General features: G+C 46.5%; 1 protein-coding gene across 1 annotated transcript; it reads left to right on the forward strand.

Moving 5' to 3' along the window:
* The first annotated feature begins 39,646 nt into the window (after positions 1-39,646).
* Positions 39,647-108,658, forward strand: SPHK1 (sphingosine kinase 1). Its single transcript, XM_060253068.1, has 5 exons — positions 39,647-40,052; positions 90,441-90,590; positions 98,973-99,067; positions 99,821-99,936; positions 107,286-108,658. The coding sequence occupies exons 1-5, from the start codon at positions 39,647-39,649 to the stop codon at positions 108,073-108,075; spliced, it is 1,557 nt and encodes a 518-aa protein (XP_060109051.1). The 3' UTR covers positions 108,076-108,658.
* The last annotated feature ends 575 nt before the right edge of the window (positions 108,659-109,233 follow it).

Below are 109,233 nucleotides of genomic sequence, written 5' to 3' on the forward strand. Positions count from 1 at the left end.
GTGAGGGCAGGCGACCCCGCGAGCTAGTACTCACCGCTCTTCCCTTCCCTTCCCCCCCGGTCACTAGCAAACTTGGAGACTTCTCCAGTTTTAGGGACACCCCGAGGCCAGCCGGTGGGTGTGCGGTTCCCCCCCCCCTCCTCTCGCGCCTGCTCCTTAAGGACCTTGAAGATGGCTTTTCCCGGATCAAATATGGACGCTTCGTTTGCAGGCTCAACCAACGTCTCGGTGGGAAGCTCGAGAATGGCCGTTCCTCGGCTTCCGAGGAAGGGGGCGGAGACAGTGGAACGCGGCGGGAGGGGGCGGGGCGCGGAGAGGGCGGCCGATCGCTTTACCTCCAAGCCCTTAAAGCCCGGCGGAGAGAAGGGGCGGCTGGGAACAGTCAGGCAGGTGAATGCAAGCGAGACAGTGAACATATGAACGTATGAAGCTGCCTTATACTGAATCAGACCCTGGGTCCATCAAAGTCAGTATTGTCTTCTCAGACTGGCAGTGGCTCTCCAGGGTCTCAAGTGGAGGTTTTTCACACCTATTTGCCTGGACCCTTTTTTTGGAGATGCCGGGGATTGATCCTGGGACCTTCTGCTTCCCAAGCAGATGCTCTACCACTGAGCCACCGTCCCTCCCCTGACCAGCAACGGCTCTCCAGGGTCTCAAGCTGAGTTTTTTCACACCTACTTGCCTGGACCCTTTTTTGGAAATGCCAAGGATTGAACCTGGGACCTTCTGCTTCCCAAGCAGATGCTCTACCACTGAGCCACCGTCCCTCCCCTGACCAGCAGCGGCTCTCCAGGGTCTCGAGCAGAGGTTTTCACACCTATTTGCCTGGACCCTTTTTTGGAGATGCCAGGGATTGAACCTGGGACCTTCTGCTTCCCAAGCAGATGCTCTACCACTGAGCCACCATCCCTCCCCTCATATGAACATATGAAGCTGCCTTATACTGAATCAGACCCTCGGTCCATCAAAGTCAGTATTGTCTACTCAGACTGGCAGTGGCTCTCCAGGGTCTCAAGCTGAGTATTTTCACACCTATTTGCCTGGACCCTTTTTGGAGATGCCAGGGATTGAACCTGGGACCTTCTGCTTCCCAAGCAGATGCTCTACCACTGAGCCACCATCCCTCCCCTAATATGAACATATGAAGCTGCCTTCTACTGAATCAGACCCTTGGTCCATCAAAGTCAATATTGTCTACTCAGACTGGCAGCGGCTCCCCAGGGTCTCAAGCTGAGGCTTTTCACACCTATTTGCCTGGACCCTTTTTTTGGAGATGCCGGGGATTGAACCTGGGACCTTCTGCTTCCCAAGCAGATGCTCTACCACTGAGCCACCGTCCCTCCCCTAATATGAACATGTGAAGCTGCCTTCTACTGAATCAGACCCTCTGTCCATCAAAGTCAGTATTGTCTACTCAGACTGGCAGCGGCTCACCAGGGTCTCCAGCTGAGGTTTTTCACACCTATTTGCCTGGACTCTTTTTTGGAGATGCCGGGGATTGAACCTGGGACCTTCTGCTTACCAAGCAGATGCTCTACCACTGAGCCACCGTCCCTCCTGCCTATGAAGCTGCCTTCTACTGAATCAGACCCTCGGTCCATCAAAGTCAGTATTGTCTACTCAGACTGGCAGCGGCTCTCCAGGGTCTCAAGCTGAGATTTTTCACACCTATTTGCCTGGACCCTTTTTTGGAGATGCCGGGGATTGAACCTGGGACCTTCTGCTTCCCAAGCAGATGCTCTACCACTGAGCCACCGTCCCTCCTGCATATGAAGCTGCCTTATACTGAATCTGACCCTCGGTCCATCAAAATCAGTATTGTCTACTCAGACTGGCAGCGGCTCTCCAGGGTCTCAAGCTGAGGTTTTTCACACCTATTTGCCTGGACCCTTTTTTGGAGATGCCAGGGATTGAACCTGGGACCTTCTGCTTCCCAAGCAGATGCTCTACCACTGAGCCACTATCCCTCCCCTAACATATGAAGCTGCCTTCTACTGAATCAGACCCTGGGTCCATCAAAGTCAGTATTGTCTTCTCAGACTGGCAGCGGCTCTCCAGGGTCTCAAGCTGAGGTTTTTCACACCTACTTGCCTGGACCCTTTTTTGGAGATGCCGGGGATTGAACCTGGGACCTTCTGCTTCCCAAGCAGATGCTCTACCACTGAGCCACCGTCCCTCCTGCATATGAAGCTGCCTTATACTGAATCTGACCCTCGGTCCATCAAAATCAGTATTGTCTACTCAGACTGGCAGCGGCTCTCCAGGGTCTCAAGCTGAGGTTTTTCACACCTATTTGCCTGGACCCTTTTTTGGAGATGCCAGGGATTGAACCTGGGACCTTCTGCTTCCCAAGCAGATGCTCTACCACTGAGCCACCGTCCCTCCTGCATATGAAGCTGCCTTATACTGAATCTGACCTTTGGTCCATCAAAGTCAGTATTGTCTACTCAGACTGGCAGCGGCTCTCCAGGGTCTCCAGCTGAGGTTTTTCACACCTACTTGCCTGGACCCTTTTTTGGAGATGCCGGGGATTGAACCTGGGACCTTCTGCTTCCCAAGCAGATGCTCTACCACTGAGCCACCGTCCCTCCCCTAATATGAACACATGAAGCTGCCTTATACTGAATCAGACCCTGGGTCCATCAAAGTCAGTATTGTCTTCTCAGACTGGCAGCGGCTCTCCAGGGTCTCAAGCTGAGGCTTTTCACACCTATTTGCCTGGACCCTTTTTTTGGAGATGCCGGGGATTGAACCTGGGACCTTCTGCTTCCCAAGCAGATGCTCTACCACTGAGCCACCGTCCCTCCCCTAATATGAACATGTGAAGCTGCCTTCTACTGAATCAGACCCTCTGTCCATCAAAGTCAGTATTGTCTACTCAGACTGGCAGCGGCTCTCCAGGGTCTCCAGCTGAGGTTTTTCACACCTATTTGCCTGGACTCTTTTTTGGAGATGCCGGGGATTGAACCTGGGACCTTCTGCTTACCAAGCAGATGCTCTACCACTGAGCCACCGTCCCTCCTGCCTATGAAGCTGCCTTCTACTGAATCAGACCCTCGGTCCATCAAAGTCAGTATTGTCTACTCAGACTGGCAGCGGCTCTCCAGGGTCTCAAGCTGAGATTTTTCACACCTATTTGCCTGGACCCTTTTTTGGAGATGCCGGGGATTGAACCTGGGACCTTCTGCTTACCAAGCAGATGCTCTACCACTGAGCCACCGTCCCTCCCCTATTGTGGAAGTGCAGAGTATGTTCTGTGTAGCGCGCTCTATAATATATAGCGTAGAACGTGCATTTTGTCACACGACACCTTTCTGATAACGCTGGATGGTGCAATGCTGCTTGTTCTTGCATTGCAAAAGGGTTAATGACATCTCGACTGAGCAAAGGAACAGTTTCTTTCCCTGCCTCGACCCAGTCCCCTTTCTCTTTCTAGTTCTTCCCCCAGCAGAGGGTTTAAAAGGCTCTTCGTTCGTTATTTTCAGCCGGGGCAGGTGGGGAGAAATCGTTGCTCTGCTATCTGTGTTCCTGAAGCTGGGGACGGGGGAAAAGCTGGAACGGGCCAGAACGGACCGGACGGTCATAAAACAACGTAGACTGTCACCAAAAAAACACTGGGATGCATCACAGACACTTGAGAACAACATTCTAGAACAAAAAGCGGAACTCAGGCATCCTTATTACCCCGTTCTGGGCCAAAAGGCCTCCGGAACAGGCCTGAATGAGCATCAAACAACTTGAGCTGTCACAAAAAACACTGGTGTGCATCGCAGACACTCGAGAACTACGTTCTAGAACAGGAAAAGCGGAACGCACATGTCCTTATTACCCTGTTCTGGGACAAAAGGCCTCCGGAACACCCTGGAACGGGCATCAAACAACCTGGGCTGCCATAAAAAACACTGGCATGCATCACAGACACTGGAGAACTATGTTCTAGAATGGAAAAAGCGGAACTCACACGTCCTTATTACCCCGTTTTGGGACAAAATGCCTCTGGAACACCACCGAAGGGACATCAAACAACGTGGGCTAACGCAAAAAACACTTGGATGCATCACAGCCAGGCAAGAACAATATTTTAGAAATGAAAAAGTAGAACTCACACGTCCTTATTATCCCGTTCTGGGCCAAAATGCCTCTGGAACATCCCGGAACAGGCCATAACGGGCATCAAACAACCTGGGCTGCCACATAAAACACTGCCATGCATCTCAGACACTCGAGAACTATATTCTAGAACAGAAAAAGCGGAGCTCACATGTCCTTATTAACCCATTCCGGGCGAAAATGCCTCCGGAACATCCCGGAACAGGCCATAACGGGCATCCAGACAATCGAGAACTATATTCTAGAACAGAAAAAGCAGAACTCACACTACTTGACCCACATTAGTTTAAGGCCATGGTTTAAGCCCCAAACCACACCAGACAGGACAGTTCAGGGGCCTTGGAGTTAAAAGTATGCCTGGTGCATTTTTAGCCCTGACCCTATTGCCTGCCACTCCCACCCAGTCCTCTGTTGTTCTCCCCTCCTTTCATCTGACCAACTGTCTTTCCACAGCACTCTCTTAGGTCATCTCTACCTTTTCATGGGAATCTCCAGGTGCTAGGCGGCACAACTTTTCAGACAATTTTGTGTGATGCCTGAGCAAGTGAAAACATTGAAGGAGGCTGAAGTTGGTTAAGAACATAAGAGAAGCCATGTTGGATCAGGCCAATGGCGCATCCAGTCCAACGCTCTGTGTCACACAGTAGCCCAAAAAATTATATATATATATATATATATATATATATATATATATATATATATATATATATATATATATATATATATAAAATTTTATTTATATCCCGCCCTCCCCGCCATATACACACACACACACACTGTGGCTAATAGCCACTGATGGACCTCTGCTCCATATTTTTATCTAAACCCCCCTTGAAGCTGTCTATGCTTGTAGCCGCCACCACCTCTTGTGGCAGTGAATAACACATGTTAATCACCTGTTGGGTGAAGAAGTACTTCCTTTTATCCGTTTTAACCGGACTGCTCAGCAATTTCATCGAATGCCCACAAGTTCTTGTATTGTGAGAAAGGGAGAAAAGTACTTCTTTCTCTACTTTCTCCATCCCATGCATTATCTTGTAAACCTCTATCATGTCACCCCGCAGTCAACGTTTCTCCAAGCTAAAGAGCCCCAAGCATTTCAACCTTTCTTCATAAGGAAAGTGTTCCAACCCATTAATCATTCTAGTTGCCCTTTTCTGGACTTTTTCCAATGCCATAATATCCTTTTTGAGGTACAGTGATCAGAATTGCACACAGTATTCCAAATGAGACCACACCATCGATCCATACAAGGGCATTATGATACTGGCTGATTTGTTTTCAATTCCCTTCCTAATAATTCCCAGCATGGCGTTGGCCTTTTTTATTGCAATCGCACACTGTCTTGACATTTTCAGTGAGTTATCTACCACGACCCCAAGATCTCTCTCTTGGTCAGTCTCTGCCAGTTCACACCCCATCAACTTGTATTTGTAGCTGGGATTCTTGGCCCCAATGTGCATTACTTTGCACTTGGCCATACTGAACCTCATAGGCCACGTTGACGCCCATTCACCCAGCCTCAACAGATCCCTTTGGAGTGCCTCACAATCCTCTCTGGTTCTCACCACCCTGAACAATTTAGTGTCATCTGCGAACTTGGCCACTTCACTGCTCACTCCCAACTCCAAATCATTTATGAACAAGTTAAAGAGCATGGGACCCAGTACTGAGCCCTGCGGCACCCCACTGCTTACCTTCCTCCACTGCGAAGACTGCCCATTTATACTCACTCTCTGCTTCCTATTAATTAGCCAGTTTTTGATCCACAAGAGGACCTGTCCTTTTACTCCATGACTCTCGAGCTTTCTAAGAAGCCTTTGATGAGGAACTTTATCAAAAGCTTCCTGGAAGTCAAGGTAAACAACATCTATTGGGTCTCCTTTGTCCACATGTTTGTTCACCCCCTCAAAGAAATGTAACAAGTTAGTGAGGCAAGATCTTCCCTTACAGAACCCATGCTGAGTCTTCCTCAATAATCCGTGTCCATCAATGTGCCTACTCATTCTGTCCTTGATAATGGTTTCTACCAACTTTCCCAGTATTGAAGTCAGACTGACTGGCCTGTAATTTCCCGGATCTCCTCTGGAACCCTTTTTAAAGATGGGGGTGACATTTGCTACCTTCCAGTCCTCAGGAATGGAGGCAGATGTCAATGAAAGATTACATATTTTTGTCAAAAGATCCACAAGTTCAACTTTGAGTTCTTTCAGAACTCTTGGATGTATGCCATCCGGACCTGGTGACATTAGTTTTTAATTCATCTATCAGTTGCAGGACCTCCTCTCTTGTCACCTCAATCTGACTCAGGTCTTTCAACACCCCTTCCAAAAGTAGTGGTTCTGGAGCAGGCAAACACTTCTCGTCTTCCACAGTGAAGACGGAGGGAAAAAATGCATTCAGTTTCTCAGCCATTTCCCTATTCTCCTTCAGTAATCCTTTTACCCCTTGGTCATCCAAGGGCCCCACTGCCTCCCTGGCTGGTTTGAACACATTTTAAGAATTTTTATATTTGAAGAAATTTTTATTGTTGGTCTTTATGTTTTTTGTAATATGCTCCTCATAGTCCCTTTTTGCCTGCCTGATCACAGTCTTGCATTTGATTTGCCACAGCCTGTGTTCCCTTTTATTAATCTCACTTGGACTAGCTTTCTACTGCTTGTTTTCCTTGTTCGCAGATCCTTATTCATTCCTTATCCTTTTGGCTCGGAATGGGGTAATAACGACGTGTGAGTTCCGTTTTTTCATTTCTAAAATATCGTTCTTGACGGTCTGTGATGCATCCAAGTTTTTTTTTGTAGCAGCCCAGGATGTATGATGCCCGTTCCAGCCAGTTCCAGGGTAATAAGGACGTTTGAGTTCTGCTTTTTCCGTTCTAGAATATAGTTCTCGAGTGTCTGTGATGCATGCCAGTGTTTTTTGTGGCAGAACAGGGTAATAAGGACGTGTGAGTTCCGCTTTTTCTGTTCTAGAATTTAGTTCTTGAGTGTCTGTGATGCATGGCAGTGTTTTATGTGGCAGCCCAGGTTGTTTGATGCCCATTATGGCCTGTTCCGGGATGTTCCTGAGGCATTTTGGCCTGGAATGGGGTAATAAGGACATGTGAGTTCCATTTTTTCATTTCTAAAATATCGTTCTTGACTTTCTGTGATGCATCCAAGTGTTTTTTGTAAGAGCTTAGGATGTATGATGCCCGTTCCGGCCAGTTCTGAGGTGTTCTGGAGGCATTTTGGCCCGGAACGGGGTAATAAGGACGTGTGAGTTCTGCCTTTTCTGTTCTAGAATATTGTTCTCGAGTGTCTTTGATGCATCCAAGTGTTTTTTGTGGCAGCCCAAGTTGCTTGTTGCCTGTTCCGGGGTGTTCCGGAGGCATTTTGGCCTGGAACGGGGTAATAAGGACGTGTGAATTCCGCTTTTTCCATTCTAGAATACAGTTCTCGAGTGTCTGTCATGCATGCCAGTGTTTTTTGTAACAGTCTATGTTGTTTTATGCTCGTTCTGGGATGTTCTGGCCCGTTCCAGTTTTTACCCTGTCCCCTGAAGCTGCATTGTTGCATTACCATACTATTAGTTCCTATCACAGTTCTAACCTGTGATTACAAGCACATCAAAGGCTGGGTTTTTCTAGCTTTCCAGTGCGTTCTTACAGGTTCACCAGTCGTGGTAATGATTATAAGACAAAGACAAGGAATGATTTATAATTCTTGGGGTTGCCAATCCCCAGGTGGGGGCAGGGGATCCTCCAGTTTGGAGGCCCTCCTCCTGCTTCAGGGTCATCAGAAAGCGGCGGGTGGCATGGAAATGTCTGCTGAGCACTCCATTATGCCCTATGGAGACGGATTCCCATAGGGCATAATGGAGAATTGTTCTGTGGGTATCGGGGGCTCTGGAACAGGCTGGTTTTTGAAGTAAAGGCACCAAATTTTGAGCATAGCATCCAGTGCCTCGCCTCAAAACATCTCTGAAGTTTCAAAACGTTTGGACCAGGGAGTCCCATTCTGTGAGCCCCAAAAGAAGGTGCCCCATCCTTCATTATTTCCAAATGGAGAGAAGGCATCTAAATGAAATGTGGTCCCCTTAAATAGGATGGCCAGAACTCCCTTTGAAGTTCAGTCATGCTTGCCACAACCTTGCTCCTGGCCCCCAAATATTTCCTGAGTCAGACCTTGCAACCAGGGCTGGCCCTAGACTGGCACCCTAGGCAAGGCTTTCTCCCCCCCCCCTAGGCTTCCCAACCCTCCCGCTCTGGCAGGAGACCCCTGGGTTCGCAGCCTCATCTCCTGCTCTTCAAAAATCGGGAAGCGGGGGGTGGGGGGTGGAGGGGGGGAGAACATACCTGTAGGCTTCATGTTATTATAGAGCTCCTGAGCCGTTTGTAAAATGTATGCCCCTTTAAGGCTGGGCAGGAAGCAGGAAGGGGTTGGGAGAACGGCCCCTCCCTTTCTTTTGCTTTCGTTTTCACAGCAAGAGTTCTCCGGAAGAAGATCTGGTAAGTATTTGTGTGTGTGAGAGGGAGGGGGCAGGGGATTCCCTGGTTTGGAGGTCCTCCCCCCCTTTAGAAAGCGTGGGGGGGAGGGAAATGTCTACTGGGCACTCTATTATTCCCTATGGAGAACGATTCCCATAGGGAATAAAAGGGAATTCATCCGTGGGTATTGGGGGCTCTGGGGGGGGTCTATTTTTTGAGGTAGAGGCACCAAATTTTTAGTATAGCATCTAGTGCCTCTCCCCAAAATACCCCCCAAGTTTCAAAACGATTGGACCAGAGGGTCCAATTCTATGAGCCCCGAAAGATGGTGCCCCTATCCTTCATTATTTCCTATGGAAGAAAGGCATTTAAAAAGGTGTGCTGTCCCTTTAAATGTGATTGCTAGAACTCCCTTGGAGTTCAATTGTGCTTGTCACACCCTTGTTCTTGGCTCCACCCCCCCCCAATGTCTCCTGGCTCCACCCCCAAAGTCTCCTGGCTCCGGCCCCAAAGTCCCCAGATTTTTCTTTAATTGGACTTGGCAACCCTACCCCCCTCACACACAGAGATAATATCACCAAGTCACATGGGGAGCACCCAATTTGGTACCCCCAGAAGGCAATCACCTAGTTTGCCTAGTGCCAGAGTTGCAACCCTAGGCTAATTCAAATAAAAGGGATTCCCATGCCACTGGAGGATCAGGACAGGTAAATGCCTTTATTTTTGTTAGTCACAACCCGCTTTCCTTTAACTTCTTTTTATTCTCCAGTCTCTTTCCCGCTGCCTCCAGATTACCTTCATTTCTTTTTATGCCCCTTTTGTGATTATGTTGCAAAGTGAGCAGGGAGGTGTTCGATTTGGCTCCGCCTGCTGTGGCAGCCACTTGGGGTTTGGCTCCACCTCCTGCAGCAGCCATTTTGGAGTAGCCCTCACCCCCTCCCAAAAAAAAAGAAATTCTGGAACGGCTCGCAGGCTTAAAAGGTTGAGGACCATTGAGATAGCCTGTAAACGAAACCCACACGATCTTAAAGAAATGTCATTACCTAAAATAAGTAAGCTAATTAAGAAAGCTGTGGAGGGACAACCAAAATCCAGCAAATCCAGTGGAACAACATGGGGATATTGAGAAGTGATTTTAGCAGTTTTTAACACTGTCTTTTGTATTAAAACAGTCCAAACTTCTCCATTTCTTTCTTCTAATTGCAAGCTTTATATCTTCCCCTTCTTCCCACCTTTAATATGTCCCTTTAATCTGTAAATAGCTCCGGAGTGAAAAAAGAGCTTCTGTACCTTTTTTTCTTCACTTATCCAAGTTCCACTGGTCTTCCAAAACTTTAGTTGTTTAGAATTGTCCCAGAAGGTTAGGATCCTGACGAGCTTATGCCAAATCAATGACTCTGAAAGATCTTGTAGACGATAACTATGCAAACTTCTGAGACCCCTCAAAGCCTCAAAGGAACCCTCTACAGGGCTCCTTTTCAGCCAAGGTAAATCTCTTCCAAAGTTTTTCGTGCAAGTCTTGGACCTTTCTCTCACCGAGAAAGGTAGGCAGTGGGCTTTGATTTGCCCTCCACTACCCCGAACAAGACCTTCAGCTTGCTCCCGATGTGAGAGACAACTCAGCTCGCCATTTTCCTCCCCGGAAGTCCAGCTCACAGAGACAGACAGTGCTGAGTGAGAACGGTTTGTGACTTCTACATGATGCTGGTCGTGAACTGGTAAGAAGGACAGAGCATCCTAAAATCCTACTCTTCTAATACTTGAGAATTTGAGAACTCAAGCTTCTATTTTTAAACATATATTTCTGGTCCTGATTATTAAGTTCACACTGGAAAACGTCAGTCACTTTATCCTTTGATGAACCCTAGCGTGAAGATGGACCCCTTGAGTTGTGAGTTGTTTTCATGTCTTATCTTTCAAAACTGTCCCTTCTGGTGGTACTTGTAAGCTTCGACATAGTGCAGGGCATGTGAGGAAAACACATATGGGGATTATATCCCGCCTCACAGCTCTAAGTGTGGCGTGTTCCTGCGTTGGAAGGATCTTTACTCTAGCAAAAAAAAAAGGTCTTCCATTAGAGGAAGGCTCTTGAACGGGAAGACGTCCTACTTAGCTGAGCAGAGTGCTAGGATGTAACCCCATTGAGTTTCTTTATCTTCCTTCTGGATTCTGGCAATTGGGAAAAGAAGTCTTGAGGCTTTGATTCTGAGCTCGAGCAACATCACACTGTTTCTCCAAAGTCATGTTTGGCATCAGATCTGAAGATTCACGAAGAAGTCCCAAATAAGAAAGAAGATCTAGCTGACGGATGCTTGCTACTGCTGAAACAGCTTTTGGATGAAAATTCTCAAGAATGTTTTCCACCTCAATTTTTCCTGTAAAAGCTGTACACTTACTACAGATACTAGTAAATGAGGTGGTGTAAAACAGGGGTCCCCAACCTCCCGGGCCACGGACCGCTACCAGTCCGGAATCGGGCCGCAAAGCCTGGCCACCCACCCCGGCACTGTGCAGCCTCGCCGCCCCATCTCCTCCTCCACCCTCTGTTTCTTCCACATTAAGGCAAAAGATGGGGCGGTGAAGCGCCGCCTTCCCCGGCTCCTTAAGGGTTCACCCCCCTCTATAGCAGCGGGCAGCAACCCGCTGAAGAAGCGGCCCTTGCCTCCCGCTCCACTTCCTTCCTGAGTGTGGGAAGGCAGTGGGGTGGAGGCAAGGGCGGTGCCACTTCTTCAGGGGGTTGCGGGCCGCTGCTACAGAGGTTTTGTCACCGCCTCTTCTTCTGCCTTAGAAGGGTGGTGGAGGAGGTGCTGCGAGGAGAGATGGGTTAGGGAGGCTGTGCGGCACAGCGGGGGGTGGGGTGGGGCGGGGCTGAATTTGGTGCCCCCACTCTGCCAGCCCTGGGGCCATGGTGAGCTGGCGCTGGTGCCAGTCCCCGGCACCACAAAGGTTGGGGACCGCCGGTGTAAAAGTATTGAATATACCAAGCTGATATGTATCATTGTTGCCTTAGAAGTCATTGCCATAGCAATTCCAATGTCTAAAAATTCACTGGTTGATTTCTTCAGAGTTAGCGAATTTTTTTGTAAGCGCCCTCTCTGTGGTGGATCATAATACGATAATACTGCTGCAAGGTGGAGCTAATGAGTTTTATTTTACAAGCCTGAAGTAAAGGCTTTGTTAGAGATTGTAGAATCTTTCGGGCTCAAGTGCCGTGTTCTGCTGGAGAAAGTTTTTCTTCCAGACGTTTCGTTCTCAGCTGCGAAGAACATCCTCAGTGGCGTTGCAGCCGGAGCAGGCGCTCTGACCTTCTTGGCTGCTGTGCATTGAGTGGGGCCAGGGCAGCTCTCCAGCAGCCCTGGCCCCACTCAATAGCAGCTCTCCAGCAGCCCTGGCCCCACTCAATGCACAGCAGCCAAGAAGGTCTGAGCGCCTGCTCCGGCTGCAACGCCACTGAGGATGTTCTCCGCAGCCGAGAACGAAACGTCTGGAAGGAAAACTTTCTCCAGCAGAACACGGCACTTGAGCCCAAAAGATTCTACAATCTCTAATGACGTTGCCAGCCGTGAAAACCTGAAATCTTTGATAAAGGCTTTGTTGTTTTCCTTTGCCTAGCAGGATGTGTTTGTTCTGGAAACAATAGTCGCTATGTTGCTTGGGAGAAGAAGAAAAAACTTCAAGTGCAAAGGCTTTGTTACTGAATGTCATGACATAGGGGCCAAGCACTTTATCTTGTTCTGCGCTCTATAATATCTGTCTCCAATTGTTAGCTCATAGGAATAATTTTGTGTCTACGACTGATCAAATCTGTGATTATTGGCTGTTAAGCCGACTGTTTATCATTGGTTAATTAATTTGGATAGTGAATTGAATTTGGATAATGAATTTGGATGATTTGGATAGTGAATTTGGGTAGTGGAGGGATTGTTAAATTGATTGGCCAGCTGATGGAATGTATTGTATTTTTGGCAAATTAATTAGGGATATAGTAAATTATTGTTGGGGTGGGTTTCAGATTTAATGAGCCATCAGAATAAACTGAACTTATTATTAGCCAATTAATTTGGGGGATACTAGTAAGCTTGGGGGCTTAAAAATTGATTGACCTGTTTAAAAAGGTAAAGGTAGTCCCCTGTGCAAGCACCAGTCATTTTCGACTCTGGGGTGACATCGCATCACGACGTTTTCACAGCAGACTTCTTATGGGGTGGTTTGCCATTGCCTTCCCCAATCATTTACACTTCCCCCCAGCAAGCTGGGTACTCATTTTACCGACCTCGGAAGCATGGAAGGCTGAGTCAACCTGAGCCGGCTAGGATAGATTAATTGGCAGGAGTAGATTAGACTTGGAAGGGCGATTTCTGGGCTAGCAAGGGTGGAGAGGGAAGATTAGCTGTACATTACAGGGTTGTGAGCTGTGTTTTTCTCTTAATCAGTCTGAGGCTACGGCAGAGACCAGTAGGGGATGACCGGCCTGAGGATCCCGGTGCTCCTGGGGAGGGAAAGATATGACGATGGGAACAGACATAGATGTAAGGGAAGAAGGCTGAGACATGGAGGAGCTCAGCCCCTTTCCAGTCTGTATCCCATCCCAATGGTAGTAGGTAGTGGGGCCGGGTTGAACTACTCGGCTCAGTCATTGGTGTTATTTAATGCCAGGTCCATAAATAACAAGACCTCAGTCCTTCGGGATTTTCTGCTTGAACAGAATGTGGACTTGGCTTGCGTGACTGAGACCTGGGTGCGAGATGGGGAGACTGTAGCTCTCTCCCAAATGACTCCCCCGGGATACTCAGTCTTTCACCAATCACGGACAAGCGGGCAGGGGGGGAGGGGTGGCTCTTTTCATACGGGAGGCTTACTCCTTCCGGGCTCTCCCGGCCCCAGTGATCAACGGCATTGAATGTGCCAGTCTAACGTGGGATGTTGGGGTGGGGTTGGCAATATGGCTGCTGTACCGTCCACCTAAAGCAACAGCCAGCGCCTTACCATCCCTGATGGAGGCCATAACAGACTGGGCATTGGAATACCCAAGACTTTTGATCCTGGGTGGTTTCAATGTCCATGTCAATGATGCAACCTCCAGTCGGGCAGTGGACCTAGTGTCATCCATGGCGACACTGGGACTCTCCCAAATTGTTACAACTCACCAGGCAAGGCACATGCTAGATTTGATCTTTGCAGTGGGAGTTTTAGTGGACCAAGTTACTACAGAAGCAGTACCATGGTGGGGCCACTACGTCCTGAAGGCTCGTATGGATGTTCCACCCCAAGCTCGTTTAAGCGGTGAGCATATTTTGGCTCACCCGTGGAGCCTGGTGGACCCAGTGTGGTTCCAGATGGCTCTATGGGATCCCTGGCCCCCTGGCGACTCTCTGGATGATCTAGTGGAGTCCTGACAGAGCCGACTCTCTAGGGCCATTGAGGAGATAGCACCTCAGCGTACCGAGGCACTGTGCCTGTCTTCCGGAGCAGCTTTGGGTCATTTTAAAACATTCAGCCTGGAGGAAGTTGACAGAATCCTCTTAACTGTGCGCTCAGCAACATGTGATCTGGACCCTTGCCCTTCTTGGCTAATTAAAGCTTGCCAGGAGGAGCTTAGATATCCTATACGGGATATTGTAAATAGTTCCCTCTCCGAGGGGCTTTTTCCAACATTTCTTAAAGAGGCCGTGGTCTGCCACCTCTTGAAAAAAACCTACATTGGACCCAGCCGAATTGGCACACTATCGGCCGGTCTCGAACTTAACCTTCTTGGGTAAAATTATTGAGAGAGCAGTAGCACTACAGTTACAGAGTTTTCTGGAGGACAGTTCCATCCTAGATTCCCACCAGTCTGGCTTCCGCCCAGGTCATGGGACCGAGACAGTACTGGTCACCCTGGTGGATGACCTCCAGCGACATCTGGATCGAGGTGGCTCAACAGTGCTGATGCTGTTAGATTTATTGGCTGTGTTTGATACGGTTGACCATCGGTTGCTGTCTCGACGCCTCACCCACGCAGGGATTCAGCGGTTGGCCTTGCAATGGCTTTCCTCTTTCCTGGAGGGTCGGAGTCAAAGGGTGGCAATTGGGGGAGAGTCGTCCCGGAGGCATGCGCTTAACTGTGGTGTGCCACAGGGGGCAGTGCTCTCCCCGATGTTGTTTAACATATATATGTGTCCCCTTGCCCAGATAGCCTGGCGGTATGGGCTGAGTTGGCCATCAGTACACTGATGACACCCAGCTCTATCTACTGCTGGATGGCTGGTCTGGCTGTGTCCCAGAAAATCTGGACCTGGTGCTGCAAGCCATGGCTGGATGGCTTAGGCTGAGCCAACTGAAGCTGAATCCGATGAAGACAGAGGTCCTTTGCCTGAGTCGTGGCGGTCTGGGCAGGGAAATCCCCTTACCAGCTTTTGACGGTGAGCCACTGACAATGGCACACAAGGTCAGGAGCTTGGAGGTGCTGCTGGAGTCTGCCTTGACAATGGAGGCCCAGATAGCAGCCACTGCTAAATCCGCATCTTTTCATCTTAGGCAGGGTGAGGCAGTTGGCCCCCTTCCTTGAGCGTGACGACCTGGCAACTGTGATCCATACAATGGTCACCTTGAGGCTGGACTACTGTAATGCCCTCTACTTGGGGCTACCCTTGTCTCAAACCCGGAAACTCCAGCTAATGCAGAACGCAGCAGCCAGGCTGCTATTGGGACTTTCCAGGTGGGAGCACATACAGGCGGGGCTGCGGGAACTGCAATGGATGCCAGTAGTATACTGGATTTGCTACAAGTTGCTGGTTATTACCTTTAAAGTCCTATATGGGCAAAGTCCTGCTTACCTTAGGGACCATCTCTCTCCACACGTTCCCCAGAGAGCACTTAGATCTGGATCCCAAAACCTACTAGTGTTCCCTGGGCCGAAGGAGGTGAGACTAAAATCTACCAGAGAGAGGGCCTTCTCGGTAGCAGCCCCCTACTGGTGGAACCAGCTACTGGAGGAAGTGAGGGCCTTGTGGGACCACACCCAGTTCAGCAAGGCCTGTAAAACCACACTCTTCCGGTTAGCCTTTAACTGATCTAGAGTTACCGTCATTTTTGGGGAAAATGTAGGAATACTGAAGCCATCAGAAGCTATACAACTACAAATGATATCAGTACCAGATTGTTTTAATGATTGTTTTAATTACTGAATTTTAAATTGTCGTATTAATGTTATGCAATTTTGAAATTGATTGTTTTCATTTTATTGTTGTGAGCCGCCCTGAGCCTGCTCGGGCGGGGAGGGCTGGATATAAATAAAATAAATAAGTAAAGCTACATGTTTACTTTTTTGAAGAGCTGGTTCCTGATTCCTCAGACTCAAGTTGGTTTCTCTGCAGCCACACAGCAGCTGCAGGGAATGGCTATTTAAAAATAAAGCAGAATCTGTTTGGGCTCCGAACGCTGCTGCAAATGGAGGAAGGGATGCTCCCTAACGCTGTTTACACACTGAGGGGGAAGTTATTTCCCCATTTTTGCTGCTCTGCATTGAGTATTCTGTGCACATGGAGCAGCAAAAAAGAAAGGAGAATAACTCCTCCCACACACACACTTGTTTCCACATGGGAAAACAGCTTGGGGGAGGGGAGACAGGAACCCTTCCTTCCTTTTGCTTTATTTTTAAAAAGCCATTCTATGCAGCTGCTGGGGGCTGAGGAGAACCCAAGTTGTGTCCCAGACCTAACTCTTTAAAAAAGCAAGCTTCTGGTTTGTGTCACAGAAGGGGAAAGAAAGTGGTGTCTAAACCCGGTGACTTCATAATATTTGGCAAGCAAGGTATATATTTACAGTGCAATTCCAATGCAAAGGACACTGAAATCAACAGACTTAGACTGCAGTGTCTGTACAGGATTGTAGTGAAGGTTTTGAGGCTGCAGCAGATACTCGAACAGTGCCATCCCAAGCAGAGTCATACCCTTCTAAGTCCATTGATGTCAGTTTACTTAGAAGGTTGTCACTTTGCTGAGGATTGCACTGGAAGAGTACCTGTAGCTAATAGTGTAAGTGCAACTCATGCAAAGCATCACAGCAAGCCTTTTACATTGTGTAAAAATGTGTAAAAATTGAATTGTATTTCTTTGAATCCTGTTGTAGGGGCACCTGGTTGGTTACTAATGTTTTACCCATCTGATTTTGGCCTCCAGGTAATTGCAAGACAGAACTATGCAGTGGTGCCTCCCCACTGTATACAGAGAGTGAAATTCCCATTTGGAAGCACCTATGTTGCTATGTTTAGATTTTCTGGAAAGTGCTCCAAGTAGTTGTTACCAGTGTTCCCTCTAAGCTGAGTTAGCGTGAGCTAGCTCACAGATTTTTAGCCTCCAGCTTGCCCATTTTTGTTTCAGCTCAGAAAAAAATGGCCCCAGAACACAATAATGTATGCAGTAGTTCACAACCTTAGTGCCTGTAGCTCACAAAGTAGAATTTTTGCTCATAAGACTCTGCAGCTTAGAGAGTACATTGGTTGTTACCCACAAGGCACCACTGTCCAGTGTGTGTTGGGAATTCATATGCAGGCAAAAATAGGCAAGCTTCCATGAAATTACCACGTAATTTAAATAACACCTGATATCACTAAACAGAATATCAGTGTAGTGCAGAGTTGCATACTCATGACCAAGCTTGTATATAGGCCATGAGTCATGTATGGTAGCCAAGGTGAATAAATCTATTTCTGCAAAAAGCGGTGCTCTTGAGACCTTGTCAGACCACAGTATATGGCCCGTAGGCTGTTTGGCTTGGTGGATCACAAACTGCCCAGTGTCACTGTAGTGCCATAGAATGTGGCTGATTGCTATGACATCGTTCCAATCACTGGAAGCACCATGCCTTTTTTTTTTTACACCTCTAGTTTTTAGCAACCTATATTTGTTTTCACAGCAATAAAAACCATGAGACTAAAGAAACTACCTGCTCTAAATAGATTGCAAATGTTTATTCAGACAGGTAACCTAGATGAAGGGGTATAACACCTTTAATTCAACTAGAATGCAGTGACGGTGTCTTTGTCAAGTAGATACAATTAGATGTGAACTTGGAAAATCAGTTTGCTTGGAAAGCAGCCTGTGTCAGTCTTCAAGGCTAGCTTTTATCTGCACAACAGAAAGACGGGGGAAGGAAGGAAGCCAAATGGAGCTCAGGCTTTGCAGCCTGTGTCAGTCTTCAAGGCTAGCTTTTATCCGCACAACAAAGAGATGGGGGAAGGAAGGAAGCCAAACGGAGTGCAGGCTTTGCAGCCTGTGTCAGTCTTCAAGGCTAGCTTTTATCCGCACAACAAAGAGACAGGGGAAGAAAGGAAGCCAAATGGAGCGCAGGCTTTGCAGCCTGTGTCAGTCTTCAAGGCTAGCTTTTCTCTGCACAACAGAGAGACGGGAGAAGGAAGGAAGCCAAATGGAGCGCAGGCTTTGCAGCCTATGTCAGTCTTCAAGGCTAGCTTTTCTTTGCACAACAGAAAGACGGGGGAAGGAAGCCAAATGGAGCTCAGGCTTTGCAGCCTGTGTCAGTCTTCAAGGCTAGCTTTTCTCTGCACAACAGAGAGACAGGGGAAGGAAGGAAGCCAAACAGAGTGCAGGCTTTGCAGCCTCTGTCAGTCTTCAAGGCAAGCTTTTATCTGCACAACAAAGAGACGGGGGAAGGAAGGAAGCCAAATGGAGAGTAGGCTTTGCAGCCTGTGTCAGTCTTCAAGGCTAGCTTTTCTCTGCACAACAGAGAGATGGGGGAAGGAAGGAAGCAGAGCTTTGCTGGGGGTGGGGCTATCTTTGGCTTTTCTTGTGACCCGGTAGTGAGGCTTCCGTGACCCGGTACCAGGTCACGACCCTGCAAATAGGAAACACTGATTTACATCATAAAGATGTGATGGACAACATCAAAAATCTTGTTCTACAGAGACATCAATGGGCAACATGGCGGGTTAAATATCACTCAAACCTATCACTTATTAGGGGCATCTGAGTTCGCCTTCAAGAGTAGATTGTAACCTTCCCCTACAAAAAGTGAGAAAAGTATCATTAAAAGGAGCCTTAATTCTGGTACAGTTGTTGCCTCAGTTGACAAAGTTTTGATAGTGTTTTTTAAATGAATGGTTAGTTGTACTTGATACTTATACTCTTTTCTCCAAAAGTGAACAATCCTTTCATTTTCATGTTAAAACAATTTTATTGGTAACATATGGTAATAAATCTATTTCTTACATCTTTAAAAACTTATTTTATCTACCCCATATATTACTTTCTACCCACCCCTCCCCCCGTTACTTGACCCCCGTTGGTGTTATTTACTTAAAATGCAAATATTTAATGGTACCCTTAACTATTAAAACAAAAAATTATATTCTTCTTTTTTAAAAAACTTAAATCATTATCAAAAATTGTCCAATGTCCTTTTATCTTCCACTCTTTTTCTACATATCCTCTAAACTTTTTCCACTCCATCTTAAAAACTTCTAAATCATAGTCTCTTAATATTCTTGTTAATTTGTCCATTTCACTCCATGTCATAACTTTTATAATCCACTCCCATTTCTCTGGTATTTTTTCTTGCTTCCACAACTGCGCATACAATGTCCTAGCTGCTGAAAGCAAGTACCAAATCACAGTTCCGTCTTCTTTGGGAAATTTTTCCATTTGTAATCCCAACAGAAAAGTCTCTGCAACTTTCTTGAATTCATATTCCAAGATCTTAGAAACTTCCTAAGATCCAACCCTTTCATTTTCAGAGGTCTCCTACAAAGAACATTTTACAGGTTCTTTAGGAAACTAAGGCTGTAGTCATGCAGACTTGCTTGGGTGTTATGAAATGGTTTCAGCTCCATGGGATCAGGATGCACATGACGTTTCTCAGAAAAGGATAAGAATATAAGGCTGCTTTGGCCTTCCAATATTTTATTCCTGTCCATTAATGTTATCTGGCTATAGAAGCTGTGATTAAAATAACCATTCCGATGGAAGTGCTCTGCTAATCTCTTCTCTAAGGATAGTTGCAGCATGTATTCCAGAGTATTTTATTAATTGTGTTTTTACCCTGCTTCGCAACTGAGCAGAGGATGCCTGTGGCCCCTTCTCTCTTTGACCTCAGCAACTGTTGGATGGGTTGTGGTGAGTTCTCAGATCTAGGCAGACTAGAGAGGAGCTCTCATCTGGTTCTGGATCCAGACACTATAGAAAAGCGACTAGCTATTTTTCGCTCTCTTGCTTCATCAATAGGAGTCGGTAGCTGGGAAGAGAAGAGCTGTGTATGCTGAAAATCTATGGTTTTTGTTTTTCAAACATGTGCTTCTAGTTCTCATGGTTACAGAGAAAAATCTGAAAGCATGTTAGTAGCTTAAACCAGTTTCAGACTTGTCCCAAGTCTAGGAACAAATAAGTAAATTATATGAAATATGTCTTGAGCATATATACAAACCGTAAAAGTACACTATCAGTTCCAATATATTTACAATATATAAGTACACTGTCAGTTCCAATATATTGCAGGAGGTTCTTTTAGCTTTTTGCACTGAATTCCAAAGCTTCTGTATTTACAAGGAAAGCCGTTCTGTATCTTTTTTAGGGTTTTCATTCAGGTATTCATATGTGCATACTGTCAGTGGTTCATGTGCAGAGTGCACAACAGAGAACTGCCACCAGGATGACGCTAGGAAAGAAACTGAGCCTCACACCAGCACCTAGTATAAAAGTAGTGTATTTACAACTATATACAAAACAACTTGGTGCGGTGAATAACATCTTTTAAACTGAGTGACAAAGTGCTACGCCAGGAACCCACTCTCATCCGAGAGAAATACTGTCTGGCACTGTAGTCCATATATACACAGCTCAGCCAATCACGGCAGTCCACACAATTTCTGACTCCAGCAGGTGCTTTCCCCTGGATACGGTCCAGCCTGAACCGGCTCTCTTCCAAGGTTGATCTGACCTGACCTGTCAGATGCTGTCATTGTAGATCCACCTGCTGCTCCATGCTGCATTCATGCTGTGGACGGAGGACTCACACACTGACACATACATTGTCTGATGTGAGTGATTCACATCACCCTTGTTCATTCCATCATGTATTTATTTCTTTCACAATGGAATGACAGTATCAGCTTCCTTCATTTGTTGATCTGTTTGGAGTTTTAAAATGAGAAAGAATTTGTGGGATCAGCTGGCCAAATTTGCCGAATGCCTTAAGGGGAGAAAACAACATTTTTCATTACTAATGCAACCAGGCATTCTACACTGATTGGGGCTTCAAGGCACAAAACAATGATAACCCTTGCATACAGTATGAATTGCTGCAACCTCAGCTTGCCAGCTCACAGCAGTTGCCTTCACGTCAAGATTCTTCAGCATTGTACACTGTTTTGTACAGAGATACTTTTGTGCAGCAAATGCCCTCATTAAAATATCCTAGAAGTCCATATTCCTTTGCCATAGAGCACAGCCCTCTTCTCCTGCCACTCTGTGGGCCTTTTTGTAGTGTCTGTTATTAAAGGATTTCCCTAACTTCTAATTTTTGAGCTCCAAAGAAAAAAGTCCAAGGATGAGATGGGAGAGGATATTATTTATAGAAACACATGAGAAACAAGACAAGGAATATTTTGTGCATGGTTTCTTTTGGACAGCTGCCTCCTTCCAGATGTGCACAATATCCTAACCACATTGAAGGACAAAATAGTACCCCCCCCCCCGGCAGCTTAACACCACTCCTATCTTTAGCAGTGCTGCATATGGCATCTTTCTTGCATTTCAACGGCTGCTTGAATTTACAGGCTGAGAAATCTTCCTCAAGGGGGCAGCAGGTAACTCCAAGAGTCTCTGAACATGCACTTGGTATAGGGTTGCCTAGTCCAATCCAAGAAATATCTGGGGACTTTGGGGGTGGAGCCAGGAGACTTTGAGGTGGAGCCAGGAGACATTGGGGGCGGAGCCAGGAGCAAGGGTGTGACAAGCATCATTGAACTCCAAGGGAGTGCTGGCCATCACATTTAAAGGGACAGCACACCTTTTAAAATGCCTTCTTTCCATAGGAAATAATGAAGGATAGGGGCACCTTCTTTTGGGGCTCATAGAATTGGACCCCCTGGTCCAATCGTTTTGAAACTTGGGGGGTACTTTGGGGAGAGGCACTAGATGCTATACTGAAAATTTAGCGCCTCTATCTCAAAAAACAGCCCCCCCTATAGCCCCTGATACCTCCAAATCAATTCCCCATTATACCCTATGAGAATCCATCTCCACATAGGGAATAATGAAGTGCCCAGCAGACATTTCCCTCCCCCCCCCCACCCCCCATTTCTGGTGACTCTGAAGCAAGGAATTGGCATCTCTACTCACGAGTTGCTGCCAACTTCTTCAAAGTAACACAGACACACCATCCCAAGAGGAAGCCTTTCAATCGGAGACTGAAGCCTCCGGAGGTGGAAAGTCACATGGTGGCTGTGGGGGCGGGGCTTCCCCCCATTGGCCAGCCGACTGGGGGCGGGGAGGAGCCTGGGAAAGTGGGATAACCCCTGCTGGGACCTGGGGATTGGCAAGCCTAACTTGGTAAGGCTCAATCACGGAAGAACTGGATTTATAAAAGACGGTTGGAAAAGTGACCTTACTTTGAGGGTGAGGGTATAAAAGAAAGAGGCAGGGTCAAAGTGCAGATATGTGCATGATTGTGTCTGCTGTATGGGATAACAGACCACTAGGAGAAAATCCAAAAGAGCTGTCATTTTTCACCATTCCTCTTTCCTATGCTTCTTCAACCAGGATGGGAGTAGATGATAGCCGTAGGAAGAATAGCCCCTTGCTGATTGTGTGACAGAAATGTGCATGTGCATGACTGAGGGATGCCTCTCATGCTCCTCTGCTGTGTTTTGACTCTTTCTGCTGTCATGAGGCAGGCAACTGTTGTGGGTATTTACATCAAAACCCAAATGCTACGAGGACTACTGTGATCATTCATGACCTGGAATGAGATGGAGCAGGGGTGGCCAATGGTAGCTCTCCAGATGTTTTTTGCCTACAACTCCCATCAGCCCCAGCCATCAGCCCCAGCCATCATGATGGGAGTTGTAGGCAAAAAACATCTGGAGAGCTACCGTTGGCCACCCCTGAGGTAGAGTGCTTCATAAATGACCTGTCTTGGCTCAGTCCAGAGAACATTATCTGAGGCTACAGGGTATTGTCTAGTTGAATCTCATGGGTACATACAAACAAGGGATGGTGGCTCAGTGGTAGAGCATCTGTTTGGGAAGCAGAAGGTCCCAGGTTCAATCCCTGACATCTCCAAAAAAGGGTCCAGGCAAATAGGCGTGAAAATCCTCAGCTTGAGACCCTGGAGAGCCGCTGTCAGTCTGAGAAGACAATACTGACTTTGATGGACCGAGGGTCTGATTCAGTAGAAGGCAGCTTCATATGTTCATGTTCATATGTTCTTTGAGCTCATCAAATTCACATGTCTCCTTGTATTTCAAATACGACATCTTTTCTACCTCATGAATATTATATAAGGAAACCAAACTACACGAAGAGACCTTCAGAGTCATGAGCCAATGTTGTAAGGTCCTAGCGGTATCTCAAGCAGATGTCAAAGGGTCCTAAATTTCACCATACACAGGCAGGCTCAAGAACCACAAAGAAAATGGAAGGTGCAGAAAGATGGTTGTCTAAGGCAGGCGATGTGAACGTTAAAAAGTCCAAGCGCAGTCCAGCTTCATGGACAAAGTGACTTCTAAGGGCTGACTTTACTAGAGTCGATTACACAGACAAAGCAGCCCAACAGGAACTGATACACAAAGTGCCTCATGTTTTCTGACTTGTGATAAAGTATTCACTAATGCCATGGTCACATGAATGTATGTATCACAAGTGATAAAATTACTAAGATAAATAAGATGAGGTATTTACGTGAAGGGCTCTCTTGTGTATAATTCTGCAATGTACATCTGCAAGCAGGAATAAGAAGGAAAGTGCCCATGACATCTCGGGGGTGGCAAAAGATCCCCACTGTGCCTCCTCCAGGTGAGATCCCGTAGAACTCTGAATTGAGGAGAGGGGCAGAAGGCTGCTGGCAATTCAGATTGGAACGTATGCTATAGAAAGAAAACAGTAATGGGAAAGGCTTTTAGTTGCCATTATCTCTTAAAATAGGGTTGATCCAGCTTTCTTAATCACAACGCATTATTCACCAAAGAGTAATTTAAACATCGCCTGGGTCCTCAAGAAACGCAGTGGCTGCCAAAATGAAAACAAATGCACCATGCTTTTGAAGTTCTGAAAGCAGTGTGCCCCTGACTTCTCAGCAACTTTATAATAAATCTCAAGTAACTCATTACCTCAGAAGAAGCAGATTTGCTGTCACAATTAAGCAGCTTTGTTTCATGTTGTTTACTTTGTTTACTCAGGACCTCTTAATCATAGCAAGCAATAACGTGTCCTATTGAGAAAGTATTGAGGTAGGGCAGTGTTTCTCAACCGGGGGCCATATGGCCCCCCCAGGGGGCCCCAGGATATTCCAGGGGGGGCACAGGTAAAAATTGCATAAATGGGGGGCCACGGCACAAGACTAGGGGGCCACAGAGGAAAGTGAGAAGTGAAGAAAACAGAGAAGTGACCAAGAAAAGAAAACAGAAAAGACAGTGTGTGGGGTGCTGTTTCTTCATGCAGGTGTAACCCTGAGTCCACTAGGGGAGCTAAAGAGCAGGGGTATTCCATATAAGGAAGAAAAAGCGCCATTTCCCCAGAGTTATTGGGAGGCGTGAAGGACCCCAGATTTTGCTATAAACCTACATACTTGATAGCCTAGGTATGAGAATTCCTTATACTTATGTTAATTGGCTACCAGATTGTGTTTTTATTGTTGCGAATGTTTGTAATGGATGTTATATGAATCTTCTAAGAGAGTTATTGGAGGGCCTGAACTAGGCTTCCCAACCCTCCCGCCCTGGCGGGGGACACCAGGATTTCCACCCTCTTCCCCCGCTCCCCCAAAAAACGGAAGCGGGGGGAGGGGGTGGAAACAGCGCCGGGGAGCATGGCCAGCCGCTGCATCCCGGAGCCGGCGAGGCCGCCGCGCCGCTGCTGCCCCCTCCCACCACAGCTTCTCCTCCGAGATGAGCCCAGGCTGAGCCCATCTCAGAGGAGCAGCCAAGAGGCGGCAGCAGCGCAGGGGAGGGCGAGGCAGGCCAGGAGCATGGCGAGCCGCGAATCCGGGCCCTTCTAGGACCCAGACTCGCGGCTCGCCACGCCCCCGGCCCACCTCCACCCCCCCTCCGCTTCCACCCCAGAGGCGGAGCGGGCGAGGCGGCAGCGGCCTCTTCTCTGCTTGCCATGGCTGCTCCTCCAAGATGGGCTCAGCCTGAGCTCATCTCGGAGGAGCAGCCACGGCGAGCAGAGAAGAGGCGTCAGCTGCGCAGCGGCATCGCACGCTCCGAGACGGGGCGGCTCGCCGTTTCCCCCCCTCCCCCCTACCTCCACCCCAATGTCTCCTGGCTCCACCCCCAAAGTCTCCTGGCTCCACCCCCAAAGTCTCCTGGCTCCACCCCCAAAGTCCCCAGATATTTTTGGGGTTGGACTTGGGAACCCTAGCCTGAACTGCCCTCCAGCTTTATTATAAAAGTATGCATTCATCGGCCACATGGAACTCTTGAAAGGAGGAACGGACAGACCAAGACAGTGCAGAGCTGCAAGTGTGTTCGCCTTCAAGGGACTATAGAAGTCAGAAAGGACTGAGCCCCTGGTCTGGTTGAACACAGCAGGCCTGAACTGTTGCTTACATATTAACCAAGGTGGGATCACTTTGTCAAAGATGACCTCCCTTAGTTCTTGGGTTGCCAAGTCCAATTCAGGAAATATCTGGGGACTTTGGGGGTGGAGCCAGGAGACTTTGGGGGTGGAGCCAGGAAAAATTAGGGGTGGAGCCAAGATCAAAGCTGTGACAAGCATAACTGAACTCCAAAGGGAGTTCTGGCCATCACATTTAAAGGGACGGCACATTTTTTCAATGCCTTCCTTCCATAGGAAATCATGAAGGATGGAGGCACCTTCTTTTGGAGCTCATAGAATTGGACCCCCTGGTCCAATCTTTTTGAAACTTGGGGGTATTTTGGGGAGAGGCTCTAGATGCTATACTGAAACTTTGGTGCCTCTGCCCCAAAAAACAGCCCCCCCAGAGCCCCAGATACCCGCGGATCAATTCTCCATTATTCTCTATGGGAATAAATATCCATAGGGAATAACAGAGTTCCCAGCAGACATTTCCCTCCCCTCCCCCCGCTTTCTGACGACCCTGAAACGGAGGGAGGGTCTCCAAACCGGGGGATCCCCTGCCCCCACCTGGAGATTGGCAACCCTACTTAGTTCTTAACTGAAAAGAAAAGTTTCCTTTGGTACCCCTCTTTGAATTAAATTAGGGTTACACAAGTATTACTGTGAAAAGAGGTATGTTGCTGCATGCAAGAATTCTGCATGTAATCTTTAGGTATTTCTAGCCATTGTATCTGCCATTCCTTTCACAGTTGCCATGTTCCGTTGCTTCTCACTGTAAAGATCTATTGGGATCAGACGTAATGTTTTCATTTGTGTCTGGTCAGATGTTCTGACACTGTTTTATTTCTGAGAAACGATCTTCCTTATTAGTTTGTAGTTGCAAACATATGTAAAATTTCAGTTTCCCAATAACCGCACGTGTGCATTTTGTGTGGCTGTTTATGCTTATTTGTTCCTTGGCTATTTACAAACAAAACACTGAAATATCTACCTTCCAGTACGACACCATTATTGGCATATAAAATAGCTACCTTTATACCGGTGGGACAGTTCAATTTTGCCAGAAAAGTGAAAGTAATAAATCCAAATTCTTTAAAAGACTGAACTGAGGTTTTTCACAAATGTTGAATCTGGATAATTTCATGTGGAGGAGATTTAACATTATTAACAGAGATGGCATTTGTATTAGGTTTGATTCTTTCTGCAACATAAAAGGATTGAATCATGCTGCCTAGATGAGGTATGATTGGATCTTCCAGTGTTTTTAGAAACCAAACAGCAGCCATTCAGGAACCCTGATTCAGATCAGGGCTGTGGCATGTGGACACCTCCCCCTCCTCATAGTTTTGTCAAACAGGGCCCCACCTCCCTGGAAGAGAGAAACTACAGGCATTTCTATTTTGTCTGTCTTTTTCTTCTCTCAGGCTAATAGCATAGGAGGAGGGAAAGTTGCTTCCAGCTGCTCAAAACATGTGAGGTGCTCCTGAATTACTTGCTATCAACCTCTCTCAATGTCACCAACAGTCACAAATTATAGTATGCATTCACACGTTTTTGGAACTAAGTTCCGTATGTTTGTGAGATCAAAAATGAAAACTAACCAATAACAAAAAAGAATCTATCCCTAGCTTGAGAACAGTATGTATTCTCACTCAAATACTATAAAACAAAAATAATTATGAATTTTAGGTTTGGATATCAATTCTGTATTTCTTAGTTTTCAATTTTGTGAGAACATTACTCTTTGATAGGCTTCCCAACCCCCACGCCCTGCCGCGGGACCCCTGGATTAGCAGCCTAATCCCCCGCTCCCTAAAAATCTGATAGCGGGGGTGGGGGTGGGAGAAAGGCGTCGTGTCTCTTTCCTTGCCTGGCTTCAGGCTTCTCCCTTCCTCCGAGTAACAAAGACCCGCCCACCACCGGCCTGCTATTCGCTCCAGTCTGGCCTCCCTTCGTGAGGTGCATGCTGGGACTTGTAGTGCTTGCATCCTCTCACGTCTGCTGAGCATTATTCTCTATGTGGAGATTGATTCTCATAGGGTTTAATGGGGAATTGATCTGGAGGTTTCGGGGGCTCTGGGGGAGCTGTTTTTTGAGGTAGAGGCACCAAATTTTCAGTATAGTATCTAGTGACTCTCCCCAAAGTATCTCCCAAGTTTCAAAACGATTGGACCAGGGGGTCCCATTCTATGAGCCCCAAAAGAAGGTGCCCCTATCCTTCATTATTTCCTATGGAAGGAAGACATTTAAAAAGGTGTGCGGTACCTTTAAATGTGATGGCCAGAACTCCCTTGGAGTTCAATTATGCTTGTCACACCCTTGTTCCTGGCTCCGCCCCGATGTCTCCTGGCTCCACCCCCAAAGTCTCCTGGCTTCACCTCCAAAGTCCCCAGATATTTCTTGAATTGGACTTGGCAACCCTAATCTTTGATGCGGGTTATAGACATTACTTTAATAGGCCAGATTACATAGTTTTTGAGGCTGATCGCCAGTACCTCATTGGCTGGTTGTCCGTGCTTTGTCTCAAAATGCCTACATTGTGTTATATGCTAATCTGCTTTTTCCCAACCCTGTCTATAAGTCTGAATGGTTTTCTCCCATTTCATTGTATTTGAAGAATATCTGTGTAAACACAAAAGCTTATACCTTGAATAAAACTTCGTTGGTCTTAAAGGTGCTACCGGATTCTAACTTTATTCTGTCAGTATCTCATTTTGAGTGTGTTGATTTGGGTGATTTTTCTTTTGATTTTAATAAGTCAGATGTTAGTACTTCTTGAAAGCACATACCACATATCAATAGAACTATCTTTTTATTAATTTATTTATGTATTTACTGTTTTTATAGCCCACTTTCAAAGCAGATCACATTATATAAACAATATAATCAGCCAGCATAAGACATCTAATAAACAATGTAAAAGTACTAGGATTACAAAGTGGGGTGGGCAGGGAGAAAATTTTCTTAACTAGGGTCTGGTAAACTACCTCAGCTTTAGTTTGATTAGTGACATGACCTTAGATTTGCAAAATCTCGGTACATTTAACTCAGTACATTTTAATTACTTCTGTGTTTAAAATCCTCACTCAAGCCCTCACTTTAGTAATATTTGTGTAGCCAAAATCTCACCAAGAGGACTGTGTGCCTTTTTTTCTCAGCCTCTCTCCTTGCACATGCAGATTTGTGAGAATTGCAGAGGGGGAGAATATACACGACAGTTTCTTCTAGAATGTTCTAGAGATTGAATTAAAACCGCATCCAGCAAGCCAACACATAACACCATGTGGCTGGCCAAAGACCCCATGGCATGAGCATCAGTTATAGGCAAGTATATTTTTATTTGTATATTTCTATGTTATTTTTTGCCGCTTTAGTGTCTACATGATGTTGGTTCATGGCGCCAACTAGAACAGGAAAAGATCCCCTCCAAAGGATCCCGGGGCATGAGTAGAGTCTGTCCTGGCTTCCTTTTAACTTTTGGGAAATGATTGGCCACTCAGTTAGTGGAGCAAGGGCAAAGATTGGGGGGAGATTTTGAGGATGGGACGGGATCCCCAAATTCCTTATCCTCTTTCCCACAATATTTCTCAGGGGTCCCAGAAGCGCAGAAGCATATGACCCTGCAAATTAAGTAGAATTAACAAGGAGAACCTTACCCCCTCCCCCCAACCTGATGAAGATTGAGTGGGCTTCAGAAGGGATGTAATGTTGGAAATAGCTGAATGTCAGTTAAAGGAGAAAAGGGGGGAGGGGAGATTAATCTGGTCACGCCCCTGGCAGTTTAGAGAATCCCGGAGGGAGAGATTTGAGGAGATGGGAGTGGGATCTTAACGTTCTGACCTTTGTCTTTCTACCTATTATTATATAACCTTTTCCAACATATTAAGTATTCATAATCATGCAGAGGCAGCAAGCCTCATAGGGTTACCAACATTTTTGCTGAATTAGATTCTGTGCCTTCCACAACTGCACAGTTTGGTAGGCGTGGCTTTTCTCAGCACAGATTTGAATTTTTTGCAGAGATGTTAAAAGTGGCACTGCTGGATTGCTTCCAGCCATACAGTTATCTATTAATACAAATGTGTCACAGAGCTAGGAGGGGGAGAGACAAAAATGTCAGAATGATTAAGAGGGTTACGTGATGAAATCAGACCAAAACACTGCTCAGCATTGCGCATGCTGTAACAGTTTATGCTTGTTGCTACCTACTGGCTTAAGGGCATAACTATACCATGTGCCCAACTTGTGTTGGGTGATGAGTGCACAACGAGACTCGCAGTCAGATGTACATTGGGGGAACTCATCTTAAAAAGCACTAATTTGGTCAACGCTGAGGGGAGAAGGAGCTTCTGTTTTCTTTCTTGCCCCTTTTCTCTAGCTCCATGAGTCCTTAAGACACCTATATCATCTTCTAATAATCCACTTCCAAGGTTTCCCCCTTTTTACTGATAATTCCCAAACCTGGTCTGAGATGATCTTTTGGGAAAGATTGCAGCTAGGCGTGTTTGAACATCATGTGGATAGGAAATCAAGCATTTTTGCAAGTACCACCCACACTGGTACCACTTTCCTTCCCTCAGCCATCATCCCTATCACCACCACCATGGAGGACTTTTTCAGGCCTAAAAAAGAGGGAATTGTTATAGCACTATAACTGTTTGGCAGCATGGGGAAAGGCAGACTTGTGGGCTGACTCAAGGAAAATGTGAGGAAAACTGCTGTGGGAACACTTGCTGCTGCAAATGTCTCAGTGAGCTCCACAGAGTGTCATCTCTATGCGGAAGGAACTTTTGGGATTGCTGTTGCAACTTCCAAATATTATACATAATTTCACCAGAGGTCCCTTTTCTTCCGTTACACAAATAATAATGTGAGCCAGTATAGCTACCTGCCCCTGTGAACATGAGAGGTTTTCTTAATAATTCATCTAATTTTATTGTAGTGAGTATGTGACCCAGGTCCTAGAGTAAGAGACCAACAACTTATGGACAGTTGGAAAGAGAGAGAGAGAGAGAGAGAGAAGTGGTCTGCTTTTGAACTATCAAATGAATAAGTTTCCTGCCAAACTCCTCAGAGCAAAATACAGGATAAAATACAACAATAAAGCCAGTACTGAAGACTGAGTTGTTATTGAGGGCCAGTGATGAAGACTGAGTTGTATCTTTGAACTAATTTTGCTTAGGTTTGCTTTCAGTTTCATATATATATATATATATATATATATATATATATATATATACACATACACACACTTATACTTGTGGTGATAGCAAAGAGCAACAATGCACACATTATAGGGTTTTTAAAGTGGTTTTTATTGAAACCAATGCATTGTTTAGTTTTCTTCCTCTGTCTGCTGTTGATGATAATAAAGAGATAAATAGAGAGATAATAAAGAGACATGCCATTAGGTATTAATGGGCTGCTTTTCATATTTAATGATGAAAATAGTATGGCTACGCACCTGTGATCATACTATGCCCACACACCTCGCAAGCATCCCTCAGACAAAGTACCAGAGTGGATTAAGGCATGTACCTTTAGTGCTAGGGCTGGTCTACTGGATGTGCAGCCAGTTCTTTCCATAAGGCTACTGTGGGATTTTCATAGTATCATGAAATGTGCTGGCATTGTCTTACCAGAACACATTAGTAAGTACATTCAGTAGAGATACATACAGTGCCTATATGAGAGTAGAAGCTTAATCCCAAAAAGATAGGGATTTTATTTGTTTGTTTGTTTTTTATTTATAACCTTCCCTTCCCTCAATGGGCTGTGGGCAGGGAACAACAATTGCTGAGCAGACAGGTTAAAACGGATAAAAGGAAGTACTTCTTCACCCAAAGGGTGATTAACATGTGGAATTCACTGCCACATGAGGTGGTGGCGGCCACAAGCATAGCCACCTTCAAGAGGGGGTTAGATAAAAATATGGAACAGAGGTCCATCAGTGGCTATTAGCCACAGTGTGTGTGTGTGTGTATATATATATATATATTGGATTTAAGAAGATATTGGATTTACATCCCGCCCTCCACTCCGAAGAGTCTCAGAGCGGCTCACAATCTCCTTTACCTTCCTCCCCACAACAGACACCCTGTGAGGTGGGTGGGGCTGGAGAGGGCTCTCACAGCAGCTGCCCTTTCAAGGACAGCTCTGCAAGGGCTATGGCTGACCCAAGGCCATTCCAGCAGGTGCAAGTGGAGGAGTGGGGAATCAAACCCGGTTCTCCCAGATAAGAGTCGACACACTTAACCACTACACCAAACTGGCTCTCACACCACAGAGTGTTGGACTGGATGGGCTGTTGGCGTGATCTAACATGGCTTCTCTTATGTTCTTAATTAATAAATATACAGAATTAAAAGTTAATTCATACAATAAAACAATATAGAAATCTTAAAAACAAGCCCAATTCTGCAGATGGCGATATTGAACTGCAGCCCCTTCAGGTGACATAGCCTTAATGGAGAATGGGGATGGGGAATAAACAGAAAATCAGTTTCAAAGCACAGCAGCTTCCTGCTTGTCTAGCTCAGAACCTTGTTGGTCTAGCACTACGAGTACGACTGCCCTGCCTGGTTGGAGGGTGCTGTGAGCATTAGCAAATCAGGGCTGTGCTAAGGGGCACAGGAGTCGACTCCACTGGTCCTGAATGAGCATGGAATAACACAAGGGGGGGGGGCGGTCTTTTCGCTATGGAAGTCTTGTTTCCGTGCTTGCACTGTTTTGCTATTGAAAATAGGGATGGGAACAAAGCAGGAAAATGTGAACCACGGTTTGTAAAGCACAAACTTTTCGCTGCTAAATGAACCGGTTTGGTTTGTGAAGTTCACGACATGGTAGAATGGTCTCCATTCTACTTCTAGAAGATCTCCAGCTGACTCTCCTCTCCTGATCAGAGAACAAAATCATAGCAGGTTTTATGCAGTAAGAGGCTGTTGTAATGCTCAGGTGGTTTCAGGCAGTTTCCACCAAGCTGTTAAAACAGAGATCTAAAATAAGCAGCACAAAGTAGAACCAGACAACACCTACTTATAAAAAGGGAGTAGCTGTGTCATTTCCTTCTGTCCCTTTCTGGAAGCAAACACCTAGTTGCAGACATTTTAAGAACAGTGTGCCATCGGACACTGCATCCAGTTCTGTCTTCCTGTGGAGGTGCATTCAGAAGATTTAATTAAGTTTTTGTAAACTGAAATGTAATACTTTATTTTAGAGATCAGCCTTTTCCCTTTATTGGAAAAGCCACCATGTTTCACAAGCCACTAAAAGCTACACATTTAACCAGTCAAAGAAACAGAAAATAGTATATTTTACCTTTTGACTTTTTTTCAGAAGGCTACCAGTAGTAAAACTCCCTACTAATCTCCTTCTTCCTTTTGCTATTTCCTGATTTTGACTTATTTCTCTTTACTGTGCCTACAATGCTATAATAATAATAATTTTTAATTTATATCCTGCCCTCCCCACCAAAGCAAGCTCAGGGCGGCTTATGTGGCATAAAATGCAGACATTACAATAATAATAATAATAATAATAATAATAATAATAATAATAATAATAATAATAATATATTGGATTTATATCCCACCCTCCATTCCGAAGAGTCTCAGAGCGGCTCACAATCTCCTTTACCTTCCTCCCCCATGACAGACACCCTGTGAGGTAGATGAAGATATTGGATTTATATCCCGCCCTCCACTCTGAAGAGTCTCAGAGCAGCTCACAATCTCCTTTCCCTTCCTCCCTCACAACAGACACCCTGTGAGGTGGGTGGGGCTGGAGAGGCCTCTCACAGCAACTGCCCTTTCAAGGACAACCTCTGCCAGGGCTATGGCTGACCCAAGGCCATGCTAGCAGGTGCAAGTGAAGGAGTGGGGAATCAAACCCGGTTCTCCCAGATGAGAGTCCGCACACTTAACCACTACACCAAACTGGTTCTCCAATAATAAATAATAAAATACACTAATTACATAACAATTATATTTCTCAATTAAAATATACTAGTACATTAAAACCATCAATTAAAACTATCGAATTTAAAACCAACAAATTAATTTGGTGCTACAATCTTGATGTTACTCATTATGGCACAGTTTTACATGACCACGATAAAATTAAGAAAAAGCCAGCTGGAAGAGGGTGGTCTTGCAGGCCCGACGGAACTGGTTAAGGCTCCGCAAGACCCGTACCTCTCCTGGTAATTGGTTCCACCTGCTATCAACCATTGTACTATTAAAACTATATAACAAGGACTTATGGTTATTTAACTTATCTGAGAGCATCCGTGTGTCACATGCATTCCCAAATATCAGGATCCAATAAGTTTACTCACTGCTTAGGATAAAGAGAAAAATAGCCATTCTAGTGTGTGAGTACAGAGAATTTAACCAGCTGTTAGCTTGCCCAATAAGAAAGGCAGATAGACCTTATTCCTGATCATGGTTGCACCTTTCAGGTGCAAGATAAGCGGCACAGATAAAGGATTCATGTCTTTGGGTCTGTGAACAGCTTTTTTTTTCCCACCTGGGGGAACATGGCGGAACAGAGTTCCGGAACCTCTTCATGGAAACAAAATTCTCAAAAAAATGTTAAAAGTTCCTGATGGGCACCTATGTGTTTCTCCTTCATTTCACTTTCCTTCACTTTTCTCTTGAGAGTTCCGGCACATCTTTTCCAAGAAAAAAAGCCCTGGGAACAGGGATAAGCTAGTGTAATATATAGGTGAGGGGCTTCATAACATGGTTCTCAGGATGGCAGATGATAAAGAGGTCTGTTACATACATTGCCATCCGACTCTTTATTCCCCATTACACGCTTCTAAATCCATTTACTTCAGTCAGCATAGAAGCGTTCATCTGTTTAGGCTGACACTGTGGTTGCCTGGTTTTGAGTGTATGAGTTAAGAAATAAACTACTCAGATTAATTTCACATTAGTCCCAAAACCATTAAATAAAGGGAAAGGAAAAGGAAAATTGAGATGGGGGTGTAGCTTATAATACAAACAGCTGTTAATGCAGGCAATTCAACACATTTAATTAAAATTAACATTAAACAGAGATATTAACGCATTTCCAGAGTCAAGAGATGTAAACAGGTTGTTTACAATGCCGTTTGTGAGTGCTGATGCTTTTCTGCTGACAATTAAATGTTTTACCTGTCGGGCTACTCTTAATCAGGTGCTTTAAGTTTTCCCTGTTGTAGAGATGAGTGTTGGGAAGAGCTTCACCTGTTTCTTTACTAAATCTGTAAGCTTGCTGATGAACAGGATTTGTTTCCTTATGAGCATGCTGTGGCCATAGCGGGAGCTACACTGGCAAAAACAATTGTTGCACTCTCATGTGTGCTTCACAAATATAATATCATGATGTGTGATGACTCTGCACATATGTAGAATTACTCACTGTCAAGAGTACACAACAGTGTTGCTGAAACGGAGCAAAGATGGGTTGGGTCATAACCTGGAGGGGAGATTTTCTGGGAACCTTTGTGCATGTGGGTTTGAGATCCATGATGAAAGAAGGGTGGAATAAGTACAGTTACTACTTAAATAATGCAACACAGAATTCTGACACACGAGAACTGTCTGTGATAGAATATATGCAGTGTCTCAAGAAGAGCTGACTGTAAAGCATAAAAACAATGTGCGGGAGGGAGACAATTCCTTTTACAATTTAAAACTTATATCCTGCCCTCTTTGGCGGGGAGGGAGGGATATAAGTGGAATAAAATAAAGAAATAAAGCCCCTGTTCCTAGGCCTTTCATAGCAAATTTCGCTGGTGAAGTTTTTCCCAACTACTTATCTTTACCTATACTGGCTGAATTTCTGCAAAACCAGGCTGCAAGTTAAAGAGACAAAGGGAAAAAATGGCTATCCTAAAATGTAGCGATGCAATGCTAGCTCAGCAAACTACATTCTCTCCTCTAAAACTGTCTTTTTTGGGACTGGAACTGGGAGGGGTGGGAAGTTATCAGAGAAAACCACCTTAATCCATTATAGAGCATGGAATAGACACACTGAATAACAGCTTTTCTTAAAACATGATCCAGCATATAGACTCATGTTTAAATGTTGAAAAAACATAATCCCAGAGTCAAATCCAAAATTAATTTAAGCAGTAGTCCGAGGCACACTTACTTCAAAATAAGTTTTAGTAAGAGTAAGCACCAGTAAACAAGGCTATATGGTTGCAATCCTGAATCTCTTTCTAGGAAATAAATCTTTTTGAACACTGTGGGCCTTACTTCTTGCTTCCCTCCTTTTTACTCTTTTCCTCTGTCTTTGAACAGCTGCTGGAGTCGCAGTTAAACAGGAGAAGGGAGCAATCCTAAGAAGCTGTACTCTGAAGAAAGTCTCACAATAAAATGGGATTTACTCCCTGGGAAGTATTCTGATGACTGCAGCCTGTGTATTCAGGCTGCAGGTATCCCTGATCAAAAGCCCTGAGCCATTTATCCAAGGCTGCACTGAGAATAAACTGAGATAAGGATGTGTGTGATTTGACTGAAAGGACATGATGGGAAGGAAACCTGGATTAATACTCAGTGAACGTATTACCAGGATTTCAGCCCATCACATAGCTGTTGACTCAGCACAAGAAGCTTGCCAGGATTAAAAAGCATCTTGATCCTTGGCATGGGTGCCAGTATCTCCATGGCTAAACTGTTGTTAAAAGTGTCATTAGGAGTCATATATGAGTGGAGGAGCAGTTAGGTCCTTAATCTGTTTGCAACAGAAACAAACGGGCATCTTATTAAACACATTTTTCTTCCAGCCTGTTCTTGCGGACTCACTTTGTAGGAAGCAGGTTCTAGACCATGACAGCTTTTGCTGGAATATGTTTCTTTTAAGCATGGGTTTAAGGTAGCACAAAACTATTTCCCATCCCATTTCTCCCAAATTGCATGAGAACTATAATTATCACATGCTCTTGCACTCATGTGAAACACTTCATTCTGGTACTATGGACAGAGCAAATTACTAGACACATCCAGGGACTGTAGATGGAGCAATACTTAGCAAGTGAACATACAGGAAAACTGTCAGAGAGCCAGTTTGGTGTAGTGGTTAAGTGTGCGGACTCTTATCCGGGAGAACAGGTTTGATTCCCCACTCCTCCACTTGCAGCTGCTAGCATGGCCTTGGGTCAGCCGTAGCTCTGGCAGAGGTTGTCCTTGAAAGGGCAGCTGCTGTGAGAGCCCTCTCCATCCGCACCTACCTCAAAGGGTGTCTGTTGTGGGGGAGGAAGGTAAAGGAGATTGTGAGCCGCTCTGAGACTCTTTGGAGTGGAGGGTGGGATAGAAATCCAATATCATCTTCTTCTTATCTGGGAGAACCGGGTTTGATTCCCCACTCCTCCACTTGCACCTGCTAGGATGGCCTAGGGTCAGCCATAGCTCTGGCAGACATTGTCTTTGAAAGGGCAGCTGCTGTGAGAGCCCTCTCAGCCCCACCCACCTCCCAGGGTGTCTGTTGGGGGGGAGGAAGGGAAAGGAGATTGTGAGCCGCTCTGAGGCTCTGTCCTTGAAAGGGCAGCTGCTGTGAGAGCCCTCTCAGCCCCACCCACCTCCCAGGGTGTCTGTTGTGGGTGAGGAAGGGAAAGGAGATTGTAGGCCACTCTGAGGCTCTGTCCTTGAAAGGGCAGCTGCTGTGAGAGCCCTCTCCAGCCCCACCCACCTCCCAGGGTGTCTGTTGCGGGGGAAGAAGGGAAAGGAGATTGTAGGCCGCTCTGAGGCTCTGTCCTTGAAAGGGCAGTTGCTGTGAGAGCCCTCTCAGCCCCACCCACCTCCCAGGGTGTCTGTTGTGGGGGAGGAAGGGAAAGGAGATTGTGAGCCGCTCTGAGGCTCTGTCCTTGAAAGGGCAGCTGCTGTGAGAGCCCTCTCAGCCCCACCCACCTCCCAGGGTGTCTGTTGCGGGGGAAGAAGGGAAAGGAGATTGTAGGCCGCTCTGAGGCTCTGTCCTTGAAAGGGCAGCTGCTTTGAGAGCCCTCTCAGCCCCACCCACCTCCCAGGGTGTCTGTTGCGGGGGAGGAAGGGAAAGGAGATTGTAGGCCGCTCTGAGGCTCTGTCCTTGAAAGGGCAGCTGCTGTGAGAGCCCTCTCAGCCCCACCCACCTCACAGGGTGTCTGTTGTGGGGGAGGAAGGGAAAGGAGATTGTAGGCCGCTCTCAGGCTCTGTCCTTGAAAGGGCAGCTGCTGTGAGAGACCTCTCAGCCCCACCCACCTCCCAGGGTGTCTGTTGTGGGGGAGGAAGGGAAAGGAGATTGTGAGCCGCTCTGAGGCTCTGTCCTTGAAAGGGCAGCTGCTGTGAGAGCCCTCTCAGCCCCACCCACCTCCCAGGGTGTCTGTTGCGGGGGAGGAAGGGAAAGGAGATTGTGAGCCGCTCTGAGGCTCTGTCCTTGAAAGGGCAGCTGCTGTGAGAGCCCTCTCAGCCCCACCCACCTCCCAGGGTGTCTGTTGCGGGGGAAGAAGGGAAAGGAGATTGTAGGCCGCTCTGAGGCTCTGTCCTTGAAAGGGCAGCTGCTGTGAGAGCCCTCTCAGCCCCACCCACCTCCCAGGGTGTCTGTTGTGGGGGAGGAAGGGAAAGGAGATTGTGAGCCGCTCTGAGGCTCTGTCCTTGAAAGGGCAGCTGCTGTGAGAGCCCTCTCAGCCCCACCCACCTCCCAGGGTGTCTGTTGTGGGGGAGGAAGGGAAAGGAGATTGTGAGCCGCTGTGAGGCTCTGTCCTTGAAAGGGCAGCTGCTGTGAGAGCCCTCTCAGCCCCACCCACCTCCCAGGGTGTCTGTTGTGGGGGAGGAAGGGAAAGGAGATTGTGAGCCGCTCTGAGGCTCTGTCCTTGAAAGGGCAGCTGCTGCGAGAGCCCTCTCAGCACCACCCACCTCCCAGGGTGTCTGTTGCGGGGGAGGAAGGGAAAGGAGATTGTGAGCCGCTCTGAGGCTCTGTCCTTGAAAGGGCAGCTGCTGTGAGAGCCCTCTCAGCCCCATCCACCTCCCAGGGTGTCTGTTGTGGGGGAGGAAGGGAAAGGAGATTGTAGGCCGCTCTGAGGCTCTGTCCTTGAAAGGGCAGCTGCTGTGAGAGACCTCTCAGCCCCACCCACCTCCCAGGGTGTCTGTTGTGGGGGAGGAAGGGAAAGGAGATTGTGAGCCGCTCTGAGGCTCTGTCCTTGAAAGGGCAGCTGCTGTGAGAGCCCTCTCAGCCCCACCCACCTCCCAGGGTGTCTGTTGCGGGGGAAGAAGGGAAAGGAGATTGTAGGCCGCTCTGAGGCTCTGTCCTTGAAAGGGCAGCTGCTGTGAGAGCCCTCTCAGCCCCACCCACCTCCCAGGGTGTCTGTTGTGGGGGAGGAAGGGAAAGGAGATTGTAGGCCGCTCTGAGGCTCTGTCCTTGAAAGGGCAGCTGCTGTGAGAGCCCTCTCAGCCCCACCCACCTCCCAGGGTGTCTGTTGCGGGGGAGGAAGGGAAAGGAGATTGTAGGCCGCTCTGAGGCTCTGTCCTTGAAAGGACAGCTTCTGTGAGAGCCCTCTCAGCCCCACCCACCTCCCAGGGTGTCTGTTGTGGGGGAGGAAGGGAAAGGAGATTGTAGGCCGCTCTGAGGCTCTGTCCTTGAAAGGGCAGCTGCTGTGAGAGCCCTCTCAGCCCCACCCACCTTTCAGGGTGTCTGTTGGGGGGGAGGAAGGGAAAGGAGATTGTGAGCCGCTCTGAGCCTCTGTCCTTGAAAGGGCAGCTGCTGTGAGAGCCCTCTCAGCCCCACCCACCTCCCAGGGCGTCTGTTGCGGGGGAGGAAGGGAAAGGAGATTGTAGGCCGCTCTGAGGCTCTGTCCTTGAAAGGGCAGCTGCTGTGAGAGCCCTCTCCAGCCCCACCCACCTCCCAGGGCGTCTGTTGCGGGGGAGGAAGGGAAAGGCGATTGTGAACCGCTCGGAGCCTCTGATTCAGAGAGAAGGGCGGGGTATAAATCTGCAGTTCTCCTCCTCCTACTATGCCAACCGGTTTTGGGATTCCTCTTCCCAGCAGGTAATCTCCAAGGCCGCTGCCCAGGGCGTGCCCCGCATTCATCTTCGTGGGCCTCCTGCGTAATCCCCCGTAGGACTGGGCGCCGCGCGGCTCCCGCATTTCTTCACCGGCTCTCCAAAGCGCAAAGCGAGCCAGCCAGCGGGCGAGCGCGGCGCGGGCTTCCCGAGCGAGCCGCTGTGCCTGCCTGCCGTTCCTCCGGGACGCCGCGTGGTGTCGCCGAGAGCCCCCGCCGGCCGCGGGCGAAAAGCGCGCGAGGGACACGAGCCGCGCTCGGGAGGCGCCCCCTCGTTTGCTCCATGCGGCCGCGGCGATGGAGAGCGGCTCGGGCCCCGGGGAAGGCTCCGGCGCCGAAGTTGTGCTCTCGGGCGTCTTCTCGCTGGCGCCCGCGCCCAAGGTCGCCTACGAGCTGAGCCTCACCAGCGACGCCGAGCTGCTGCTGCGCCCGCGGCACTCCAAGCCCGGCAGCCCCGCCAGCCGCCTGCCCCTCGCCGACTGCATCGGCTGCTACGCGGCGCAGAGCCCGGGCGCCGCCCACTTCACCCTCTTCTGCTACCCCCTCTGCAAGGGCTGGTGGCACTCGGGCCCGGCCAGGCGCCGCGTGGCCCGCACCTTCCGCGTCTGGGGCGCCCGCGACGCCGACGAGAGCCGAGCCGTCGCCGAGACCTGGGCCAGGGCCGTCCGGGAGCTCTCCGCCCCGCGCGTCCCCAAGCTGCAAGGTGAGGCTGCTGCCAGGGGGGACGGAGGGAGGGAAGGAGCTCGGGCTAGCCTGCCTTCGCTGCAAGATGAACAGCAGAGTTTGGGTCGCCGAGTCCAATTCAAGTAATATCTGGGAGGCTTTGGGGGTGGAGCCAGGAGGCTTTGGGGGTGGAGCCAGGAGACTTTGGGGGTGGGGCCAGGAGACTTTGGGGTGGAGCCAGGAGACTTTGGGGTGGAGCCAGGAGACTTTGGGGGTGGAGCCAGGAGACTTTGGGGTGGAGCCAGGAGGCTTTGGGGGTGGAGCCAGGAGACTTTGGGGGTGGAGCCAGGAGACTTTGGGGGTGGAGCCAGGAGACTTTGGGGGTGGAGCCAGGAGGCTTTGGGGGTGGAGCCAGGAGGCTTTGGGGGTGGAGCCAGGAGACTTTGGGGGTGGAGCCAGGAGGCTTTGGGGGTGGTGGAGCCAGGAGCAAGGGGGTGACGAGCATCATTGAACTCCCAAAAGTTGTTCTGGCCATTTCGAGGGACCTTTCGAGGGAGTCTTTTCAATGCCTTCCTTCCCTAGGAAATAATGGACAGGGGCACCTTCTTTGGGGGCTCATAGAATTGGACCCCCTGGTCCAATCTTTTTGAAACTTAGGGAGTATTTTGGGGAGAGCCACTGGATACTGCACTGAAAATTTGGTGCCTCTGCCTCAAAAAACGGGGGCCCCAGATACCCGCGGATCAATTCTCCGTGATTTTCTATGGGAATAAGTCTCCATAGGGAATCATGAGTACCCAGCAGACATTTCCCTCCCCTCCCCCCTGCTTTCTGATGACCCTAAAAGGGGGGGGAGGGCCTGCAAACCAGGGGATCCCCTGCCTTCACCTGGGGATTGGGAACCCTAAGCAGAGTCCTCCAGGCGGCGCGGCTCTCCAAGGACGGACAGAGCAGGACTTCTGTGAAATGGCTAGGACCTTTAGCAGTAATTACAGTCTCCCATTTCTATTGCTTGATTTAGGGTGGGAGAGAAGACAGGCACTCTCTTACACTCTGAGTCACACAGGCTCCCTACTGTGTTTCTCCTGAAGATGGGAGTATGAGATCCTTGCTCCTCCATAGTCAAGGTCATAACCCCTGGCTGTTTGGCCGCGGCTTCAGGGACAGACTTGAATTGACTCCAGGGCTGCCTGCAGTCCAAGACTGACTTTTGGGCAGATTAAGTGAAGGATCTTGGTTTTGCCATTGCTTTCCCCAGTCGTCTACACTTTCCCCCCAGCAAGCTGGGGACTCATTTTACCAACCTCGAAAGGATGGAAGGCTGAGTCAACCTCGAGCCGGCTACCTGAAAACCCAGCTTCTGCCGGGGATCGAACTCTGGTCGTGTGCAGAGCTTAGGACTGCAGTACTCTTATAGATCTCTCTAAAACGGCTTTTTTAAAAAGCTCCAATTGTTCTAACCTTTAAAATTCTACTGGGATGGGTGAGAAGTGGCTGAGGGACACTGATCCCACTGGCCATCTTACCTGTCCCCACATGGACACAGTGTAGGAATTATCTGCCGTCAGTCACATTCTTTCAACCTAACCCACCTCATGGTGTTGTGAGGATAAAATGGAGGAGAGGACAATACTATAAGATGCTTTGGGTCCCCTTTAGGGAGAAAGGCAGGGTATAAATGAATTACATTAAATTTTTAAAATTTGGAGATTGTCATATGTGCCATATATGACAATCTTACACATGTTTGTTTTACTGACCAGTCATGAACCATATGCACGAGAATAATATGTGATGGCCTATGTGTAGGCTACCTGCTAGTTTCAGAATCTCGCTTGGACTGCAATTTGATGGATACCTAGATGAAAGCAGGGCTTTTTTTGTAGCAGAAACTCCTTTGCATATTAGGCCACGCACCCCTGATGTAGCCAATCCTTCAAGAACTTAGAGGGCTCTTAGTACAGGGCCTACTGTACGCTCCAGGAGGATTGGCTACAAGAGGGAGGGGGGAGATGTCATAATATGTAAAGGAGTTCCTGCTACAAAAAAAAGCCCTACTTTCATGTAAGTATTGCAAGTAGTAAATTCCATTGCCTTCAGCAGAACTGATTTATAAGGCAACATGCACAGAGTTGGATGGTTAAACATGTTCTGTGTAGGGATTTTGTAATGTGTGGCCTGTGCAGCATGTTTTTGTGCACATTTGTTTGTAAATAAATCCCACTGAATTGAATTAGACTAGAACAAATGTGTACAGAACTTCAACTTTCACTCCATTAACCTACTGAAGCTCATGTATTTCCAAAAAAACAAAAGCCGTGTGATAACTTTCATCAAGGTCTACCACATGGCTTAGAGTGTTGGACTTGGATCTGGGAGACCCAGGTTCCACCTGGTGAGTTAGTCACGCACTCTCTGCCTAATTCAATAACTGGGTTACCGTGAGGATAAAGTGGAGGAGAGGGAGACAATATAAGCTTCTTTAGGTGCACTTGGGGGAGAAAAGCAAAGTATAAATTAAGTACCGTATTTGCCGGCGTATAAGACGACTGGGCGTATAAGATGACCCCCCCAACATTTCCACTCAAAATATAGAGTTTGTTATATACTCGCCGTATAAGACTACCCCCTCTTCCGCACACCATTGTACGGCCGCAGCACAACCGCAGCGCCTCTGGCCACCCCTGCATCTCCCTGTGACTGGCACTAGTGCGCAAGTGCGCATGTGCGAGCTCTGCATAGACAAGGGGCGGGCCGGAGCGCCGCTGCTTCCCGCCCAGCAGAACGGGCCGGTCATGCCGAAAAGGCTGGCACCCCTATCTCGCTGCTGATGCTCGCCGCAGCCATGTGGATGACCCGCCGCGCTGGATACCGCGCGATACTGGACGGTATGTAGAATGAGGTGGGCGAGCATCGGAAGGCCACTATGGGCAGCTATGTCTATCCCAACTGAAGTGCACCCGGCGTATAAGACGACCCTCCCACTTGGAGGCATGTTTTTCAGGGCAAAAAAGTAGTCTTATATGCCAGCAAATACTGTAAATACCACAACAGTGTTTTGCATCTTTTTAGGATCTCAGAATGGGTTATTTAAATGAAAATACATATTGTTCTCACCATTAGATTAGTAACTTTGGGCCTCTAAAAGATGTCTGTTACATTTTTTTCTGGAATGGCAATCTACTTTCTAGAATGGAATAACTGGCTAACATGATTTAAGATTCTAGATGTACCTGTGACACCTGCTGGCTTAGTATATCATGCAGAACTCCCAGAATGCAACCAACAAAGCACTTCCTGAGGTTCCCACTGAAGTCAGTGCAAGTAATCCAGTCTTGGTGGTGATGATGGGAGGTGCCATCAAGTAGCTCAACTTCTGTTGTCTCCAAAGGGTTTTCAAGGCAAGAGATGCTCAGAAGTGGTTTGCCATCACTTGTCTATGTGTTGTGAACCTGAGCTTCCTTGGTGGTCCCCCATTCAAATATTAATCCGTGTCAACCCTACTTAGCTTCTGAGATCTGATGAGATTGGGCTAGCCCGAGCAGAGCATCCAGTCTTGGTATGGAATAAATTATTTGTGGATCGCATTTGCTGATGCAAAGAAAAACGTTATTTAACTAACAACCTGGTAAGTAACGCTTGGGGATGTGGAATGGTGTAGTATAGCTCAGCGGTGGTCAGACTGTGGCTCGGGAGCCACATGTGGCTCTTTCGCACATACTGTGTGGCTCTCAAAGACCCCACCAGCCCATAGGTCAGCTTGGAGAAGGCATTCCTCTCTTTGAATTACTTCTCCAAGCCAATCCGGCCAGCAGCTTGGAGAATGCATTTAAAGTTGCTTTCTTTCCACACACCCCATCTATTTTCCTTCCTTCCTTCCACCCTCAAATACGATGTTCATGTCTTGCGGGTCTCAAACACCTGACATTTATTCTATGCGGCTCTTACGTTAAGGAAATTTGGCCACCCCTGGTATATCTCAAACCTGGAAGCTAAGTGGGGTCTCTGTACTGGGATGAGGGACCACCAAGGAAGACATTGCAGAGCAATGCATTGGCAAACCACCTCTGCATACTTAGTTGCCTTAAAAACCCTACGGTGTCTCCATAAGTTGGCTCCAACTTTACAGCACTTGACATACACACACAAACATAAGAACATAAGAGAAGCCATGTTGGATCAGGCCAACGGCCCATCCAGTCCAACACTCTGTGTCACATAAGAACATAAGAGAAGCCCTGTTGGATCAGGCCAGTGGCCCCTCCAGTTCAACATTCTGTGTCACATAAGAACATAAGAGAAGCCCTGTTGGATCAGGCCAGTGGCCCTTCCAGTCCAACACTCTGTGTCACATAAGAACACCAGAGAAGCCATGTTGGATCAGGCCAGTGGCCCATCCAGTCCAACACTCTGTGTCACACAGTGGCAAAAAAGTTTATACATACACACACACTGTGGCTAATAGCCACTGATGGACCTGTGTTCCATATTTTTATCTAAACCCCTCTGGAAGATGGCTATGCTTGTGGCCGCCACCACCTCCTGTGGCAGTGAATTCCACATGTTAATCACCCTTTGGGTGAAGAAGTACTTCCTTTTATCGGTTTTAACCTGTCTGCTCAGCAATTTCATCGAATGCCCACGAGTTCTTGTATTGTGAGAAAGGGAGAAAAGTACTTCTTTCTCTATTTTCTCCATCCCATGCATTATCTTGTAAACCTCTATCATGTCACCCCGCAGTCGACGTTTCTCCAAGCTAAAGAGTCCCAAGCGTTTCAAACTTTCTTCATGCACAAGTAATGCTTATTGGCACAGCTGAAGGTCCATCTAATCTAGCATTTTCTTTCCAACAACAGCAAGCCAGGTTTTAAAAAATGTTTCAGTCTATTCATGATATTTCTTATTCTTTATACATGAGTTTTGCTGCAATTCAAAACCAGACTGAATCTTCAAATAATTGTATGAAACAAACTGGTCGTGCCGTTTTAAATAGTTGTCAGCATAGTTGCCCATTGGAATAATGCAATCCTCCTCCGCATTGAGTAATTTAAAAAAAAAAATCTTCAGCTTTCTCAAGTTGTGTTTCTAGGCCCTGTGAAGGAAAGACAGTTGAGTCCAGAGCCCAAGTTAAAACCCAAGATTAAAACGAAGAAGGAACCTAGGATCGTAGAGTTGGAAGGGACCTCCAGGGTCATCTAGTCCAACCCCCTGCATAATGCAGGAAATTCATAAATACCTCCCTTGCACGAACACCCAGTGACACCTGCTCCACACCCAGAAGGTGGCAAAAAAACCTCCATGATCCTTGGCCAAACTGGCCTGCAGAAAAATTGCTGCCTGACTCCAAAGTGGTGAGCAGCATTTTCCTGGGCGCGTAAAAAAGGGCCACAAGAACTAAGCACTGATGCAACCCTTCCTGCCCTCCTTCTCATGATCTGCCTAAGTTCACGGACTCAGCATTGCTGTCAGGTGACCATCTTCTAGCCTCTGCGTAAAAAATTCCGAAGAAGGAGAGCCCACCACTTCCCAAGGAAGCCTGTTCCGCTGAACAACTGCTTTGTCAGGAATTTCTTTCTAGTATTTAGCAAAAACCTCTTTTGATTTAGTTTCAACCAACTGGTTCTAGTCTAACCTTCTGGGGTAGCAGGAAACAACTGTGCGCCGTCTTCTATCTGACAGCACTTCAAGTATTTGAAGATGGTTATGTCTCCTTTTAGTTGTCTCCTTTCCAGGCTAAACATACGCTTAACTGAAGAACAGTACTCTCCTTCTATCGGAGATCAAGTGTGAAGCTTCAGGAAAGACGCACATGGAGTGGTGAGGGAGTTAGGGGACACCCGCTTAGCCAGCCAGATCAGCTAAATCCACCCTGGCAATCAATGGGGTAACAGATGTCACAGCTGGATCGCCCTTGCACCCAGGCTAAGCATACCAAGCTCCTTCAACTTTTCCTCACAGAAATTGGTCTCCAGACCATCTTTGTTGCCGTCCTCTGGACACGTTCCAGCTTGTCCATATCCTTCTTAAACTGTGGTGCCCAAAACTGAACACAATACTCTAGGTGAGGTCTAACCAAAGCAGAGTGATACCGTCACTTAGTGTGATGGTCTGGCACTATACATCTCTTGATACAGTCCAAAATCACATTTGCCTTTTTTAGCTACATTACGCTGCTGACTCATGTTCAGCGTATGGTACGCTAAGACCTCTAGATCATCCTGTATCCTCACTCTGTCTTCTACTGTATTTGTGACCCCTCCCAATTTAGCATCATCTGCAGATTTAATAAGCATTCCCTCTATTCCTTTATTCAAATTGTTTATGAAAATGTTGAACAAAGCAGGTCCCAGGACAGATCCTTGAGGCATTCCACTTGGCACTCCTCTACGAGAGGATGAGGAAAAACTAACAAGCGCTCTTGAGGTGTGATCTGTCAGCCAGTTACGGATCCGCCTAACAGTAACAGAATCCAAACCAAATGTTACCAACTTGTCAACAAGAATATTATGTGGAACCTTATCAAAAGCCTTACTGAAATCTTCCTGATAGAAAAGATGAACTAACCAGACAGGGGTGTTTGTGCGTGTGTATAAATAAAGTTCTGTCGGATCACAGCCAACTTATGGTGACCCGACAGGGCTTTCAAAGCGACTATCGGTGGTGGTTTGCCATGGCCCACCTCTGCCTAGGAACTCCTGTATGCTTTGTTTAATACAATAACTCCTCTTGTATTATTCCCAGTGCTGACCAGGGCGGCTGACCCTGTTTAGCTTCTGAGATCTTGGGCTATTCAGATCAAGGCAACCAGATATATGCTGGTAGACAGTTCACAGCAGTGTACATGGTATCCCATCCTCTACTTTGTCCTCATAACAACCCTCTGAAGTGGGTTAGGTTGAAAGAAACTGGCTGGTCCAAGGCTGTGCAGTGAGCTTAATGCCTGAAAGGGACTTGAACCTGGTTTTCCCCAGTCCTGTCTAACATACTAACCACTTCAGCACAGTGGGTCTAGAGATAACGGAACTATAAGCTGTTTGTAACTCTTTGCAAAGCATTTCTCCAGGGATCGGCATGAAAACGGCTTTGCGGATAGGAATAATGGCCAGGGCTAGGAACTCTTGTGTTACTGCAGGATATTTCACAATAAACTTTGGGAGAGTCACCTGTAATCTATTTAAAGGCAACTAGGTACACAGGTACACAGGCTCGCCTTGTCAAACAGGTTTGAAGCCGGGAGGTAGTGTACCTGACTTTTTTTTTTCCCCACATGCAAAAGCCACTGCAAGTTCTTAGAGCTTCATAGTGCCCGTTGAGACATCACGCCGTTTTGTGAACAGCCAGTCTAGCCATTCATTCCATGCTGTCACTGAGCAAAGGGGCTTCTTTTAGGAAAAGATCATCCATGTGCTGCAGGTTCTGCTTTTATTTCCAATGCACCATTCACTTGGACTGCAATCACCCATTCCCACTGCCCCCCCCCCCTCTCAGCACAGAGGGGTTTTTCTTATGACAATTTTCCTGTTCCTCTCCAGTTCTCTCCTTGGGCATTATCATCCATTCACTACCGTGCATGTTTTTATGTGGCCCACGTGAGCCCCAGATCAAAACCATAGAAGAAAAAAAGGAGATCAAAAACTTCACCTCAAAAAAAAAAAAGAATTAAGAACCAAAAAGGTTAATTAGATGCAAATAAGGGACCCAGTATTAATTTCAATAATGCGAATTATAAAAAAATGCATGCGTTTATCACATATTGGTTTTAAAACAGTTATAGGCCCAAATAGTCCCAAACATCGAAGCACTGCTGTTGAAGACGCAGCTGCGCTGGGCAGGGCATATTTCTAGGATGGAAAACCACCGCCTTCCCAAGATTGCTCTGTATGGCGAACTTTCCACCGGCCATCGAAATAGAGGGGCACCAAAGAAGAGGTACAAGGACTCCTTGAAGAAATCCCTTGGCACCTGTCGCATCAACCATCACCAGTGGTCTGACCTAGCCTCAGATCGCAAAGCATGGAGGCACACCATCCACCAGGCTGTCTCTTCCTTTGAGAACGCATGCATAGCTGGTCTTGAGGACAAAAGGAGATTGAGGAAGAATCGCACTGCTACAGCACCAACCCCAAATCAGACTTTTCCCTGCAGCCACTGTGGCCGGACCTGCCTGTCCCGCATTGGTCTTGTCAGCCACCAGCGAGCCTGCAGCAGACGTGGACTACTGCACCCTTCTTAAATCTTCGTTCGCGAAGTCAAGCCGAGAGAGAGAGAGAGGCCCAAATAATACAATTCATACAATCTTTCAAAATTAGGACCTTATGCAACCCCAAAACAGACGTGTTTCGGCCTACTGACCTTCTTTAGTGGTCAAGCATAAATGCTATACATAGGCTCAATTACTGCAATAAGACTATTAGACAATATAGGACCAAGTGAGAGTTCTGTTCTGATAGATATCAGTGACCCAAAGCAAGGCTGTGCTTCATAGGCCTCATATGGTATTACCTTGTGTCAGATACATGACATCCAAATGCTATTGGAATTGTGTACCTTCCTACTGTGGTCCAAAACAATCAATTTGAAAAGCAATCTGGAACTGAATGCACAGTTCTCTGGCCAGGCCCTGCCCAGCTTGAAGGTGACTCTGGGACCAAAGGAGAAGAAATAAGGAAATCTACAACTGGACCTCTTCACCAGTTAAAAACAGGACAGACACGCAGGGCTTTTTTTGAGCAGGAACACAGTTCTGGATGGCTTGGCATTGGGGGTGTGGTCTGATATGCGAATGAGTTCATGCTGGGCTCTTTCTACAAAAAAGCCTTGCATGGGGGGGATGGAGGGCGGTTTTTGATACTGACCAGCCAGCAGTATCCTCTGGTAGAAGGCAGGCCTGGCAACAAAAGACTCCTTTCTGAGGAGGAGAGCTAGGGTTGCCAATCCCCAGGTGGGGGCAGGGGATCCCCCGGTTTGGAGGCCCTCCCCCCGCTTCAGGGTCATCAGAAAGCGGGGGGAGGGGAAGGAAATGTCTGCTGGGAACTCTGTTATTCCCTATGGAGATTTATTCCCATAGAAAATCATGGAGAATTGATCTGTGGGTATTTGGGGCTCTGGGGGGGGGCTGTTTTTTTGGGTAGAGGCACCAAATTTTCAGTATAGCATGCAGTGCCTCTCCCCAAAATACCCCCCAAGTTTCAAAAAGATTGAACCAGGGGATCCAATACTATGAGCCCCAAAAGAAGGTGCCCCTATCCTTCATTATTTGGTGCCAGTTTGGTGTAGTGGTTAAGTGTGCGGACTCTTATCTGGGAGAACTGGGTTTGATTCCCCACTCCTCCACTTGCACCTGCTAGCATAGCCTTGGGTCAGCCATAGCTCTGGCAGAGGTTGTCCTTGAAAGGGCAGCTGCTGTGAGAGCCTTTTCCAGCCCCACCCACCTCACAGGGTGTCTGTTGTGGGGGAGGAAGGTAAAGGAGATTGTAAGCCGCTCTGAGACTCTTCGGAGTGGAGGGCGGGATATAAATCCAATATCTTCTTCATCTTCTTCTTCTTCATTATTTCCTATGGAAGGAAGGCACTGAAAAGGTGTGCCATCCCTTTAAATGTGATGGCCAGAACTCCCTTTGGAGTTCAATGATGCTTGCCACGGCCTTGATCTTGGCTCCACCCCTAATGTCTCCTGGCTCCACCCCCAAAGTCCCCAGATATTTCTTGAATTGGACTTGGCAACCCTAAGGAGAGCTTTGGTTCAGTTGCTCGCTCAGCCTTCAGCCACAAAGCAGTGTCCAGGGGCTACGGTGCTGGAAGAGGGTATTTTCCCAGTGCAGATATTCCCCTCGCCAAATTGCCCAACAATGACGGATATCGTTCCAAACATTTTCTTATAGCTGGGGGCTACTGGGATATCACAAAATCGTCATTATAAAAAAAATTACCAGGTGAAAATGAAAGATAATTATAATGTGAGTTTCGTTTGCTTGCTTTCAGTGCTGGAAATACGACAGCCCTTGGGGGTGGAGGAGGGGGCGGTACTGCAGGGGTAGCCGTCAGTGCAATATGTTGTAGATAAGGGGCAGCTTTCCAGACTCCTGCAATGCTATGATATGACAAGATGTGCTTCTCCTGGAATTGCTCCTCTGCATAACTGTTTGGTAGGAGTTCTAATACTGGCAGGTTAGGAGCCCAGCTTTCTTATGGTACAAATATGTTTGGCTGCAACGCTCCACGGTGGTTCCTGCCTAATGTTTCCCCAGAGTGAAGAGGGAGAGGTGTTTTTTTGCTGATTTTCTGCAAAATCCCTGACTCCCTGCTCATGCTGTTCCTGGGACTCCCATGTCTCTCAGGAGTGGCACTGGGGGTGCATTTTGGGCTGGAGGAGGAGGCAAGAAAGTTGTACACTGTGGGTAGAAATTCTTCAAGCAGTTGTACTTTTCAGTGGGTCTAAGCGAGCTCTATATATTTTGTTTTCGCGATTGGAACAAGACAATTGAGACGTAGCTGTGGGATCACAGCTCCTCCAAAGGCTACGGCGACTGTCCCTGCAACAGCTCAAATGTCTTGCCAGTGGAAATTCTTTTTATTTTTTTAAATTTTGGGGGCTTCGGGAGACTCAGTCCCCCTTCAGCACAGACCCACCGCTAAGCTCTAATGCCCCCTCGCACCCCTTATTGCTTTCAAAGGAGAGTAAAGCACCTTTCACAGCCCCCAGAATTGGCACCCTGGAAAAGGAAGAGGAATTCGTGGGCCGAATGCCATATCCAGGATGAGGGAAGGAGGAACGTGAAGCTTCGTCAGGCACGGTGGCAGTACAACCTGGCCTCTGGCTCTCGCAGCAGCACCCGAAGAACCTGCCCCCCCCACCCTGAGAGACTGGTCCTGCCAAGGCCAGTCCCCGCTGAGCAGTCCTCCTGCTCGAGGGACCTGTCGTGGACAGCCCATCTCCTCTTTGCGGGCCCCCCTGCCAGTGGAAATTCAATAGGGCGAACCTCTCCCCCATCACTGCCTCTAACAGGAGAAAGCTTCACCTGTGTAATACCTGCTTGTCCCGAAGCTCTTTAAAGTACCATTATCTTGTTAGGAACACACTGTGATATAGGACTAGCATTTGTACAGAATGTTCTACGTTTTTGAGCGCTCCACATGAATATGGAGTGTTTGTTGTAGAGGTGAGACTTAAACTGAGGCAATGCAGCTCAATACATCTGGTCAGCTGAGGCCATTCTCCTTGCTGTTGTCTTCTTATTTTGCTTATCTTCAACCACGTCCACTTCTTCTTTTTTTTAAATGAGTGATTCTCTCTGATAATGGAACCTTGCTAGCAATAACTGACGTAGTAAAAACTCATCTGGATTCTTACATGCTCTCCACCAGAAGCTTCTTTGCTTTCTGGTTTTTATTTTCACCAAAAGGCATGGTTATCTTAAAAACACCAAATGATACAAAATGGCAAGCAACCCTGCATTTATACAATTAGACTTTACACACATACCCCATTGATTCCCTGTAGAAGAGAGAGCACTGGAGGCCCTTTTGTATTTTTTTCTTTATTCGCAAATATACGGGAATAACACAGGCGGAGGCAAAGAGGTGCTTCTATCAGACAGTGGATCTGCTCCTCTGTATCAGATCCGAGAGCGAGTCTGCACCTTCCCAGGTGCTCCACCCTACTCAAAGCAGTAACTCTCTGCTTCTGTCAGTCCCTTTCAGCATCCCTTTAGTCGAGGGGGGTTGTTGTTTCTCCCATCCCTTCATGACCCCTTTGGCCAGAGCCATTAGGGTTAATTGGGGGGGGGGGTAGCCATAATTACGAAGAAACATCACCGTTCCTTTTTAATGGCCCACACTGATCAGAAGTCACTGAAACATGCTTCAGAGTGGGACAAGGTTAGAGTTGCTAACTTCTCGAGCGAGGTTACTGTACCTTTAAGAGCCGTGTGACACACCTGGAAGTCACAGCAGGACGCTTCCCCATCCATGTATCTGCTTGCCGGAGGAACTTTCTTTTCTGAATTTCAGCTTGTTGTGTAGTTACCTGTACATAAACTCTTGTGGGTGAAAAGTTGGCAACTTTGGGGGAAGGGGAGAAAGGAAGATGATTCTTCCAGGTTAATGTACTCGGGTCTAAAAAGGTAGAGGGCAGGGATGGTGAAGAGACAGGACACTGGAGTTTTCCAGATTGCAGCTGCCTTTCAGATTTTCATGGACGTTGTGGTGGTTTCAATGGTCATGCTGTTGGTGCGCTCAGTTCACACTTACATGGTCTTTTTGTTTGCTTCCTCGCACCCCCCCCCTCCAGCTGTTCACATTCACATTGAGAATTGATTTTGTGGGGGTGGTGTTTGGGGGGGGGTTGTATATACATGCGATGAAACATTGCAGTGTTTCAGCAGCCTCAAGGGGGCTGCACAATCCCTGTTAAAGTGCATCACCCACCTATCGTACTACAACTTGAGGGTCATTTCTGGTGTAAATACCTCACCCCTTACTGGTTGCCTCTTTTCCCATGTTTGAGTGGTCTCTTTGATTGGCTCCCCTCCAAAAATCTTTGAATTCCTTTACCTGGTTTGCCTTAGGTACACAGCTCCAGAACTCCAGTGGGTTACTTAGTATATTTGACATCTGGAGCCGATAATTTTTTAATACCCCCCTCCTCTAGCCAGTTTGGTGTAGTGGTTAAGTGTGCGGACTCTTATCTGGGAGAACCAGGTTTGATTCCCCACTCCTCCACTTGCAGCTGCTAGCATGGCCTTGGGTCAGCCATAGCTCTGGCAGAGCTTGAAAGGGCAGCTGCTGTGAGAGCCCTCTCCAGCTCCACCCACCTCACAGGGTGTCTGTTGTGGGGGAGGAAGGTAAAGGAGATTGTGAGCCGCTCTGAGACTCTTTGGAGTGGAGGGTGGGATATAAATCCAGTATCTTCATCTACCTCACAGGGTGTCTGTTGTGGGGGAGGAAGGTAAAGGAGATTGTGAGCCGCTCTGAGACTCTTTGGAGTGGAGGGTGGGATATAAATCCAATATCTTCATCTACCTCACAGGGTGTCTGTTGTGGGGGAGGAAGGTAAAGGAGATTGTGAGCCGCTCTGAGACTCTTTGGAGTGGAGGGTGGGATATAAATCCAGTATCTTCATCTACCTCACAGGGTGTCTGTTGTGGGGGAGGAAGGGAAAGGAGATTGTGAGCCGCTCTGAGACTCTTTGGAGTGGAGGGTGGGATATAAATCCAATATCTTCATCTACCTCACAGGGTGTCTGTTGTGGGGGAGGAAGGTAAAGGAGATTGTGAGCCGCTCTGAGACTCTTTGGAGTGGAGGGTGGGATATAAATCCAGTATCTTCATCTACCTCACAGGGTGTCTGTTGTGGGGGAGGAAGGGAAAGGAGATTGTGAGCCGCTCTGAGACTCTTTGGAGTGGAGGGTGGGATATAAATCCAATATCTTCATCTACCTCACAGGGTGTCTGTTGTGGGGGAGGAAGGTAAAGGAGATTGTGAGCCGCTCTGAGACTCTTTGGAGTGGAGGGTGGGATATAAATCCAGTATCTTCATCTACCTCACAGGGTGTCTGTTGTGGGGGAGGAAGGGAAAGGAGATTGTGAGCCGCTCTGAGACTCTTCCGAGTGGAGGGCGGGATATAAATCCAATATCTTCTTCTTCTCTATAGGACAAAATTGTCCAGGTCAGGGCTCAATTGGGCTCACTCCCGATGAACTCAATGGGGCTTATACTTGAGTAAGCATGCATGGAGAGGGAGGTTTCCAGGACAAGCCCCCCCCCCATTCTTCAGTGCCTTTGCCTTTTCTTGGGGGAGAGACTCCATGAAAGCCCCCTCCTTGCTTCGTCCTGCTGAGCTGCCAACTTTGCACAGAGTGGTGGTTGATGTCCACGGGGAAGCTCTGCATTTTTGCACACAAACACCCCTCCCTCTGGACAGGTCTTTGGCCAAACAATGTTCTTTTATGCTTCCATGACGGCCAAGGGTTTTGGGCTTTTGGCACGAGATAGTCCCACAGAACACCTTGAAATTTTGTACTTCACAGTGTTCTGCAATTAGGTTCATCTTCTTTCCCTCTTCCTGCAATCCTTCAGGCAATACCACCCCACTCTCTTCCCCTCCCTTTCTTCCCCCTGTCCTACCCATTCCCTTCATTATTATAAGCCACACATACCCTTATGAGATTGCGTCATCCTTCCTCCCCTCCAACTTCTACATCAGACCTCCTAAGCCAGGGGGGTCTAATTCATTTGTTACAAGGGCCAGATCTGACATAAATGGGACTTTGTGGGGCTGGGCCATATGAATCATAAAATGTAATGCCAGGCAGTGGAGATATATACTTTATAAAGAATACAAACAAACACAAAGATTTTTTTTACTTAAAATACAAACATGCTTAAAACTCTTGTGATATTTTGTTTAAAATGGAGAGGTGGGGGAATTGTGGGATTTGGCAGTCCCACTATTTTTAAAATAAGACATCAAGAAAAAGCATAAGGATCACAGCAGAAACTATAAATATGCTAAAAATATGAATGCTCTGAGCCTAGGAAAACATGAAATGGCTGGGCATTGTAAGCTTCCCCCCCTGGGGTCTATTCAGATTGTCATTGACTCTCCAGTGTAAGATCCCCCTTTGACTGTGGATTCTCAGGTTAGAGTACTCACCAGGCACTAGTTCTCAAGTCCATTCAGTAGATACAAGCTGGCTCAAAGTATCAACCTTTTATTTGCAAGAAGACAACTCCAGCAAGCAGCAGCTTCAACTGGCCATACAAATGCTGGAAAATGAAACTACTTTAGCTCCACTCCATTGAAATGCATTGCAGAACAGATGAAGTTGCAAGGAAAACATAGAATGGATTTTCCATTAAGGTCTCTCCCAGAGTAGTCTATCTGGGTATAGAGATCTTAACAGAAAATACATTGTGCATTTTCTTTGCAGCTTTGCAAGCCCAGAAGAGCTTCCTGCTGAAGCAGATAAAGACAAGGCAGAAGGAGATGGGAACTTTGGCATCCTCTGAGCTTCAAAGGGCAAGGATAGGGGGGAGAAAAGAGCTATGGACCTAATTAATGCTTGGGGCAGTCTGGTTGTGGCCCATGGGCCATAAGTTTGACACCCCTGTCCTAAGACGTCTCTTAGGTCGTAGTAAGACATGGTTGTGATTGCTTTCTTACTGCACTTCCAATTATATCTGTAGTGATCAGACATCTGCCTTGTAAACTGCTTCAATACATGCTCACATTACAGTCTGCCATTCAGATTTGGCAATCCCACTATTTTTAAAATAAGACATCAAGAAAAAGCATAAGGATCACAGCAGAAACTATAAATATGCTAAAAATATATAATGCTCTGAGCCTAGGAAAACATGAAATGGCTGGGCATTGCAAGCTTCTCCCCCCCCCCCCCCGGGGTCTACAGAGCTTTTTTTCATGGTTGGATTGCTTATGCGCTTAAGCACACACAGACTATAGGTACATTTTACCTTTGCCCATGCACAGTACTGCATAACCGAAGCCCATGTCAGTTGCAAAACTCAGGGGTCCATCTGCCAAGTCCTGTATCCTCAGTGGTTTTCACACATCTGTGTCCCACACCTGAAATCACTCCCTGAGAGGCCTCTGACACCGGACATGCTTTTCAACTGTAGAAAGTTCCCGCCTGAGAAGAATGACATCAATTGAGGAAAAAAATTTCATGGGAGGTATCATGGCACTGAGATCACTGACTACCTTGTGGCTACTTGCTAGGCGATCCCACTTAGAATGTGGGGCTGTCCCCTACTTTTCAAGAGGGAATTTTTAATAGTTAAAGAGGACCCAGAAGGCTCCATATCCCACTCAAATATTTGACCACTTTTCAGTCCTCAAACACTGTCCGCTTACATGATATCCTTTGAGTTTCATGCTTTTTTGTGTGTGTGTAATTAGCAATATGCACTTATCCACGTAAGCGCATATCGCGGATTGTATATACACAAAAAAGCATGAAACTCAAAGCGGATTATGGTTTGATTCCACTTTGACATGATCAGACAAGTGGAAATGTGGAGTGCTCCGGTAAAGCCTTGACTTCCCCAGGTAACAATAACAAAAAAACAATCAGAGTGGGGTGAAGATGGGAGGCTACCTACCGGGCAACTGGAGGCAGGTGTTGCTGTCTGAACACACCACTTAAATCCACAAGGCATTAGCAGCAACACCTATCAAACCACTTGTCTGACCATGACCTTACAATCCTTTTTTTCTGGTTTGCACATGAATACACACTAGAAATACAGCGATGGCCATGGTCAGGTCTGCATATGAAAATTTATTGAAAATCTTTTTTTTTAGGATTACTTCGAGGTAGAAGTAATTCTAAAAAAAGATTTTAGATACATTTTCATATACAGATCTGACTATGGGGGCATACTCACTGTCACGAAAATCATATCATTACCTAATTGCACATTAATGTGATGCTATCTCCTTCATTAGAAGTAAGAGCACCTCAGCCTGAAACCTTAAGAGTTGCTGCCCATCATAGTAGACAATTATTGGTTAGATGTGACTTGGTGCCGGCCAGTGGTCTTCAGCCTTTTTAGACTTGGTGCCCACCTTCAAAGCCCAGCTGGCATCACAGGATCACAGGATATGCAAGCATGTGATATCAGTCATGTGCCAGCAAAAGGAGAAGTTGTGACTCCATTGGTATTGTAACCTGATTAGAAGTTGGTAAACCAAGAATAGTAGGGACAGAAAACACAAGCTAAGTGCCAGGAGGTGTAACATGGGGAGGAAAAATCCACGGACTAGAGCCATATAGGAGTCCTCTCCACCATGCAGCGACCTTACCTCACCATCCCACTGTCTCAGGTTGCATGCAAAGGAGGTGAGATGTGCTAGTTTTCTCATGCTTGTGCACGAGCAGCAGATATTTCCAAAAGTAGCATGGAATATGGTAGTACTGTTGGTGTTTGTAAGCCAGCAGGTGGGGCTCTGTGAGCCACCCGATGATCCTGACGAGAGGGTTGGGTGTATCTATCACATAAAGTGATGCTATTGCCTTACTCTGCTCTGGTTAGACTTCACCTAGAATATTGTGTTCAGTTTTGGGCACCACAATTTAAGAATGATTTAGACAAGCTGGAACATGTCCAGAGGAGGGCAACAAAGATGGTGAGGGGTCTGGAGACCAAGTCATATGAGGAAAGACTTAAGGAGCTGTGTATGTTTAGCCTGGAGAGGAGATAACGGAGAGGTGCTATGGTAACCTTCAAGTACTCGAAGGGCTGTCATATAGAGTTGTTGTTTTCTGTTGCCCCAGAAGGTCAGATCAGAACCAACAGCTAAAAATTAAAATGAAAGAGTTTTCAGCTAAACATTAGGAAGAACTTCCTGGCTTTAAGAATGGTTCTTCAATGGAACACGTTTCCTCGGGCTGGGTGGGTGGGCTCTCCTTTTTTGGAGATTTTTAGCTGCAGTCGGAGCCCTCTGCTTACGACCTGAGTTCGATCCCAGGAGAAGCTGGTTCAGGTAACCGGCTCCAGGTTGACTCAACCTTCCATCCTTCCGAGGTCGGTAAAATGAGTACCCAGCTTGCTGGTGGGGGGGAAGTGTAGATGAGTGGGGAAGGCAATGGCAAACCACCCCGTAAAAAGTCTGCCGTGAAAACGTGAAAGCAACATCACTCCAGAGTCGAAAACGACTGGTGCTTGCACAGGGGACTACCTTTACCTTTTTAGATGGCAACCTGATAGCAATGCTGATTCTGTGAACTTAGGCAGATCATGAGAAGGAGGGCAGGAAGGGTTGCTTCAGTGCTTAGTTCTTGTGGCCCTTTCTTACATGCCAAGGAAATGCTGAATGTCACTTTGGGGTCAGGAAGCAATTTTCTCCAGGCTAATTTGGCCAGAGATCCTGGAGGGGGTTGTGGGTTTCTTTGCCATCTTCTGGGCATGGAGCAGCATGTCATTGTGTGTGTGTATGTGGTGGGGGGGGGACAGTTGTGAATTTCCTACATTGTGTAGGGGGTTGGACTAGATGCTCCTATTAATAGCTCACTTCAGCAGCAACCTATAGTCTTCTTAATTATTCTAAAAGTAATATTGACAATGATTCAATGAAGAATGCCAGGGTTTAAAGTCCCAGGTAACATGCCAGTTATTGTAACAGTAAAACTACCAATATACCTCATGGGTATTTTAAATTAAAAAACCAACAACTTCCAGCTACTACAGCATATAAGAAGAGGCAGCGAGACATCAGGAGCTGGGATTTATGAATTAATGTGTCCTTGTCTAAGAATAGTAAACAATTCTGCACCTTGGTTACAGTGGCATTTAAGGACGATGTCAATCTCCCATTTGTGCTATGCCTGCCTAGACCATTTTAAAAACATTTTTTTTGATCCCTTCATTTCTTCATTTGAGCAAAAAGAACTATCTTTTGACCTTTAAGTTTTGGCTGCGCCTTTTATTTAACTCTGATCAGAATTCTTTCACCTTTTTGATGCTGATGGACCATCATGCATCCAAATGGTTGACCCTGATCCAAAAGAAAATTACATCCATAGGAATTTCCTTGGATGCATTTTATCTATCCTCTGCTCCTGCGGTATTTCAATCCATCAAACGCAGACTACTAGATATCCAGTTGCAACGTCTAACTGAGGCAGCTCGGAAAACTTGCTCCCCAAGCTATCTGGGTTTATCCCAGACTCCTGGGTTTTTAGCTCCCTATTTCCTCTTTTTAACTGATCCTCACCCAAGAAGAGCATTCATGCTGGCCAGATTTAATGCACTACCATCGGCCATCCTCTCCAGAAGATACCACAGAATCCCCCGCAATCTTAGACGATGCCCTTGTAGCCAAGGAGTCATCGAAACGGTCTCTCATGTTCTTCTGGACTGCCCTTTCAATAGCAGTCCACGAGCAAGATATCTAGATGCACTGCTCTTTGACCATCAAGGCCTCTCTGTCAATGCCAAGGTTCACTTTTTACTCCACGGGAAACACAACTTTGTCACCACTCACGTTGCTTGCTTTTTACAGGTTGCGATCCAAATCAGAGAGGCTTTTACTCATGCAGAGCCCACAGCTATTTTATGTCATTTAACTTTTGCTGGTTTTTTAAAGGTTTTATTATATTCTACAGTGTTACTGTTGGTTTTAAAGTATACTGTACCCTTATATCAATGCCAATAAAGGTCTATGGTATGGTATGGTAACTATCTTTTGATATGCCTGAATGGTCCCCAGTTAGTCCAAACAAAATTAGATGCCTAATAAATAAATTAAAAGTTGGGAAGGCTCCAGGTCCTGGAGGACTTCCCCCAGAACTATTCAAAGATCATCTTGACTGGTGGGCTCTCCCTCTGGCTACTCTTTTTTACATTAATAGACAAAATGGGACTCATGCCCGATTCTTGGATGAACACTATCATTGTCCTGATCTTTTAAAAAGGCAGCCCTGGTTCTCCAAGAAATCACTGCCCAACCAGTTTACTCTCAGTTGTGGGCAAGATTTATGCAAGACATCTGTTAAACTCACCGTCTGGATGCTAGGCCTTTTGGGAGCCGAACGAATTGGATTTTGTGCGAGTAAATCAACATGAGATCACTGTGTAACCCTTGTTCATTTGGTGAAGAAATATAGTCAGGAGCGGCTCTAGGGCAAATAGTGCCCTAGGCGGGCGCCCCCCAGCACCCCCCTGCTCTCTCGCCTCCTCCCCCCGCTTGCCGTGACTAAAATGAAGCCCTGCCGACTTTGCAGCTTGCACCTGCGCATTTTGTTAAGAGGGGGAAGGGGGCAAGCGAGTGGAGCATCGTGGCGGCAGCGGGAGGTGAGGCAGGGGGCCAGAAGAGGGAGGGGGGAGCGGCAGGGGGGAGGGAGGCAAACTAAGCGCTTGCCTGGGGCACTGGAGGGGGGGGAAGAACCCAATTTGCCGCCCCCCGCCTTCTGGTACTCTAGGCAACCGCCTAGTTTGTCTTATGGGCGAGCCAGCCCTGGATATAGTGGTGCTGGTGGGAAAAAATTATTTGCTGCCTTTCTTGATTTAAAAGGGGCCTTTGACTTAATATCTAGGAACCTTTTGTGGGATAAGCTGAACCTGTCGGGAACAGACAAATGGTTACTTTTTCTTATCTAAAAATTATACTTTTCCAGTAGCTGCCAAGTTAGATATGGATGCTCAGGTATGTTAACATCTAAGATCTACATACGCTGAGGAGTCAAACAAGGTTGCATTTGACTCCCTATTTATTTAACCTATTTATGAATGACCTAGTTCCTACTTTGCATTTTGTCGATGGCCATTTTCCTAAATTGGGTTCGCAAGCTTTTCCTTTGCTATTGTATGCATATGGTGCTATAGTACTATCTTGCACCTAGAAGGATCAAGCACTTATCACTTACTTGCGTATCTTACTGCAAGACTAATACCTCTTAATTTTGAGAAATAAAAAATTCTGGTGTTTTTGAGGTCCTGGAGATGTTTCAATTGGAACATTAATGACAATGTCATTGAACAAGATAAATATTTTAAATATCCAGGAGTTCTTTTCCAGACAGCTCAGAGGAAACAAGTAATAAACCTGGCCTAATGTTGTTTGCCCACAATTGCTAGGTTTTTCTATGTGAAGGGCAATCAATTTGACCCCACAGCAGTGTGAGTTTTTAAACACCAAAGTTGCATCTCAAATACTTTATGGGACCCCTCTCTGGATCACAGATAGAAACATAATAGAAGTTTGAGGTGAGAGTGGGATGACAGAGGGACAGAGGGATTAAATGACAGAGGGACTCGCCTAAGTGATTTCACCACTATGCTTATTGGAAATAGCACCAGAATGTTAATTTTAGGAAATTTTAAATTAGATTGTTTTAAAACTAGTTACTGTTTTTAAATACTTATTGTATAATTTATTGTATTTGATGTTGTTAGCCGCCCTGAGCCTGCTTCGGCGGGGAGGGCGGGATATAAATAAAGTTGATTGATTGATTGATTGAGTGATCAGCTACTTCAATCAACATGTTGAGCAGATCTAGGCCATGTTCTTGCACCATATTAGGGTTCCTAACTGTGTAAGATTTGCGGCCTTGTGCTTGGAGACAGGGCAGTGTCTCCTTGAGACTAGACTTTGGCTCTCGGCACTGAAATTCTGGTTATGCCTTCATTCCAGGGCAGAACTCAGTAGCTATGTCCATTTGATTCTGTCGGATTCATTCTTTTCTAATTGGTCACATTCAGTTCTGAGGAAAATACAGTCTAGTGGTATTTCTTTTGATTCTCTTCTTACGTTAGATGAATCCCAAGCATTTAGATCTCAGAAACAGTGACTCCTGGGCACTAAAAAACAAAACTCTCTCCTCTCTTCCAGGCAGGATTTGTTCCCCTTTGAAGTTTAATGTAACGTCAAGTTATTTTTGAAGTTTAATATAACAAATGTATTTGAGGTTTTAATATGACATTGAGGCCTTCAACTTCCTATGTTTCACAGCTTACAGCCCCTCAATTATGTCAAGCTTTCACGCTTGCCCGATTCAGTGACCTTCAGTCAGCAGTTCTCTTTGGGAGATTCGCGAATGTTCCTAACCATGAGAGAATCTGTTTATGTAGCAGCAGAAAACCAGACTCAATTGCTCACGTTTTGCTCTACTGTGAACTTTATGACAAAATGTAGGTCATTTTAATTAGTCCCCTGTCACACAACAGGCATAGTTACCCAGAAAAGAGGCATGTCTCCTTTCTTTTATCAGACCAGTGCTTCCATATTACTTTCTCAGTAGTGAGGTATCTTTCAACTAGGCTTCCCAATCCCCCAGTCCCAGCAGGAGAACCCCTGGTTTTCCAGGCTCTACCTTGCCCCCAACCAGCTAGCCGGCGGGGAAGCCCCTCCCCCTACAGCCATCATGTGTCTTTAGATCTCCCCTGGTTTAGAAGCCTGCAAACACCTTGCATTTTAAAATATGTGTGTGTGCCTTTAAATTTGAGCAGGAAGTGAAAGCTGTATCGGGAAGGGCCAGCAGCAGAGCCACGTGTATGTGTGTGTGTGTGTGTGAGAGAGAGAGAGAGAGAGCACAGTCCCTCTGCTTGCTTTCATATCACGCATCTTTGTATAGGAACCAGAGCCGGTAAGTGTGTGTGTGTATGTGAGAGAGAGAGAGCACAGTCTCTGCGCTTGTTTTGGATTTGTCGCAGACATCTTTGTATAGCAACCTGTTTATGGGATGGAGGAAAACTCCATCTCTCTCTCTTTTCATTTGCCTGTGTTAGTCTGAAGAAGTTGGTTGGAAATGCAGCAGCTTCTGTGCGTAAACCCCAGTGAGATCACAAAGTGTGTGCTTGCAAACTCTGTTTATTTTGGCTGTTTTGTTAGTGTGGTTTCACTTTAATTTACTGGTGTTGGGGACAAGGAAATGAAGACTATTCAGGGGAATTGCAGTGCTGTATTTTTATTTATTTTAGGGAATGGGAAAGTCTCCTGGCTTCACCCCCAAAGTCCCCAGGTATTCTCTGAGTTGGACATGGCAACGCTACTCTCAACTGTGTTATGAGAATCAGGGAAAACAAGGAATTATTGTGTTTTGTATACTAAAATTGTGGTTTTTATTTTACTTTCAATCTATGCCAATAAAAGTGTTGACTCACTGATGAGCCTAGAGGTCCCCTCCAACTCTGTGATTCTATGTCTGTGTGGCTAGTCAAAACATCAGCTAATGAATGTGAGTAGCAGAGATTTGACTGAGAGTCTATAGACTGAGAGAACAGGATACCAATACTTTAAATAAACCCAAGTATTTATGTTGCAAGAACAGCAAATGTTACATTACAGCACACTGGTATGGCCATGTGTGTACAATTAAGGTCTAACTGTAGGAAACTTTGGTTTCTCTCTTCTAGAAATCCAATGTGGATTCTCAGGACTAGCTCTCTTCCTCTAGGTTAAAATGCAGATATATTTCAGCCTGTGATGAATTATGTTACCGTCAGAGTCACTTCTCATCAATACTGCCAGTCATCCGTGAGTCTACCATGTGACAGAATTGCAAAATCATGTGGATGCTTTGAGTAATGCATCTGGATTCTCAGTGCTGTGACTCAACTTTTTTTTTTTTTTAGCCATTATCACTAGACACACAAGGGATGGAAGAAGTATAGCTGGTTTTAGACATGCTAACTGGAGACTGAAAAGCACTGTTTCTGTGCAATCTGTGTTCCTCCCTGTTCCGTTTTGCCTCCTGCCTAAGAGCCTGCAATTATCTTGCTGCTTCTCCCTCTATGAGAGACCTCCTGGCACGGGAGGCAGATGCAGAGAGGGGATGACAGAGTGAGAGATTGCAGCTGATTCGGTGCCCAGAATGTTGCTTTGCAAGCCAGTTCATGAAGTGACAGGTGAGGGGGAAGGCGAGCCCAAAGCCAGAAGAGATTTCATTGTATTGCCAAGAGAGGAATAGAATAGAGAGTTTATAACACCTCCCATTCTCTCTTATTAGCTTGCCTCTTTGAACCCTCCAGAAAGCTTTCTGTCCTGAAAACATTTTGTCTTATCCATAGAAGCAGGGGTCATTTCATAGAAAAAAGAGGTGCTGAAGCTCATTAGCACAGCTCTTTTGCATATGCCACACACCCCGACATCACCGGAAGGTGTACTAGATCATATCAGCTCAGCATCTACCTTAAAATGCTTCTTGAATTATAATTGTCATAATAAAACCTTATTCCCATCATACTTTTTAAATTACCGTACTTTGTGGCCACAGTGGCATGATGAAGATTTCCATCTGCTTTACATGTGTTGGTTATTTCCCCATTTTTTTTGTGGGTGGGGGAAAATATTAGAAATCTTATTTGTCAAATCCTAAGAGTTCAGCAAAATTCTCACAGGGGCTTTGAACAATGAAGCACAGAAGCAATTATTGTGGGGGGGGGCGGGGAGAAAGAAAGCACAATATAATTTAGAGCAGGGGTCCTCAAACTACGGCCCGCGGGCCAGATGCGGCCCGCTGAGGACGTTTATGCGGCCCGCCGGGTTATGGCAAAATCAGACCGGAAGTGACGTTCGACCTAAACTCGCGTTAGCAACGCACACTTCCGGCACTGGGCTGAGGCAGCGGAGACAGAGTGTGAGGTGATACCAAGGTGAGGTGAGTTCCCAGGCCGGGGTGTGTGGTGTGCGGAAGGGAGAGAGATGCAGAAGACGGAGAACTGACGGCCCGCGGCCTTGTACAGTAACGGCAGTCCGGCCCTCCAACAGTCTGAGGGACAGTGAACTGGCCCCCTATTTAAAAAGGTTGAGGACCCCTGATTTAGAGATTCTGGAGTGTCAAGTTCCCAATTTTCCTTCAATAAAAGTGACTCTGCATATGTTTGGATACATATTTATTGTAAGGCAGGCTACATTGACAGCCAGTGTCAAAAGCGGTTCAGGTTATAATATAGACGCTTACAAGGGTTGTTAGAAGCATGCCTTAATTTAGGTCACGAAGACAGGGCAAATCCAGTGGCTACAAATCCACACATGCACTCACTACCAAGCTTTCTACAAAACGTCCCAGGAAGGGAGTTATGACTTTGGTACCAGGTAGGTTCCCAGCTCCTAGTTAACTTTTGATCTTCTTCGTGGTCTCTGTGCAGTCCCACACATGGGTCTTGCCGCAGGCAACGGATCCATACCTCGGAGCTCCAATAGCTCGTCTATAACGTCTTTTGGCGCGCTTTCCTCCCGCCCTGGGGAGCGGGCAGCGACCGCGCATGCCTGGAGCGGGGGGAGAGCGCCCATTCCACTCAGTTTCTTTCCTACCGCCGCCCGGACAACACCCTCCTCGCTGCGTTCCTCCTTAGCTCGTCCGTTACCTCATCTCTTATTCCTTCTTTCACTACTTAGTATTTTCCTCTTCTCGCCCACACGGACCAACGCGACCAGGTGCTGAAGCCTCAGACCGCCCCTTCGGACCCGATTCCGCCACCGCCCCCTCCTTCCGGTGACGACTCCCGTTCCGACGCCGACTCCGTAGCTTCATCTGACTCCGAGGACCACCCAGACTCGGTAGTCTCGGATTCGGCACCACAGCCCCGACTCTCTCCATCTGATGCCTCCAAGGCCTACCTCCATCTGATTACTGCTATGGCCGAGGCTTTAAACATTACCCTTCCGTCGGACTCACCTAAGGTCTCTGATATCGTACACGACCTTGTACAAACGGACTTTCCACCTGGTTCACTACTCCCTATGCTACCGGTGCACCTCGAAGGCCTCCGTGAGACCTGGGAAAAACCAGCCTCCATTCCCCCTACTTCTAAACGCTTGGACTCGCTTTATAGGGTTCATGCTCCCGAGGCTAAATTTCTTGCTTCCCATCCAGCACCCAATTCCATTATCGTGCACTCAGCCACTAAGGCTAAGCCCTCCAGACATCCAACACCTCCAGACCGAGAGGGCAGGAAGCTGGACACCCTAGCCAGAAAAATGTTCAACCTTGCCTCAACAAATTCGAAACTGAACAATTATCTTGCCTACTTCTCGGCCTACATCTTCCATCTGGCCAACCAATTTACACCTCTCATCCCTTCCCTTCCGGAACCCTCTCAAAAGGTGGCCTCTGGGCTAGTATCAGAACTATCTAGGGTATCGAAGCAACAAATAAATTCCATTCGCCACGCTGTCTCCTGCTCTTCAAGGGTTTTTGCGTCATCTGTCGCACTTCGCCGTCATGCCTGGCTAAGGTCCACCAACTTACAGCCGGACATTAAGCAAAAGATCGAAGATCTCCCCTTTGATGGCCTGGGTCTCTTCCATGCCTCTACTGATGAGGTTCTCACCTCAGTGGACGACGGGCGCAAGCGCGCAAAACGTCTGGGAGTTTCTCAACCGTTCTCCCAGCAGCCTAACCGTACAAGATCCTGGAGACCATCATTCCAGAGGCGCCAACGATCTCCTAGGCGCAATGATTTCTGGAAACGGAAGAGTGGACAACAGAAACCTGCGTTTCAACAGAGGCCTCGCTCACAGCAGCCCAAAAAGTCCTCCCTTCCTTCAAAGCAGTCTCTTTGACTCTCCTCACACTCTGACGCCCCGCACCCGTCTCTTACCCTTCCTTCGAACTTGGAATTCGATAACAACAGACTCCTGGGTGCTGACCATCGTGCGCCTAGGTTACGCAATCGAGTTCATTTCTCCACCTCATCACCATTCCTTCATCGCTACACCCCCGTCTTCTCCCCTGCATCAGGAGATTCTGGACTTACTGCACAAGAACGCCATAGAACCCGTCCCTCCTCTCCACCGAGGGACAGGCTTTTATTCAAAATACTTCCTAGTCCCCAAGAGGGATGGAGGCAGGCGCCCCATTCTGGATCTGAGGAGGCTCAACAAATACATCCAATACAGGAGGTTCAGAATGATCTCCCTGCAGTCCATCTTGCCCCTCATACCCAGGAATTCCTGGATGGCCTCTCTCGATCTTCAGGACGCCTACTTCCATGTGACCATCCGACCTCAACATCGGAAGTATCTGCGTTTTGCCATGGGCGAGGACCACTACCAATATGTTTCCCTACCATTCGGCCTTTCCACTGCGCCCCGCGTTTTTACAAAGTGCATGGCAGTGGTGGCGGCTGCGCTTCGCATCCGGAACATCCCAGTCTTCCCATATATAGACGACTGGCTTCTGGTGGCCCCAACTCAACAACAACTAGAGCACAACCTCGACACAGCTCTCACTCTCCTGACTTCCCTGGGCCTTCGTGTGAATGCCTCAAAATCACACCTCACACCTACCCAGGAGCTCAAATTTATAGGAGCTCTTCTCCACACCTCCCTACATCGAGTCTTTCTTCCCGAAGATCGGGCACAGACAATTATCACCCTAGCCAAGTCAGTACAACAACAACCCTGTCAGTCCGCGCTTACAATCCAACGCCTGCTGGGCCTCATGGCCGCCACTACGTCCGTCCTCCGCTTTGCCAGGTTAAGGATGCGACAACTGCAAGTCTGGTTTGTAAGAGCTTACCACCCTCAGACACAATCTCAAAGTTCTTTGCTGACTGTTCCACACAAGGCGCTTCTCTCCCTCACGTGGTGGACTGTTCCCAACAATCTCCTCGAGGGCAGGCCGTTTCTGTCAACCTCTCCAACGGCCATAGTTACAACAGATGCCTCCTGGTGGGGTTGGGGAGCCCACCTAAAGGACAAGACTGTGAGAGGTCTCTGGACAACCTCCGAGAGAACCATGCATATAAATTGCTTGGAACTGATCGCGGTACACAGAGCTCTACAGTCCTTTCTTCCCCTGATAAGGGACCGGCACGTTCAGATCTCCACGGACAATATGGCAACAGTTTATTACATAAACAAACAAGGCGGCACCAGATCCCTCCGTCTCTGCCGTATAGCCGTACTGCTCTGGGAATGGTGTGTCAAGCACAACATCTACATGACTGCCATTCACCTCCCAGGTGTGGAGAATGCTCTGGCCGACTCCCTCAGCAGGTTTCGCATAGACGATCACGAATGGTCCATCAATCCAACCTACCTTCGACGCATCTTCCGATGCTTCGGAATACCCAAGGTGGACGTCTTTGCATCCCGGGACAATGCCAAATGCCCTCGGTTTTACTCCAGGAGGGGCAACGACGCCTTCCTACACAACTGGACGGGCCCCCTTCATTACTTCTTCCCACCAACTCCTCTTCTGACGCGGGTGTTGGTGAAGATAGCTCGGGATGGAACAGACTGCATCCTCATTGCGCCATGGTGGCCTCGACAACCGTGGTTCACGGGGCTTCTTCAACTCTCATGCCACACTTACCGCCGACTTCCTCCTGCGGGCGACCTTCTCTCCCAGGCCAACGGTCAGGTTCTGCATCACAACCCTCGAGTCCTGGCCCTGACAGCCTGGAGAATACACCCTCCTACCTCTCTGCAGAGGTAGCCAATGTCATCCTTAACGCAAGGAAGCCTTCCACGAGACTTTCCTATCAGCGTAAATGGAAGCGCTTCTGTTCCTTTACGACATCTAAGCATCTACAGCCGGAGTCGGCACCCTTGAACCTGATCCTGGACTATCTGCTCTCTCTGCAAAAAGCAGGACTCTGTTATTCTTCCTTAAAGGTGCATCTTTCTGCTGTCTCTGCTTTCCACAATTTGGTTGACGGCAAGACTGTGTTCTCCCATCCCTTATCCAAGTCCTTTCTTAAGGGCATGTTGCACCTCAACCCACCTGTTAAACCCTTTGCCCCGACCTGGAGTTTATCGTTAGTTCTTTCCTGCCTGATAAGGGCCCCCTTTGAACCTATGGCCACCGCAGACCTCAACCTTCTTTCCTGGAAGACGGCATTGCTCGTAGCCCTCACCTCAGGCAAACGGGCAAGTGACTTATGCGCCTTCCGTTACGATCCTCCCTACACCATGTTCCACAGGGACAAAGTTGTTTTACGACCGGACCCTGCGTTCCTGCCTAAGGTTGTCTCCCAGTTCCACTTATCGACCTCAACTTCCTTACCAACGTTTTTCTCCAACCCATCCGACCAGGGACAACGAGCCCTACACTCTTTGGACGTCAGAAGGGCTTTGTCCTTCTACCTTGATCGTACACAACCTTTCCGTAAGGACCCTAATCTGTTTGTGGCCTACGGCAACCCTCACAAGGGTCACAAAATTTCTACCCAAAGACTGTCTAAATGGGTAGTTAGTGCCATCAGGTTGTGCTACGAACTGGCTAAGCAGCCTCTACCCGAAGGCCTTAAGGCCCACTCTACTAGAGCGGTCTCGACGTCTTCGGCTTTCCTGCAAGGCGTTTCTCTGGAGGACATTTGTGCGGCTGCATCCTGGTCCTCTCCATCCACGTTCGTCTCCCATTATGCGCTAGACGTTCGTGCGAGACGTGACGCCTCCTTCGGTCAGGCGGTCCTCAAATCCATCTTCCACTGAAGCTTCGGGTGAGTGCATCCGCTTCCATCTTTAACTTGCATACCATGTTGCATATGTTGTTGCATATTTCATGTTGCAATGTGATTGCATTTGACTGATTACAATGTAATTGCATTTGACTGATTGTTTTACGTGACTAACTTCTTCTTTACCAGCACCCTCCTCCAGGACACCTAGCTGGCTAGTCACCCATGTGTGGGACTGCACAGAGACCACGAAGAAGATAAACAGGTTGCTTACCTGTAACTGATGATCTTCGAGTGGTCATCTGTGCAGTCACACACGCCCACCCAGCCTTCCCCGCTGCTGGCTCCTGGTGATTGTTCATTAACCTCTTACTCTTCATAGTGTCTCTGCCAGCGGCGGCTGGAAGAAACTGAGTGGAATGGGCGCTCTCCCCCCGCTCCAGGCATGCGCGGTCGCTGCCCGCTCCCCAGGGCGGGAGGAAAGCGCGCCAAAAGACGTTATAGACGAGCTATTGGAGCTCCGAGGTATGGATCCGTTGCCTGCGGCAAGACCCATGTGTGGGACTGCACAGATGACCACTCGAAGATCATCAGTTACAGGTAAGCAACCTGTTTTTTCCCCAGCAGTCTAAGCGTTCTACCCAAACATTCCACAGGCTACAGCAAAGAGATACAGAAAATGGCAAGGAACTTGACATGGAGTTCCACTCCTGTGAGCTGCTGCCCAAAATGGGGCCTGCATAGAAGTTTGCGCTCCACTCCTCCCCATCCCCCAAGGCTTGTTCTTGGTCCTCTGAAACAGCTTGTCTGTGTTTGGTCTGCAGCAGTTCGGGGTATTTCTCAAAAAACCAATTAGTTGCTCTACAAAAGGTAGTCATGTGAGCAGCCCTTCTCAGTTGCAGTTGGTGGACAGCCACCTGAGAGAAGGCAGGATGACTTCCTACCTTAGAATTGGCCCATTGTATAAAATACGGTCAGTCATAATAATAATAATAATAATAATAATAATAATAATAATACTTTTTATTTGTATCCCGCCCTCCCCGCAAGGGCAGGCTCAGGGCGGCTCACAACGTATGAATACAATACAATAAAATTATAAAATTATACATAGTACTTACACTTATAATTATAAAATCGACATAAATCCATTTACAAATTGTATTAAAATTAATTATGGCGCTGTAACTTAAATCTTTGATACATTCTGTGGCTAAAAACATATCCAGCGACACTTTCTTAGCTCAGCATTAGGTGAAGGCTATTTTGAAGAGGTAGGTCTTACAGGCCCTGCGGAATTGATCTAAGCATCGCAACAGGATGCAGTAAAAATCCTCTCTTCCTTGTTTCCTTTGAACTCTGTAAAGCATGCAAAAACATCCAGACTCCATTTGGAATTGAAATATACCATCCAGACCTTGATGGCCCCTGGGATGGCATTCTAAAATGAAATCCATCACTATATCCTTGGTTACCTTGCTAATTTCTTTTCCCATTATAGAAAAAATGTACGCCTGAAAAGGTGCGTAAAACAACATGGGTGCGGCTGAGCATATGTCCAGTTTATGCTGGAAACTTCCGGCTTGCTGGGTTTTTTCTCTTTGGAGAGGAAAAGAGCTGGCCCACACAAGGGTCCATGTATAAATGTACTAACTGCATATGGTAGCCCCTTTACGTGTAGAGTTAACATACCCCTACCACACCAGTATGCTAACCTGCTAAGTCTATATCTGAATGAGCCACAGGGTGTATGGCACAGTGGAACATTGCCATTGTACTAGGCTGAACCCTGTGAGAGAGAATGAATGCCTGCCATTGTGTGTCTCTGGGGATAAGAGTCTCCTCTCTCCATTCCTGTGCAGACGAAGATGCTCCATTTTTGGTTGTATACATATTTATATACACTGGCATCTTGTGTTAGAGCTATTCTCTATTTATCAGATGCATCTCGAAAATCACTGGATTTTATACGCTGCTCGGTATGTTGCGTTTGTTCTTGCATTGTTTAACTTTGGCTGCGCAATACGCTTCCAGCAGAATGAACAATGCAACAGGCCTTTCCCGTGCATCATGAACGAGCTGATGCAGGATAGTCCCAATACAGGCACACAGAATCATCCACTTGTGCATGTGTGTGCCTTGGCAGTCACGCTAAAACAGCCTGACAAACTACAGTGTCATCAAAACTATTCCAGGTGTACTGCCGTTCAGTTCGAATGTGTTCCGAGGTCTGGTTGAAGATGGAGGGTAAACAAATTGTGGTTATTTGCTGAAGCAGAGGCAAGTGATGCCATGTTGGATCAGGCCAATGGCCCATCCAGCCATTGCTCATGCACCTAATCTTTCAGTATTATGCCACGGATGCTCGTGTGATTTGTGCCTGGAAACTCTTCAGTGAAACAGTGTTGACTGCAAATGTGAGCCCTCATTAATGGTTCCTTTCCATAATCTTCTCCCACAGAACTGCATCCCATATTAGGGTTGCCAAGTCCAATTCAAGAAATATCTGGAGACTTTGGGGTGGAGCCAGGAGACTTTGGGGGTGGAGCCAGGAGCAAGGTTGTGACAAGCACAATTGAACTCCAAAGGGAGTTCTGGCCATGACATTTCAAGGGACTGAACACTTTTCAATGCCTTCCTTCCATTGGAAATAATGAAGGATAGGGGCACCTTCTTTTGCGGCACATAGAATTGGACCCCCTGGTCCGATCTTTTTGAAACTTGGAGGGTATTTTGAGGAGAGGCACCAGATACTACGCTGCAAATTTGGGGCCTCTATCTCAAAAAACAGCCCCCCCCCAGAGCCCCAGATACTCGCGGATCCATTCTCCATTATTTCCTATGGGAATACATCCCCATAGGGAATAATAAAGTTCCCAGCAGATATTTCCCTCCCCTCCCCCTGCTTTCTGATGACCCTGAAGAGGGGGGAGGGCCTCCACACCGGGGGATCCCCTGCCCCCACCTGGGGATTGGCAACCCTATCCCAAATGGATCTGGCTCATGGCATGTATCTTAGAATTGCTCTTCACAGATTCAATGAGGTGTCCCACTTATTTATTTGTTGAGCTGCAGTGACAGAAAATAAACTAACATTACTGCCTCTACATGGCCTGGAGCTGGTTGGGGCGTGTGAGTGTAAAATTATAGTCTAAATGTAGATGTTTGACGCATTCAAAAATATTTTTTTTCTTTCTTTGCTATAGTGAAGACCTTCCTTTAACTGAGTCTGAGTTATTTTTGACAGCTTCTGACGTTTTTCACAATGTATTAGTGTTCCTTTTCAGTTTCCTGCCTGTTCTGCCTTGCCTTTGCAGGCTGCAGCACAGACAGCTGCAAGGGACTTTGACGGAAGATCCATTCCACATTTTCCTTGCAGCTTTGTCTGTGCTGCAATCTGTTTTAGTGTTCCTGTATAGACAGCTCAGCTGAACCTCATGCTGCCTGGAGTTGTGCTTGCAAATAAAGGGTTGAAGCTATGAGCCAGCTTGTCTCTGCTCAATGAAGCTCACCTAGCAAGTACTCTAACCTGGGAACCCGCAGCCAATCTGAGTAGACCCAGGGAGTGGGGGGGAGGGGGAAGCTTGCAATGCCATTTCATTGTTTTCCCAGGCTCAGAGCATTTTAAATTTTTTTAGTTTCTGCTGTGATCCTTGCGCTTTTTCTTGTTTTACTTTACAAATTGTACCGCCAAGTCCCACTATTCCCCCACTTTTCCATTTTAAACAAAATATTGCAAGAGTTTTAAGCAAGTTTGTATTTTACGTTAAAAATAGTATATTTGTGTTTGTCTGTGTCCTTTATAAAGTTTATATCTCTGTTACCTCACATTACATTTTATAACACACATGGCCTGGCCCAACAAAGTCCCGTTTGCGTCAGATCTGGCCTCCTAGCAGATGAGTTTGACACCATTGCTCTAAAAGTTTGTTGAACTGGGTCTTTTGCATCCCAGATATACAGATAAAAGGGGAAAATATGGATGAATACTAACTGAACTCTGGCTTTGGTGTTTTAGTGTAAAGCCAGAAGGATAGGGACTTTCTAGAAAACAGCAAAGTAGAGACTGATGTGATTTTAGTGGGGGGGGGGGGGTTGTTTCTGCTCTGTGTTGGGGGATGGGGAAGTTGTTATTGCAGGCAGCAGACCAGTGCAAATAGCAGTACAGAGGCTCAGTGTTTCTTGTGGAAATTGGGCATGCTGATGGAGTGTACCCAAGCCCCAGGTTGAACAGCCTTGTAAATGAACAAGGATAGACATTATTACCAGTCTGCCTGTTCTTTTGATATCAGTATGATGCTTTGGATTGAGACTGGTTTGGACCTATTTGAAGGTCAGTGTAAGGCTGTTTCTATTTTACAAGTGGATAATATTTAAAGGAGGCACAAAGAAAACCAGTCAGAATTCTCAAGATGGGAAGCCATGTTAGTCTGTCCGTTGCAGTAGAAAAGCGCGAGAGTTCCATAGTGCCTTAAAGACGTAACAAAATGTGTGGCGAGATACAAGGTTTTGTGAGTCACTGCTCAATGTCTGAAGAAGTGAGCAGTGATGCACAAAAGTTTGTACCCTGCCACAATTTTTGTCAAGTCTTTAATGTGCTACTGGAGTCAGAATTCTGTTTGCCTTGAAATTCAAATGTTTAAGATCCGCATTAATTTCCTGATGATGTTCCTTTTAATGCTGGTATGCTGTGAATCACTGTGACGTCTTTCACATATGCAAATATATATTGGAAGTCTGCACCTTGGTGTGTTCAGAGAGATAAGAGTGATGTCATGGTATCACTGTGAGCAAGCACGGTGTTTGTTCGGCTTTTTTAAAAGCACAAAACTCAAGCATAGTCAGAGTTCTAATTCTAAAATAGTGCCAGAACAAGTACTTTTCTGTTTGAATTTGTGATATTTCAGTTATGCAAGTGAAATTGATGCTATATCATTGAAAGTAAGTTGGGGTTTATTTATTTATTTTGTGGATTTCTAGTCCGCCCTTTCCCAAGTCGGGCTCAGGGCAGATTACAACATAATAAAGCAATTAAATCACACAATGAAACAGTTAAAATTAAACAGTTAAAACCATTCAAATGAAATAAAATAAGGCAGTGTCTGTGATATGAACATCATTCACAAATTAAAACACAGGATGTGGTCAGCGCAGGGAGGCCGATTAGATGGGTGTGCAGACGCCCGACTGCCTCAGCCAAAAGCCCGCCGGAACAGCTCCGTTTTACAGGCCCTCCGGAATGGCAGTAGATCCAGTAGGGCCTGTATCTCCTTGGGGAGCTGATTCCACCAGGTTGGGGCCAGGGCCAAAAAGGCCCTGGTCAAGGCAAGCTGGACGTCCTTTGGGCCGGGGATAGTCAGAAGATGTTGGTCGGCCGATCGTAGAAGCCTCTGGGGCTCGTATGGGGAGAGACGGTCCCGTAGGTATGTAGATCCCAAGCCGCATAAGGCTTTAAAAGTTAATACTAAAACCTTGAAACGGATCCAGTACTCAATTGGTAGCCAGTGCAGACAATATCTTGCTTTCCACTCAGGCAATGTTGACTGTCCTCAGGAATGCATTCACGTGTACAAGCATCACAGGTGGACCAGGCAGTTGCGTAATCAGCAGTTCCTCTGATCACACCATCTGTAGGCTGCCACATTGTCATTGCTATTGCTACATACATCTGAAGCTGCCTTATACTGAATCAGACCCTTGGTCCATCAAAGTCAGTATTGTCTACTCAGACTGGCAGCGGCTCTCCAGGGTCTCAAGCTGAGGTTTTTCACACCTATTTGCCTGGACCCTTTTTTGGAGATGCCGGGGATTGAACCTGGGACCTTCTGCTTCCCAAGCAGATGCTCTGCCACTGAGCCACCGTCCTTCCCCTTGGGGAGGGACAGTGGCTCAGTGGTAGAGCATCTGCTTGGTAAGCAGAGGGTCCCAGGTTCAGTCCCTGGCATCTCCAACCAAAAAGGGTCCAGGCAAAGAGGTGTGAGAAGCCTCAGCTTGAGACCCTGGAGAGCCGCTGCCAGTCTGAGTAGACAATACTGACTTTGATGGACCAAGGGTCTGATTCAGTATAAGGCAGCTTCATATGTTCATATATGTTCATTGCTGTCTGGTTTACACATTAAAATTATCAATGCACAATAGAGGGGACGGTGCTGGGGGAGGGGAGGAAAAATTGGGGTGGAGTGGGATGCTTTTCTTTATTTTTCTCTGAAGACTTTCACCAGTTTTTCTGGTAGAGAGTTTGGAAACATTTGGAGAACGCTAAAAACAAAACAACCCACTATAGACATATACAATATTTTCAATGGAAATAATTTTGGCAAAAATTAATATTCTGTAATATGTTTAATGAAAATAAATTGCTAAAGAGTTCAGTGGTATGTTATAAAGTTTAGCTTATTATCCAAACAAGCTGGCCGTTCTTATTTATTTATTTCATTTATATCCCGCCCTCCCCCACCACGGCAGGCTCAGGGCGGCTAACAACATTCTACAATCATACAATAACAAGTAAAACCTTAAAATTACAATATAGAGCAATAAAACATTAAAATATTAACTTAAAACCAATCCAGTAATACAGTTGTGATGCGGTATAGATCTTTAGACCGCATTGGCGGACCCTTGGTTACCGTTTTTCCTAGCAGTCCGAGTATGCTAATTTAAAAAGGGTGGTCTTGCAGGCCCTGCGGAACTGTTCAAGGTTCCGCAGGGCCCGCACCTCCTCTGGGAGTCGGTTCCACAGGGTAGGGGCCGCGATCGAAAAGGCCCGTGCTCTGGTACTCTGATACTTCTTCCTATTGGGACTCCATGATAGAGCTCCTGTCCAACTAATATGATTTATTCCGTTTACTACGTAATTGGTTTTATTTGTTCCTATCTCTCAAATGGCAAAGATTAAAGATCCACATGCTATGGTTGCATAGGGTGTAGCAATTTCTCAGGTACTGGGTATAATTGTAATTTGTCTTATAGAAAATGAAGATATTTATGCCTTTAAATTCCTTAAATATGCCTAAACTAACTATGAATTTTGCATTCTCTGTTGTTACATCAGTAAAAGTTTAGATTTGATAGGAAAAAAAGTGTTGCACATATTTCAGTTTTCTCCAAAATTTCCTTTTTTCTGACACCGCCCCTGCCCCCCCCCCAAAAAACCCCTTTCCCTGCAGCTTCAAAATTTCTGGAAATGTTACATCTCTATCCATGTGAAAGCATCTGTAGGGACATACATGATGGATGAGAGCCAGTTTGGTGTAGTGGTTAAGTGTGCGGACTCTTATCTGGGAGAACCAGGTTTGATTTCCCACTCCTCCACTTGCACCTGCTGGAATGGCCTTGGGTCTGCCAGAGCTCTGGCAGAGGTTGTCCTTGAAAGGGCAGCTGCTGGGAGAGCCCTCTCAGCCCCACCCACCTCACAGGGTGTCTGTTGTGAGGGGAGAAGATATAGGTGATTGTAAGCTGCTCTGAGTCTCTGATTCAGAAAGAAGGGCAGGGTATAAATCTGCAATCCTCTTCATCATCTGTAGGAAAAAATACCCCATATTAGAGGTCTTTCATATAACTTCTTACCTGATCGTTTTTTAAGAAACTGGAAATATCAGAGTTTGAACTAGGGTTGCCAGTCCCCAGGTGGGGGCAGGGGATCCCCCAGTTTGGAGGCCCTCCCCCCGCTTCAGGGTCGTCAGAAAGCGGGGGGAGGGGAGGGAAATGTCTGCTGGGAACTCTGTTATTCCCTATGGAGATTTATTCCCATTGAAAATCATGGAGAATTGATCTGTGGGTATCTGGGGCTCTGGGGGGGGGCTGTTTTTTGGGGTAGAGGCAACAAATTTTCAGTATAGCATCTAGTGCCTCTCCCTAAAATACCCCCCAAGTTTCAAAAAGATTGGACCAGGGGGTCCAATTCTATGAGCCCCAAAAGAAGGTGCCCCTATCCTTCATTATTTCCTATGGAAGGAAGGCATTGAAGAGGTGTCCCTTTAAATGTGATGGCCAGAACTCCCTTTGGAGTTCCATTATGCTTGTCACAGCCTTGATCTTGGCTCCACCCCAATGTCTCCTGGCTCCACCCCCAAAGTCCCCAGATATTTCTTGAATTGGACTTGGCAACCCTAGTTTGAACATGGTACCTCCTACTGAACCACAGTTCTTCTCCCAAGGGACGTGCATGCCCAGTCCATGCTCCGAGACATACTTGTAGCCTACAAGTGAAAGAATCTGATTCTTTCTTCCAACACCTTGGTAAGCTAGTCAAGTAGACTGGGTTGCCTGCAACTAATCATTGCCAGTTGGGCTGTCTGAAGTACATCAGTCCGATGCGTTATAGTGTTTAGAAATGTTGTTTTCTATTGTATCATAAAAGTTATAGCAGTCTGTAAATTAATTCGTGATTGTATCCTTTTGACAATGCTGTGGGATAAGACAAAGGCTATCATCAGGACCTAGCAAACCACCAGCAATTTCTCTGGAACCACCTCTGAGTCACCAAAATAATAGGAGCGGGCAACTTCTGGCAAGTCAGCAGACCTCCCCTTTCAAGGAAATGCTGATTTTCTCATCCTTTTATCACACTGTGCTGAATCACAGCTGTGTCACCGCAGCAGAAACATCTGGCAAAAAGTATAACATGGCTTGTTTTATCTCGATAAGGTGCTGTGCTTCAGAAATGAATGGACTCCAGCTGCCAAGGCAATGCATGATGTATCCCGTCCGTGGGTTGCAAGCATTTTTTACTTTGACAGTTTCCTAAATACAGATCTTCTAAGGGTCTGTTTCAACTAACAGTTATGCCACATGCACAAAATGAAGCCATAACTCTGTGAGAAACTGTTCTTTAAAACCATGTGTGTTCTGCGTTCTGTGTTCTTTTAGGGCTGAACACCATCTGGCCACTCCTCCCACGATTTGCTGTAAATTGTTGGATCACTGGACTATAATGCTTGCACTGACCATTTGGAAACAACACATTGTACCATCAGATAATTTTTAAAGGGCTTTGGCCTCTCTTTCCTTTACTGTCGTACAGTGCTGGGACACTGTGGAGTGATTTATCAGATTGTCATCTTGTGTTGAGGGTTTCTATCAGGCACCTGAGCAACTGGCTGTCATCTGCTTCCTTCCCCCTATATCTTGCCTCCTTCTGCATAACAGCTTGCTTTGCATGGCTTGCTCAATTGCACAGCAACTACAGAGCAAAACCTCTATTTTCTCTGTTGACTGAGGCTCCTCCCTTGGGGAGGAAGAAAAGCAGAGCTATCAAAGATTTCAGGTTTTCACGGCTGGTAACATCATTAGGGTTTGTAGAGTCTTTCGGGATCAAGTGCCGTGTTCTACTGGAGAAAGTTTTCCTTCCAGACGTTTCGTTCTCAGCTGCGGAGAACATCCTCAGTGGCGTTGCAGCCGGAGCAGGCGCTCAGACCTTCTTGGCTGCTGTGCATTGAGAGCTTGCTGCTGAGGCAATTGGATCACAAGCTGATACTTAGCATCGCAATGCCAGTATCTCAGATTAAAGTACATTTTACCAGGGTTCTCTGAAGGAGGGGAAACTAAGCCTGTGGATTGCAGGGCACTAAGTAATTTCAGACGGTTGCTCCTTCCAGTGGTGGTAATACCAAGTGGAAGAAAAGTCAAGTCGTAAAGTGCCTCAGCTGACGCGGGGTTTGGCACTTCAGTTTCTATACTTGTGCCGCTGTTGGCTGTTGCTTCCAAACTGAACCTGCAAGTAGCAATTAGTGTGTGGGCTGGCATAGTCAAGCTTGCTGACTCTCACTGAGAAAAAAGTATCTGCGTGGATAATCTCTGGGGATTCTTGTACAGAGCAAATATATTATTTCCTTTTTAAAGCCATTCAGTCCTCTCATGGATAGGGCTCTTTCTGCAAAACAGTGTGTAAAGTACTGGGGTCGGCGCAGTAAGAGACCAGAGTCAGAGAATGATTTCAGCAAGCTTTACTTCAGGAACACACACAGACTGAGCTCTGTTCAAACTTCCCGCTCCTTTATACAATTCTTGCCCCCTTCTTATTGGTCCTTAACTATCTACACGGATTGGCTATTTACAGGGCCCTAAGGGCCTATCAGGGTACAGTATGAGCCTGGATGTTGATTGGCTACTTATGTTTCAATCCTTCCCGTGATTGGGCACGCTTAGGCCTTCTCTGGAACCCTGGTGTGGAGTTCAAGCTCTGGCTTGTTCGGCTTCCCTCCAAAAGTAACAGTTCCCTCCAAAAGTAACAGTTCTCCCATTTGAGCCTAGGACACAACACAGTGGATGTATGAACCTCATACGATATGTAAAAGAGGATGTGCTGCATAATTGTTAACAAATTCCAAAGGGTGCGATTGCACAACAGAAACTACTAGCTCATGGCCTTTGAAGAGTTGTCCTCCATTATATGCTGTTCAGCTGAGCAAGGTCTAATAGGTCATGCTGCTTTGGCGGGGGGGGGGGGGGGGGGAGGGCAGGCTAGAAATAAAATCAACTAAATAAAAAAAAATAAACAGCACACTATGGCCCAGCTCTTGATTATGATGGGCACAAATATAAGGCCTCTCCCCCACGCAGTTTTGATAATATCTGCTACAGGCATTCCATAGTCAGAAAGCTATCACCGGCTAAAATTAGGCGTACAAGGAAAGCTTTAAATCTTAACTAGTCTCTTTAGTCTGGGTGTATTGTAACATGTCTGGCTGCTCAGAATTTGCTTTCCTTCTTTCCCAGTGGTATAGAATCCTTATGGTTAGCTGGATGGCATCCCTGTGCTGCTGATCCGTTTCGGTAATAATGTGCCTCCTCCATCTTTTCTTTCTGTCTCTTCCCCAAATGTGACTAAGCACATATTTCTTTCGGGGCCTGGAGTTAGCGAAATTTCAGCTTGATTTAATGATCTCATCTGTTCAAACAAAACGTTAGCCAAGGGAGTTGCAAGAAAAATAAGAACAAAGGGGACCCGACGGTGAAAATGCTGGAATGTGTCAATGTTCAGTCGTAACAGCTGCCTTTACTGGCTCAGACCATCCATCTTTAGCCATCTTTCCATACCCATTGTTCTAATAGCTTGCAGATACTAGTAGATATACTTTTATTTTATATTTCCTAATCATTTGTCTAGGGAAGTAATCCTAAACAGTTAAACTCAGAGGTAAGTTCGTTGGTATTCTCTGGGGCTTGCCCCCAGGAACGTGTCCTGAAGAATGCAGCCTTAATTGGTTTTTATTACTGGGCATTGCAAATTCTGCTAGCTAACCCCTTATTAGACATTCTCTTGTCAGTTACTCTTTTCTATTTGCCATTAACATGCCTTTAATTCCTGCAAGATGTATAACCAGGACTGAAATATTCTGCTTCCATACTTTTTAATTCTGGCTTTGTTTATCACCACAAGGACACTGAACTGCAGACAGCATTTTACACTATCCCAGTTCTGGGAAATGCCCTATTTGTGTACCTGACCCAACGAAGCAACATGTACCCCAGCAGCAGGTAGATGGCATACTCAGAGCCTCTGGCTTTCCAGTGGGCATCATTTCCATCTTGTCGGAGGTCAATTTAAGATTCAGTTTCATCTTCAAACTCAACCATTTCATCACAGCTTCTAGGTACTGATTCTGAACAGCAATAGCAGCTCCCTAAATACAGATAGACTTCTCAATCCCAGGTCCCAGTGGGGGATCCCCCACTTTTGCAGGCTCCTTCTTGCCCCCAGTCAGCTGGTGGGGGGGAAGCCCTGCCCCAACAGCCACCATGTGCCTTTCCACTTGGAAGGCTGGAAGAAGCTTGGAAACTTCTTGCTTTTTAGAAGGTCTGTGTGCCTTTAAATCTGTAGGAGTCAGGCTGAATGGGGGTGAGGCAAGCTGGCAGAACAACATGGCTGCTCCCAGTGAACTGCTAGAAAGGTTGGGAAACCAAAACAGATGGAGGGTTTGTTTTACATTCCTTTCAGAAGTGATTTGCACAGTAAAATAGAGAGTAAAGAGTAAATTAGAACCTTTGATTTCCGTGTGTTAGTCTGAAGTACTTGGCTGGATATGCAGCAGTTACATTCAACAACTCTGTGAGTAAACTGCTCTGTGAGTAAGATCACAAAAGTGTGGTATTGCAAGCTGTTTATTTTGCTGCTCTCTGTGTGTGTGTGTATGAGAGAGAGAGAGGGAGAGGAGAAGCAGCTGCTGGGGGTTGAGGAAATGGGGGCTGAGGAAACTTCATGGCTGTATTATTTATTTTAGGGAATATGAAAGTCTCCTGGCTCCACCCCCAAAGTCCCCATATATTTTCTGAGTTAGACCCGGCATCCCTAAATACAGAGCTGGGTGTCATTGGCATATTAGTGACATCCTAATTCCAGGAAGTCTCTCCCAGTCACTTAACAAAGATATTTAATAATGTATGTGAAAGAACAGGTGCACGTGGAACTCCAGGCTACATGTTCTGCCTCACTCCAACGATAAGAACAAAATCTAGGCCGATGCCACCCCCTGAACCTCAACCAGATGATCTAAATGGTACATTAAGGAGGCTGCAGCTGAGTGGTGAAAAAGAATTACAGTCATGAATGCACTCCTGGGTCTCTCTCCAGATAAATATTGCTAGCTAAAGCGAAGCTGGTTCTTTAACCAGGTCAGAATTTAAAAAAAAAAAAAAGACTAGCGAAGAATCAAATAGTTTCCTATAGATAAACTCTGAGTATATCAAGGGACACGTAGACCGTGTTTGGTTTCCTCCCTGCCTCTTGCATAACAATGGTTTAGATTTATAGAATGGCTTGGATTGTGCCACACCCAGGAACACAGGAAATTACCTCAGTGCAAAGTTCTGACTGAATCAGAGCAAATACAGGTGCATCCTAGTTACTCTGCCAATCCTTTCTTTCTCTCTGACCTTAGCTGCCTTAGAGATGGCTTTGTGTTTTTTTAATTATTCACTGCTGCTTTTACAGCAAGATTCTTGTTCATTGAGGCTAAATGCAAATCCCCAAGCTGTTAGCAGGAGGTGCTCTCTCATTCCTTGTATATTCTGTGCCCAACACTTTGCTGCCATGTGGGTTTCTCACATCCCAGCACAACCTCCTCTCAGGAGGCCATGGCCTGTTGACAGCCTGCACTGATTTTTCCTTACGTTATTCTCCCTAAATGTTCCTGACTTTTCCACCTATGTAAGCTACCTGCACTGTATTGCTATCAGCGCCAACCTCCTTGAATTTCTTTCCCTATGAGTTCTGCCAGATAAGCATGTCCCAGCTTTATGAGCTATATCCTGGAGGCCTAAATTAATCTTCCCTCGCTCTTCTAAGCCCCCAGAGTTTATCTAATACTTCTGTAACAGAGACAGAAGGAAGGGGTTTTATTTATTTATTTAGACTTTTAGCCCTCTCCTGCATAGCAAGGCTCAGGGCAGGTAACAAGTAAAAAAAAAAGATATGATAGATTATTAAAAAATGGATTAAAACAAGAACCAAAAAAAAATTAAGATCAGATGGTGATTTAGGCAGTAATCACAAAATTATCCAAAGTGAGGTTATGCTACCTATATGCCAGTGGAGATTGGTACAGTGACAGAGTGGACGGCATAGAGGTGAATATATTTGTGATATTTCCTTGAAACTACATTGTGATATTTCCTTGAAGAATATGGGCTTGGCCGCTTGGGAAAGTTAATCCCAGGTCATGACATGACAGGCTTGTGGTTAGCTGGAGGTTGCTGTGGAAGCTCATGTTAATATGGCTGAGGAAGGACCTTGTTTGGGGTTTTGCCACAAACACACACCTCTCTCTCATACTCTCAGAATATCTTCAGCACTAAGGGCAGAGAGCCCAGGCCCAGATTGTGCCATGAGGCATTTAATGCAGTTACATATCATGGTATGTAATAGTATTAGCATAAGGCCAACAACCTCTGTTGTAAACCCAGTCCAACTCTGTTGTAAAACCAGCAGTGGAAAACCAGTCCAAGTGAGATTAGTAAAAGGGAACACAGGCTGTGGCAAATCAAATGCAAGACTGTGATCAGGCAGGTAAAAAGGGACTATGAGGAGCATATTGCAAAAAACATAAAGACCAACAATAAAAATTTCTTCAAATATATTAGAAGTAGGAAACCAGCCAGGGAGGCAGTGGGGCCCTTGGATGACCATGGAGTAAAAGGATTACTGAAGGAGGATAGGGAAATGGCTGAGAAGCTGAATGCATTTTTTGCCTTCGTCTTCACTGTGGAAGATGAGAACTTTTTGCCCGCCCCAGAACCACTAATTTTGGAAGGGGTATTGAAAGACCTGAGTCAGATTGAGGTGACAAAAGAGGAGGTCCTACAACTGATAGACAAATTAAAAACTAATAAGTCACCGAGTCTGGATGGCATACATCCGAGAGTTCTGAAAGAACTCAAAGTTGAACTTGTGGATCTTTTGACAAAAATCTGTAATCTTTCATTGAAATCTGCCTCCGTTCCTGAGGACTGGAAGGTAGCAAATGTCACCCCCATCTTTAAAAAGGGTTCCAGAGGAGATCCAGGAAATTACAGGCCAGTCAGTCTGACTTCAATACCGGGAAAGTTGGTAGAAACCATTATCAAGGACAGAATGAGTAGGCACAATGATGAACACAGGTTATTGAGGAAGACTCAGCATGGTTTCTGTAAGGGAAGATCTTGCCTCACTAACCTGTTACATTTCTTTGAGGGGGTGAACAAACATGTGGACAAAGGAGACCCGATAGATGTTGTTTACCTTGACTTCCAGAAAGCTTTTGATAAAGTTCCTCATCAAAGGCTCCTTAGAAAGCTTGAGAGTCATGGAGTAAAAGGACAGGTCCTCTTGTGGATCAAAAACTGGCTGAGTAATAGGAAGCAGAGAGTGAGTATAAATGGGCAGTCTTCGCAATGGAGGATGGTAAGCAGTGGGGTGCCGCGGGGCTCGGTACTGGGTCCCATGCTCTTTAACTTGTTCATAAATGATTTAGAGTTGGAAGTGAGCAGTGAAGTGGCCAAGTTTGCAGATGACACTAAATTGTTCAGGGTAGTGAGAACCAGAGAGGATTGTGAGGAACTCCAAAGGGACCTGTTGAGGCTGGGTGAGTGGGCGTCAATGTGGCAGATGCAGTTCAGTGTGGCCAAGTGCAAAGTAATGCACATTGGGGCCAAGAATCCCAGCTACAAATACAAGTTGATGGGTTGTGAACTGGCAGAGACTGACCAAGAGAGAGATCTTGGGGTCGTGGTAGATAACTCACTGAAAATGTCACGACAGTGTGCGATTGCAATAAAAAAAGGCCAACGCCATGCTGGGAATTATTAGGAAGGAAATTGAAAACAAATCAGCCAGTATCATAATGCCCCTGTATAAATTGATGGTGCGGTCTCATTTGGAATACTGTGTGCAGTTCTGGTCGCCGCACCTCAAAAAGGATATTATAGCATTGGAGAAAGTCCAGAAAAGGGCAACTAGAATGATTAAAGGGCTGGAACACTTTCCCTATGAAGAAAGGTTGAAACGCTTGGGACTCTTTAGCTTGGAGAAACGTCGATTGCGGGGTGACATGATAGAGGTTTACAAGATAATGCATGGGATGGAGAAAGTAGAGAAAGAAGTACTTTTCTCCCTTTCTCACAATACAAGAACTCGTGGGCACTCGATGAAATTGCTGAGCAGACAGGTTAAAACGGATAAAAGGAAGTACTTCTTCACCCAAAGGGTGATTAACATGTGGAATTCACCGCCACAGGAGGTGGTGGCGGCCACAAGCATAGCCAGCTTCAAGAGGGGTTTAGATAAAAATATGGAGCAGAGGTCCATCAGTGGCTATTAGCCACAGTGTGTGTGTATATATAAAAAATTTTTGCCACTGTGTGACACAGAGTGTTGGACCGGAGGGGCCACTGGCCTGATCCAACATGGCTTCTCTTATGTTCTTATGTGACACAGAGTGTTGGACTGGATGGGCCATTGGCCTGATTCAACATGGCTTCTCTTATGTTCTTAATGTATATCTCTATCACTTGTTGAAAACTTCACTTTTAAAATACATTTTAATTCCCTGTTTTAAAATGTGTGCTTTGATTAATATTGATGTTTTCACTGGCTTTTGTTTATGTTCATTGATGTCTTTACAATATTTCTGTATTTTTTCTACTGTTGTTATCCATCTCGGGTCCTGACTGTGATAGGAGAAAAGTGAGGCATATGAAATGTTCTACATAAATACATAAAGTGGGGAGGGCCTGAATTCCAATGGCCAGTAGCTGATAAATGCTTTGAGGTCCTCTAGTGAGACAGTAAGACATTCAGACATGTTATACCTTCCTGTTCCAACTAATTCCCTCTTAATTATTTCCCTCTTATCTGGCTGCATAGTCCTTTATCTGCACCACCCTACTAACTAACAAAGCCCAAATTGTCTGAGGCTTTCCCCGCTTCAGGAAAAATACCAAACTCTCAGGTTTATTTTACAAATTGAATCCCTTTGACACAATCTCTTTCTTTCTTTCTTTCTTTCTTTCTTTCTTTCTTTCTTTCTTTCTTTCTTTCTTTCTTTCTTTCTTTCTTTCTTTCTCTGACATCAGGTTGAAAGGCATTAAAAGAGGCATCGATTTATTTAAGCTGTGATCCTTATTTATAAATGAGGAGGATTCTTCTGAAGATATTGTAGGGGTGGAAAAGATTTAATTTCCTTGCATTGCCATCAAACACTTATTTGCAAATGTTCAAAACCACAAGTATCAGCCTTCCATTTTTTAAATTACTAATATTTGTAGATCACAGTGTTTGATATCATGCTCGGGGTATCCTCTCAAGACAAATATATTATCGTTTATTTCGTTTTCCACAGTATGTACAAGTCATTGTATCAGAATACGATTCTCACAGTGCCAACCTAACTAGTTAGAGCTTTCTAAGCCCATAGGTCCAACTCTCTTTAGGATTGCATGATGCAGCACTGACCTGACAGCTTTAGTAGAGGTTGCTGCCTTGCATGCCTTCAGACCATGCCCTGGGACATGGAATGCAAAGCAGAGCCTGGAATGGCCCCAATGTAGTCATTGGATTGTGCTTAGCTAGCAACCCACACACTGGGAAACAATTAACATGCATTGTTTTGCTATGAACTCTATTAGCTTATTGCTCTTAATCTTGGACTGTATATTTTGTCTGTCCTCCTTTTGCATTATGCCTGAGAATGCCAATTAAAGGTATGATGATGATGAAATTAGCATGCATGGTTAATTAGTTAATTGTGTCTGGCACAGTATCTGTGTCTGCTGAATTCTGTGGAAGGGGGAGCTCTGCTTGGGGGAACGGTGATATCAGAAATTTGGCTATGGATTCTTGGCTAACAAGCAGTGAGATTGGCTTTGTGTGCTTCTGATTTAAGCACACCGCAGCATGAGTACATGCCACTAAAACCAAGGAACAGAACCAGCAGTTTGTATTTGTGGCAATGGCGAAGGCGGAAGCGCTAGCTGCATGTCTGAAATATGAATTTTAACTTTTTTTTAAAAAAACCTGGAGCTGTCCCTGTGAAGACTTTAAGAGTCCTACTGTCCTAAGAAGTGTCCCCTCTCAGGTGATGCCTCCCTCCCCTCTGTATTTGGATCCAGAGCTGTTTGGTGTAGTGGTTAAGTGTGCGGACTCTTATCTGGGAGAACCGGGTTTGATTCCCCCCTCCTCCACTTGCACCTGCTGAGATGGCCTTGGGTCAGCCATAGCTCTGGCAGAGGTTGTCCTTGAAAGGGCAGCTGCTGGGAGAGCCCTCTCCAGCCCCACCCACCTCACACGGTGTCTGTTGTGGGGGAGGAAGGTAAAGGAGATTGTGAGCCGCTCTGAGACTCTTCGGAGTGGAGGGTGGGATATAAATCCAATATCTGCATCTACCTCACAGGGTGTCTGTTGTGGGGGAAGAAGGTAAAGGAGATTGTGAGCCGCTCTGAGACCCTTCGGAGTGGAGGGCGGGATAGAAATCCAATATCTGCATCTACCTCACAGAGTGTCTGTTGTGGGGGAGGAAGGGAAAGGAGATTGTGAGCCGCTCTGAGACACTTCGGAGTGGAGGGCGGGATATAAATCCAATATCTTCTTCATCTTCTTCTTCTTCTTCTGGATCCCAGCTACTTGTGCCTGACATTATGTCATTAAAACCAACTATTCAGAATGCAAGCTTTCGTATGCTCTTAAGCAGACTTCATCAGACTGACGAAGTCTGCTTAAGAGCACACGAAAGCTTACCTTCTGGATAAAACTGAGTTGGTCTTAAAGGTGACACTTGTCTACCGCTTTGTTCTCTTGCTTCAGACCAACACGGCTTCCCGCTTGGATCCATTATTCCGTTAAGGAAGGGTTGAATTTGACCATTCATATGCAGGACCTCAAAAGAATTTTGCTTTTGTGTAACTATTCTCTCCCTATTCCCCCGCCCAGTTGAGCTGTATTGTTAGGGAGCTTCATAACTTTTGTAAAACTGGGTCCAAATCCCCATTCTTCTTGTGAACTCTCTCTCAGCCTACCTTACCTTGCAGGGTTGCTGTGAGCATAGAACAGTATAAAACAGAGAGGGGAGAACCATGATATCCCCCTGAGGTCTGTGTAGGAAGAGTGGGGTAGAGGTGACAGCGAGAACATTGCACATCAACTGCTTCTACTTCACTTCCCACCCACAATAAATTTTATGTAAAAAAAAATAAAATAAATCTCACTCTCTTGCTATCCTCCTTACTTTTGCGCGTGCCAAGCATGCATCATGTGAGAGCCGTTCTAGGAAACGCAAAGAGATGGGTGTGGTTATACAGTGCAATTATGCCCCAGCTAAGTATATGATTACTGGCATCATTGCCAGAGAAGAAGGGTGAGCCATCCAGTTGCTGGAATTGAATCTCATATCACTTTTCCTTGTGCCAGTGGCTTGTGTGACCTACTGGAGAAACTGAACTGTAAATGCTAAAACACACAGCGAGGGGCTTCCAGCAAGAAAATCAGCATTAAAGTATTTCCTTCCATTTTGGGGTTTGAGCATATTAGGACTGTAGTGTTTTTTTACTGTGGACATTTCTTTAGTCTTTTGTACCTGCTGGAATACACTAGCTTATTAATTAAAAATATTTCATTCTAACCCACTTTTCTTCCCAGTGTGGCTAATGCATTACTTCTAGGGTTGCCAAGTCCAATTCAAGAAATATCTGGGGACTTTGGGGGTGGAGCCAGGAGACTTTGGGGGTGGAGCCAGGAGACATCGGTGCGGAGCCAGGAACAAGGGTGTGACAAGCATAATTGAACTCCAAGGGAGTTCTGGCCATCACATTTAAAGGAACCGCACACCTTTTTAAATGCCTTCCTTCCATAGGAAATAATGAAGGATAGGGGCACCTTCTTTTGGGGCTCATAGAATGGGACCCCCTGGTCCAATCGTTTTGAAACTTGGGAGATACTTTGGGGAGAGTCACTAGATACTATACTGAAAATCTGGTGCCTCTACCTCAAAAAACATCTCCCCCAGAGCCCCCGAAACCTCCAGATCAATTCCCCATTATACCCTATGAGAATCAATCTCCACATAGAGAATAATGCTCAGCAGACATGTCCCCCCCCCATTTCTGGCGACTCTGAAGGGGATGGGCCTTTCTACTCACAAGTTGCTGCCAACTTCTTCAAAGTAACACAGACACACCACCCCAAGAGGAAGCCTTTCAATCAGCGACTGAAGCCTCCAGAGGTAGAAACGCACATGGTCCTCCAGGGGTGGAGCTCCCCCCCCCACCAGCCAGACTCCCCAAGGAGATGCCACCCAGCAGCCAGAGAGGATGCAAGGACTATGAGTCCCAGCATGCACCTCGCGAAGGGAGGCCGGACTGGAGCAAATAGCAGGCCGGCGGTGGGCGGGTCTTTGTGACCCAGAGGAAGAGAGAAGCCTGAAGCCAGGCAGGGAAAGAGACACGGTGCCGTTCCACCCCACCCCCACCCCCGCTTTCAGATTTTTAGAGAGTGGGGGATTAGGCTGCTAATCCAGGGGTCCCCCGGCAGGGCGGGGGGTTTGGGAAGCCTAATTACTTCCCTGTCCTCCATTTTAACTTCACTACAGTGAGGCCCAAAGAAAGTGACAGGCCCAAGATCCCATAGCGAGCTTCCATGGTGGAATGGAGATTCAGTCCTGGGTTCTCCAGATCCTAATCTGATATTCTAATCACAAAATCAACGTGGCTCTTGTTGTATCCTCTGTTTTAAGGGGGAAGTGGAGAGGTTGACTTGTCATTTACCCTTCCATGTTACCGTAATTCTGCACCAGCCATCTGTTTGAGTCTGTGAAGAGGTTCCCAACTGTAAGGAGCATACAGACCTGCTACTTAAGATGAAGTCTGGCTCAGACAAATTAATATTAAATATTACAGGCTGGGATCTGTGAGATTTCTGGGGGGGGGGGGGGGAGGGAAACCTGCCTCTGCCTTCTCACTTCTACTTGCTTCCTTCTGACCTCTTAGTTGCTGCTTTCAGAGCCTTTCTAAGTTGAAATCCTCTAGTTCTGGTGGGGTTATTAGGTGAGTCTCCAGTGTCAATCATGATATTGTGAAGTTCCTTGGAATCTCATTCAACATTCTTCTGTTGTGTGACGACTTTAAACCCCCCTCAACATTTTTCTTTTTGGATTTTTCTGCAAACTTGGGGACTTGCCCAGGAAAATCTCCATCTCTGAACATGGATCCACTGTGCAGTCCTTTTGGTCTGAATTTTGGGGTCATATAATTTTAGCATGTTTCCTAATGCATTTTTGTGGGAAGGCATAGTCTTGGTGCTGTGACTGAGAAGACTATTGCTCAAGTTGCCACCCATCCTACCTCAGATAGAGGGGGCACCTGAAGCAGGAATTCCAAAGAAGAGCAGTAGTTTTCATATGCGAGGAGGTGGTCCTTCGTATGGTGGCCCCTAAGCCACATAGGGCTTTAAAGGTCAGTACCAGCATCTTGAATTGGACCTAGAAACAAACTGGGAGCCATGACTGTAGTATAATGGTCCCTATGACCCACTCCTGTTAGAAGTCTGGCTGTGGCATTCGCTACCAATTGGACACTCTTCAAGGGTAGACCCATGTAAAGTGCATTGTTGTAGTCTAATATATTTCATTTATTTAAAACATTCCTATGCCACCTTTATACCCAGATAGGATCCCCACGGTGGCAAAACATCAGAACATTAAAACATTTTAAACAGCATTTAAAATGTACATATAAAATATTTAAACAATTCTATTTTTGAAAAGTGTACAACTAGGGCACACACCACTGTGGCAAGATCTTTTTGTGCCCAGGAAAGGCTGAGGCTGGTGAGAGGCATTCCTGGCCTCTGCTGCCTCTCTCCAGCTCTAATTCCACAATTTAGGACATAGAGCTCTTCAACATCTGCTTGTCAAGTTTGGTTTCATATATTAATCCATGCTGTTTAGCGACAGCAGTTAATCATATCAAGGGCTGTAGTATTTTTTCCCCCTGTCTCTCTTTTAGGGTCAGGAGAGTGGAAGTAGGATCTTATGTGTAGCCTAACACCCCAAACCTCATTGCCATTTCCCTGTTGTCTCTTGTTTCTGTGCAGGAGCAATATATGGACACCTCTCTCGGCCCTGTCAAGTGATGGTGCTACTAAATCCACAGAGTGGGTCGGGCCAGGCACTCCATCTATTTAGGACTCAGGTGCAGCCGATGCTGACAGAAGCAAACATAGCATTCAGCATGTTTATAACCGGTAAGTGTTGTGCCAGTGTGGCAAAGAACGACTCGACAATCAGTCTTCAGGTTGGGGCATGAGCTGCTTTGCTGGAGTCTTGTCCAGCCTTTTATTGAGTCATATCAGATCATCATGAGACATGGTCTGAGGTGAAATAGCTGAGTCGTACAAAACTGTCAGAGCGTGGGACGTGCTCGAGAGCAGAGACCAGATAAACTATATTTACTGAACTTAGCATTTTTCCATGATCCAGAACAAAGTTCGCTGTGCCTGGTTCCCTATTAACCTTTCAGGTGTGCCTGAAAGGTCAAGAAGCAAGGCAAAGCCACTACATTCCACCCTTTTTTGTTTTATAAATTGATGGTCCATCTGCGCAAGAGCTTTATATGCATATGGCAATTGTTGTCGTGAAATAGGATTTGTGGGAACTGTGCGGCAAATAGAAAAACATTGCTGCAATAGGGAGGGTACACACTGAAGTAAACAGCAACATAAAATCGATATGACAAAAACTAATATTCCATACATGCAAAGAGTTCGGAGCCAGACTCCTGAGGGAAGCCAGGACCATAAGCTGCTCTACCAGGAAGGGAGGACGTCTTGCTTGATTTGCTGTGTTAGTTGTTTGAGGGCTTGTATTTCCTTTTCGATAAGATGACTATTGTCAGACAAATTAAAGCAGCGCATCTGCTGCACAGCTTCACAGCCTTGATGATGTAATAACAACAAGTAATCGATTGCAGCTCAATTGTCTAAAATAGCACTACGAAGCTGTCGCTGTTCTACGTTGAGAGCTGCCAGAGCAGCTGAGGTATAGTTCAATGCTTTAGCAACTACACAAGCAAGTGCATTTATGTTATGAGAGTTGCAGGTGGGACACAAACAACAAGGAACAGTCATGTAGTTCATTGTGAGCTGCGCAAAAACAGCAGCCACCAAGTTCTCCGGGGATGGCTCTCACCCAGCTTCTTCCAACGTTTTTTGAGCTTGATTAGTTAGACGCTTCACATCCCCCCCGTGTGATATCACGAGCCGTCTGGGTGTGCGGGCATTGCACCATCTCCCGTTTGAGGCTGAGATTGAAATTGGGAATCGGATTTGGGAGCCCCTGATGCCATGCCATCTTTAGCCGGGTGAACGCAACATGCCGGAATCCACAATGGACTTGCAAGAGAGAACACAGCAGCATGCCTGCGCCCCCAGGTAATAAGGGGAACCAGACCATGCCAAGTTAATAAGCCCAAATTCAATTGTTCCTGAACCCGCATTTGGGTAGGAACCCTCATTTTCACTCCTTTTGTTTTTGAAGAGTGGTTTTCAATGTCCGATTAGCGCGTTCCACAATAGCTTGACCCGTGGAATTATACAGAATGCCATGCCAGATTTGAATGTTCCATTGTGTACAAAAAGCAACAAATTCAGAACTCTCTCAGCTTGACTTCGCGAACGAAGATTTAAGAAGGGTGCAGTAGTCCACGTCTGCAGCAGGCTCGCTGGTGGCTGACAAGACCAATGCGGGACAGGCAGATCCGGCCACAGTGGCTGCAGGGAAAAGTCTGATTTGGGGTTGGTGCTGTAGCAGTGCGATTCTTCCTCAATCTCCTTTTGTCCTCAAGACCAGCTATGCGTGCGTTCTCAAAGGAAGAGACAGCCTGGTGGATGGTGTGCCTCCATGCTTTGCAATCTGAGGCTAGGTCAGACCACTGGTGATGGTTGATGCGACAGGTGCCAAGGGATTTCTTCAAGGAGTCCTTGTACCTTGTATCTAATATGCTGGGTAACATCCATTTGCCAAAGCTTGCTAGGGAACACTCCCTATGAAGAAAGGTTAAAATGCTTGGGGCTGTTTGGCTTGGAGAAGCGTTGACTGCGGGGTGACATGATAAGAGGTTTACAAGATTATGCATGGGATGGAGAAAGTAGAGAAAGAAATACTTTTCTCCCTTTCTCACAATACAAGAACTCGTGGGCGGGCATTCAATGAAATTGCTGAGCAGTCAGGTTAAAACGGACAAAAGGAAGCACTTCTTCACCCAAAGGGTGATTAACATGTGGAATTCACTGCCACAGGAGGTGGTGGCGGCTACAAGCATAGCCAGCTTTAAGAGGGGACTGGATAAAAATATGGAGCAGAGGTCCATAAGTTGCTATTAGCCACAGTATATATATATGTGTGTGTGTGTGTGTCCACACATACCGTATTTTTCACACCATAAGACGCACTTCCCCCCCCAAAAAAAGTGGGGGGGGAAAGTGTGTGTGTCTTATGGAGCAAAGGTACGTACCTTCCTCGGGGGGGGGGGGCAGTCCGCTGCCTCCGCCTCTGATCCCAGCGCTTCCCCCACGCCTGCCTGCCTGGCTCCAGCTCTGACGCTTACAGCAAGCACCAGGATTGCTCCCTCCGCCCTCCGATCCCAGCGCTTGCTTTAAGCATCAGAGCTGAAGCCAGGCAGGCAGGCACGGAGAAAGCACGCCGCCCCCTCCACAGCCGGCGCTCGCGAAGCGCTGGGTTTGCGGAGGGGACGGGTGCTTTCTCAGTGCCTTTCTGCCTGGCTGCAGCTGATGCTTAAAGCAAGCGCTGGGATCGGAGGGTGGAGGGAGCGATCCTGGCGCTTGCTGTAAGTATCAGCTGAAGCCAGGCAGACAGGCACGGAGGAAGCACCCGCCCCCTCCGCAAACCCAGCGCTTCGCGAACGCCGGCTGTGGAGGGGGCGGCGTGCTTCCCCCGCGCCTGCGTGCCTGGCTGGGAGACAAGCGGTGAGATTGCTCCCTCCGCCCCCATCGCAAACCCAGCACTTCGCAGGGAGCGATCTTGCCGCTTGTCTCCCAGCCAGGCACGCAGGCGCAGGGGAAGCACGCCGGCGCCTGCGTGCCTGGCTGGGAGACAAGTGGTGAGATCGCTCCCTGCAAAGTGCTGGGTTTGTGGTGGGGGCGGAGGGAGCGATCTCGCCGCTTGTCTCCCAGCCAGGCACCTGCGTCTTATGGTCCGGAGCGTCTAATGGACCGAAAAATACGGTATATTGGCCACTGTGTGACACAGAGTATTGGACTGGATGGGCCACTGGCCTGATCCAACATGGCTTCTCCTATGTTCTTACGTTAGCTTGCAAACCACGTGGGTTAACAGCATAATCAGGAATATGATTAGTAGAGGCACAATGTGGGCACGAGCAAACAATCTGCTGAGACTGATCAAAGGGTAACGAGAACTGTTTGGCAAGTGCTTTGGCATTTAGGTGAAAATAACTGTGGCTGAGAAAAGGATCAGTAAATAGAGAGGTAACACCTTTCAAGGCCTTATCAGCATATGCATTGCCCTGAGCAATCACACCAGGAAGATTAGAATGGCTTGGAATAGTAGTAAAACAAAAAAAGGTAACACATTGCAAGAAATTAAAGACTGCAAGGTTAAAAATAGAGCCAACAAATTAGGGTCAATTTGGGGAGTGATACATGCACCAGAAAGCCGATGAATCAAATTAAATGCATATAAGGTGTCAACTATTAAGTTGAAAGGCCTTTTTAAATAGAACTGAAAGGCCATTATTATAGCAGCAATTTCAGCCTGTTGTGCTGAGCGCTGTTGCAAAGTAAAGTGAGTCTTCCACGTCTTTTACACTTTCCCCCCAGCAAGCTGGATACTCATTTGACCGACCTCAGAAGGATGGAAGGCTGAGTCAATCTTGAGCCAGCTACCTGAACCTAGCTTTTGCCGGGATCGAACCCAGGCCGTGAGCAGAGCTTAGGACTGCAGTACTGCAGCTTTAACACTCTGCACCACGGGGCTCTTCCTGAATACAAATTAGTATTTTCCTTGGCCAATTTCATTATCAATTCTCCTGCTGCATCAGGATTATCAGCCTGTCTTCTGATTGCTGCCTGAAGACAGTTGATAAAGTCTAAATAGGGTTCTTGTGGCTTTTGACAGACAGTTGCAAAACTATGGGCTGGCTGCCCTTCTGTAGGTACCTTGGCAAAGCACATTTAGATATTATAGCAAGGGTCGCAACAGGGAGTAGAGCTTCAATAGTGCCGGACTGTCCGGATCCATATAGTTGTTCAGCAGTATAAGCCCCATTAGAGCCGTGCCCTTGAGCATCAGCCAAATTATGATATTCACTGTCCCATACTACATACTGTCCAGGAGTTAACATCATCCTCATCATATTTTTCCAATCTTGAAGAAACATAGTGTATTCATTAGAGAGTCCTTCTAAAAGACCCTGCACATAGGGTCCCTCTATGCCCGTATCTCTGATAGCCTTTCCAATTTCACTCAAAACAGAGTAGGGCAACACAGTATAGTTAACAACCTGTTGCCCGTCTGCATTCTGTGCATATGTTACCGGGCATACCGATAAAAGGTCAGCCGATTCTTCCCCTGTCAACGCACCCTTTTCCTGTTCCTGTCGTACACTTTCCACAGGTTTTCGTTCCTCCTGTCCAGTATCTGCCAGAGGGACAGGAGGAGTGGCAGCAGGAGGATGCAACTGAACATTAGAATAGGAGGGAGACGGATGAGTGCTAAGTTGAGAGGGGGGGAAAGTGTCGGGACCACAGGTACCAACAGCATGATAACAGTGGAACCACAACTGCAGGGTTTCCACTGGAGCTTGTGGTTCAGCATGAAGATCTGTGCCAATTCTCTGCCAGTCAGATACCCCGAGGGACCCGCCCTCCAGGTACCAAGGGCATTGCTGCCCTATCTCTTTTACCAGTCCCTGAACTTTAGATTTAGAAATAGCCTGCCCCACCTTTCTAGGGAAATAGGTCAATTCCCTGACGTGTGCTTTCTGTTTCTGAGAAAGCGAAAGTTCCATACTCACCCTGAAAGGGATTCCCGAAGGAATGAAGAAGGTGCACCAAAGTCTGTTCCAGACGGAGTGAGTAGGTTGTGGGCCCCACGTTGGGCGCCACATATAGCAAAGAACGACTCGACAATCAGTCTTCAGGTTGCGGCATGAGCTGCTTTGCTGGAGTCTTGTCCAGCCTTTTAGTGAGTCATATCAGATAATCATTGAGGTGAAAAACTGTTTGTCAGAGCATGAGACGTGCTCAAGAGCAGAGACCAGATAAACTATATTTACTGAACTTAGCATTTTTCCATGGTCCAGAACAAAGTTCGCTGTGCCTGGTTCCCTATTAACCTTTCAGGTGTGCCTGAAAGGTCAAGAAGCAAGGCAGAGCCACTACATACCTGAAGAAGAGTTTTGGAAAACCTCCAGCAATACTTCCTTCACAAAGTGAGAGACCCTGGAGCATGCTGGCTGGCACCTACACAAGTGACTGTGCTCACGCCTCTGTCGTTAGCTCTGCCCGCAGGCCTTACTCACCAGCGCCTACCCATGGTTGTCCTACCTAGCCCTGATGTTACTGACCTACCATTGTTGGGCCTGTAGTTGGAATTGCCAGCCTCCAGATGATGGTTGGAGATCTTCTGGAATCACAAATGGTCTCCAGGCAACAGAGATCAGTTCCTTTGGATATAATGGCCTCTATGGCATTATACATTGAAGTCCCTTCCCAGGCTCCCCCCCGCCCCCTCCCCCCCCCCCCAATACCCAGGCATTTTCCAACCCAGAGCTGGCAACCCTAACTGCAGTACTGTGACAGGCTCCCTTGCTTAAGGCCTGCAGAAAACTCAGGAGCATCATTGTTTGCCCTGTTTATGTGCAATAGAGTCTATATTGCATAGAATAGTTTTTAAAAAGGCACGAGGCTTGTGCAGGGGGTCAGCTCTGAGCTGGGAAAGCCCTGAAGATTTGGGGGTGAAGCTTGGGGAGGGCGGGATTTGGGGAGGGGACAGATCTTACTAGGGTACAATTCCATAAAGTCCCCTCTTCAAAGCAGCTGTTTCCTCTTGGGGAACTGATCTCTGTAATCTAGAGAAGAGTTGTAATTCTGGAGGATCTCCAGCTACCACTGGGCGGGGGGTGGGTGGGTGGTGGTTTGGCAACCCTAGGCTTGTGTGACATTTTTCCCAGGGGAGGGAGGCTCAAGTAACTTTTCCCTGGGGACTTTTTTTGGGGTGGGAGTGGTGCAGTGTTTTATGCCATGATGATCCTTCTGGTTCAATTTTCGCCATTCCAAGAAGCAACTGAAGACAGAGCAGTAAGTGAATGAAGGACCTCTCATAGAATCGGAAGGGACCTCCAGGGTTATCTAGTCCAACCCCCTGCACAATGCAGGAAACTCACAAATACCTCCCCCTAAATTCACAGAATCTATGCCAGTGCTAAAGGTTAGGGTGTTTAGAGTACAGTTGGGGAGGACTCTGCCTTGAAGGTTGCTAGGTAACCTTGCCCCCCCGCTCCCCTCTAGCTCACAGGGTTGTTGTGAGAGTAAAGTGAAGGAGAGAAGAACAATGTATGCCATTCTCAGCTCCTTAGAGGAAGTGTGGAATAAATATGCACTCACTCAATCAACATGACCATTATGGCATAATGCGCTGCACTCTCACACTTGGCATATCTGCTCCCCTCAGTACTCAGTATTGTGCTGTCAAAACTTCCCTCCTTGACTATTAAGGTTTGCAAAAGTGAGCATTCCAGAGAACAAGATTGTAGCATACAAATAAAATTAAACTACCCAGTAAAGATGCTCAGCGCTTTGTTTGGCTTTTAAAACATGGGAACTTTTAAAACAGAAGTCTCTGTCATCCATGGTGTGTCAGTTGTCAGGGATACATTCAGTTGCTGCATGCAATATATGGCTCTGATCCCTGTAAGTTCACATCCTCATTTTGCAGAACATGACCTGCTCTATGAAACTTATTGCCTTTTCCCTCGGATCTCTTTGAACAGGAAAAAAGACATCCTTAGGATCGGTAACGACGCAGTGCTTGCACAGGGGGCCACCTTTACCTTTTTAGGTTACCTTTTTGCATCTCTTTTAAGTTCACATCCTCATTTTGCAGAACTTGACCTGCTCTGTGAAACTTATTGCCTTTTCCCTCGGATCTCTTTGAACAGGAAAAAAGACATCCTTAGGATCGGTAATGACTCAGTGCTTGCTCAGGGGGCTACCTTTACCTTTTTAGGGTCTGATCAGACAAGGTAACCGGCATTACTTTAACACTGCATGTTCTGACCCTAAGACAGGAGGGGTGGAAGGAGTAAAGCAGCACACGTGTTTGTGTATGTGTGAACTCTGGTTGTCTTTATTTTTGGAGGCAAATGTTCTTGGAGGCAGAAATCCATCAGGTGAAGCATTTGTTTATTTAATTACTTCGCATGCTGCACTTTTCTTAGTGAGACTTAAGGTGGATTATAAAATATCAAAACCAATTTGATTAGACATTGCATAAACTGTGAAATAAGACTAGGATTACAGAATTAGAAAACAATGCGAACAAAAACCTGCCTAAGGAGTGAGATACCATAATTCAGAAAGTGGATTACAAAGGTAGAAATCGATGTAGTAAGAGTGAATTGATACATTCAGTAAATATGGATGAGTTTTGTTCAGTTTGTGGTTCATGAAGTCAAATTTGTGGCAGGTCAACCAGCACGAACTTTCAAGCTATTTGTGGAGGTTCATGCCAGCTTATGAGCAGATACATTTCCAGACAGTCTCCACGCAATCACAATGTTTATAAAACTTCAAAGCAACAACTTGGAGGACGTGTTGAGGAGCATCCAGGGGAGGTTCCCTGTGACTTTGATGTCTCTAGCTTGCACAAGATCCATTCTATACATTCTTCAACCTCCTGAACCTGCACCCGTTAAAATGACTGGTGTAGGTTCAGGAGTGTATAGAATGGATCTGTGCAAACCAAAGACACCAAACTTGCAGGGGATCTCTGGCTGACTTTCTTCTACTTGTCCTCCAAGTTTGGTGAGAGTTAGATTTAAAGAATTTGAATTAGGCCCACCCCAAGAAGGTGCCCCCAGAAAAGTGCTTTCCAGGACAATGGGCTGTACTAGCTTCAGTGTGCCAGCTGACATTAAGTTCAGACCCATGATACAATATTCTAGCCTTGAGGTTACAGTGGCATGCATCTATGTAGCCAGATTGTGTCAAGGTAGGGAGGCATCTTCTGGGTACTTACCGTCACTTTATGTGATAGCTGTTGGTTCTAATCTTTGTTCCCATATACCCACCACGATACTATTGCCAATTTGTATTAGGGGGAATAGAGGAATGATTGAGTGTTTCCTGATGCATCACAATAAGATAGGGAGCTGTGGAAAATGCAGAGCTCAAGCCCTTCCTGCTGAGTGGATAAAATTAGCTGCGTACAAGTCTGACTGTGTGAGAGAATGTAGCTGCCCATTTTGAGATGTGCGTGTGGGTGCATGTGGACCAGCTCATATTGTCAATCTCATTTCCTGTTGATCATATGCTTATGTAAGTTAATGCCACTCACAAGTCATACAGGCTCTTTGTCTTTCTCTCTAGAGAAACACAACCATGCTTGGGAACTGGTGAGGGAGGAGAACTTGTCCAGGTGGGATGCCTTGGTCACTATGGCTGGGGATGGCTTGCTGTATGAGGTAAGGAGGGCACTGCCAAAATTGGGGTTCTGGCTTTTCCCATTATGCCACAACACTGGATGTACCTCCCACCACCATCCCCACCACAGAGGACCAGATGCTGCCCCATTGTTCAAGGTGGACACAAGAGAAATAAGATAAATGAGCTTCGTGAGTCTTGCTGCTAGTGTTTCATCACATCTCCCATTTATATTAAGTTGCAGTTGGGTAGTTTTGAAATTAATACCTATATGTCACTAAATCCCATTGTGCTTCCTGATTCTTTAATAGCCTAGACTCTATAGTTCACAATCTCAGTACTGGGCCATTGTGACCTGATGTCTTGTCATGCTACACAGGTTAACTTATTTGTAGCAAAGGTCCACTGAGTAAGTCCATATGGATGCAATTATGCTTTCACAGTGCAAGATCAATTGCCGACTGTAGAAACTGCTGGCTTGAGAATCTTCCAGAGTGTGTTTCTAGTCCTCACAAGATGCAGAAAGACTGAAAAGAGTAAGCAGTCTGCTAATGGCTCAGCAAACCAAATGCTGCAGGTGAAAGGCTGAGAAATTTATATTGTACATTTCCCCCTAACTGCAGATTTTAATAAATCTACATAATCCCCCTCCCCAGAGTAATGATGTAAAGAATCTGTTTTATTTTAAGGTACCGCATTGCTACCAAAACCAGGGTCACATCTGAAAACCATCTTTGCTTGTGTGTTTCCCTCAAATTGTCTTTTGAGCAGCCAGCTTCTCTGTGTCTTTGCAGGTCATAAATGGACTGATGGAGCGTCCTGACTGGGCGACTGCTTGCCAGAAACCTCTTTGCATCCTCCCGGCAGGCTCTGGAAATGCCATTGCTGCTTCTCTCAATTATTATGCTACGTAAGGGATTGCAAACAAACTTGTGTACCAAACACCGGAGCTCTGTTTATACTTGTCTGTGAATTCTGCTTGTTCTTAACTACATGGTACAATTGTGCAAGGATTCAGCATCCTGGAAATCACCACACTGCTCCATGTGATTTTGGGCTAGGTAGTGACAACTTGAAATCACTAACTTCATTGGCTTGCTGCTGGACCCACTATACAGCTGTTTTTTGTGCTATCTCCTGCAGTCCCTGAAACAGCTGTGTGGTAGACAGCACCTCCCTTGTACAGCTGTTTCCTGTGACCCGGGTAGCTGTTTTTCATGCTGTTTTGCAGTCAGACAGCCCAGAACAGCCGTGTGGCGAGGAGGACCACCTTCTGCAGTCCCTTTAAAGTCTGAAGGGACTGCACAAGGCAGCCTGAAGCAGCTGAGTGGATCAGCTGTTTTTGGGGGCTTTCTGCAAATCCCATTGAAAGGGACAGCAGTCCATTTCAGTGGGGTTTGCAGGCCATGAACTATCCTGAAGCCAACTCAGAGTGGATAACATGAATTTGTGAAAATACATGAAAAATGCAATTGATGCAATTAAAAATATAATAGGTACAATAAAATCCATAAAATACGTCCAGTATGCAGCAAAAGGACGGTGTCATATCCTATGGAGGGGCAATATATGGCCATCTGATAAGAAGAAAAGAGAAAGGGGAAGGGAGGGAAGAGAGGAGGAGGAGGGGGAAGCCAACCATAGATGAAACCCATCGGAAGGGAGCCCAGTGCTGCTCTCAACCGTAAGTCCAGCAGAGCAACTCTGCTTTGCAGGCCCTGTGGAACCTGATCTCTCCTGGAAGCCTCCGGTTGAAGACAGTAGGGAAGACCAAGTCACAAACAGGCACCCTTGGTATTTATTAAAAAATCACAACTCCTTGGGAGAGCTACATGTCAAGTTTGCAGCATCTTATCTGGTGTGGCCCTCATGTTACGCATTACACTAATGATCTAATTTCCTTCTCCCTGAGAACCAAATCTGACCTCCATGGGTTGCCCGGTCTGTATTGGAAAATGCCTGGAGATTTTGGGGGTGGATGTGGGAGAGGGCAGGATTTGGGGAGGGGAGGGCCTCAGCATGGTCCAATGCCCTAGAGTCCACCCTTCAAAGCAGCCATTTCTCCAGGGGAGCTGATCTCTGCCAGCTGGAGATCAGCTGTAAAATAAGGAGATCTCCAGGCTCCACCTGGAGGCTGGCAACCCTACCTCCATGTCTTTTCAGTGCTGTATACTGTCTTGTTTTACTGTAGATGATTTTGAGCAGCCCACTGCCCGTAATTGTAGTCAGGGCCAGAATAAGGCCAACGATGCCCTAAGCACAGCCCAATAATTACAGACCCCACAACTATATTAAATATAAACTTTTTTTTTAATTTAACACTAAATAGTAGGAACCAATATAAACAAATTATTTGCTTATAACCAGGGCAACAGAAAAAAGGCAAATTTTCAATAGCATTAAATGAATTTTTAATAAAATTGTTAAGGGAAAAATGCAAATACAAAAAAAGTTGAAAACTATTTTAATCACCCTCCCAAAGATTATAAGGCCAAATATGATCTGAAATTAGCTGTACTGAAATTACAAGATCTCAAGGGTACTTTTCAATTTTGAAAATCCTGTTTCTTCAGAAATCAATGTTGGTGAACAATTTTTTTAAAAAAAGATATTCTAATGGAGAAATATCATTATTTGTATGAAACAAAATATCTTTTATTCCATTGCTTTCTAGCTTTGAAGATAATACAGCACTTCAATATACAGGGATCAAAAGATGCAAAATAATGCTTATTGTTCCCTACTTATAACTTTATTTATACTTTAAAAAGTTTTCTCCTACTTTTTGAAATTGCAAAGTCTTTGATTGTCCTCAAAATAATCTGCCGTAACAAATCTGCTTCTATAGTTAGCAGACAGGAAATGATAGAAAAAGTACTCTCCGTGTTACAAAACAATATTAAAATATAATTGCAATACTTTCCATTAGAACAGTATATTACAATACAATGTAAATTCCAGTGACAAAATACCATCCGAAGCACACTACTTCACTACTGTCCATAAGATGGTATCAAATTCATTTAATGCAGTCCAACGATGATGCAAAACCGGTCCGTTCTCGTTTCGGATCCTTATGATCCTTCCTCTGGGATCATCTTGTTGATTTTGAGTGCAGTAGTCCGATGGTGCCTTATTTCCTTCCTATTCACCGTTTCCCAGGCTTTCTCTAATTTATTTCTTTACCAGAACGCTGCTGTTCTCCTTCCATCTCTCAGCATTTCATTTTGAGTCCATAGTTAGCAGAGACAAGGCATTCAGCCTATCTTGTCGCGCAGTGGCTCTGTTGGGATTTTTAAAATGCTTGAGCTGAGAAAATGAATGCTTGGGTGTGCAATTTGTGAACACTACTTTTAAAAATACACACAAGGCAATGTCTATGTGAGGGATGGTCAGGGTCAGCGGCGGTAAAAGTGACCACTATTATTTTGTTCCGTCACAAAGGCAGCATAATTGCAGGTCCCTGGCTCAGGTTTCAATTCCCAGCCTGAATTTATACCCCCAACTCCCCAGACTTGGCCTTTGCCTTGTGTGCAGCTGGCTGCTTCTTCCATCTGCTCTGTGAGTAATCCTCTGTTCCTCGTGGGTTTCGTTTCGGAGAGGGGGTGGAGGAAGTCACTAATGGGTTACTTTCTTCTTCTTGTCAAGCTGGCTCAGCCACCTGGTGTACCGAAGACAAGCAGAGCTGTTAATTCTCAGGTTTCTGCAACTGGGAATTATGGCCCTGAGATAGGGTTGCCAAGTCCAATTCAAGATATATCTGGGGACTTTGGGGGTGGAGCCAGGAGACATCGGGGGCAGAGCCAGGAGCAAGGGTGTGATAAGCAAAATTGAACTCCAAGAGAGTTCTGGCCATCACATTTAAAGGGACAGCACACCTTTTAAAATGCCTTCCTTCCATAGAAAATAATGAAAGATAGGGGCACCTTCTTTTGGGGCTTGTAGAATTGGACCCCCTGGTCCAATCCTTTTGAAACTTGGGGGGTATTTTGGGGAGAGGCGCTAGATGCTATACTGAAAATTTGGCATCTCTTCCTCAAAAAACAGCCCACCCAGAGCCCCTGATACCCGCAGATCAATTCCCCATCATTCCTTATGGGAATTGTTCCTGGAGGTGCATAATGGCTGTGGGCGTGGGGCTTCCCCCGCCGGCCAGCTGGCTGGGGGAAGGGGGAAGCCTGTAAAACCGGGGGATCCCCCGCTGGGACCTGGGGATTGGGAAGCCTACCCCGAGACCATGGTCAGGGCCACTCGAAATCAACACAAGGAGGGAACTCTTTGGTTTTTCTTTTTACAAACCTCTACAATGACTTCCTGTCTATAGTATATGAATGAATGAGCTCTGACTCATGAAAATTCATATTGGAATAAATTATGTGAGTCTTTAAGGTGCCACTGGACTTCTTTGTTATTTTGCTGCAACCGACCAACACAAATTACCCCTGTGGAACTTTGCAGAGCAGCCAAATCTAACCCATCATTTCCTTTAACTTGACCATTTTCCTTATTTCTCACCTCCATTCCTAGGGTTGCCAATCCCCAGGTGGGGGCAGGGGATCCCCCGGTTTGGAGGCCCTCCTCATGCTTCAGGGTCGTCAGAATGCAGGGGGAGGGGAGGGAAATGTCTGCTGGGAACTCTGTTATTCCCTCTGGAGATTTATTCCCAAAGAAAATAATGGAGAATTGATCCACGGGTATCTGAGGCTCTGGGTGGGCTGTTTTTTGAGCTAGATGCACCATATTTTCAGTACAGCATCTAGTGCCTCCCCCCAAAGTACCCCCCAACTTTCAAAACGATTGGACCAGGGGGTCCAATTCTATGAGCCCCAAAAGAAGGTGCCCCTATCCTTCATTATTTCCTATGGAAGGAAGGCATTGAAAAGGTGTGCCGTCCCTTTAAATGTGAGGGCCAGAACTCCCTTTGGAGTTCAATGATGCTTGTCACAGCCTTGATCTTGGCTGCACCCCTATTGTCTCCTGGCTCCACCCCCAAAGTCCCCAGATATTTCTTAAATTGGACTTGGCAACCCTATCCATTCCCCTTTAGCTGCTAATTTGTTATATCACCCCCAATGCATTTTTCTGTACCTGTTGACTCCAGTAAGCAAACAGGCCCCCGGTGCACACACCTCTTTGCGGCTGTCCGTTTCTAACTTCTTCGACTCTACTGATCTGTGGCATATCGTCACACAGCAGGGGCCTGGCAGGGCCTTCTACCGGCTGCCACCACTCTGGTAAAGGTCTGTATGGAGGGCCCAAAGCACTCAACCACCCTTGTCTTCCTCATTAATAAATACCTCTTCACTGTGACCAAGGACACGTGAGAACCCAGGCAGTACAACAACAAAAAGAAGTTTATTAGTGCTCTAAAACAAGAAGTGGGTGGTAAAGATTTCGTGCTAAAGTGAATGTGAAACAGCAAAGGTTGGTGCAAATAAACCAAAGCCCTGACGCGTTTAGCTATACAGTCCCTACTCTAATACCAAACTCTCCACACTTCCCTTGGGTGAGGGATCTTCCTACTGCCTGTTCCAGAGAGCAGTTTTTGTCTGTAACCTCTCTAGACAGAGGACTTCTCTGCCTACAGCCTGTTCAGGAACCAACACACCTTGTCTATGCTTGCCCCTTTTTGTGCTCTCCTCCCAGCAGTGCCCCCCCAGAGTGGGAAACGACTGGTGCTTGCACAGGGGGCCTTTCCTTTTTTCCCAGGTCCCACCCCCCTCTGAGCTAGTTTCCCTCCAAAACCTTGTCACCCAATCAGAGGGGATCCTGGGAAATGTAGGCTTTCAGTAATAACCCTGAGGCAGGCATCCATGGAGCCTGTAGGCCTTGCTAGGCCCAGGGTTATGACACACATATAAGCATGTTAAGATGGAGAGACTTTGTTACTACAGAAGATCCATTTTATTACTACAAAAGATACACAAATGGCCAGCTTGGGCCTGACTGACCAGTTGAAACAGTTCTTGTCAGGATTATGGCCAAACCTGTTCAGACATAAGAACATAAGAGAAGCCATGTTGGATCAGGCCAACGGCCCATCCAGTCCAACACTCTGTGTCACATAAGAACATAAGAGAAGCCATGTTGGATCAGGCCAATGGCCCATCCAGTCCAACACACTGTGTCACATAAGAACATAAGAGAAGCCATGTTGGATCAGGCAAGTGGCCCCTCCAGTCCTACACTCTGTGTCACATAAGAACATAAGAGAAGCCATGTTGGATCAGGCCAATGGCCCATCTAGTCCAACACTGTGTCACACAGTGGCCAAAATTTTTTTATATATATACACACACACACACCGTGGCTAATAGCCACTGATGGACCTCTGCTCCATATTTTTATCTAAACCCCTCTTGAAGGTGGCCATGCTTGTGGCCGCCACCACCTCCTGTGGCAGTGAATTCCACATGTTAATCACCCTTTGGGTGAAGACGCACAGTTTAATCAGTTGTCGCTGCTGTTTCCTACTGGATTAAATGGCTGATCAGACAGCAACAGCTGCCTCCCGGTAGTCAATCGTTGTCGCCACCCCCCCAATCCTTCTCCAAACTGGATTATTTTGTTACCTGCTCCTTTGCAGTGTTTTTTTGAGTTCTCCGGTTTCACCTCGTCGTTTTCTCCGTCTGGATAGTTCTGCTGCGATATTAACCAACTTCCAAATGTCTGAAGGCTGTCGCAGAGCAAAAGGAGCCTCAGACATCTGGTTTACAGTCACCATAACCGCATAACCACACAATTTTTCTGACTTATGCACATAACGCACTTATGCACATTATGTGCATATCTGCATAACAGTGGGGAAAACAAAAAAAGAACTGCATAGTGCCGTTGTGCGGACGGCAGAAGACGATTTTACTGTGGAGTGATTCGAATTGCAGTATGGCAGTCTGATCGATAACATCTGGAACAAAGATATTCTGAACAGAACCGGGTCAGTTTAACATGGACTCAACATGCTGTGTGAACAGGGCCCGGGAGTCCCAGTGTTTGTTTTTCAAACAACGGGTGCAGGGCCTAACAAATTCTAGTCCGTACTGTGGCATGAAAGGAGGTAGAGGAGAGGTGAGCCTTCCTCTCCTGTGACAGCTTCTTAACCTGACACCACCCCCTGTGGAATCACTGTTTGCCCTCTTGGGCAACTGATATGTGTACCTGTATGTTTGTCTAATAGGGTACACAGCAATTCTGAGTATTTCAGAATGGGAAAATGGCAATGGAGAGGAGAGGCTTAAAACCCACCCCCACACACCACTATCCCAATAGACTCCGATCCCTGAACACCATTAAATCAAAACTACGTTTTTAACCTTCCGGTTGCCATCTCAAAGTGCATGAAAATTGAGTGGGCTGAGCTTTGTAAGGGTTAAATTGTGCCAAGGCTCACAGGGCTCAGCCTCGGCTCTGGTTCCTATGCTGGGGTCTGGGTCCTGAAACAAAAGGATTAAAGTGCTCCTGTGTGTTTCTCTCTCACCACCAAACAATTACAAGGCCTGCCTGGACTTATTTTTGCTTTTATTTGTCTCCTTTACGGGCTGCTGAAGCCTTTCTGCCAAGGTGCTCAAAATGTACGATTTTTAATAATGGTTTAGAATCCAAGTGGAGAATTAAATATTACATGTAGTTCCGTGACTTTTTAAATGGGATCATCCGTCCAGTGCAGTTGCTGAGATGGCAGTTTGACTGGGAAGACTGGCACAAGGAGGTGCTTCTTCACACTGTCTCTTGGCATCCCTCCCCACCCCCCTCCTGCTTTTATTCTTGCCTGGGAGAACTATACCCATATAGAACTATACCCCAGCAAGAGCAAAAGCAAAGTGGACACATTTTTTGGCAGGGAGACAGCATGAGGGACAGGGATTAGAAAGCCAGGCTCCTTAGTATTGCCGCCTCTGTGGCTACCAAATCCACCCGTTACCCAGTTACAAGGCTACATAATGTATAGTTGGGTCTGATAGTTTGGTCCACTGCATCACAGCAATCTAGAATGGAAATGCTAACTCTGTGCTTTTCCTGGGTAGCGGGGGTTGTTTTAATTTCAGCAGCCCAGACAGAGGGATAGGGCTGGCACAGGAAATAGCCCCGTGACTGGTGTCCCTTACACAAAGCGGAGGTGCATTTGGGCTGTGACATGGAGGAGGTGGAACATGAACCAACAGCGTGTTTAATATAGGAAGTTATGCTGCTCACCTCTGCGCTCGGTTTGGGCTGCTCCCCAGTGCCTCGCTAGCTGACGTTTTCTTTCTTCTCCCACAGCAAGAGCTGCCTCTTTAAAGAAGAGCTGCTGGTGAGCTGCACCTATTTCCTATGCAAAGGCCTGCACGCTCCCTCGGACCTCGTGTCCCTGCGCACTGCCTCGGGCAGGCGTCTGTTTTCCTTCCTCAGTTTCAGCTGGGGCTTCGTCTCTGACGTTGACATCACCAGTGAGAGATACCGCAGACTCGGCAGCGCCCGCTTCACTCTGGGCACCCTGCAACTCCTGACCACCCTTCATGTCTACAAGGGCCGCCTCTCCTACCTGCCTGCTGAAGAGCCGAACTCTGCGTCCTCACAAGGGGAGCAAAGCGGTCGTTCAGCGCAGTACGCTAAACAAACCTTCTGCAACGGGCAGTCAGTTTCTGCCCGCCCTCAGCAGGGCTCTGTCCTTGAGGATTCTTTGCTAGTACCCTTTGATCAGCCAGTTCCCAAAGAATGGGTTGTAGTGCCTGAGGAGGAGTTTGTCTCCATCGTTTGCATCTACCAGTCCCACCTTGGAGCAGACCTTATTCTGGCTCCATCAGCCAAGCTGTACGATGATGCCATCCACATCTTCTACCTGACTGCCGGGGTTTCTAGGATGGCAATGATCAAATTCTTCATGGCCTTGGAGAAAGGGACCCATTTGACTCTCAACTGTCCATATCTCCATTATGTGCCTGTCAAAGCCTTCCGGCTTGAACCCTCCATGCTTAAGGGGCACATGACGGTGGATGGGGAAGTCCTGGCATGTGAACCGGTGCAGGGTCAAATCCACAGACGGCTTTGCCGTATCATCTGTGGTTCTTGAGTGTGTCGGAAGCTTCTAAGAAGCAATATCTGTGCCAGCGGCAAAAGGCTTGACAGCATTATTGGGCGCGCGTGTGTGTTTAATTTCATGAAACAGTGCCTGTAGCAAGAAACCTCAAATGTTGCATCTGTCAAGACGGCATCAGTTCTGTGTTCAAGTGATAATTCTCAGGGGAAACTGGGCCTTCAGAGTATGTAATTGCAATATTAATAGGATATTCCCTCCTGGTACTAGAATAGCCTCTCTCTGTTGTGAAGGGGCAGAAAAGGCTGTTTTATAGTCTTCCTGCTTTCTTAGTAAAGAGGTGAAAAAAAAATATATCTCCATGAAACCAAAGGCAACTCCTCAGCAACAATGGGTTACTCTTCCTTCTGAGACCAAAGTCTAATGGAAGATGCCTAATGTAGGGAACATGACATAATCCCCAACTAGTGAGCCTTTGGCTGATCTATGACAACTTTTAATCTCTTTTGTTAAGAACGGTGTGCTTTTTTACAAAGAAATAAAGTTGTTTGTAATAGCAGATTATATTCTTCTAGATATTGAAATAAAGATCTACATTGGTTGTTGTTTTTTTCAAAAATAACCAGCACTGGTTTCATTTCTAAGTATTATCACTACCTTCTTCTTGCTGACCGTGGGCTTACACTTGACACATTTTAGTAGACGGAAAGAATCATTCTTAAAAGATGGATACTTTCCACCTTTAACTGCATATAGTTCCTTATTTTTTTAAAAAAGAGCCTTCTGATTTTCTATAGGATAGACGTATTAGCAAATGAAGTGTTAATTTTATTGGTTTTCTGTAGCAAGGGACATATCAATTCAGTAGCAAATTAACACCTCAATTTGCTTTATACTTTCAAGCTGGAGTCTATATAGGGGTCCTTTGGTATGGCAGGGTAAACTTAACATGGGCAGTATGTATACCATCTGGCAGATACAAAGAAATATGGTAATCAGGTGTTAGCCAACAGAACCACTCTCTCCCCCACCCCCAGCTGCAGTAATTTTTTTGGCCATCTTTTCATTGTTGATTGGTAAATACATATAATGTGGAAGTGGTGCAAGAACAGCCTTATGCTAACCCTAGCAATTTTTTGTTAGCTGAAGCTTATTAAACCTGAAGTTTTTTGAAATAAACTGAACTTAAGCTGT

The sequence above is a fragment of the Heteronotia binoei genome, chromosome 13 (assembly GCF_032191835.1).
Source record: "Heteronotia binoei isolate CCM8104 ecotype False Entrance Well chromosome 13, APGP_CSIRO_Hbin_v1, whole genome shotgun sequence".
NCBI lineage: Eukaryota > Metazoa > Chordata > Lepidosauria > Squamata > Gekkonidae > Heteronotia > Heteronotia binoei.

Bases quoted from the DNA above. Each gene is read 5' to 3' on its own strand.
- SPHK1 (XM_060253068.1), top strand. From the start codon at position 39,647: ATGGAGAGCGGCTCGGGCCCCGGGGAAGGCTCCGGCGCCGAAGTTGTG. The intron at 90,591-98,972 runs GTAAGTGTTGTG...CTTTCTCTCTAG, and splicing joins ATTCAGCATGTTTATAACCG to AGAAACACAACCATGCTTGG. The intron at 99,068-99,820 runs GTAAGGAGGGCA...GTGTCTTTGCAG, and splicing joins GGGATGGCTTGCTGTATGAG to GTCATAAATGGACTGATGGA.